The sequence below is a fragment of the Strigops habroptila genome, chromosome 11, assembly GCF_004027225.2.
Source record: "Strigops habroptila isolate Jane chromosome 11, bStrHab1.2.pri, whole genome shotgun sequence".
Taxonomy (NCBI): Eukaryota; Metazoa; Chordata; class Aves; order Psittaciformes; family Psittacidae; genus Strigops; species Strigops habroptila.
Window position 1 is genome coordinate 33,407,236 of NC_046360.1, and position 130,031 is coordinate 33,537,266.

At 47.6% G+C, this 130,031-nt stretch overlaps 1 protein-coding gene across 3 annotated transcripts; it reads left to right on the plus strand.

Moving 5' to 3' along the window:
- The first annotated feature begins 9,431 nt into the window (after positions 1-9,431).
- On the plus strand, positions 9,432-115,901 carry PRICKLE2 (prickle planar cell polarity protein 2). 3 transcript variants are annotated; one of them, XM_030501635.1, is made up of 9 exons: positions 9,432-9,527; positions 9,834-9,919; positions 84,313-84,496; positions 96,013-96,126; positions 98,027-98,164; positions 99,047-99,250; positions 100,695-100,881; positions 103,398-104,261; positions 114,014-115,901. In XM_030501635.1, the coding sequence occupies exons 1-9, from the start codon at positions 9,486-9,488 to the stop codon at positions 114,880-114,882; spliced, it is 2,688 nt and encodes an 895-aa protein (XP_030357495.1). In that variant the 5' UTR covers positions 9,432-9,485; the 3' UTR covers positions 114,883-115,901. The 3 variants fall into 3 exon arrangements, with proteins under 3 accessions (XP_030357495.1, XP_030357497.1, XP_030357496.1); XM_030501637.1 differs by lacking the exons at positions 9,432-9,527; positions 9,834-9,919 and adding an exon at positions 58,793-58,922; XM_030501636.1 differs by lacking the exons at positions 9,432-9,527; positions 9,834-9,919 and adding an exon at positions 73,828-74,327.
- Positions 115,902-130,031: the final 14,130 nt, after the last annotated feature.

Below are 130,031 nucleotides of genomic sequence, written 5' to 3' on the forward strand. Positions count from 1 at the left end.
CATGCTTTGTCTCAGAAAAGGCAGCAGATCTCACTGCTGGCAGCTCCAGCCTTTTTCAGCTTCAATGTTTTCAATCCAAAAGGAGAGAGGATACTTCCTCGTGCTGTCTGAAACAGTCAAATGCAGAAAACAGAACATGTAGTATTTCAAAAGCTTGATTCTTAGTTTAAATGACCAATGTCTTAAAGGTGTCTTTTCTGTCATTTATCCTTAATAAATGATTGCAAAGACTTTAAACATGGGCTGCTGTGGAATTAAGCCAACGGGGAGTCTGAAGCATACTTAACCTTCTGACGCTGTATAATGAAAGGGTCATTTTAATACTTTTGATGCTTTGATCCAGTTATTCTATGAAAATTCCAATGCTCTTCTACAGTCTCATTGCACAGCCTAGCAGGACTAATTGGTCCAGAGACAGAGGTGGTTGCTTCATCTCTTCAATGTTCTCTTCTGCCTCAACAATGGGCATTTTTTCCTCTATGAAAAAATAAAATTCATTTTGTTGAAGGCTGTTGGAAACACACAAAGAACTACTTTTATATCAGGACAGTTGGTAGAAAACCTTCTTCTCCTGCATAGCCATGCTTTGAAACATGGGGAGAGGCAGAAAAGACCAAGGAGGGCAGCGTGGGCTTGAAAGACAATTTTCCATTGATGCACTTTCAGGTCTGGTCTAGTGAGTCTTTCCAACACGACCACTCAAACAGATGATTGAGGTCTGACTTGGAGAAAGCATTTCTGCTGGGAGAATAGCATTGAGGTGAGGCAGAAGTTCAATCCAACCCAGGAGTCATTACCAGTTGAAGCAGCTCAGCTCATGTGGTAAGTTCTCCCATCACTTGAGCTGCTCAAATCAAGTCTTTTTAAGAAATACCCTGGAGTTCATCCAGCAGTCGCTAACCTTAACTGTTGGTCATTTAGTGAGAGGGGATGAGTCCCCTTTGAGGAAGAAATTCCTGGCAGCAGCTCTCCAGCTTGCATCATGCAGGAGGAAGGAGCCAGTGGCCAAAAATGGTGCTTGTCAGTCTCACTCCAGTATTTTCCGAGTATTTTTTCCTGCGCTGGAGTAATCCAGGCAATCAGTATTGTAGCCTTGCAGAAGGAGGTTTAGTTGACAAGTTTCTGACCTCTCTTTGCAATAGCGAGATGAAGAATGCTGAGAAGTTATTTTCGGCCTTCACAGAAAAGCCTGAGTTTCCACTTCAAAGTTGGTTTAATTTTTCAGCTATTTTGTATTACCAAACATAAGGCACAGGTTTTGAAAAATCAAAATGAGAAGAGAATAGTGTTTTGACCTAATCCATATGCTTTTTGTACTTTATTTCCTGGTTTTGTTTGTTTGTTCCAACTAAAAAAAAAGACCAACAAACCAACCTGTGAAATTTTCCATTAAATGAGTTCTGCCTCCCCTAGCTATAAATATCACTTCTGAAGTGTTTAGAGGCATGATCTGTCGACTGTTCATACAGGTACCATCTTAAGACAAGGGAAGGTAGAAATACATTTCTCCATTGTGAAGCTGATTCACGTCCTTCAAGGCAGCGGCTGGATATGAAGTGCAGAGGCTGAGGCCGTGCACATCAATCCATTTCCACCAGGAAAACCTCAACTCTGCTGGGACCGTAAGAGCCCAAATGGTTTCCATGTTACATCTCCGCACATGCTTGGGTGCATGCTTGGATTTAATGCTCCTGCTCAATCTGAGCCGTCAGCAGCAATATCAAGCTGCAGCTGCTTAAACATTTGTCAGTAGTCAGTGTCTCCATCTCTGAGAAGACAGCATGAGAAGAGCCAGAAGTCTGGAGTAATCCCTGAATACAGACCCTTTTATACAGAGGGCAGAGGGTGCAGGGGGAGGCAGGGCTCTATCTATTTTCTCCTTTGAAATTATTACTTGGCTCCATTTATATGCTTAGAATTTCTTCATCCTTCTTTAATCTGCAACCACACTTCAGATGAGCAATTAAATTAATCAGGTCTTTGCTGCATTGTCCTTTACTTATCCATCCTCGCCGCCTTGGTGACCTTCCTCTTTGAAGCTATTCACTGCTCGCTGCCTGCCTTCGTCCACCTCCACGCAGAAAGGAGTATTTGCTGTGAAATGCTTTAATTGCTCATGGTAGCAGGGAAAGCAGGGATGGCTCCCTGAAAAATAAGTGGCAAGAACAAACGTGTCCAGGTTAGCGGCTGGCAAGCACAAATCAGGGCTTATTTGCTCCCATGCCTTTATAATCCCCCCCCGACAGGCGTGAGCGAAGCCGCCTGCAGCAAAGGATGCGAGCAGGTACCAGATGCTGCCAGGGGCTGGAGCTCTGGTCTCACGCATGGCTTATGCTCCCTGGATGAAGTTGTTTCAACTTCAGGTTTGAGGTTTGACCAGCCCTTTGGAGCAGGGGCCAGATTTGTGGTGCTGGGAACACACCACCATGCACTTGCCCGAGGCTGGCGCCTTGCCACAGCTTAGCTAGAAGAAACACGTACCCACTGGTGGCAACCAAGCCCTGCTTAAGAGAAGGCAGCTACAGATAAAACGTACCCACATTTAGCTGAACCGGCAAATAACTGAGCTCTGAAATAATAAACCGCATACGGCGCGGGCCAAGCTGCTGAAAGGAGGTGTCGTTCAGCCATGAAGGTTTGCTTCCTGCAGTGAATAACATGATGAGTCTGAGCCTTGTCTCATAAGAGCAGGAGCCAGTGGCCTTTCTCCTCATCTGTGCTGGAGCTCAGCTGCTGAAAGATTTGGCTGTCTTCATTTCTCCTTCACTTCTCTCTACCCAGGGGATTCCTGAGCATATCAGGTCTGTTCAAACATCTCGGGGGACAGTCCGCCCGGATCAGTGGCACAGATAACTTAAGGAAACCTCAGACAAGAGCAATAGATTGCTCTGCTGCCTCTAGCTTGATCTGCTGTCCCCATCCATGTGGGGCAAATGGAGAGATTATGTCCTTTTTTGGAGTTATTCTTGGATTCTGCTGACTGAACCACACAAAATGGGGTGTCTTCATGTCCTTCCACTAGCTCCTTTGAACATCCACAGCTTCATTGTGCTCTGTATGGGAAATGCAGCGGGTGTGCCTTGTGCTGGTGTGTGGCTCACCTGGAATAACTCTGGAATGCTGCATGCCCGCCCCGGGCAAGGCTGCCTTCCTCAGGTGCCTGAGATAATCTGATAATATCCTCCTCTTCATCAACCTTCCTCCACATTGTGCAAGTGGTGTGTGAAGCTTTCCAGATATGACTTGCTTTCAGATTTCATTAATTTTTCTCATTTGATCATTCCTAATAGCCTGGGCATTTCAAGAGCCTAAATGTACAGTAGCATTTAACTTGGGGGTGTTGGAAGATTTAGACAGGAGTTAGGGCCTGGGCTGTTTGCCTTGGCCAAAGAACTGCTATCTCCAGCAGGTAAAAATAGCACAAATGTAAAATCTGACAACATTGGTGGCCAGAAGAGAAACCATTTATGGCATCTTGGGGACCACAGACAGAGTTTTCTGAATTTTCCTTTCCACAGCTACCTAACTTCTGCCTGATTTGAGTGCCATAACCACTGTCAGTCTGGTTTTGTCAGGTATCTCACTCCCCTATTTATCAGCAGGTCTCAATCTTGTGAAATGCTAAGAAAAAGACTCCTTTCCCTCAATGAGAAAAGACAGTAAAGCAGCTTTAAAATAAAATTAATAAAAGGATCTTTCCATCTGTGGGATGGCAAACACATGATTAATGTGAGGGACCGAACAGCACCTGTGATGCTTCCAGCAAGCAAAGGGCTGGATGGCTTCGCTCCCAACAGCTCACCTCCTGCCTTGGCTCCTGACACTTGCCTCTCCGTGAGTTCCCCCAAATAGGTTTGGTTTTACTCATCTTCAGGAATGGTCCTGAAAAGTAAAAGTATCATGGAAGGAGTGTGAATTTACAGCTTAAAGCAAATAATCCTGCTGAACCACAGAGCACGAGGGAGTGAGGGTTGGGGATAGCAGAAAATTACTTGTTGCTATAGCGCAAGGAGGTTTAGTGCAAATTGGCAGAGCCCCAGCGGATTGCTTTGTTTAGCCTCAAATCGAGAAGCATTAAGGAACTGCATGAACCACGGCCATCTACCACCCACCTCTCCTCAGAGGGAGGCGAAGTAAAGCTGTGCTTGAGGGCTCTGGAGCTTGACAGCAAGGAAACCCAGCTCTGGGGAAAGCTGCAGCACTGTCATTTTGGGGAGTTACAGCCTGTGAGGATGAGGAAGGGGCTGGAAGAGTGGGAGGGATGGGAGCAGGGTGGCAGACGGGATGCGCTTGGTACATGGCACAGCCCATGCCCCAGCACCAAAACTTCACTGGGGGAGCCCTGGCGTTTCTCCAGTGCCCAGTTTGCCCAGTTTGAGTGGGGCAGAGAGCCCTTTTTTGGAGGGATAAGCTTTATGTATCCACTTGGCTTCACATTCCATAGCAAGTGCACAGAGTGGGACTGTGCTGCAAGTTTATATTGGTGTGGACTCCAACTCCCAAATGCTATTTACAGGGAAATTGAAGCCCGCCTTCAAAATTAACAATAGATGGCTATAAATCTTACTCAGTTACCTAGCAACTAACACAATAAAATCCTAAGGTTAAAAGGAGAAGGGTTGTTTGGAGATACCTTGGGGAAGACATAATGGCAATTTGCATTCCTGGGTGGGAGGACAGAAAAAATATTTCCTGGGATATTTACAAATTAGTGTATTGATGAAGGAAAAAATGTGCAATTACTCAGTAGGGTTTTAATCAAAATACCTCAGAACTGACAAATCCAACAAAAAAATAGTAGTCAAATGGCTGTGGTAAAGAGCGCTTGGAAAATGTATGGTGATCCACAGAAATGATGGAAGGGTTTTGTTAACTTGCTAAGCCGACTTTGTTACTGTTTCTGACATCTGAAGTGTGTGTACTGCAAACTAACAGTGTAATAAATGTTCAAAGGGAATTTGACCGGTATGTGCTTGATGGAATATGCCCTAGAAAAACCTACGCAGTGCAAAAAACATTTAAAACCAAAGTAACATAGTATGATTCATGCCGGCCTGGGTTCCTGTTATGCACAGCACAGATTGAAATTCCATACCCCCACCTCAAACTGGGGTTTAGGCACAGCCTTTTCTGCCTGCAGCAACTACAAATCTCAAAGATGGAATGAGCAGAAACACTGAATCGTTTCCCTCCTGAAAGACCCTCATGGGGGCACGTTTACCCAGGAAGAAGGAGGCTTGGTTGAAGAGCTATGAAGCAAAATAGATGCCTGGTCCCCAGCACACTCCTTCAGCAGCTGTGGCACTTAGAGGCATCTTTAAGCTCTCCTTTTGTTGTTTAAAGGCTTCAGACAATAACTGCCTAATAACAGTCAGACATTTATTACCTTCAGGGTACTGGATGGCGACAGGATTCATGTTGAGTTGTAATTCAACTGCGCAGGCTGCTGGCAGGAGGAACCGCGAGGAACAGCCAAATTCACCTTGACATCACGGAGGGGAGCAATGTATGGGTCCAGCAGACAAAACAGGAGCTGTTTTCTGCCTCACTCCAGGGTTTTCTGCTGGTGGTATTGCCACCCCAGTGCTGATGGTCAGGGCTGGGCACAGGGGTATCAGAGCTGATGCTAAGAGCATCCTGCAGGTATTTCGGAGGTGATTTCCTAACATGAGGCACAGATTGCAGGATAGAAGAGCTGGGGGCACTTTCCTGGAAAGACTAGCAAATTTTCCTGGCTCCATACACTAAAGTGTTGTGTCTGCAGCTAACTCCCTTCCAGAAGTGCTGGGCCAGAGCTGGAGGCAGAGACTCCATAGTCTTTGGTGGGATGAGTTGTCCCTGTGTTTCCCAACCCCTGGTTGCAGCTACTGCTGTGGACCTGCGGCTCCTCTTACTGGGTGGTAAGAACTGCTCACTGGGCTTGGACACAAGTGACTTCAGTGTGCCTATTGCTCAAGATGATGTCCCAAAGTGGATGGAGGTCACTGGAAGAGCAGAGCCCTAATGACATCTCCTTTCTTCCACATGCAGCGGCGGGCCACACTACAAGGTGAGACTCGGCAGAGCTGTGAGATTGGGCACAAACCCTAGGACCAGGCAAGCAGAACAGCTCTGCAGCAACATGGGTTTCTTCTTTTCACCTTCTGCTGCCAGAGGCTGAATTTGCTTGAAGTGTATTTATCCGACCAAGAGGGCTGCTTTCCTGCACAGAGCCCATATAAGCTCTTGCACCACTGATCATGATCAAAAGGTAACACAGGAGCTGCACTTCACCTTTCCCTGAGCTCTTTGCTTTTAATCATAATTATTTCTGCAGTACCAGCTACAGAGGGGAGCAGGAAGAGAAGAGCATCCCTGTCATTTCCCTCCTCTCAGTCATCCATAACTTCAAAAAGGAAGGGGACCCATCTCACAGTGCATGAATGGAGCAAACTGGGTTTTAGACTGGTTTACTCATGTGAAGAGCTGGAAAAAGCGTCATCTCTAGGCAGGTTTGGTTGAAAGAGAAATGGGAGGGGAAGATGATGTACGGAACAATTTAAGTGACAGCAGAAACAATAATTTGTCAGACAAAGTGTCTGGCATATATTATCCATGTGTGTCTGTTTCTGAGCCTATTTGACAGCAGTATTTGACACCCCCCACCTCCAAGCTGAGTCTGTCTCTTTTAAGAGCAAGATCTACATGTTTCTAAAAACAAACCTACAAAAACTCCTTTTGAAAGTACCTCTTGTGATAGCACAGGTAAGGCTGGAGCTGTGTTGCTGTCCCCTGCCCAGGAGGACATGCCAGGATATGTGCATCATCCCCTTTGAACATGGTGAGAACAAGGGAGTGGGAGTTTATTTCCTGAGAGATCTTTACTCTTGGCAGCTTTTCTGGGGGAGGAAAGAGAAGAGCGTTCAGGCCAGTGAGATAATGTCTCCCCTCCCTTTCCCAAATACATCCCAGAGATGCTGTTCTGGGCTGGCTGTTTCCTTATGTAAATGCAGCATATGAGCATCCCTAAAATGTGGATCGAGACCTCCTGACTAGCCCTTCATTTGCCCTGGATGTCTTGGGTCAGAGGGAAACTGCTGTTCCCATGAGACATTTAGATGCCTAGAAGTCACTAAGGACCTGATTTCATTGGAGTCTTTAGTATATGAATATTTTATGGCTCTGGGTGGCACATGATTTCCCCAGAGCCTTCCCAAACACACCAGGACAGGAGCAGTGAGCACCCCTCTTGTCTGCATCTTCTGCACTCCCAGGCTGAGATCTCATCTCACCTCTCCTTTCACAGAATCTGAGACTGGTTTGGGTTGGAAGGGACCTTAAAGCTCATCCAGTTCCAACCCCCTGCCATGGGCAGGACACTTTCCACTAACACACTGGTGCGGGTCATGATGCTCAGAGCCTCCCCTGCCTCTTGCCTGTGTATTGAGGAGTTACCCACCAGTGTCTGCAGTATCTGCTGGAGTGATGCTGGAGGACACAAGCCATGCAGGGTAGCAGGCAAGTTCCATGGAGAGCTTGGGATGGAGGGAGGGGACCAACCTGCCTTGTTTTAAGAAGCGATTTAGGACCTGCCTCTTCATCAGAAGACTGGAGCAGTGATTCAGTGCAGCCACACCTCCAAGGAATTTACCCTCCAACTTTGACTTACTTTTGCTGTTTTAAACTCATAGCAGATGTCCTTGCCAGCCCTGTTATTGAGGGCGCACAGCATCTCTTGCAACAGCAAAGCAATTAAAAAGGATTTGCAGGTCACCTTTAAAGCATTTCCCACAGCACGTTGAATCTTGTTATAAGTCCTGTATCCAATAGTGCTTTTATTTCGGCAGTTTTAATTGGAGCTTTAAATATTCTGAATCTTATGCAAGACACCCAAAATGCTGGAGGTTTTCAGGCCTTCTCTTGCACGGTGCTTGTTCCCTGAAATCCCATTGACCTTCAGTGGAGTTAACAGTAACTCAGCACCCCTGATACCCCTGGATCTGACATTAGACAGGGCTTATAGGTAGGGATGTTTTAATATGAGGTCAAATCTGCAACCAGTTGCCCACTATGTGATGAAATGCGTGTGTATTTAAGAGATCCCCTCCTCCCTCGAGAGCTTATAGCATATTCATGCACCACTGTATGAGCTGAAAACTCAGAGAGAAACTGAGAAGGAAAATTATGAGGAAATTTAGCAGATGGGAGCAATGGAGGGAAGCTGGAGGGTTTTGAAAGGGTAAAAATAGCAACGGCAGAAAAACAGATCAGGGAGGGATGTCAATATTTTCCAACTGACATGAAGAAAGCCTGGGAAAAAGAACATTTTCTCCATGATAAAATTCCCTGTTTTTTTCCCTTTTTTCCCCAACATTTATGGGAGGAAAGACTGAAAATATCCCCAAAACTTTTTGCCTGAGACTCTTCAAAAGGCAACCACGCAGCTCCAAGCCTTATTTCAGCCTTCAAGAGAGGAAGATACAAGTGAAAAATTGACAAAAATGGGAACTGACTAAATGGGGGGGGGGGGAAGAAAAATCAAAGCGTTATGTTTTTAACCAGCTGTGAGGCAGCAAGGCAGAGGAACAAAGAGGCAGGGAAGGAGGGGAGGGAGAAGCAGGGTCTGTGAACAACCACAACCAGGGGGTGAAGCTGTGAAATGCTAATTGCGAAGCTGCTCCAGTCCCACTGGAGACAAGTTCCTGAGGCCCCCTGTGCTGTGTGAAGCGTGTTTGCTGCTCCCCCTTCTTCCCCTGTTTCATTCTGCTCTGCCTTGCTCCAGATGTGCTGTTTGATTGCAAATCCCCAGGGGTACGGGCTGGCTGTTGGCTGTGGGCATCCTTTTGCAGCGCACTGTAGACCTGACAAGAGCAAGCTGATGTGTGGCGTCATGGCTGCCCCATGGCTCCCAGCCCTACAGCTCCTGGCCTCACTAGACCCATGTGTAGCTCAAGAAGGAGATCTGGGGCCATTACATGTGCCCCGGTCCAGCATCTCAAGCTGCAAATACATTTCACATGACAGTGTTTCTCCTGCATCCTAGTCATGTTTGTGGACTAAAACTGTTCTCTATGAGGAGGGGAACAGAAGCCCTGCAGGAACCGGGGCTGTTTGCTCCCAGCCTTTGCCCATAGCAGTAGAAGCCCCTCTGCGGTGTGCTCAGAGCAGTAACTTCAGCGCTGCAGAACCCATCCCTGAGCCCTTCATCCCTGTTTGATTAACACCCGTGCTCCGGAGCGTAACGAGCTGCCTGAGCGCTGTGCTCCGGAGCGCGGCGGGACAAGGGAGGGTCGTTAACTCTGGACCGGAATGATGACAGCTACAGGGGATGGTAGGAGCCGCCGGCCCGGGGTAGGGGCGCGGCAGGGCCCTCCCGGGGCGGTGCCTGCCGGGCCGAGGGGCGGGGTGAAGGGGCGGGAGCGCGGCGGGCGGAGGGACGGGACGGGGCGGCCGCTGCCGCGCACTCGGGCAGGGCTGCGCTCGGCTCCGCGGAGCGCGGCGTTGCCATGTTCGGCCGCGGCTCCCGCAAGCGGCTCTCCGGCCGGTCGGTGAGTACTGGGGGGGGTCTCCCTGCATCCCCCGCCCTACCCCGCTCCAACCTGTGGCTCCGTTCCGCCGCCCGCTCGGGCTGCGCCCCCGGTGCTGTGCGTGTGGGTTCCCCCCTCGCCGCCCTCCACTGCCCCTTCCTTCGGGTGCGTCCCCCTTGCTCCCTTCCCTTGCCCTTCTCCCAGCCGTGCTGGCCCCCGTTTCCCCACCGGTCCCCCCTTTCCCCCGGGTGCCTGTCTCCTGTCCCGCAGGCACCCCCTGTCCCGCAGCGGGGGGGGCCCGGGGCTGACTTTCGCGATCTGTTGCAGCTGACGGCGTCGGGGGAGCCGGAGCGGGGCCAGCCCTGCAACACCTGCGGGGACCAGTGTCCCGGCTTCGCCCTGCACAAGTGGAGGTAAGGCCCGGAGAGACCCCCGTGTCCCCTCGTCCCGTCCCCCCGAGGGCAGCGGGATCCCGATGGATCTCACTTCTCTCCTCCCTTCGCAGGGATTTGTGGCTCACTCCCAACTCTGTGCGCATCCGAGGTGTGAATGTGGCTATTTGGGGAGCACTCGCGTTAATCTTAAACGTGTTCCCCACGCTAGCCGGCGCTCTGGATGGGTGGGTTTGCCAGCCCTGCCATGCAGCACGCAGGTCTGCCCGTGCCTGCCGCTGGTGCGGGGCGCAGCAGGATCCGGACCGGGACTGGGGTAACTGGTTTGGTAATTACCACCTTGCAGCCAGTCTGCTCCCTGCTGCGGTCAGGGGCTCATCCTGCTGCCCCGGGTCATGCTTGGGGCTGAAGACACCATCACCTGGTGGGGATAACCTGTGCAAGGTGGAGTGGGAAGGGGGGATTTGAGCTGAAAGGGTTCTGTATGGTTTGCACCAGATCACTGTGTGAAACTCCTGCGTGAAGCGTGGTGGGATTTATACCCTCTCAGTGATGCCAAGCAGAGATGCAGCTATTGAAATGGGCGAGGGGCGTGTAGGATGAACAAGTATTCTTGTCTGTTTCTGTTGTGTCACTTTACAAGCCCAAGAGTGCCAGTGCCTATGAGGCACAGCGAGCACTGACCTTGTGCAAGATCTGCCCCTTCTCCCCTCCGTGCGTTGTGCTGCCTAGAAATGAGTTCCTGCTCGTGGGCGATCTGGGACAGGGCGATGTTAAATCTGGGCTGTGGGCTCTGGGAGCTGGTGCACAGACTTAGTAGGCCATGGAGCCCTTAGTGATCCTTTAACCTTATTTTATAGGGTTTACCCTTTTCTCCAGCATCTGCCACGCTCGGTGCTCCTCCAGGCTTCTGCCCTACTTCTCAGAGCTGCATCCTGGCAGATTAAAGCGTGGGTTCAGGGCGAGGACGGGAATTGATTTATTCCCTTTCAGTTGTATCTTAAGCTTCAGCATTGCAAATCATCGTTCCCTGATGCATTTACTCTGAGGGGTGGTGGGATGGGGTCTGTGGGCTGAGGTCTGCCCTGAGGGATGCGCAGTGGCATGTGAGGCTTTACTGTGGTCCCCAGCCTGGCAGGTGCTGGTGACACATCCAGGTTCATCGTGTCCCACCACAAACCTTCAGAAGATGAAGGTGTAAATGTGTCACCTTCCTCCTGGGCTGCTGGAGCTGTGGTCTCCTGACACCCTCCCAAGGGCAAGTCTGCCGCATGTTTCTTAATAGATTTATAGGGTCACCCCTGAGTTGTCTTCTTTTCAGGGCTTATAAATGCTTTCCTGAGCTGTCCCAGGTTACCTGGAGTTGTTGCAGAGCTACTTTATAATGTTTAAAAGTGTCAAGGAGAACTTTCAAATATAGGATAAGAAGAAAGGCCGTGGTCACCAAAACTCTTTCTCCTCTGCTTACAGGGTGCTGTGGTTTGTGTTTCGTTGTGTCAGAAGGTGCAACTATCCTGTGGCTTTGGATGAATTAAGTGAATTTTGGTAGCGTCCCATCGAAGGCCAAATGGCCCCACAGAAAAGGCACCCAGCTACTTGGGGAGGTTCAGGTGAGGGTGGTGTCATGGCTCTTTCCAGGTTGTGCCCTGTGTACCAGCTCACTGCCACATCCTGCAAAGCCCCATGTGCAGGAGGAGGTGAATCAGGAGGCTCCAGCCTGCCAGGACCACCCGTAGCTGTCTCCTGGCTGCCCTTTCCTGAGGGACCCCTGACATAGGCAAGGATTTTGGCTAAAGTTGTTTGGAATCTACTTTCAGGAATGGAGGGCTACCTCCCCTGGAGCAGGAGAAGGATGGGAGCCCTTTGGGTACTAGTGGGGGTCAGCACCCAGAGGGATTGTAGCTTGTGTGCTCCCGGATTGCACCCCACTGAGCCAAGTTAGACCTTACACCAAGTTACCTTACACGGGGGACTGGGCAGGCTCAGAGCTCTCCTGCACACACACATTTAATTCCCTTGATGTGAGAGTAATTAGGCAATTAAATAAAGACAATCTATTTGCCAGAACACAATTGAGAGGAAGCACATTCATTTTTTACTGACTAGTGGGCTATTAAAGCCAGGAGCATATAAGCAGGGCAATTATTAATAGTAGTTTTGAAGGTTGAAAACGTGCTCGGGAGCCTGTGCCCTTTGCAGTGTAGCCAGCTCCTGATAAGGATGTTCACCACCACCTTAACATGCAGAATGGAATTGGAAGAACACAAGGATTTATGAGGAGATCCACAGATTAAGGATCAATTAACCACTAGGGATCTGTAAGCCTTTTTATAATCCTTTAATAGTAGAGTTTTGCTGATAAACGTAAATGGGACCTTTCTGCTTCAAAGATGGGAACTGGTGATGTGCTTTAGCAAGAAGGAAAAGGATTTATAAGCTTGCAGGCACTGAAACCATTGCTGATACAGCACTGTCATGTACATAATTCTGCAGGACTGTGCATTTTCTAGTTACCTGTGATTTTAGGTGTGAGCTTTGCAGCTAGTCTGTCAAGCAGGCAAATGGCTTTGTTAGACACCAAAGGTTTCTGTGCCCGTCCGTTTCCTTAAAAGCCACTTTTCTCAGATTTGAGAGCTGGCTTTGAGCACTGGTTGAATTGATCATTCCTGGAAGCACATGCATGCTTCCTGAGCCAGGGAAACCACTCAAAAATAAATTGTGTTCTGCAGAACTGTTTTCTTTTCAGAATAAAACTGCTTTCTGTGCTGTAGGTGATGTGCAAAAAGATGATGAAAGCAGATTGCTAAGTGACTAAAAAATGTCCATGGTTTTAGAGTTTGGTTTTGAATCTTCTTAATCGTGCTCTGAAATTATAACCTCAAATTCAAGTGAGTGAATTATCCTGTAAAAGTGTTGGCATATTTAATACTATTTTGGTGGAAGCAAGGAATTGAAAACACCCCGTGTTACAGACACAGTTAAGCTGGAGCCCACTGCCTGCATCTTGCCCCCTGGGAGCTCTCAGGCCTCCTGTGTGCCACAGACCCTTGCCTCTTGTAGTAAGGCAGAAATTCAATTTTCAGTTTTAAATCATTTAGCCCCAAAGAGGAGAAGGTAAATGGCTTGTGAATGTGTGAAAATGTGTGAAAAGAATGAAGATTGAATTCCACCATCCTTGGGCGTGAAGTCTGCAAGGTTGCGGCTATCAAACTATAACCCCCAATTTCGCATGGCCTGAATGGCAAAGTGACTCCTTCCTCTAATCTCATCCCTTTCTTTTGTGGTAGGTTGTTAGTAAAGTACGTAAGGACTGCAAAGTTCATCTGTGTGGGCTGCGGTGTGAAGGATGGAAACTGGTTGTACATAACCAAATCCTCATTAATAACAGGTCAATACTTGAAAGGTGGCTTTGTGTGGAAAAAGTGAAATCAAATTCAATAAAAATCTTGCAGCTCCTTAGGAGCCCAGTTGCTGTTTTCTAATCAGATCTGCATTACATTAAACTGTGTGGCATTCAGCTTGTTAACAAGCTTTGGCATTAAATAAAGCTGTCACTGGAGTTTGGTGAATGAATAGCCATTAGGAGTGTCTTTTGCATAATGTCTTGCAGAGAAAAGCCTTCGAGGGAGGTGGTCCAGGAGGAGGGAAAGGAAGGGAATTTATAACCTAGTCCTGGTGCAATTAGTGTGAATATGCAAACCTTAAAGGTGACAAATGGTTGGCAGCTCCAGGAAGGGAGTGAGTGGCTTTTGCTGCTGTTAAGCCTACTGTGAAGAACTAATTTCGGATTTACTCTGGGCGAAGCAAAATTACAGCCTTAGTACTGTATTTAAAATAGCGGATCCTTCGCATTGGGAGATTGGCATGTGTTTAGCACACAGAGGCATGGCTTTTTTGCTCCTTGAGAAAGCCATGCAAAAAAGAATGATACTCTTGCAGTTCAACAGACCTTTCTGTTCCCTGTTCTCTATCCAAAAGCACCAGCTAAAACTGTAGATGGAGGAGACCTAGATCTCAAGATGGTATTTGCGCTCTGGTTTAAGGAAGGAGGACGTACCACCTGGTTTGCAAAGCCTGCAGAGGCAGTGGCGTGCGGCTGATTTCAGAGGGAAGGCATTCAGATGCTGTAGCAGATAAGATAACTTTAAAAATAGTGTCTGAAAACCTTTGGAGAAGTCTTTGTTGCCATAGTTATTCTTCTGGTTTGCAGAAGCATTTAAATAACAGTAATAAACATGACATAAAGACAAAGACTGGTTTACTGGGGTTTTAGTTTCACTGTGAGATGTTTTACATCTCTTCTTACAGTCTCCTTTTTGCTTGCATATACCATGGAATCTTTGTCCCTTGAAATCACGTTTTGGTGGTAAGAGATCTGCTTCTCTTCGTGAGTTGCTGTCACACATCATGGTCCTAATATCAGTGATGTGTGTTTATACAGCACTTAGTGCCTGGCCTTTACCTTCCAAGGCAAATTTATGTGACTGTTGACTTAATGTTCCATATTAACAAGTGAAGTTTTGGTGCCTACAATTGTTTCGAGCATTTGTTCCCATAACTCAACATCCCACTATAATGTACTGTGGCCAGTTCTGCAGAAGTCTGATCTCCTCTGGCCTTGTTGGATCTTGGAGCATCAGCAAGGACAAGCTTTTTAGGACAGACCACCTGGGGATCCTAGATGGTACAAGGTCACCCAGAGGGTTGTGATTGACCACTGGATCACAAAAACCTATAGACAAAGAAAAAGAGGTGTATGTCATGAGGTGGTGACTTGGTAAATTAGGTGGTTGACCAGAACCTGGAGATGTTTGGGGTTGCTGGGTGATGGTGGATAGGTCGCTTTGCAACTTCTTTCTCTGCCTTGTTGACTGTAGGCAGGGAGTTGCTAGTGGCAGTGGGTGTTTGTTTTCTTTGCGTGTTTGTCCTGTGCCCATTGCTCTGGATATATCTGCTCGAGTGTGACGAGCAGTGAGAAACTCTCCTTGTGTTTGCAGTCTTGATCTGCATTACCTGGTGCTGCCCCTGCCACACAGGGACGTCCCAGCGGGCTCAGTGCGCATCCCAGGCACGTTTGGGTCTCCGGTTTGATGGACAGTGCCTCAACCAGAGAGCAGAAACAATAATATTTGTAACACAGCACGTGAACAAATAACACTGAATTCTGAAGCATTTGTTTCTACTTTCAAAGAAAGAAAGAAAAAAAAGAGAGTACAGATTATTGCTTCCATATGTTTTCAGCATTTTTTGTAGGTTATGTATCTTTCACACGCACGCTCCCAGTTTTTCCCTTTCATGAATAACATGCTTTATGCCTCTCTCTCCTTTAAGATTCAGATATTCCACACTTCCCTGCATGTTTATTTGAAAGGCTTTGGAGATGTGAGAATAGCAATACCTTACCTTGAATGGGTTCATGGTTGCATTGCTATTGCAGAGCACTGCGCCAGGCCTGGTGGTTTTAGCTAGTTTTTCATTTTGCAGTGGGGAAACTGCTGAAATAGGTAAAATTCAGCTGGTGTGGTCTGCTGCAGAGGTGAGTCCCTGAGGACAGCAGGCTGCTGTCCCCAGGAGACCTATCCCCAGGGGTAGTTAGGAGTTGCCTGTATCCTAAGGATGCAATCACCCTTTGGAGGGGATGCGAAAAAATAAAAGTGGGCCTTGTATGCTGATTTTTCAAGCCTTTCACAAAAGGGTTGGTACTGTTAGCTTGATTTTAGGTTTTATTTGTCATTAGCAGTTCAGAAAGGAGAAGTCATTCCTTCCAGGTTACTCATTGACAAAGTCAGTGTCCTTCAGCCTCAGTGCCCGGAGGGTTTGGTATGGGTGGCTGCTGAAGCTCAGCTCAGGAAGATGCAGGGCATGGACTTTGCTTGGCATCAGTGCCTTCAGCTGTCCTGTATACTCACACCTGCATGATTCAGCACTTGCAGAAGTGTTTGAAAGATCAGGGTCTACTTTTTTTCTTTGCCTTTTCAACTCCTGTGGCAGTAAGGAAGAAGCAGGGTAACTAGTGATGGCTTGTGCTGCTGTCAACATTCCCACAGCATCTCTGCAGGGGCAGCCGGGCATCAGGATGGGAGCTTGGGTGGGTTGTGGTGTAGGGATCAGCTTCATCCTGCCCATGGACAATCTATCTTTCAATAAATGTCGAGCGCACAGTTGAATTTAAGGAACTCCCAACCCACTTTTTGGCCTGTCCCTTCCACGTCTTCATGCCCTGCTGCTGAAACAGCACTTAGAACAGCCGAGACTGATAAGGTATCCTGTTTGTGTTGGCTGGGAGACACGATATCCACATTAACAGAGCATTACAGTATTGGAGGCAGTGTTGTCTCTGGCGAAAAGCCTAAAATGAATTCTTTAATTTTTTGTATGCGATGTACAAAAGAGCAGGTGAGGTATGTACTTGTTTCCGGGCAAGCCCGGGGAGCCTGTTTGAAGTCCTTTACAAGCCACTCGGGATTGTATTGCAAGAACTCAAAGGAGTTGGAGACGCTTCTTGATTAAATTTCAGTCGAACACAGAGCCCTAGTCTGCAGCTGCTTTAACTAGAGCTGCTCTGCTGCTCCATCACAGCTCCATCACACTGAGCTGCTGGCAGAAGCCGGAAAAGCAGAGTTTCTCCTAGAGGAAGGGCAGTGCGGGTAGGTTTTCTGTCTGTTTTGAAGCAGCTTTGTACAATTCTAGTTTCGTGAATGGGGTGAAAAACCATTAATTAGCTGTTGTGGGTTTGGGGGGGGGGTATTCTGTTTCTGGAGTGATGTGAACGACACGGATGAGGGAGGGGGCAGAGCAGACAAACACCAAATTCTGACTCTACCATTTTACAACTAAACGAATCTTTTTAAATGTTTGTGGGGTGTTTTTGCACTAAATTTTTGGGAAAACAACTACAGCTGCTGCTTGGTATGCAAAGAGTGAAATGTTGCCTGGTGCATGTGAGTGGGGTTTGCCATCCCAAAAGGCAAAAGGCTTGTGGTGGCTGGCAAGTGCTTTCCTAGTGCCTCAGCCATGGAGCTGTACTGCTGGATGCTGGCAAAGGACAGCTTCCTCACAGAGACTTTTGGGATGGACAGACCTGCAAAGCTTGTTGTGGAGTTCTGGAGAATGCACATCCCAAATTACAGTCTGATTGTAAGCCCTTTCTATCATGTGACCCGAAAAAAGAATGATTTCAAATGGGGCCCTGAGCAACAGCAAGCCTGTGAACAAATTAAACGAGAGATAGTTCATGCAGTAGCCCTTGGACCAGTGCGAACTGGGCCAGATGTGAAAAATGTGCTCTACGCTGCAGCCGGGGAGAATGGTCCTACCTGGAGCCTCTGGCAGAAGGGAAGCAGAATGGATTGTCTTGCAGTGGTCTCCATCGCTGCTAGAGACTGTGGTTAGGGATATGGGTGCTGCATAGAGTGTGATTTAGTGGGACATGGTGAACTGATTTAACAGCTCAGTGCTGCTGGATATGTGAGGTCCTTAGCTCCCCCTACAACCCCCTGAGCCCAGAGAAATGGGTTAGATCGGTCGTTGAAAGATCGTGGCTGAGCTGGTGAGAGGGAGCAGGTTGGAGATGAAGGGTTGCATTGGTTCCGTGGCATGCAAAGCCACGCTGTCATCCCTGTCCTTGGCATCCCCATCTGATTATTGTGTTTTGCTGCCCTGCCACAGCCTCAGTTCTCTTGGTCCCTCTTGCTGCCTCCACAGGAGTGCACAGTCTGCTCTCCCCATGGGATACGTCCCACCAACTAGGGCATGCAGCACATATTAGATGGGGAGGGAAAACTCTTACTCCTTTAATAAAGGGTTTGCAACAGGCCTTTGTCACGAGCACTGTATGGCATGAAAGAAAAAGTTCCTGGCCACCAATTTGGAAAGAAAGCTGAATCGGATGGCTAAAGGCTGGTACCCCCGATCCTCAGCTGGAGGGAGCCAAGACTCCCGAGCGCCCTCCTCTTTGTTGCTCTTCACTGTAGAGGTCTGTTCAGTGCTTTCAAGAGTGTTTCTTGGGTTTTGTTCCCATTCTGTTTGTCTTTAAAAAGTCAATCTGCAGCCTTTTATTTCATTTTCCAAAGACATTCTTCCCCCCTCCCCACCCTGCCCAGTAATCCATCCTTATTACACCAGTGAGTCACTCTTCAAATAATCAATTGCGTTTTCATTGTCTGGCTTGTAAGTCTATCACCAAGCTTAAGGATGGCCGATAGTATCAGCCGAGACCTTTGACAGATGGTTTTGCAATTCATGATGCTCATTTGGATATTTGCTTTTTTTTTTCCCCCTCTGATGAATAATCTCCCAGCCAAGCCAGGCTGGGGACTCTTCCCTGTGCACGCGGCATCTCTGCGGTCACTATCTAATGTCTGAAGAATTTGTAACATTAGCAGAATTGTCTGATGTGAGGAAAACTAATTTCAGGGCAAGCCTCCCGAGCATGACTGTAAAGGGTCTTCTGGTGGGCTGTTGCATCCTCGCAGGCATTGGTGCAGAGCCTTTTTGAGGTTCACCAATGCTGGGGCCAAGAGGTGAATATAAAATCCAGGGGGCTCCTCCCTGCTGCTGGAGGGGCCTTTTCTTCCCGTCTATGGCTCTTTGCTCCCCACAGGGCCCTGATGCTAGAGCTTAACACTTGGAGAGCTGAGTATTACAGTTATTATTCTTGCCACGAAGGGAGGCACTTTGTACTCAGCCATCTCAGCAAATATTTCATCCCCTATCAATTGCCCTCGTGCAGATGCTGCTGCTGTGGTGATAAAAGACATAATGGCTGCTCTTGCTGATAAGGGGAGTATATAAATATAATTATTGAAATCCCTATGCAGAGCCTGCGGACGGATGGATGGACGGATGGATGGATGGAGGGAGGGAGAGGAGTCTGTCTGCCTGCAAGGGATTTCTCTTGCTCTGGAGCCCGTTGGGAAGAGCAGGAGCTCTGGCAGCTGAAATGGGAGCTGCTTGGCCACATCTGTGAAAAATTAGTAAAAGATGTCTATTTCCCCCCCCCCCCCCCTTTCCACTTTCTTTCCTCCTCCTTTTCTCCTTGAAGCCAAGCCACGGGCCGGGGGAGCCGGGAGGAAAGCCACAGCTTGGGTTTGGGATGCTCAGAGGCAGCCGGTGCTTAATACAGTCGCACCCCGATAGCAGGATGCATGTCTGAGGATCCAACCCAACCTTGCAGGAACCCTCCTGCAGCCAAGGAGCCAGATATTATTTAGATCAAGCTAACAAAAAAGTATTTCCATGGCAGCAGTAACCATAGGAAACCTCCCCAGCGTGTCTCGGGTGGTTCCTGTTTCCTTGCCTTCAGCTGTTTGCTTTGCCAGTGAGCAGTGGTGACGAGTGCTCCATGCCATGGTGACACCAGGAGTGGCTGGTGAGCCCGGCTGTCCCCATCACAGGCTGTCCCCAGGGGCTCAGCAGCCGTGCTCCAGCATGCATCGCTGCTCCTGGTTTTCTCTTGCACTCTAGTTGGTAAAAGGATGCTTTCAGAGGCTTCTTTAGACGCCCTGAAGTCTCAAAGCTACCTTTTTACCTTGTGTCAGCTCACAAATGCGTGTTTGATCCTTAAATACCCAAGGCATGAAAGTGAATTGGCTCCCAGGGTCCAATTCTTCTTCCTTTCTATAGCGTCTTAGAAAGATGCTTTTATATTCCCTCTGGCTCAGCTCGTGATGCTTGGCCTTCAACCAAGATGGGGAATCTAGGACAAGAATCCCTGAGAAGAGCAAGATGAAAAGTTATAAAAAATACCAACATTTTGTTGAGGAAAAAGTGCTGGTAAAAGATTACATTTAGAAAAATAGACTGCGATATTTTTGGTCAGCTTCATGTGGGCACATTTACAGGAGAGCATAAGAGAAGGCTTGTTTTTCCTGGGTATTGCCTCCTCTAGGAAATCCAAGCTGTGAAGTGAATACAAATGCTGGAAATGGAGAGGTTTTGCAGTGAGTCACTGGAAGGGATGTGGAACCAGTTGTGCTGGTGTGGCTGTGCTGACTGGCAACCAGCTCATCCACCAACAGGGACAGGGCGGCTGTGTGGAAGCACCCGGGGGCTTGGGCATCATTGGGGACTGCACCTATGGGTGCTCTGACCCCAAGGCCCCTCTCCCAGGGCAGCGTGGAGGTGCCCACATAGCTTTGAGGAGCAGATGGGCACCACTTGCAGAGAAGAGGTGTTGCACAGAGACAAGTTAAAAAGAGACATCTCTTTCTGCAGGAGCATGAAGCAGAGGGGAGGAAATACATCGTGATTCCAATAGCTGGGATTTGGATGTTTGCGTACCACGTGGTGTTGCTTCATCCTCCCCAGGCCATCATATCAGGGTTTGGTCCTTGGGGGAAGACCTGGATGGTCTTTGACCCATCTGCCTTGGGTGGAGGTGGACCCCTTGGCAGAGAAACTTCTGGGTTTGTTGTCTTGTAACCTGTCCTGACTCTTTGCAGATGATTTGATCCCTGGTTTTGCAAACCCTGCAACCCTACAGAGGTCAGGCTTTTGCTTAAGATGATGCAGCATTTGAAGAAGTGGCAGTGGGGCAGGGACAAGGCTGATTCCTTGATTCCCTTCCTCTTCTCTCCTGCCAAACAAATGGGAACACTCATGATGGAGCTGTGCCCATGCCATATTAAATCTGCATTTGGTGACATAAAGACCATGTGCTGGAAATGCAGCCCCTTTAAATGTCAGATTTGAGAAGAGCTGGGACGTGAGAAGACAATAAAAGTTAATATTCTTAAGGCGGGTTTGTGCAGCGTAGCTTGGATTTTCAATATCGAGTGCATAATTTATTACAAGATGTAGCGTTTTCAAATACATACATTTGAATATGTTTTAATATTATCTTTCCTTCCAGTAGCAGGAACAATGCTGCTTTACAAAAGAAAAATGATTTCATGTTGCCACGTGATAGTTTCAGCTTGTACCTCTAATAGAGGTGCGATGTGCTGAAGTGTGAAGGCTATCTGATAAATGCCTGCATAATAAAGCTATATTGTTTGTTCTGATTTCCCTTTGCTATTTTCAAATGTATAAATAAAACATTTTCACACTGTGCCCTGTGCAGTTCCAGCCCAGACTATTTACTTTCTGCTGATGCAGCCTATAGGAGATACGAATCTTTCAGTCGGACAGGAGAAATCTGGTGGCATTAGTAGTGCACGTTGCGCTCCAAGTGATCAAATAGGATTTGAAGAAATGTTTTGTCTGAAGTAAAGTTAGGAGTATTAAATAAAAAATTAATAAATCTTTTTAAACAAAGGAGCATTTGTCTCTCTGTACAGCAGAGGGCACTCGGCATCGCAGTTGCTTGGGGCTGTCTGAAGGGAAGAAGAAAAAATCACTGTGCTTTAATTTTGCAGAAATAAAATACTCTGTGTGTATATTTGCTTATATATGTGTGTGAGTGTGTCTATAAAAAGACACAGGGTGGCATATATATATAAAAATAATCCCAGCACATAATATAAAATATAATATTCGTAGTGGTTGCTGAAGTTGGATGGCGTGCATGTTGTGTTGATTAATGCTCAGCCTGGTGTTAGGTTAAGCTTCGGAGGGGATTGAGGCATGCTGAGAGGGGAAAACGAAGAGGCCCCAGCGAGTGAAGGGTTGCAGTATTCATCTTGCAAAGACAGAATCTTGAGACATCTTACGATGTTGGGAACTACCCCAAGTCAAGGAAAGATCTTGAAGAATGGATAAAATTGGGGCTTGTGGAGTTATGAGTTGCTCCTCCTAGAAAAGCAGCAGCACATCTGGGGGCTGGGGGATTCTGTGCTGGAGTTTGGAGTGCTATGGTCTGGTTCCCGGGAGCACCAATGCTGGTGGAATTGCAGGGTTCTTGTGAAAGTCTGTGAGATGGTTCTTATCCCCTTTTTAGAAGTTATCAGCTGTTTAAGGAAACTTAAAATACTGAATTCGGTGGATGGAGCAGGAAGCAGCCCAGGCCCCAGGGGCGAGGAGGCAGGGCTGGATGCTGCCTGGAGCATCGTTAGTTGGAAAATGAAGTGCTTGTTTGCTAATGAGGGACCCATTCCTGCAGGTACAGAGATGTGTCCTTAATTACCCAGAGCCAGTCATGACAACTGGAACCTCTCCTTATGTAATAAGGGTTTTCTAATAGAAATGGAATTATGTTTTCTTTCTTTCTCCCCCCTTGTAGATAATTGCATAGACACAACCAAGATGTGTTTCTCATTGAACTCTCAGTGCACCTTGTGTTTCTTTTAAGTACTCAGCTTTTGGCTTCACTGTGGTGCTGTTAAAAGACTTAGGGCAGCTTGATTTTTGTGCTGTTTTCCTGGTGAAACCATAAGGTGCCATGCTGAATTTTCATACGTCAGTCATTAATTCAAGAAGAATTTGGATTTCCTCTGTCTCCCCCATCGAGCTGCTTGGATTGGGCTTAATCTAAATCTCTCAAAGCAGTGCTGCTGTAAGAGGCTGGAAGTGTCAACACTGTTGTCTAAAATATGGGGCTGGTAAGAAGAGCGAGAGGGCATGTGGTTCAAGATAACCAGTTTATGCAAAATACACAGCTGGGTGGATTTTGCTGCTGCGTATTTGTGGACTGTAATGATCAGAGAAATATGGAAATGTTGGAGGGGCTTTATAATAATGGGTGCTAATTAAAATGAAATGGATTTGGGTGGTAGGGAGTAATCCAAGATTACAGTAGTAAGGCTTTTTCTTAAATAGGCCCTGCTATTTGGGAGGGCAGCAGAGCTCCTTGTTACATGGGATTGTAGCAAGCAGTGTTCACCCTTGCCTGGTTATTTCTCAAGAGGTTGGTACAGCTAAGACATGAAATACGTGAGTAATTTCAAGGGTAGAGGCTGGCCTGAGTGCTGCTAAACACCTTCTCACTAGGATAGAAATGCTGTTCTCTTGATGTGCTTGGATAATTGCTTTTCTGGAGCTGGGCTCTGGGAAGGATTTGTCCCATTACAGTGATTCCTCATGGCACGCTTTGGAGCTGTGAGAGCAGCCTGGTGCTGCCACCACCAGTTAGATAGATGCTCAATGCCTGGGCTGGTGGGCTGGGAGGTACTGGGAAGATGCTGCTGGGGGTGAACTGTTGCAGCTCTGGGATTGGGACCAAAAGCAAGATATCACACCACAGCCTGGGCTGCAGAATCCCGGTTCTGCCCACTGACTCCAGGTTTTTGGGCAGGAGCCAGGCAAGTTTCTGCTCCTGCTGCTTGGCTTTGCTTCTAGTGGAAGGCTTTATTGGTGGTTTTTTCAGCGCTGACCATGCCACAAAGCACTGTACTTAGCACTCGGAGTGCCTCAGGCACCCGTCTCTTCGGGAAATAATGGTTATGAGATATTTTGCAGGAGCTTGTCATCGTTATAAGAGATTTTGGCAATGTGTAGCTCGAAAGGCTGCGCTCTTGGGCAGCCCAGCCTTGTGCTAGAGACCAGTGAGCCTTAGGACTCACCTTAGCCAATGTCAATAGAAATGAAACTACTTAAATACACAGTTAAAATATGTTGTTATGTTAGCATGTGGACCTCCATGCAAGATTGTTCTTTAACTGTAGCCATTAAAGGACCCCCATGGAAGAGATATAGGAGGCCGTTAAAAATATTTCCGAGTCTTAACCGCTTGTTTGCTGCCAAGTGGATTTTGGGCTGAGGTGAAAGGCACCTGGGCTTGGGGTATTTCTATCAACTTTGCACCTCTAAAACCTTGTAGGCAGTAAGCGGGTTAAAAAGATGCTGTGTGCTTCCTTTCAGGTGATGAAATCCAGCTGCCCTGCTTGCTGGCTTTTCTCTTCTGTGCTGTCATGCGGGGTGCCCAAGCGTGGTAGCACAGAAGGTTGTTACCGATGGCTAGCACATTGTGGTTCATGTCCTCCTGGGCTTTTCCAGATGATCCAGGAATTTAAGTAGTTCATAAAAGGAGCAAGTAGCCAAATGGACCAATAAAAGAAGCTTGTGGAAAGGCCCAGTATACTTTATGAAGAAAGAAAATGGATCCTCTAACGTGAGGGTTGTGTCTTGTAAAACTTTGCAGGGCTGCTGGCACTGTTAAACACTGGCTTTCTGCTCCAGCCGTGCGCTGCAAGCGTGTGCAGTGACTATCTAAACTTTCTTTTTGGCCTGAGCTCTTCCAGGTTTGGGGTGAAATCCTGGCCCTGGGGAAGTTACTGGGAGACATGCCATGAATTTCCTAGGGGCCTGGAAAGCGATGCTCAGTGCAAGACCTGTGATGACAGCTGTTGAAGAAAAACTGTCTGGCCTTTGCACCAGGGCATTTTAGGCAAGGTAAAAATACAGCTTTACATCTTCTTAATGCTCTTTGATGGCAACAACTGCAGCTAGAAGGCCAAAATTTGGCCTGATTGTGGTTCTCGCTGGGAAATGCCTTTGTGTGATCCAGGAAAAGTTAAGCCGTTTGGATGTGAGCAATGGATGAGTTTGCAGTAGCGGGACAGTGTGTGCACACCCGGTGTTTCTAACCATGGTAACCCCACGAGTGAAATTTCAGCCAAGCACAGAGTGCAAGCACAAGGCTGATCAATGATTTAAATACCAATTCCCATGCTGTTTAAAGGGCTCGTTTAAGTGGGCACATGAGCTTGGGTGTCCTGCAAGCTTGGGTGGGTTTTGTGCACCATCCATAGCTGCACGTCTCCCTGTGCTGCCATGAAGCCTGTAGGATGGGGAGGCACAGCATCCTTGGAGGCTGAACCCCTTCATAGCATTGAATGCACAGGCAGCGAGTTGCAGGAAAGCAGAAAACAGGGATCTTGCTACCAATTCAACATTTTGTGTATCTGTGCACAGGACTATCTGCAGCTTTGACCTTGATGCTACCCAACCTGCGGGATTTTGAGCTAAATCTTTTTAGTATTCTCCTTGTGCAGTTTGGATTTGTTCTGATGGACTGCAGAGATGTGGTGGTGTTCAAGCTAGGCTTGAATTTCTTAGCTGATAAAAATTTGATATCATTCTTCTATCTTGGCCCCAAAGGGCAAAGCTGCAGAGCTCAGCTAATCTTATGAGATCCATGTCTTTTTTTGAGCTGACAGTTCCTGAGAACGGTTTCTGCTGCTCCCAGACTTTAAAAATGGGGCAGATTCCCGATTTCCAGCCTATAATTAAAAATTGGCTTTAAATCCAGTCACTCAGCTCCTGCATGCTGAACAGAGACAAATTCTGGACTGTCGCCTCTGCAAAATAACTGCAGAGAGGATGCATGCTGGTGTGTGGCCTTTCACTGAGACAGGGATGGGACGATCCTGATTGCAACTAACTCTTAAGAGAGGGTCCAGTTTTTAAAACAATGGCATTATATTTCCCAATCACTGGAAGTCTGTGGGTGAGGGGGGTTAACTTTGGAGATGGCTTAATCATTGCCACTCTGGGGAACTGACTGTGCTCTGCTCCTCAGTGGGGATGGATGCTCAGCTCCCCTTTGGCTACATGGGAACATGATGATGTCTCCTCTCATGGATAGTGATGCTGTGGGGCTGGATGAAGTGCCATGCTTTTGGCTACCAGGGCCCTTCCTATGAGCTTTCTTCCAGCAGTAGAAACCAACCTTCACCTTGGAGCTTGGCTGCCGCTCTCACTTTCCCCACGGCCACCTTTAGAAGGGATCGATGGTTGGCTTTGGCAGAAGCTGTTTTATTTCTTGCTTGCAAATGTAGTGATCTCAGCTGTCTGCGGGTCTGCGTGAGGCTCAGTATTAGAGCTGCTTTGATGTCTGCACTGATACATCTTAAGGCAGCTCAGGATGATTTTATACAGTAGCCCCAAGGTGCTTTCACAGAAAAAAAAGTGCTTTAGAAATGTAAATTTTGTTTGAGGACAGATTTTTCTCTGCTTCTCTCTCTTGATTCAGGATGAGGCAGTGAAAATGTAGCATTTAATTAAAGTTTGTAAGGGTTTGGAAATGAATTGCTATAAACATAAAAGACATAATCAAATGCCTACCTAATCCCCACCTTAAGGGCACATTAAATGCAGAAAGAGTATAATGTGTTGGAGACTAGGATTGAAAAGCTATGAGGATTTGGGAGCAGATCCTTTGTAGCTGGAGCTTCTAAATTATTTTACTTCAAGCTTAGGGATTTAAGTATCTACATATTATAGATAAACATGAAGCAGCCCAATTCTCAGCCAGCACAGCTGGCATCATTCTACTGAGTCATTTTAGCTACAAATCCATGTAGCACGGCCTTGTGAGATGTCTTACAGCGTGAGGTCTTGTCCTGATGGTGGGTAAGATGGGAATTAGCCCTTGGTTCATGACCAGAGATAGAGGACTTCTCCTTCTCAGAAGCTGATAGCTATTTAGAGAAAAGGTTTCCATTATTGGAATAGAACAGGGTGAAGAAGGGAACGTGGTGTTACGCAGTGTCAGCGGGGAGCTGGGCTTCCTCGACTGTGGAGCTGCCTTCTGCCAGCTTCAGCTTCTATTTCAAAAATTAAATGAATAAAAGTGAAACAATCTTTTATCCTGAAAGCCTCAGACAGCGGGAACCAAATGCTGTTAGCTCTCCAGAGAAATAAAATCTGGGCACGTTGGTGCTGCCTGGCTCCATCACCATCTCCCCACTGTCGCCCCTGTATCCCTGGGAGCCAGGCATCTTGAAGAGCTGGTTTTCCCTATGGAACCACCAAGCCCTCTAGTAATGTGTTATCAGCAGGACCACACTATGGTTTTGTTTTGTAGTTAGTGATATTGTATTAGGCTTTGTTTGGGTAGGAACCAGGCTGCCTTCTGTGGTCTTGCTTGTTTAAGGCATTGTGATAGGTATGGAAATTGTGGCTGCCTCATCCCCGGCAGTGTTCAAGGCCAGATCGGATGGGGCTTGGAGTGATTTGGTCTAGTGGAAGCTGTCCCTGCCCATGGCAGGGTGTTGGAACTGGACGAGCCTTAAGGTCCCTTCCAACCCAATCCACTCTGTGATTCAATGAGATTGGGAATATTTCTCTTGGTGGAGAAAGAGCAGTGAGGTGTCACCAAAAACCCCAGCTAGACCCGCATCTCACAGCACTTTGCTGGCATTGGTGGCAGCAGAGTTTGTGTTCTTTGGGACTGAGGCTTGGAAAGATGGGGTGGGGAAGGGCTGCAGGGAGAGGGCTTGCATGGGCACTGGGGCTGGTGGTGATGCTGTCAACGCGTGGGGGATCGCCCTTGGCAGTAGCATCAGGGAACCAGCAAAAGATCAACTCATCCTCTGAGTGGAAGGGGAGGAAAAGAGCCTGGGCAAAAGTGAAGTGGATGAAATACCCGGTGACGGAGCCGAAAGGTGCCCAGCTAAGGGTAGAATTAGTCCCGTGTCTTATACTGCAGGGCCCCATGGAAACGGGGAGATCTTTCTGTTGAATCGGGATCTACGCCAGGCGAAAGAAAACATTTTCCCAACACCAAATGGAAAAATGCAAGGCAGACGTCTTAAATGAACTGTTAAAGGAATAGAGCCGTGAAAAGAATACGTTTGCTGTGCGCTGGGGTTATGCATTTAACAGATTTTTCACTAGATGTGACCTTTGCAGTTTGCAGACAGGGAAATCTGCTGCAGAAACTCAAATTGTACCAAAGGCTGAAGGCAAGCATCGGGTAATCATTGCTGTTCCTGGCCTTTGCTCAGGAGGAATGGGCAATATCTCTCTGTCCTCCCCTAGAATCTGACTGCGTTTCTCCTTTCCCCTCTAGCCCTCTTTCTACAGATCATTGGCAGCCCTGCTCGTGCTTTAAAATAACCCAGGCTAAAAAGTGCGATTTGCATTTCAGCGATTTTTGATTACACCCACGTCCTATATTTATTGCCGTTTAAATCGTCTGTGTTAGCTTGGGATGTGTTCCTTTTGAGCAAGGAGGAAAAAAACCTTGACTCTGTTGCTAACTGTTGCTAAGGGAAAGGAGATATTTATTCATCAGGGCACTTCTTCAGCACTGTGAGGCTGGTAGCCATGGAGGGGGAGTGTAAGGAAAAGAAACGGTTATGTATTTAAGCCCTTTCTCTTATTGTTGTTGGACTCTTGCCATATCTACTGATGGTCAGCAGATGTCTTTTTCTCCCCTCCGAGCGTTATGCATCTTGGATTAGAGGTGCAGCTCAGGTTATGGTGCAGGGCAGCTGGTCCCCAGAGCTTGATGTGAAACCCAGGGGGTCCCTGTATGGACCTGCAGGGCTTTGGTGGGTCCCTGGTCCCACAGGCATTATGGGGCTCCCATGTTTTTCCCCATAGCCTCTCCAAAGAGGCTTTCTAGCTTTGGCTTTAGCATGTCCTTTTAAAAGTCTCCATCAAATCAAAGATGCCATGAGCCAAAAATGATGCACGTGGCTGCGTTCCTTCCCCGAGCTACTGCTGCTGGGGGACGTGCGGCAGTGCCGTTAGCTGGCTGTCGCCGAGGCAAGAGGTTTTCCTTTCAGCTGTCATAGCAACGAGAAAATACTGTTTTGTTGGAGATCAGATTGAAAATTAGATTTGTCTCTTTCCTGGTAAAGTGAATTGCTCGCTCATGAAAAATACAAGTTGCTTTGATTGGGTTAGATTCCTTTGTAAGCACCTCTGTGGGTTTCCCAAGTAGATTTCGCAAATACCTTGTGCCATGTTATGTCCCTGCTGGGTTCATGTTGAGTGTCCCGTGACTTTGAGCTTTATTTAATGTTAGGCTTGGGTTGAAAAACTTTCTTGCTAAAACTTCCTTTGTGCTCGTAACCTGCTAAAGCTCGTGGCGGGAAAAAAACGGGTCTGACAAGTGACTGGAAGCAAAAGGGATGACTCCTCAAATGTAGCATTTCTATTCTTTCTACTGAAAAACAGAGACAAGCAGACAGTAATTTGGTGGTTTATGAGATGCTCTGGTTCTTGGAACATGAAACAGAGCGCAACCTGAGAGTGGAGGGGAGGAGGTGAGTCAGGTAAACAGGACAGCTTGCAGCAGTGCTGGGAAGAGAGCAGCATAGATGTCTCTCTGATGTTCCTTCACACCCAAAGTGTTTACATACTTTATAAGGCAAGTGTGATTTCAAGGTAATTGGTGTCCCCAGGCACCTTTCTGTGCCATGAGTTGTCCATTCTCCCTTTAAGCCCACATGAACTTTTGTCATCTGCAGCATCATTTGCACCAATTTGGTGCCCCTGCATGGGGGACCACCTTGGGTTGCTCTGAACCAGGTTAGCTTCCTTCGGCAAGGTCACATCATCCTCAGCCTGAAGGCTGGGAGACTGAGGAGTGTGTGCCAGCAGCAGGACCACACTGATGGCCGAGGTTCTCCTCAAAGCAGCTCATGGAAGCTCAATCAAATCCTGTCTGTTTCCCTTTTGGTTTATAGTATAGTAGCGGTAGCAGATTTACTACAGCCAAACTGGTTCTCTCATGAGTTTATCTGTAATTAAGATTCCTAATGGATAAGGAAAAGGCTTTTTGGTTGAAGGTAAAGTGAAAAAGGAAAATGTTTTTCTTGGAAAGCATTTAAAAATTGCAGGCATTCTTCAGCAGAAGTGAACACCCCCATTTTCATTTTCAACGTTGTGCAAAGACTTGCTTTTGTTTTTTTCCTGAGGCATCCTGTTAGCACAGGTAATTTGTGGATGTAACCAGGCTTTTTGACTGTATGAACAACTCTGGCCCTGGAGCACAACATAACGAGGGCTGCATGAGTCTGTGGAGCTTTGATTGGAAATGACCTCCAAAACTTTGGTGATAGACGGAGGCCAGGAGCTTCCTCCAGATTATGTGAGGTGCACAAAGTCTATCTGTGGGTGAGAGAGGCCATCCCATCAGCCAGGGTCCCTTGAGCTGCTATCTAGACATTGGCCTGGGTTGCCAGATGCAGGAGGAGAGGGAAAAGCCACCCAGAAAATAACCACGTCCACATTTATAGAAGGGACTTGTGGGCTTTTGGTCTTCTCGGCTTTCCGGGTGCCCAGGTCTTGGTTCAAAAGTGTGTAATTAGTGTCTATTTTTATTCTTCTCGTCAGTTCCTCTGCAAGGGACTGAGTCCCTGGGGACACAGAGCAGCTCTGCAGGAAATGCTACTTCCCCCGTGCCCATTCAGGGAGATCTTGAGCCTTGCCTCTTGTGTGCATGTCACAGTGTCTCTGAGAAAGGAGGGCAAAAGAATAGGGCTTGTTTGTTCAAAATGTCAGTGTTGAAATTATAACGGAAAATTCCCATTTTTCCCCACGGAAATCTGCACACAAAGCCTTTCCCGGCGAGCTCCCTCCTTAAGCACTCAGTATTGATTTGTGAAATCAAATCGGGCTCATGCAATGCTGTCGTTATCAGCCACAAGCTTATGGAGACAGTCGATGCCGACATTGATTTCCTGTTGCACATGGAATTCATGGCAGACTGCACATGGTGTGGCACCGAAACTGTGTCTGCATGGTCTGTTATCACCCATTTTTGGTAAAATCCTCCTTTTTTCCCTCAAACCACAGTCTGTGGGGACCTGCATCCTGGCAGATGGGCAGCGATGCTGCTGAGTGCTGCCTCTCCGCACCAGCAGGCATTCATTGTGCATTTGTTTTTTTGCCTGTGTTCATCTTCCCTGTTACAGACCTGTACGTACAGAGCAGCGCTGGCGCACTGATGGGGATTATTATATTGCTGGCGTTTGTTTTTCTTCTCATGTATTTGAAAAAGCCACACAAAAACATCTATATAAACAGCAACATCTGTTACGGAAGCCTGGCCAGGCAAATTACTGCTTTAGAAAGTCGGTGCAGATACTCCTGTGATTCACTTTAGTGCTTGCCAGAGTCACATCATACCCACAGCGCTTTATTCCAGCTACGATAGGTGTGTCTTTTTTCTTTTACACCCACAGCAAATTCTTAAAATAAGAGTGCTGTAAAAGGGAAAAAATAACTTGAGTTTATTTTCCTCTGGAGCCCGTGGGGCCCTGGAAGTTGTTATTAGAGGTGAAGTCATCACAGAGGAGGCTGTAGCCCTTGGGAAAGGGTGTGGGCAGTGCTGCTCTTACAAAAAGCGTGGTGGTGGTATGTCCTAAGACAAGGTGACGCAGGCGCCAGTGGGGAGGCTGGAGAAGCCCCCATCTTCCTTTTGCCCATGTCCATCTCTTTGGCCACATGGAGATGGAATATTTCAATGTGCATCCTTCCTTCAGTGTGGTGGCATCAGGGGCAAAGTGAATCTGCCCCCACCGCTGCCAAGCTCCACCACATCTGCAGCACCATCAGCACCATCCCCTCACTGGCTTGCAGTGCCTAGACCACACTGACAGCTGGAGTGGAGCTATTCTTTCTTTCTTATTTCACATAAAACAGAGTTGGATCCTCGTTACCATGGAAACCAGCAGCCCTAATTATAAGGAGTTTGATTCACTGGATGTTAAAAAGACATAATTCTTCTTTTTTTTTTTTTTTTCTTTAAAAAATAGAGATAAAAAAGACATATCGCAAAATGATAACCTCATACCTGACGTAAGGTTAATCTTGAGTGTCTTCTGCATGAATGGTGTCCCAGGAATATATAAAACGCTAGTACTACTGTGTCTGTAATGGTAAGCCAGGCTGGGATCAGCAATACCACCCTTTGCTGCCCATTACTGGTGCTGCCTTCGGGCCAACAACACTGAAAACAAATGAAAGTCATTGCATTCTGTATGATTTCCCTTTTTTTTCCCTCCTGCCTTAGCATCACGTGCAGCACGAAGAGAGGAGATAAAGCCAGAGGGCAGAGGTGAAAATATCTCCTGCTGGGAACTCCAGATTGCAGCCAGGAAAAGAGCTCAGCACCACTCGGTGCGGGACGGACTAAAGTCTATGCAGGGCCCATGAATAGCCCCATTGAGCAACTGCTGGGCTGGAAGTTAAGCGGAGGCTTAAGTGTTTTGCCAGATCTGCTGGAATTTGCTCCTTTAGCAGACAGTGGTGAAGCAGCATTACAGTTTACATCAAAACAGGATGCGAGTCAATATATAAATACTGTAGAAAGAATGCTGTGTCTTTGCAAAGTGACCTTTGCAAGTGGTCTCAGGGTTCATCCTCCTCATCACTGTGTCCTTTGAGGGAAATCAGCTGAAAACTGCAAAAATTGAGGAGTATTTTCTGTCTTGGCTTTCCGGCTTCTTTTTCTTTAAGCAGGGCAAGGGAACCATCCCATGCAGGTCAGAGCATCAGTTGTATTTGGGTCAGGAGGGTTACCGGGGGGGTGGGGGGGGCAGAGATTTGCGCATGGAATTGATTATTCCATTTTTAGAATGTGCTTACTGTGGCTTAAAACTCAAATTCGTCTTGTAACCGAGATACTTAAATCCTGGCCTGGGACCGTAGCTAGAAGGAGAGCATTTAATACTTGCTAAATCCCCATTTCAAATAAACATGGGGGAGAGTGGCTTTCTGCTCTATTAGTGAAGAAACAAAGCTGATATTTTAGAATATATCCAGTTAGGTTCCTCTTTCACATGAGGATAAATACATTTAGGGCTGTGCCCCTCTGAGCATGAAAAGCAGGCACTGTTGAAGGGGTGTTTTGGTGTAACTTCATCCACGTTTGTGACAAGGGCTTTTTCCAGCCCTCGGTGTGGTTGCTCATGAGTTGAGAGTTCGTTTTCCACCTGGAAATGGCTGGCATGTTCTTCTTGTATGGCTTCATGGAAGGAGCAAGACTTACTGGGTTTATGGTTGGATTTGATGACCTTAAGGGTCTTTTCCAACCTAAATGATTCTATGATTGCCACCCTTGGTTGGGTCAGTATCTGCATTGTATGGATAAGAAACCAAGCTGTGAAGGGTTGGAGGATCACAGCAGCCCAGCCCAGGGGAAGCCTGGGCTGTTCAATGGTCTCTCTCCATGGGATCCATCCCACAGGCACAGGCATCCCTCTGGCTGGGTGGGACACACCGGTCCCTCATCAGGATGCTCCTCCGTTGGAATGAGCAGCTCTGAACAACCCGGGCAGAGGGGCTGCTTCCATGTGGGAATGCTGTTCTATCTGTGCCAGTCCAAGGGTTATCATTCTGATGTGTTACTGCATTTCACTTTTGCAGAGGTGATCGGTGCCATCAGCCACTCATCTAAGGCCTGGGGGAATAATTTGGGAGGTAAATGGTGTTCCCATTTGTAGGATGAGCGCCCACACTTTGTGTGTGTGCCAATGAGATGAAGGAGCTGGACACCCTGGGGATGCTTGTTCCGCAAACGGTTTCCAGTTAGTGATGTCCTGATATCTGTGATCATGGTGCTTAAAGATGCGTACGCGGGTGGTTTATCAAAGGCAGCAGAGCCTACTCCTGTGCTTGATATTAAGTGTGTGTTTAGGTACCTGGTTGAACTGTAGCAAAAGCAGCTAACCCCAGCCAGTACTTCAGTTGGGCTGTTAGTGGATTGAAAGAACGTTCCTGCCTTTTAAATACCTCAGGATTTTTACATCCATCTCTGGTTTTAAAACCCTGTCACCAGGGGATAGCGTATCCATGTCTGACAGCTGTGACCAGGTAGGAATTACAACGTCTTGAACAGAATTTATGAAACCACACATTACCTTTTGCCTATTGAAAATTAAAACAGCACTCGTGGTTGTGGACTGGCACAAAGGAACCACAGTGCCTTTTTCACTTAACAGTCACCATGTGACTGATATAACTTTTTAGCATACATGTAACCCCCCCACGTTTAGAATGTGTAAATATATATTGTACATTAAAAAAATTATAAAAGCCAATAGGCAAGAACAGCACATTGCAATTGATTTTACATGTTTTTCTTAGGCACAGTTAGAGCCATATGTTAAAATAAACTTTAGCAATGGCAACAATTCTTGTTTGAGATTATATCTTAATAAAATAGTATGTGGGTGGTAAATACAAGCAGATGCATTTCTGCACGGGAATCGGGATTCAGCTATTTTATATGATGTTTATCTAAACCATCCCCACTGAGCAGCTTCCACCTGCATCCTCTGTGTTAGGATGTGGTCCCCTTCTCACCAGTGCCTTTGGGACATCTCCAGTGGGGTCAGTGGCCTGTCCTGCCTGTGGCGTGGATGGACCGTGGGACGAGCTGGTGCACTGAGAGCATGGTGTGGGGCTGCTGCTCTGAGAGCATCTGCAGAGCTCCTGCGTCTCCTAAAATCCTTCGTAGATGTGGTTCTGTGAGAGCAAGGCAGGGCTTGGTGTGTGAAAGAGGCTATCATGCAACCGGGGCTGGATGAAGGCACTGGGAGCATTCAACCCTGTTCTCCAGTGTGACATGGCCCAGCGTTGGAATGGGGAGGATGCTGGGCAGGCTGGGTACTTTAGGGTTTTTTCCACTTGCACTGCATCCAGAGCTTGTACTGTTGGAGACAGCCAAGGAAAGTGTTCCCATCCACACACACACAGCCTTGTGGTGAGGATGGTGGGGACCACAGGAGCTTCCTGTGCCAGGACCTGGCAGGTGGAGCAATAATGGCAGGACGAAAAAGATGAGCTAATTCCACGCACTTCCAACAAACTCCAAACCAGATCTGGTTCCTCCTCAGACATCCCCAGTGTGCTGTAATGCCTGTGGGCATGAGAGGGGCTGGCTCAGTGTTCACCACCATCCTGGCTCTGCAGCACGAGGATGTCTTGCTGGCTCCTGGAGGAGCCTCGCTCAAGTAAAGACTCTCAGGTTCATTTCCTGCTTGTTTCAATTAGATCAGCTGGAGATAGGTCCCATGGTACTTCGGCAGATTTGTTGTTTCCTGTTTCATTTGTTGTTAGCTGTTTCACCACTACTTGTTCCTTGTGGACATCGTTCCTGTTACCACAAACAGGTTTCCGAGCACTGAGTGGCTCAGGGTCTTGATATATATGTTTACCATTGTGTGCCTGTGTGTGTCTGTGCATTCTTGCATGCCTAAGCATCCTGCAGCGTACCAAAGTGTCGTCTTGACGCTCACATGGAGGGTTATCCAGGGAGCCAGCAGCCTTAGGCCTCTCCGACACATGGACTGCAGCATGCTCTTCTGCACATGGCAGTTTATTTTTCAGATGACACTTAATTTGCAGGGATTGGGTGATGGTGGGATGCTGGCAGGTCAGCCTGGTGCCCAGTGCTTTGTGATCGCTGCTGTACACGCTTTATCTCTGGTTTCATAAGCCTGAGCCACCCTCTATTTGTTTTAACAACTGCTTACTTTTCTGTTCAAGACTTCACAGAGCTGTGGATGAAACTGTTGTTTCTGGATATATATATATACACACACATTTTTAAGCAGGAGAAAATAATGGAGGACAGCTGCACATTGGGTTTTATGAAAGGTTTCTGGAAACCACATCAAACAGTAACACGAGTGTGATGAGGAATGCTGGGAAGTTCATCTCCCAGCCCGATGCAGATGGTCCACTCCCTGTTTATATTTCGAGGGCATCATTTCATGTTGTATCACTCTGGCCACTTCTGCAAACATGGTGAAGGCCAGGGCTGCACTTCCATGGTGTGCCCACTCCTGGTTCTGTTGTTTCTAAATTGCCTTGTGCTGCTGCTGGCTTTCTCAGTGAGTGGTGAGGAGAGAAGAATGTGCAGGGGATACCCCTTGGATCTGGTGTTTCAGCTTTTAAATTTGTTCTACCATTGAATAAACAGGGGTTTGCATTTTGACAGTGCTTTTCCCCTAACTCGGTGATCTGCAGTAAATTGTGTTTTCACCTGTAATGTTTTGCTGCTCTTCCTGTTGTGATACTGGTGTAGTGAGGTGCAATGCAGCAGTCAATGAACAGCTATGTCTGCATTAGAGATAGACAGTGAGTGATGTCCTGGTGTCACTGTCACCAATCTAAGGGCTGGGAAGGGGACTGGGGTTAGATTGGGGTGCCTGCCCTCACCTCCTGTGGTGCCACAGCTCCTCTGGCTCTCATCCCTGTGCTATTTATCTTCACTGCTGATCATTTACTTAACTTTGCATTTATTCGGGATTTAACTCCGTCAGCCTGTTTTAATTGGTGGGGCTGCAGCGTTGTTGTGCTAAACTCAAGACAGATGGTGCTTAAACAGGGACCACACACAGAGACCTGCATCACTGGTGCTGGCTGAGCAGGTCCTGTGTGGATACCGGTGGTGGGAGCTGGCGCTGTATCCAGGATGCCCGAAGCATGACCTGGGATGAGGCAAAGGGACTCCGCTGAATGCAAGGGATAGCATCACACCTCCAGCTCACTCATCTCTTGTTTTCTTGTGCCAGTTTGCCAGATCCGGCTCCATCACTTCCATGGGGTGCCTGTCACTGAAAAAGGCCTTTTAGCTGGCAGGAGGGTGTGGGAAGGGCCCCATAGAGCGATGGCTGCAGCGGTCCCTTCCCCTTGCAGGCAGCACAGGTATCAGGGATGGAGCTAGGCAAAGGCTTTCTAATGAGGCGATGTAATGCCTGGTTATTAAGCATTGTGGCTGGACGTAATTAGCTCAGCACAGCAGTTGCCATGGCATCTGGCACACGTTGGCATGAGCGCCAGGTTAGCTCCCTGGCCAAATGCTCAGCCAGCTTGTTTCATCGCTTGGAGCCAGCAGAAAGGAGATGTCTCCAGTCCTGATCCTAAAGAGCTTGTGGCTCCTTGGCACGAGGAGGAGGTGAGTGCTGGGAGTTGAGGAGCCCAGGGAGGGGACACAGGGGTGATTCTCCACCAGGACACCCCCAATCTTGTGCTCAGCTGCAGCACCTGCCTCAGGACCCTCCCTGGGGTCACACTTCATCCCAACCTACGTGGCTGTACCGGTGCTCAGATAATCATGGTATCAGCACTCTGTCACCTCTTCCTGGGGGTGAACTGTGGGCAAGGAGGGTGTAATCCTGGCTCCAGCGAGGTAAGGCTCCTCACAGTGCTCGCAGGACTCTCTTAGAAGATACTGGTAGAAGTGAAAGGGAGGAGCACTCCTAATGGCTTTTGCTTTTTGGATTTACGCTGGGGAAGGGTCTGGAGCACAAGGCTGATGAGGAGTGGCTGAGGAAACTGGGGTTGTTTAGCCTGGAGAAAAGAAGGCTCAGGGGAGACCTTATTGCTCTCTACAACTACCTGAAAGGAGGATGTAGCCAGATGGGGGTCAGTCTCTTCTCCAAAGTAAGGGGCGATAGGACAAGAGGAAATGGGCTTAAGTTGTACCAGAGGAGGTTTAGACTGGATATTAGGAACAATTTCTTCACTGAAAGGGTTGTCAAGCACTGGAACAAGCTGTCCAGGGCAGCGGTGAAGTCACCCTCCCTGGAGGTATTTAAAAGATGTGTAGATATGGCATGTAGGGACATGGTTTAGTGGTGAGTTTGGCAATGTCAGGTGTACAGTTGGACTCAATGTCCTTAAAGGTCTTTTCCAACCTAAATGATTCTATGATAAACTTGTTCTCTCCTTAAAGAGGATTATGAGGTCTTAAGGGTAGAGATATCACCCTGGACACATGTTCGTGTGGTGCCTGCTTTACAGCTGGGCTTTCTCCTATGATGTAGATGCCCTCCCTTCTGTTGGAGGTGAAGGGCAGAACATCCTGAAGTGATGGTCTTGCAACCAAAACCGCATCTTGGTGACCTCAGACTCTGAGTGGGAGGCTGTGATTCACAGGAGCCTTCTGTTGACATTAGATTTACCCACTCAAATTTCTTAAGACCTCTGAAAGAGGAAGAATCCAGTGGTGAACAGACCTGTCCTCTCTTGTCCAGTCCTGCAGTAAACCTGATGGTCAGTGGTTTTGTGAGCTGCCAGGAGAGCCATGTGCTGACTGTGTGAAAGCACAGGGTTTGTGCAAAGGCTTTCTTGTCTCCCACGTGGAAATTGGTTTGCAAGTAGAAACAAAGAACCTGGGAATGGTTCTGCAGTTAGAAACTCATCTGTCTGTGACTCTGGTGGGATAGAGCAGCTTCACACCTTCCTTAGAGAAAATGGCAAGGTAACAAATGCTGGGATACTGGCAGCTGGATTAAGGATGATTATCATAGGGTTTTAGGAGAATTAACATGGCAGTAAAATAAAAAAAAAATCCTGGGAAACTGTAAAAAGGTCAAGAGGAGAAGACCTGTCCTGTCCATCTTCCTAATGGCTGCATGCTCACGGGTGATCCATCTGGTTTAGTCAAAGCAGCTTAGGAAGTGGGAGCAGGTCCAGGGCTCTGAACCTTCAATACACGCTTATGATGGGGAAGGCAGGATGAGATGTCTCAGGGTGTAATTCACCCAGTGCGAAATAGAATGTGATCCCGGGTTGTTGGCTGTACTGGAGCCAGGATGCTGTTACGTGCATTTTTATGAGGCATTTTATCTAGAAGTGCTTTTTCTCTCGAGGACCCTTTAAAGTTGATTTTCTACATCAACTTATTTTAATAATTGCATCATGTTTACTGATTCTGGCTCATGAAGTTATAACATCTGAATGTTGTAACTGCGAGGCAGCCAGCCTTTCTGTGGAGCCTGCATTGACTAAATACAGTACAGAGGAACAGATACAGCCAATTAATTAGCTTGCATCCAGCAAAGTGACTCACAGGGTATTTATCCAGGGAGCTGCACCTTACTTTGGGCTCTGCCCTGGGGTAGGTAAGGAGAGGTTACCTTATTTCCATTGCATGCAAGTCTGCTTGTGTGGAAAATGAAAAGCAGCAGAGTGAAGCCAGTGTTCAGAGGTGAAGCCTGAAAGCCTGAAATCTCTAAATAGAAAGCAGAAATAAATGGGGGGAGGGAAGAAAAAAGCTCTATCGGAATATTTGATAAGCAGAAGTAGTAACACAAATGAACAGCGAAAGAGTTGAGAGTCATTAGTGAAGTAAATAGGGATTAGACAGGATTTGAAATAATTTTTCCTATGGATTTTTGCTGTTGTTTTTGTTTGATAGCAAACTCGTATCAGTTGCCCAGTCAGTCATTCAGGGAATACCATTTTACTGGGGAATATTCTTTATCATCACCTTAGCAGCTGATCCATGCGACAAATCGGTTGCCATAACATTTTCAAGCTGTCATTCCACTTGACTCCTCTTGTAAGGCTCTTTTTGACTCTGGGATAAAAGGGTGACACGAAGGAAAAAGCTGTTCCAACTTCACCACAATCTGGCATTTCCACTCAGGAAAATGGGCCTTTTTAAAACTGTTTAGGAGTTGCAGAAAATGACTTTGCATTTTTGTGTGGCTCGTAGTGCACGGTGGGCCTTGGCTGGTGCAACAAGGTGCTTAGAGCTCCAGCAGCATCCTGGTAGCAGGTTGGGGTTCCCTCTGATTTATACCCCATCAAACCTTCCCACATTTCTCAGCTTTTCTGCCAAAATGTGGGTGCAAAGCTTTGCAGGCCTCGGTTCAGGCACTGCACTTTGTGCCTGCCTGTTAATAAACAGTATTTACATAAGTAAGAGGGTGGAATATTGCTTACAGCCCTTGTTGGGTGTAGAGTAGCTCTCCAGCGATAAACTGTTTATATCGAAGAGGAAAATAATGTTTAAATGAAATGGATAAGCAAATAGCTGGGTTTGGCAAACAGATGCGAGAAATGGAGTAGCAATCAAACCCTGGAGCTGTAATAGTAAGTAAAATAGGGTTCAGGCTATTTGCTGTCCTGGTTCCCCTCTGCCTCTGGTCCAGCATCCAGGAATGGGAGGTGAGGGACCTGGTGATGTGCTACATGGGGGCTTCTTATGAGAATTTCAACCCATGGTGAACAGTAAATCACTGACAAGCAGGAAATATTTCAACAGCTTTGGGAACAACATGTCAATGGCAACTAAACAAGTTTCTAATAACATTTATAGAGGGGCGGAGAACAGCATTTTTCTCCTAAGATCTGTTCCTCCAACACACAAGTGCCAGTTTGTACTGCGATGCTTCACTAGTATGATTTATTACTGGTCTTGTTACTATATGGCCTTTCTAAATGATATTTTTTATTAATTCCAAGTGTTTGTTTGGTCCCTTTCAAATAGCAAAGGAAAGAGCCAATTTGAATTTGACATATTTATTGAGATGTGTGTACTCTGATTATCACTCCCCAGCCCTGCAATGGGTTTGTTTACTCTGAACAAGGGTTTGTGTACTGCACATGGAAGTACTGTAAAAATTAAAGCAACTGGACATTTGTTTTCCTTGCTGCATGAACTCCAGCCTCACAATCCATCCCAGACATCCAGAGCTGGGAGAAAAATTTGGTGGGGCAAAAGCAAGGTGTGGTAATTGTCATTTAAATTATCCTCTTCTAAGGTAGAAAGTCCTATTCTGGGTCAATAAAACACCTTATGGTCAAAAAAAGGAATCTAGGTACAAAAGAGGCACAAATTAAAGGGCAGCTGTGTAAAGCCTGCTTGGAAAAATGTACGCAATATATATGTGTACTTGTACTATAGGTATATGTATACATACTAGTCTTTTTATTCTATTTTATTTACAAACAGAGCTTTTTGCAATCTCTTTTTATGAGTGGCGTGGTCCCATCTGGAAACCATTCTTTCAGACATGCATCCTACACAATAGATCACTATTTTGCTGTTTAATGAGTCCAGTTCCCCTGAGCATATAGTATATCCAGGCACTGGATGTATTTCTTATCATCTATATTGCTTCATTAATACTGCACAGACTGACCCTGTAGCTGTGCAGCCGCTTTTGTGTGGTTGGTGTCATCTCCTGCAGCCAAACAAAAGAGCGTGCCAAGGAACTAAGGTCGCAAATCTGGGCATGGAACATGCTTATGGGGCCGTTAACCACCATCAGCTAATTAAAGTTGGACTTCTATTTTGTAACCCTCTGACCTGACAGATTGCTGGAGGTTTTTGTTTTGTTGGGGGTTTTTGTCTTTAGAAAATATCAAAATAAGCTTCAGGTTGAGGAGGCTGAAGAGCAGTGTCCTTCTGGGATAGATGAAGACAGCTTTGCCAGCCTATAAGGTAGCTCTGTGCTGTCCGCGTAGATGATGTACTTTGCAGGCAGCTGGATGGGGACTATGTGCTTAATTTAAGATGCTCATCTGGGCCCTCTTTTGGCATCCATGGCACTACACTGGTTTAAATGAACCCCCAACTATTCTCCTTAAAGTGGGAATGACTTTTTTCCCAGTGTAATAAAAATGGGAACATTTTCCTCTGGAAGCGGATAGGAGAACATGTGAAGTTCCCAGTGTGGATGAATGTGTAAGGGAACCCAACTTCTCCTCCAAAAAGGAAAAGAGAAACCCATATGTAAAGCATATTGGAGCCAGGAGGAGGGCAGAGGGGTGCATGGGCTCAACCTTGCTGAAATCCAACAGGATTTATTACTGCAGTGAAGAAGCGTTTGAGCCTTTCTCCGTGTTTGTCTGGGAAGAGTGATGTGTGCCCGAGGAACCATAGAAACAACAAATAATAACAGCAGCACTAAATGGCTTGCCCTAATCAAAAGCAGACTGTTGTGGTTATATTTGAGCACTGTCATTACAAGAAACTCTGTAATGAGTATTTTTTTTCCTTTTTCATTTGCATCAAACAGATTCCCTGTATTAACATTAACAGCCTTCCTTGGAGCCTGAGGTATTTACAAATTCGATGGCGCTGCTTCAGTCTTGTGGGAAGATTTTCAGTTCTTATTTAAATCACCCGAGACAGTTATGGTAGGCAGATTGAAAGCATGAATTGCGTGGAAAATAGCATGCATAAGCTTTGCTGTTGATGACTGGTCTATAGTCCTGTGCCTTTGGAAACCCAGAGCATTTATATATATATATAAAAATACATAAAATATGTAGTACATATAGTATGTGTATTGACTTACTGCGCTGTGGTTGTGATGTCAAATATCCAGAGCATCTGGGAAGGTAAAGGTGGAGCACCCTTCTGCTATCAGCAGGTGAGGCTTTGTTTTCGTCATTTGCTGAAACCCCCCTTGTAGGAAACTTTGGATTTTGGTAGGTAATGATTTTCGATAGGTGATGATTGAGTTTATTCATAGGGTAGTAGACTTATTAATTGAAATGTAAGTTGCCAAAAGTACTATGGCTTTTTGGAGGGGGAGAAAATGTATCTCAAAGACCTGTGTTGACATTATATCTAGTGCAGAAAAGACAAAAGCTGAAATGCTTTTCCTGCCTTGGCTTTAATAAGCATCGGTGAAAACAGATTCTGCTGTGGCATTAGCTTAGTTTGCAAACAGAAAGCATGTTTGTGGTGGAGTCTGTCCCTCGTTGCTTGTCGTAGAAGCAACAGCTTCTCCCAACAGCTACTCGAAAGCAAACTGTCTTCCAGCTTCAACCTTGCATCTCCTCTAGGTGTTAGCAGGGATAACGTCACCTCGTGTGTTGGTTACATCAATGAATAATCACATCTTGCTATTGCATTGCATGGGTGAGAGCCCTTGCACGGGAAGGTGATGGCTGAGGCTTTGATGTTAGGTCATTAAACCTTTAAACCCTAGCCAGGAACTCTGAAATAAGCTATAATTTTGTGGCATCATAAGCATAGTCATGGTGGCATCATGCACTGTTGGTGAAGTGCAGAGAACAAGCAGTGCTGTGAAGAGGGAGCCCTGTCTGGAGTAAATTACAGCGGCTGGACCTTGGATGCTTAAAGGCTTGAAGAAAGCCTCCAGAAAGGATGGGCAGTGGTGTATTGCTTGTGCTTGGGGACAAGCCAGCTCTTCCAAGGGGCTTCCCAGAGGAACTGAGCTGAGAGAAGGCCCTGGAGAAGTGCCTCCTTCTTTCTCAGGACAGGTATAACATCGTGATCCAGGTCAATTTTCTGTGGCTTAAGCGTGGAAGAACCAGGATTATTTCCTTTGTCAGAAAACACAGCATGCAGAGAGCATGTGGTATCCTCTGGTAAAGCATAACAATGAATGTTTAAGGGAACATTGCAAGTATTTTAATGGCTTTTCCCAGGTGTGTTTGTCCATTTCCTGCTTATAGTTATGTCTGATGGACCTGTAAAAGCAAAGAGACTCAATGAAACCATATACAAGCAGCGTGGGACCGTCTAACGGGGAAGGACAAAGCTGGTCTGAGGTTTCCAGAAAAAAAATTGTGAAGCCAATTCAGGATTCTTTGGTTCTGGTTAACATTTTGCATCCCAGCCAGCTGAGCACTGGGGAGAGAGCAGGGCCCCAGGCTGGAGTGTGATGAACAGGGGCTTGATTTATCCCTTGGGGTTGTTGTTTCTCCAAAGAGCATCCCATGCGGGAGCACCAGTGGGAGCAAGGGAACCTGGGCTGCAGTGGCCACCTGCATCCTTGTCATGTTTCGATGGTGCATGAAATCTGTCTGTTATTCTCCAGCCCTCCTTAAGTTAATAGGACTGTTTCTACTTGATCATTTCCAGGAAGAGAGTTGTTAAAGCAAAATCTCTCCTTGTTTCTGCAATGCTGTGTGGTCGCTCCGTCTGCTAGGTCATCCTTCATCAGCTGAGACGTTGGGTCCACCCCCTGGACCAGCGCATCTGTACAATTTAGCACATGTTTAAACTGGAGATAAAAATTCTCATTTTCAGGTCAAGAGGTACTTTTTTAATTCAGTGTTTAGTTTTCAAGGATCCAGAGAGCTCTCAGTTTTGGAAGACTCAGTCCTTGTGTCAGCTTTTGTTCTCTTTTGGCACCCAGATGTTAATTATGGATGAACTGAGCAGTGATGCTGACGAGCCCGTTCCCACCAGTAAATGCATATGAAGAATAAGAGTGTCTTGGCTGGAGCGAGCACACACTTAGTCTCTGTTTATGTGATTCCACATACCTTTGAAATCAATGCACAAATCCACATGTCACCATGACACATTCTCAATATATTTAGCATATGTGCTGCGGGAGCTGGAAATAATGGAATCAAAGTGTAATTCAGAGCGCAGAATTGTTGGTCCAACTTCATTTATCATCATCATTGTCCTTATCATGTATTTTTGACTGTGGGCTGCTGTTGGGCAGAGGATGGCTGCTCTGTGGATGGTGCTCTGTGTGGATGGATTTGGCTGCAGTGCAGCTGTTTGGGGCAATAACATGAACTTTGAAATTCCTTTTTCATAATATGGTTTTTCTGCTGTTCATGTTTATGGTGTCTTGGAAGTAGAAAGCACTTTTGCACATGATTTTTTACATTGTGGAGAAGTGGTCCAAGAGTATTTGGTATTACCAAGATGTTTTTTAATGGGAAACATCTCTGTAGCTACAGACTCAAGTTTTCATAATTGCATGCTCAGTAACTACCAATTGCATGCTCATTTAAGCAGATGCATCCCCACCCATTCCCTTCACTTTGTGTTCAACAGGATGATTTGTTTGGTTGCAAGGCTTGGAGAATTTAGATTAAAATAAGAGAATAATAAATGTTGCAGAAGTTTGTGTGCGCGGTGTTTGAGGTACAGGAATTACTAACTGCTTTTTCAGACAGCAGCACAACCCAGGCTGTTAAATTCCGGTGCATGACTATGTGATGATGCAGTTCATTTCTTCTGCTGCCTCTTTCTGCGTGCAGGGATGTAACTAAGGTTTGAGATGTGTGCAGTTATCTACATGGTTAATGCACCTACCCCCTGGGGCAAGAGGCTGGACTAGGGCACCTTGCATGAACCCTTTTTTTTTTTCCTGTGCTATTCTGCTCTCATGAGACCCACCCCTGCAGTCCTGCATTCAGCTCTGGGGCCCCCAACACAAGAGGGGCACATAGCGAGTCCAGAGGAGGCTATGGAGATGCTCCGAGAGCTGGAACACCTCTGCTATGGAGACAGGCTAAGAGAGCTGGGCTTGTTCAGCCTGGAGAAGGCTCTGGGGAGCAGCTTCCAGTGCCTAAAGGGGCTACAAGAAACCTGGGCTTTGGGCAAGGGCCTGTAGGGACTGGGCAAGGGCCTGTAGGGACAGGACAAGGGGAATGGCTTTAACCTGCCAGAGGGGAGATTGAGAGGAGCTCTTAGGCAGAAGTTCTTCCCTGTGAGGGTGGTGAGATGCTGGCACAGGGTGCCCAGAGAAGCTGTGGCTGCCCCATCCCTGGCAGTGTTCAAGGCCAGGTTGGACACAGGGGCTTGGAGCAACCTGGTCTAGTGGAAGGTGTCCCTGCCTGTGGCAGGCGGTTGGAACTGGATGAGCTTTAAGGTCCCTTCCAACCCAAACCAGTCTGTGATTAGTTGGTTGAAATAATGACTTTATATCCATTGTGCATGTAGTTTTGCAACAGGCTACTAGTTTTATACCATTCCCTGCTCTTGAAAAGAGATCTGCAAGGTGTTAACCATTCATCAGAGGTTTACTATTGAATTCTGTGGTTGTTTAAAGTTCCCAGCAGCTGTTGGCTTTGAATCTTCCTGATATATATTGCAGAAATCACTCTCTTCTACAGTAATCATTATAGCAGGGAATATCTTGGCCCCGGCTGCTTTCTAACACCATCCGTTATTTCTTGGGTTCGCGCGTTGGTGCAAGAGTGTTTTGGCCACCTGCTGATACCTGAAATACCATTTTGCATACAGTGAGCAGAGTCCTTTTGAAATGCTTCTGGCAGTGCTATATTTATCGTAAGGCATGAAAATTAAGTCTTTTACTATACTGTCCTTATATGTCATAGCCTTCTTAAAAGCCAACTGTGCAATTCACAGTTGGGCTGTCAATAAAGATGCCCGGCACTTTCCTGCAGTGGCTGTAAAGATTTGTTTTGCGTGTCTCTCTGGATTTCGCATGGTTTGGTAAACATGCTTAGTCTATCATCCCTCCCTCTCTGTTTCCTGCAGTGATAATGGATTGTAGAAACCTTAATAAGCAAATTCAGGCCAATCCGTCGAGTAACAGAGTTGAAAGACATCGTGTCTTTCACTTGGCAAACAGATGCGAGATATTAGGGCTGCGAGTTGCAGACCTGCGTGAATTTAATGGGGAGGTTCTCATTATTCCCAGGGCCTTTGCCTAGAGCTGTAAAATAAACTATCTTCATTAATTTTAATATTTTATGAAATCTTTGCGAAGTGATGGCATTCTGGGCAGATGAATACAAAAGCTATAAAATTCACATGTGCCGTATGTTATATGAGCACCGAATGGGACAGCTGGGACTCTTAATATCAATATCATTTTAATGTTGGCTTCAGCAGTGATTCATGACATACCCATCCCTGATGAGAACCTCAATAGTGTGAGTGGCATTACTTCAACATGCATTTGCTCTGCGCAACTGGTTATTTGACTAGATTTATGAGAATACAACCTATGTGGTGTTTGTTTGGCTGTTTCAGGCTGCATAAGGTCTGCATGGTGTTATAGCACAATCCTGGGCTGCTTCGCCCCCATGGTACCTGCAGAACAAGGTTTGCATCAGGCTGCATCTCACCACCATGTGGTGAAGTCTCATTCATTCTCGGTTAAATAGCTGGGCTCAATTACACCAGGTTGGTGCTTTGGTGCAGATGTGAGCTCTTTGACAATGTTCACTTCCGCGCTAATGAGCCGTCTTGGGTTTCTGCATTAAATCCACCCATACTATTTTCTCTCCGTGCTACTGGCCCCCCCCAGGCTCATTTCATTCAAGCAGTCCTGGTTAAAAGCAGCAGTGTAGGTGCGAGTGTAATGGTCCTCTCTTGGTCCTCTTGATTCTAAAGTTTATTTGGGAGGTGTTGTACCCAGTCAGCATTATCAGCTGCTGTTTGTATACTGACAGTATCAAACAGAACTATACTTCTGATATTCCTACAGAATCTGTGCAGACCTCTCTAGAAAGGGGTCTGTCAGCTGAGTTTGGATGTTTTTATTATTATTATTATTTTTTCCTTGAAAATCCTGCCAGCATCAAGGCTGTGCTGTGCCAGCATAATCACGGGCACTGCTTGCTACCTGGCTCTGCATTTTGCCCTGCCTCTCCTTGGACGGTGCATCTGTTCATTTATCTCAGACCCATCCATCACTTGTTTAGCCTGTCTCGCCCTTTTGGAAGCGGGATGCTGCAAGGAGCCACCCAGGCATTTTGGTGTGCTGGGCTCCCCCGCAGTGCCTGCGTGCTGCATCCCACAGCAGTGGGTGCTGGGTCCCTGTGTTGTCCCCAGCAAGGCAGCCAGGATAACTTATAATTACCTTAATGCACTTTTAACCTGGAGGTTATTCTGCAGCTTGCAGAATGGTTTTAAAAACCCTGTCCTGCGGGCTTTCCTGTGTGCTGGGTTTTAGTACCATTAACAGGGAGCACAAACTGTGTGTATTTTTCTTCCTGTGTTTCCTGCTATTTAACCTAACAATCTAATGTACGTAAAATGGCCAGTGCTCTTCCTAAGGCACTAATGCAATTTGTGTTAGCTATTCAGTTTTCAGTTTTTTGGGTTGCTGCTTTTTCTCTAAAAAACAGGTCTTGTGCTGCAAAAACCCTGGAAATACAGTTGTTACTTAGAACAGAGAGGATTAGTTGGCAACTTATGTTTTTGTAGGAATTAGCACACAGGGCACGAGTCTCTAGCCCAGTGGAAGTGTAGCTGCTGTTAGACAGTATTTTGTACCCTTTGCTCTCTGATGTCCTAGCACTGCAGATGCCCGGGGAAGGTTTGAGCAGAGCCCAAGCCCTGGCTGTTGTGTACATACCAGAAGGAATCAATCCCAGCAGTCTGGATTGGCACTGTTAGCTTGTGTTCGCCTCCTGGATACCTCTTGAGAGAAAAGCCAAAGGTCCCTGAAAGCCATCTAATCAAGGCAATCCAGGAGCAATTAAAAGCATGCAGGTGTCTGTGCTGCAGAGTGGGTTGCAGGCATTAATGAGTAAAGCATTAAGAAGTAAACAGGAGAAAGGCACCAGGACTGAGGTTGAAAATAGATAACACCTTAATGGATAAGAGCATCACCTCCTGCTGCCAAATGTGCCTGAAGCTGTTCGCTGCCTCCTGACCAGGGTGAGAGGTGTGAGGCTAGTGCTGGGAGGTGTGTGGGCATCCCATGGTGCTTGTTGGCTGCCAGTGGGGAACAAGCCTTGTGTGGGCTCTCACTCATCCCCTGGGCATCCTCGTCCCTTGGGCACCGTTTCTAGGCAGAGGCTGCCCCAGCAGTGGTCCCCTCCTCTCCAGATCTTCTTGGTCTGAGATGGGAAGGCAGGAGGCAAAGGCAGGCAGGAGACAAAGGCAGGGTTACGCTTTGTGATGGCACTGCCATGCTGCTGGTGCTGGGCATCCCCCCAACCCTGCACTGGCAGACAGCTTGCTGGCGTCAATAGAGTCATCGGGAGGCCTGAGGCACCCTCACGTTTTGCCATTGCTGTTTGATAGCAGGGTATTGCTTTAAATAGATTTTCTTGATGCGATTTCCACTCTATCCGATCCCTTTGGGATTTTGGTGTGTCTGAGGCAGGCAGAGCAGGTTTCCTAGGAGAGAGACTGCAGCACTGTGCCCACTCACCCATCCCTGTCCCTGGTGGCATATCACTGACTGTCTCTGCTCCATGGCAGGGCTGAGTCGCTCAGCACTGTAACATCCACCCTGGTGTTATCCATCCACAATGCTGGAAACCCAAAAGAGTAGGGGTAAAAATAAAGGTGCAGCTCTGAAAAGGACATAGGGGTGTTGCTGTCGCCAACCCACCGAGGCTGAGTAGGGTTCAGATCTGGTACAGGTCCCAGCCATGGGGTAAAGATGTATTGTGGGGTGTTGGGAAGAAACTCTCCAGCAAGTGATGTGGTTGCAAGGAAGAGAGGAGGAGGAAGAGGATGAGAAGCCATCCATGGGTCAGGCAGCCCTGGCTGCCCCCAGAGCTGTTGGAGTTTGACATCTTTCCCTTGGTCCAGAGGCACCAGTTTGGGTTTTCTGGTGGTGTGGCTGAGACTGGCCGCTCCCATCTGGCAGGACACTGAGGGGTTAATTCTGAGCATCCCTCCACTCAGCAGAAGGACAGCAAGCCCTAGCAGTGCTTTGTTTTTATATCGCTTGGCCAGTACAAGAGAAGTGATGTCAGAGAAACCATCTTTCAGTGACAATATGATTAATTCCTTCTTAAGGGAAAAATAAAAAGGTTTGAGTACTTTTTCCCCCCTTTTTTTTTGCTGTTACCAAAGATGGTCTGACAGTAAAGAACGAGTGATTAATTGCACCAAAAGAAATATAATAGACACCTTTTCTTGGCATCATCTGTATTTTGTGTGATTTTGCTGTTATCTTGCTGGCTCAATGCAGAAAGAATTATCTCTGAGGCTGCTGGAAGGGATGTTAACTTCCTTTTCCTTATTACAGATTGATCTTTGATATCTGCTTTTCTCTGGGAGCTCTTCTATTCCCACAAGTGATAGAAGCCTTCTGCTGTTTTCCATATAGTGCACTGGAGTAGTTCAATACGTTTTGGAGCCTGTATGGGAACATTTAATAAAGACTTGATGATTGCCATATTTTGAAGGTTACACGATAGGAGAAATCATATATGGTTTTAATAGCAGAATATACCTATGCTGTTGATTTCCAATAAACCAATATTTTTCTAATAAGGCAGAGAAATGATACCTTCTTTTTGTTGTTTATATCCTCCAGAGTGTGAATATTTTTCCATCTGTGGTTTCCAGTAAAATGGATTTTCAATCCCTCTGAAATTTCTGCCTGAGTCCCAGCAATATTTGCTTAAGAGTAATCAGAGTATTACCCAAATCTCTGTTCAAAGCAACAGTGACCTTAACAGTGGTAAGCAATAATTGGATTATTTTCATAGATGTAGGAAGATTCACTGTAATAACAAAAGAAGAAATACCAAGTGATAACACTACTTGTCTGCAGCACTGTAAGCCGCAGCACTGTCTGCAGGATAGTTTTAATAGCTTAGCATATTATGAATACTGAGTGAGAAAGGCAGAGACTTGGGAAATAGGCCCTGCCTTGCAGTTAGGGGTGATGCATGTACTATGTGGGGGGTTCTTTTGCTGGTGGTGATGATTCATAGACTCGTAGAAGTAGTGGGTTGGAAGGGACCTTAAAGCTCATCCAGTTCCAACCCCCTGCCACAGACAGGGACACCTTCCACTAGACCAGGTTGCTCCAAGCCCCATCCAAGCTGGCCTTGAGCACTGCCAGGGATGGGGCAGCCACAGCTTCTCTGGGCACCCTGTGCCAGGGCCTCACCACCCTCACAGGGAAGAGCTTCTTTATATCTAATCTAAATCTTCCCTCTGTCAATTTAAAGCCATTCTCCCTTGTCCTGTCCCTACAAACCCTTGTCCAAAGCCCCTCTCCAGGTTTCTTGTAGCCCCTTTAGGCACTGGAGCTGCTCTAAGGTCTCTCCTTAAGGACCCTTCTGTTCTCCAGGCTGAACCAGCCCACCTCTCTCAGCCTGGCTCCATAGCAGAGCTGCTCCAGCCCTTGGAGCATCTTTGTGGCCTCCTCCGGACTCACTCCAACAGGTCCATGTCCTTTTCATGTTGGAGGCACCAGAGCTGGACTCAGGTTTCTCAGCAGTGTTGGGTGCCAGTCAGCATCAAAACCCTTGGGCATGGGCTGCTTTGGGGTGCAGGAGCAGCATCCCCATGCACCACAGGGCTAATGCCAGCAGGATTTCTCCCGGAGGGGCTGAGCTGCTGCAAAGGCAGATTGGAAACTATTTGGAAGAGCAAATCCATACCAGCACAGTGTCGGGTGAGCCTGATTGCCTCGCTCTCTGCTTTTAATTGTAATAAATTATATGGCTCTGCACGGCAGGGTGCCGAGCCTCTTGGCTGAAACTTGTGTAATTCATGTAAGTGTTTACACAAAAGCCAAGTAAATGTTAAGCTTCCTACAGATTTCAGTGTACATGAACCCTTGTTTGTATTCAGTTTGGGAGGCTGGTGGAAGCGAAGCAGCGCATATGGCTGTGCCTCTGGGTGGGGGACGTGTGTGTGTGTGGATTGTGTGTGTTAGAAGACATATTTTATATAAAAAATATGACCTTTAACTTTCCGTGGGATGGGTTTTGCAGTGACCTGTCTGGTTCCTGCCCAAAAAAAAGAATTCTGTATAATTTTGGTTTATTAAGAAATGCTCAAGGGCACAAGGGAGTTTTTGCCTCTTGACCACTAAAAAAGAGACTGTCGAAGCTACCGGTATTCTTTGAAGTCCTCCTGTGTGCTCACACAATGCTTCTAATTACCGCAAATGAGCCTTCTGCAGCACAGGATGGTGTGTAATTCAAACCAATCCTGCTCACCAGATGGGTTCCCTCCCAAACTAGACCTTGGCGATGTCTGTCCCCATGACAGTGACAAGGAGCATGTCACGCAAGCAGGATGAGATCATTGTCCTGACCTCTCATGGCACTTGGTTGTGGAGCAGGGGTCCCTTTAGCCTGGCTGTGCCCAGACACATTGAGAGATGACCCTTGGCTCTAACACAGCGTCTGGCCATGCAGAGCATCAGGTCTCTTGGCCTCCCTTTGAGAAGAGCTGAAATCTAGGACCCTGTACATCAGCCAAGCTCTTGTTGTTGTCCTGATGGGGCCAGGGTTGCTTTGAAACAACAAAACCAAACCAGGCTGTTAGAGAGTTTGCATTAAGACATCCCCTGGGCACACTGCAGCTAGGAGATCTGTATACCTGAAGGTAATTTTACTTTTAGAAAGCACGTTAAGGAGCATAATAACCTCACTACCATGCCAATTGCATGTTTAAGAGTATTTGGTTGTTTTCATTCCCTGTGTACAGCTGTTCTAGCGGAGAGGGCAAAAGAGGAAGGGAGTTGTAACTGGAAACAATAAGGACGCTGAAGCAGAAACCAAAGTTCTCATCTTGAAGCATCCCTGTAAGTTTCCTTTCCCAAAGCATCCCTATACTCAAGGAACCTGCAGGCTTTTGGACCTCTTTTCTACAAAGATGAGAGGTGACTTTTCTTCCCATTGCCTTCTGAAAAGCCACAATTCTTTCCTCTTTTAGACATTTCTCTTTCTGCTGCCGAGCAGGCAGTGCTGTGGTGGTGGGATTCTGCTCCTTCCCAGCTGCTCCCAGAGGTTTCTCTTGTGCCTGTTTGCTTTGAGCGCTTTTAGCCTTTTTACTGCTCCTGTGCAAGGAAGAATGTACAAAAACAGGTAAAAGAGAGAGGAAAAGAAGGGGGGGGGAAAAAAGGTTTATGTTTCACTATCAGCGGTTTCCTAAGGATCCCTGATTATTCAGCAGCAGTGGAAAAAACTGCAGAAAATGTAAATAATCTTCAGGATTATGCTAAAGCCAAGCTTCAGTCATTTTCCTGGGAGGGAAAAAAAGCACGAGGCCTGTTCATTTAATAGCTATCAACCAGAATTTCTCTAGGGCTTCTTATATTTTCATGAAAAGGATCAGTTGTCTTGAAGAGAAATGGTAATTCTGGTATCTACAAATACCCTTTGGTTGGGAAGCGCGTGGTTCAGGTTAGTGTGTTGCTTTGATTGGGCTTTTTCCTCCCATATTCTTCTTATGATGCTATCGTACATTCACATCCACGGTTACACACTAGAATGATCAAAAGCAAGGAGTTGGTTTATCATGAGACGGCAAATCACGGCTGTGCTCTGCAGTGTAGGCTGTGTTGAGATAAAAATACTACATGATTTTCAGCTTTCCTTGTGTTTATATTTGGTGCCAGAGGTACTCGAGTGATTTTGTAAAGTGTATATGCATTGCAGGCAGGCTTCCCAAAAAGTCATGCTATCTCTTGAAATCTATACAGGATCTTACATACCCTGCTGGGCTTATTTCAGACTGTCGAGTTTATCATTCAAGGAGAGAAAAATGGATTTGGTGTATGCTGTATTTAATCAAGAGCAGCAAAAAAAGTATCACAGGCATTGTTCATCTTCACTATTGTTTCCATTTTAGTTGTAGAAAAACCCTGCCCCGGTAAAATGGACCCGCTTATTGTGCAGATCTGATGCACCAAGATTATGGCTGCTGGTCTGTGGGGGCACTGCCATATGGATTTTTTGGTTTATAGGGTTTCAGAGTTGGAAACTGCATGTTTATTTGTTGTAGAAATGCCAGGAGCGGGGGATTTGGGGATACTTGGTAATAAGGGAAAGTGCACAGTGTTCTGTTGCAGCTTCCAAAATGCCAGATGTGCTGCAGAAGCTTGAGACTGCTGGGTTGCCAGGGACTGGCAGGGTTTGGGCTGCTCATGCAGAGAGAGGGACTTTTTACAAGGGCATGTAGTGGTAGAACAAGAGGAAATGGCTTTAAATCTAAGTGGATTTAGATTAGACGTTAGCAAGAAGTTCTTCCCTGTGAGGATGCTGAGGCGCTGGCACAGGGTGCCCAGAGAAGCTGTGGCTGCCCCATCCCTGGCAGTGTTCAAGGCCAGGTTGGACACAGGGGCTTGGAGCAACCTGGTCTAGTGGAAGGTGTCCCTGCCCGTGGCAGGGGCTTGGAGCTGGATGAGCTTTAAGGTTCCTTCCAGCGAAACCAGTCTGTAATTCTATCATTGTATGATAATCTACAGACAGCTTTATGCTTCCCTTCCATCCACCCTCCTAAGAAGCTCATCCATGGCAAAGAGAGATACTCATCCTTTCCATGGTGAGCCTGGTTGTGATTAAGCAGTTGCTGGTACCAGGCATGGAGGAGGTCTGAGGTCCCTTTTTGCCTCTGCTCCATTCCTCAGGCTTCGGGTGTTTCTGTGGAGCGCAACACCCGAGGTGATGAGAGCAGGATGAAGAAGAGAAATGTCCACCATAACTCGTGGCAAGGTGTTACATGGTCCAGCAATGAGCATCTCCCCTCTGCCTGCAGCATGGCTGAGATTACACTTCCCAGCAGACAAAGCTGCAGCTGAAGTTTCCTGTGGGGAAGCCTGTTGACTGCAACTACAGACCATTTTAATACTTAATGAAGACTTGAAGAGACATCATAATCCACCCATCTGGGCCTTGGTGGCAAGCGGGTACTTTAGAGCATGCTCCAGCTGCTGCAGCAAAGCAACCAGTGAGGTGCCTGGCTGGCAGTAGCCTGAGCAATGGGGATCCTCACATGTGTAAATGTTGGGCAGACAGGCACAAAAATCGTAGCCCCAGGTGTGGTGTTAATAAAGATGCCTGGCTTTGTACCAGAGAGCCCTTTGCGTGGTGGGAATGCTCTGAGTTATTGGTGTGCAGGGCTTTTCAAGGTGGGACCTCTCTTGGGTTTCATTTCCAGCAGTCCTTAATTCAAGGAACAGTTCCTGTCACTACAGATTCAGGCAAAGAAATGGCTGAGGGAGAACTAACTGATGTGTCCTAAGCTGGAGGAAGGGAGTGGTGGTATTTTTCATAATTTGGTGCATTAAACCATAATCCTCCACTTCCGTTTCTGAGCATCCTGGCTGTCTCATAGATCTGTGGGCTCCTACAGCAATATATTCTTCTCTGGGTTCACACATGCTTGGGGTGATGGCTTGTGAGCTACTCTGGCAAAGCTAAAGAAAAACCAAGAAATAAAGGCTTGGAAGGGGGCAGGGAAGGGATGTGATGCCAAGTGGAACAGCTCTGTCTTCTCTTTCGAAGAGAAATCATCCAAATGCTGAAGGAAACAAGGCTCCGTTGCGCACATTAATGTGTGGTGTTTGAAAGCAGCCAAGAACATTTTATACACAGACACAGAGCAAGGCTGGAAGGAGCTGGGCGGTTCCTCCCTGCAGAAGCCATTCCTTTTCCTAAGAGGGCATTTTAAAAGATTATAGGAAAGGAGAGTACAAAGGTCTCTGGGAGTGCTCAGCCGCTCCAGTGGTTTAATTGGCTGAATGTAGCGCTTTATAGTTAGGATTAATATGGATATTTCTTAATAACGTGTCACCTTGTCAGGAGTTTGAAGGTCAGGACTGCAGGGCTACACGGTGCTTGCAACTGGAGATCTTGCCTTTCCTTCTGGTTTTTATTATTACAACAGCTCCTGTTAGTGCTTATTGGAAGAAAGATGTTATTAAGTTAGTTTCTTCTTTTCTTCCCATGCAACTGGTGGAAAAACTGGAAAGGTGAAGGGAAGGATGGTCTGCAGGGCTTGGCAGTGATGGTTGCATCGTGGGTTTGATCATGAGTCCACACCAGCTTTGACCTATGCATTAGGATGCGCAGTGTATCAGCATAAACATGGTGAGCTCAAACCTAAGCGAATCTGGCCAGAAAGCAAATAAAAGAAGTGATTTAGCAGTGTTCATGATGGCTTAAAAGGACCTGAGACCATTAGCTGTTTTACAAGTACTTTACAACTGGCTTTACTGCCTTTTATCTCTGTGGGTCTCCCCTGAGTGACCACCAGCACTGCAATGCCTGCAGGGAGGAGGCTGCTCTTCTGTGCCCTGCTCCCAGGCAGGGTGATGTCTGCTCCTGTTGTTGAGGGTTATTTTGCTTTTCCTTTGTTTTTTCTCCTTTTTTACTTCCTTTTCTCACCTTTCCCTCCTGCCCAGTAATTCCAGAGGGGGCTCTGGGAAGCCCACCTACTTGATCAGCGCGCGGAATTGCCGCCAGCCCTAATGGGATGCACTCAGAAGAAGGTTTCTCTAATTTCCCCATGCTCCTGCCTGCCCCTACCCTCTTCCAGGAGTGATTGCTTCTATAATCAACATCACTGCAGAGGAGAGGTTCCTCTGCCTGGAGACACCGCAGGGCGATGAGGCTGAAGCTCTGTGTATAGTCGTTAACGGCACAAAAGTAAGCAGCAAGCCTGCAGCTGATAAAGTCTCAGCGAGGTGTTTGCTCCTGTAATGATTGTCTTTTATGCATAGATAATGTGGATAGAGTTGCACTTCCGAAGCCCACTGTCATCAGGGTGGCGTAAGCTGACCTGTAAATCATAAGAGGAATTAATGGGAATTGCAGCTGGTGGAGGCTCCCGCTCCGAAGAGCTAGTTCAGGGCATAGCATTGGAGGGGAGTTTAAAAAGGAAGCAGCGTGTGTTGTCCTTAGAGTTGCAGATAAAGTGACAGAGAGTTGGTCCCCAGGGAAGAAGGGGGGTGTGGAGGACTTAAACTCCAGGAGTATAAACACCAGATTAACAGCCTAATGCTGAGGAGCGTGAGCACACGTGCATTTTCATTGCATCCACTTGGTAATCAATAGAGGCTTTTAATTTAACCAGGAGGGAGCAGAGGGAGGCCAGGGCCACCAGGATTTGCAGCCTTTGTGGTGGCTATATGCGATAGGAGACCCAGATGAGACGGCCCTGTGTTACCTCTCTAGATGGTGCTCCTGTAGTGTACATTGGTTTAGCACCATTGACTTGAAGTGAATTGAAATTAAAGGATCCCTGCTGGTGCTTTACACCATCTGAGGTCCCACCTGCCTCCAGATACTACCAAACAGCTACTAGATACTTCACAAAGCATTTCCTCTGGTTTTTCTTTTTAGAAAAGAAGAGAGACCTAAAATGCCATATATCCATGTAGCCTGCAGAGATTAAAAGAATAGCTTATCTCATCCATACAGAAGACCCATAAAGTCCTTAAGAATGCTTTATACTGGTGCTTCTCAAAGGAAGGGATGGTCGCCTGGTCTTAAATATCCCAAATGTAGTCCCTGCATGCCTGTACACGCCTACACAAGAGCTCTCTGAAGAGCAGTTAGAGAGGCTGCTCAGAGAGACTGTTCTTAGGAGTTTAGGAAGAATAACACAGGAAGTTGCATTGAAATGCTGTTTCTGCATTCAAAACGCATATGCAGTCCAGAGTTTGAAGGGAAGGACAGCAATTAGTCAATCCTGTTAATAAGGAGCATATTGCTGGGAAGAGAATGATGATAGAATGAGTCATTTCTTCTTTAGCAATAAAAGGAAGGTAATTGGCATTTGGTCAGTTCCATGTTTTTAAAGTCTGTTTACCAGTTTTGGGACTGATTTGATATGGACGTTTGCTGCAGCATTAGCAACCAGCTTGTACTTTGGGAAGCGTGATGGAGTCGTCCTCTTCTAGGGCAGCTGGAGAGGGTAGCCCTGAGTGAAGGGGATGTCCTCCCCCAGCGCAGGCACTGGTGGGACCATGGGAGCTCCCGTGCAATGCTAGCCTAGGGGAAGTTTTTCCGTCCATGTCAGCTCCCTCCGGCAGTGAGAATCCCTCTGGATTCCCCATTTCCCCACTGAGCAGCGATGGTCCTGCTGTGCGGAACAGCTCAGCCAGAGGAGGGGGACTGGTGCGCAAAGAAAGGACTGTTTTGAGAGCAGCTGAGCACGTACCTGGAGCTGAGCATCCTGTCTGGCAGCAGCGGTGCTGTGGGATGGTGCCTTCTTTCTGTGGCACAAACCAGCAACATGGCTTGGGACCCAAAACCTGCAGCCTGAGGACATTGCAAATGCTATTGCTATGGGACACAACCCCTACCTGCAGGTCTCCTACATGATTGCAAGCCATGGGGTGAAAGCCCCCATGCAGAATACCTCTCTAGGAAAGGGGAGCACCTCTCATAAGTGATGAATTTCTTTCTGGGACCCTCAGGATGTCATTTAAGGATTTAAACCAGGAAATAAAGTACATGGTGCTGCTGTCTGCTGTTGCTTGGCTGAGGCTTGCACTGGGAGGCATGTGGGTTGCTCTAACTCGGTGTTTGTTATGGAAAGCTCAAAAGGTCTCTGTTTGCCATTCACTCTCTAGCGGTGAGGTGCTACCTCTCACCTACCGAACAACCCAGGGAGAATACAGTAGCGAGGGAAGCTCAGACTTGCAGGGGAGGGTGGGGAGAATGTATTTTGGGTAGCCTGTCAGTCAGCTTGACACTAATTGGTTGCAGTAAGTAATCGTTCTCCATGTAAATTAGACTCCAATTTCCTCTGTAGTCTGTCTGTTTGCTGTGTGGGCTTCGGTCTTTAATTAGGCTCTCACGTGGCAAACCTGGTTTGTAAGCTGCTTTTGTTCCAGGAGAGCCAAGCTCAGCCATCCCTGAGGCTGCCCGCGCTCTTCCAGCCCCGCTCCTGAGTTGGGAGGTTCTTAGATGAACACTGCCAAGTTCAGAATAAATTCTTCTTTTAATGTATGTTTTGATTATTTCTATATTTAAAGCTTGCAACAGCGGGGGGTTGAAATGGGAAGGGGCTTATTGGACTTACAATGGGAATACCCCTCGGAAACGCTTTCTCTGCATTCCTGGAAGCCCTGCTCACTCCTCTATGAATAGACCTTATTGAATTGCTGGCCTCTGCGAAGGCTGGACGGAGCAGCTTGCCCACATCTGGATCCTGCTGCCTGTCCACCGGGACACCTGGATCACATACTGCTAGCTGTATGTGTGCATTCAAAGCTCACCCAGGCCCAGGTTCTGGAGCTGCTCCAGGGTTGCACATCTGTAGCTGAGTGCAGAAATATGCAGTTGCATGAGAGGCTTTTATCCCTGTTGTTTGCAGACGAAGGCACGGTCTCTGGGTCTGCAGTAGGGAGCAGCCTGTGGTGTAGCTCTGTGGTTCCCAAGCTGCTGCCAATAGCCCCCAATGCATCCTCAGTGTCAAAAGCGAGCACTGTAGTCAAGCATCTACATTTGAGTGCAGCAGAGAAAGACGTGTCTCTACAGCTAATGTCTGCACCAGGCTGGGAAAAAAAAGGAAAACCATATGTGTCAGCCGGCCAGGCTGTTTGCCAGCAGCGCTTTATGATTCAGTAGTTACCTTTGTGAATTTCAGTGTAAGTTTAGGAACCATGTGCTAACTGGTTCTTATAAACCTCTGTAAGTGATACAGTCCTGACCCAGATATGTCAACGGTACTGTTATGTGTTCTGATAAATACTGGGTTTATTGGCATCTTGGTATTTACCTTGCTGACTTTGGATCCAGTGATACACGCTGGGAGTTGCTGGTTTTCTTGGCTGCACTCACAAGGCTGTGGTCCTCTCAAAGTGGGTAGATAAGAAACTCTTTTGGGAGAAAGAGGTGAAACAAATTCAGCGTGGGGGGATGTTTTTTATTGCTTTTCTCTGTGTGATTTATATATTGGCAAGGTATTTCTTTCATACTGCTAGTCAAAACTGGAAGGGATGTTGGCTCCATGGAGAGCTAAATTTGGGTAAAGGGACAGGATTGGATTAGGGCTTACGACTTTCACCAATAAGCTATAACTGCGGTGGGCGTCACTCGGCAGCTGGGCAGCAGCCGGAGCCTTCCTTCCCTCCCCAAATGACGGCAGCACTGGTGGGGTGCAGGCAGCGATCCGGCACGGGCACCGCTGCCAGAGGATGAACCACGGGCCCCGGCACCGAAGGCGCTCGCCCTGCTGCTGCCCACCCTGCCCTCTGCCCTTACGCGCTCCATGGGCATTCTCCAGTGTGCCTGTTTAGCCTGGGTAAGTAGTCGCTTACTTAGTAGTTCCCGATTTATAGTGTATGAAGGTATAAGCTGCTTTAATGCTGTACAAATGTTTGCATTGGGAAACGAGTTTCCTTTCCGGCTCTGATTCCTGCCTGCCTCTGCAAGCGCCGGTTCTCACTGCAGGCAGAGCCCAGGGGCCACCCCTGGAGCTGGGATGTGCTGTATCCCCTCCTAATATCTGACCCTATGGACACAGTGAAACTTTTCCTTGATGCAAACATGACTTTTCTCACCAGCCCTTGAGCTGTTCCTGCTTTTTTTGCTCTGAAAACCCCTGGAGAGTAAAACTCTGTGGGAGGCTGGAGATAATCTTCAGCCCTGAGTTCCCAAACTTGCTGTGTGTCTTCTCAGCTGTTGCAAGGATTTGTGTGGAATGACAAAATGTGAATTTTGGACCTTTGGCACCTGTGTTTAAAAATAACCCTTTATCCTGCATTAGCTTCGGATGTTGGATTTTTTTTGTCTTTGTTAATATGAGTTCGGGAGAAAATGTCCAGTTTTCTTTGAGGCAAAACAAAGGCTTCTTTTAAGTGAAACAAAGACTTTTAAGTACTTAATGAAACTTGATGAATCCAATCGCTTTTGGATACGTTAGGAATTAAGCAGATCGGAGGCTGTGTTAGTGTCAAACTACGTGCTTGGTTGGAAACAAGGATTCATTCCTGCTGGAAAAAGCAGAGGACCTGGCAGCCTGCTGGTCAGAGGTCCCAGGGCTGTTTGCGGAATGGGGGTGTTTAACAGCATCCTCTGTTTGCTTTCATTTGTGTGCTTTGGGATTCCTTCTCTCTTCCAGCAGATGTTTTATCTGTGCAACTGGTGGCGTAATTAGAAAGAGGGATGTGGCGCTGGGATGCAAACCCCCTTTTTGGGGGGTGGGTGGAGAAAACACTGAAGCCATCCCAGGAGCAAAGTAAACACATGATGCCAAAAACAAAACACAGATGGCCCAATGTATTTGACTTCATTTCTGAAAAGGGCAGAATCTACCTTGTTCTACCCCCACACCAAAACCAGGCACGGGCTGTGCCCTGAAGCAGAACCCCATGCTGCTTCTCACAGTGAATTCCTCTCAATGTGAGAACCATTCGCTCGGGATTTTTGTGTTGGCAGCTGGGGGATGATTAAATATTCTGTCTGTGGGAAATTGCCGGATCTGAGTATATTCCTCAGTGGTGTTGGCACCAGGGATGGGGTGACATGGGAGCCTTCCCCCTGCAAAGATTGGGCCACCCGGAGGTCTTGAAGGCTCTGGTTGCATGAGCATATTTTTGCTCTGCTACCATTTAAATAATGGCAGCAACATGCTGGTTCCTCTAATGATCTTGATTAAGTTATCGGTTATTTCCTTAATTAGCTACTTGATCTACTTACACCTTAAATGAGTGTACCCAGAGGAGGGGTGGGGAAAAAGCTCCTTTTCACTTTTAAAAGGGTTTTTTCCTCTCCAGAAGGCAGCTGTCGCCTTAGGTCAATAAGGGAGCTTAGATGAGCTGGCTTCCCTTATGGTGCCACATCAGGGGGCTGTGGGACAGTCACGGTGTTAGTGTGGCGAGGAGGGACCATGCTGGGGGACTGGAGCATCCTGCTGGCCACTGCAAGGTCCTTCCCCAGCAGAGATGCCAGGGGAGAGCTGGAAGTGAGCTGCTTCCAGAGGCTGAGCAAACCGGCACCATCGCTTTATAAATCGTGACCTATAAATCCAACCAGCCGTTTCAGGCTGGCCGGGAATCGTGCTGGCATTTGCGGATGTGATGCCAAGTTGGGTGTTGGTGCTTCCCATGGGCTGGCTCTCCTGGCCACGGTGGATTTTAAATGAGATAGTGTAGCTGTACGTTTATTCCTGGCATCAGTGTTATGCAAACAAGATATAGAATCACAGACTGGTTTGGGTTGGAAGGGACCTTAAAGCTCATCCAGTTCCAACCCCCTGCCACGGGCAGGGACACCTTCCACTAGACCAGGTTACTCCAAGCCACTGTGTCCAGCTTGGCCTTGAACACTGCCAGGGATGGGGCAGCCACAGCTTCTCTGGGCAACCTGTGCCAGCGCCTCACCATCCTCATAGTAAAGAACTTCCTTATATCTAATCTAAATCTCCCCTCTTTCAGTGTAATTCCATTCCACTTTGTCTTGTCCCTAAATGCCCCTGTCAAAAGTCCCTCTCCATATTTCTTATTGGCTCCTTTAGGTACGGGAAGCTGCTCTAAGGTCTCCCCAGAGCCTTCTGAATGTGCTGTTTGTGTGTGTTAACTGAGCTGGGGAGGGGGTGGTGTTTCAGGGTCAGTTCTAGAGGAGAAAAAGCAGCTTTTAATCTACGGTGGCCTTTAAATTTCCCATGCATTAGCATGCAGCACTGCAGCAGTGTCTCTGCACAGCACTACAGAAGCAGCCTCACCAGTTGGCACCAGTTCTTTACCAGTATTTGCCCACGCACCACCATTTGTTGCTTTGTGTCCCATATCTCAGAGTAGGAAGACTCAGATTTTTCACTTTGGAGCCTCCTTGTGATACATGTACCAGCAGCCTGTGCTTCAGACAAGCCTATTTGTTCATGCTTTTGTACTGTTTATTACTCTTAATGATATTCCCCTTGTTAGCCTTAGCTTCACACCCTTCCCTGATGCAGAACTCGCCGAAACACGTATTGCGTAATGAGCCTGCTTCCATATATAAATTGGAGAGACAGAAGTTGGGACTCTCCCAGCTAAAATAGAACTAAATGCTTGCCCTCCAGTTACATTTTAGTATCTGTGCCAAAAAATTATGTATTTGGGAGGAATTACCAAAAGTTCTGACACATGCAAGCATTATTCCTTTGAGTCTTTTATATTTTTAGCAGTTTGGCGTGAATTTGGACTGTACAGCTTTCCTTTCTCAGATGAAACTTTTCCCATGGCCCATGTGAAAGCCAAACCATCACCCCATGATGCAGAGCCATGGGGAGCTGCATGAACATGTCTCCAGCGCCAGCACTTGCTCCAGCTGGGACGTGCTTGGATGGCAGCACTCAATCCTCAATCCCACGTGTCACGTTTGGCAGTGTGCACAGACCCTGTAACTGGTGCTGCCTGCATTGGCTAGTGCTGGACACTTGGCATTACTCTTGTGGTCATGGGTGATCCTCAGGACATCCAAGGAGAGTTGCAGCTTTTGTTTTGGGTTGCAGAATAGCTTCTGAGACGAGGGCTGGTGGGAAGGGCTTAAATATATCAATTCTGATGGCCCAGAAAACAATATCCTAGTATTTCTGTATCATTATTACCATGACGTTGCAAATGGGAGGCAGATCTTGTGGTCAGCTGTGCTTTGGACACCACGGATGAGCGTCACAGATGTAGCAATACCAGAGCAGCAATGGTGACACCGCTGGATGATCCATGTTCCCTTCCACGTCTGTCCTGGATTGCTTGCGTAACCTCGGGTAAATTTTGGACATCCTCCAAGTTTCAGATGGGAGAGAGCAGCAGAGCTCCTGTTGCAGCTCAGGGGTTGGTGTTGGAACAGAGCCCAGGGGTGCCCTTATCACAGTGGTATGCGCAGTAGGCCCCTGTTGTGGCCAGAACCTCCAAATGCAATGGAATAAGACAATGAAACCAGGCAAATAACTGCACTCGGAGAGAAAGTATATTGCTGGCTTGTCCCCTCTGCTTTTCTTTCCCTGCAGATCCCGGGAGGAGGTAGCTGAGATGAAATATTTGCTCTGACTGGGTTAGATTTCTCTTTACATTCCTTGGAAGTTTGTGTTTGGATTTTGCCCTCTTGGTGTTGGTTTAGGCAGTGGTGTTTCCAGCAGCTCGGTCGCATGGGTATAGTTCCAACTCTTGGTATTTTGTGCAAAGATAGAAATGAAAGATGGGCCCGGGTAAGGAAGTGGCTATTTAATCACAGCGGGACTCACAGGAAAATGTGCATTAAATATTTATAAGATGGCATTCATTAACATTTTCGCTGTGTTGGCAGTGGGCAGTGCAAGAAAGCTGTCGAGAGAATTGGAGTCTGTTACACAGCCCTAGTCCTGGAAAGAGCTGCTGCAGAGGAAAGGCATGAACACTTGCTTTGTTACGCCGATGTGTTCCTCACAGCTAGCACTGCATTTGGAGTTGCAGTAGTAAGCAGGATTTCAGTAGTTTCACTTAGTGAAAATGCTCACAGTAAATATTTTAGGTCTGAGTTTTCTTTCATGTCTTTAGGTGAGTGCAAGTGGCTGACACCGAACCCCTCGTTCACAGGCAGGCAATTAGAGAGATAAGCCTAAGTGACTTCATGTGTCTCCTTTTTAGATTGCTGAAGTCTGAGTTGCTATAAAAGGGCTGGGATTAGCAGAGATTGAGTTCTCAGGGCACTGGAAATTGGCTGTGGCGGGGGGTCTTGTCCAACACATGCTGTAAGTATCGAGTTATGGAGTGAAGTTATCTGTGGGTATGAAATGATGCCAGGAAGATTAGAACTGCTGATAAAATGCTATTAATGCTTGTTTCATTAACCACACAAGTTATCAAATTACTCTGGAGCTATAAATCTGGAGTGTTTCGTATGTTTAAGTGAAACTATTTGAATAGTTGAAATAGGTTTATGTACTGCCCATTGCATCCTCAGATACAAGATCAAGACAAAGGAGATTAAACTTCCCACAGCGTAAATGGAAAGTCAAAGCAGTAGCAGCCAGATGAATTAAATAATCTTTTGAGATGAGACAGGGTCTTGTGTCAGGTTTTAGGACACCTTGTTTTAGATCAGGACTCTGAGCCTGAGACCAGCCCTGGGCTCGTGCCACAGGCTGTACTGGTGGCACAGGTCTGACAGATTTGGGGTCAAAGATCTGTGATGCTGGCCCTGTCCCATGCCATTAGCCACAGCAAGTGACATGCTCAGCTCAGGCTGTGCCCTCAGGCACCTTCCTTGGGTGAGAGAAAGTTCAACTTGGTGTTACTGTCACTGGGAGACAGCTTTGTCCTACTTTTTAACAAGTGTAGAAGGGACATGTACAGCTATAAGAGTGCTACCTCCTTAACCTGAACGCCTGTTGGATAAAATAAAGCCTAATCTTGACTTATTAGCAAATAGACTCACTGTAGATGTCTCGGCAATCCATTTGTGATAGAATGGGTTGGGTTGGAAGGGATCTTAAAGCTCATCCAGTTCCAACCCCCTGCCATGGGCAGGAACACCTTCTGCTAGAGCAGGTCGCTCCAAGCCCTGTCCAACCTGGCCTTGAACACTGCCAAGGATGGGGCAGCCACAGCTTCTCTGGGCACCCTGTGCCGGCGCCTCATCATGCCTCACAACTTCTCCCTAATCTCTTACCTAAATCCACTCTCTTACAGTTTAAAGCCATTCCGCCTTGTCCTGTCCCTGCAGGCCCTTGTCAAAAGTCCCTCTCCAGGTTTCGTGTCAGCCTCTTTAGGCACTGGAAGCTGCTCTAAGGTCCTCCTAGAGCCTTTTCTTCTCCAGGCTGAACAAGCCCAGCTCTCTGAGCTGGGTCCCAGCCGGGAGCTGGGGATGGTCAGTGTCACAGCAAGTGGCTCGTGCTCCTCTGTTGCTTTGACATGCTGCTTATCAAGGGTGTACAAATGTGTTTCTTGCACTAGGAAATTAAAGAAATCCTTGTTCTGGCATCATATGTCATAGTTTTTAACCCTTTGGTGCAGTGTTGTTGGCATGCTGGTCACTGCCTGTTTGTAGTTACTCCTGAGCTCTCCTGCCCAGCCTGGCTGGGGCTTCTTTCTTTCACAAGAGGTTAAATTTCCTCAATGTAAACATTTCCTGCTTTCCAAGCATGTTTCTTGTTGTCTCCATGTTGTAATTTTCTTAAGCACTGTAGGAAAATTCCCCTTGCATGAAGAGCTTAGAGCTCACACCTCCGAACATCTTCACAGTAGATGCTTTCTCAGTGTCTAACACCCACTAAAAAACAGTGGGAGCTGAATCCTTGACTACGGCCAAAATACCCAGATATCCTGAGCATCTGACTGCTTTCCTTGAGCACCTCTGTTAGAACAGGGGGTAGTAGGAAGGAAGCGAGAAGAGTAATCCTTCCTGGAGCACGAGCATCAGGAATGATTCAGAATTAGTCTGGGTCTAAGCCACAGCATATTCTGCATCTTAGGGCCTGTAGCCTGTCACATGAGCAACTTTGCAACCCGTGTTGGCTGTGAATGATGATCCAATCCCTAAATCTGGTGGTTACGGATGCTTGGCATGAGGGGATGCCTGGTGCCTGGTTCCTGTGCTGGTGAGCTGCCAGCAAGCAGCATTTTCACCTAAATCCCCAACTGATTTCAAATGAGCATGTACCCCATAACTTCTCCACCATTTTAAATGTTTCTAAACTAATTAACTGCTGGTAGTAAAAAAAATCATTACACTCCAGTGCGCAGTATCTGCTTTCCAGTCCTTTAAAATATTCTCCTATCAAGACATCTCATTTGTTAAACCATGGCTGCTTTGGCTTTTGGTGAGCTGCAGAGCAATTCTTCTGTACTGTATGCTCAGTGCCAACTTTCTGCAAACCTGGCGTGGATAGGGACAAGTGTGTTTCAAAGGAACTTAGGGATGCTTTGGAGAAAGAGTTGGGCATGTGTCCATCCGAGGAGGATGGATATAGATGCCCAATGTAAATGATTTTTGTCATGTTTTGCCATTTGCTGTAGAACAGCTCATCTCTGAGGCTCCAGGGACTTCAGAAAGCTGAGTATGGCCCACTTGCCTCAACACAGAGGCGACAAGGTTTTCTTCAAAGCTATGTGCAAAATCATAGTCGACACCAAAACTAAACCCAGTTTCATGTCCTTTCCATTAGCACAGGGTGCTGCTTGCTCAGGTGAAGGGGGAGAGGCTGGGAATGCAGTAAAGTGGTTTCCTCTGCATCTTGCATGGAATGAAAGCTTCACCAAGTCAAAACTTCTTTCAAAGCAGAGATGTTATGGCAAGTGTCGAAATCCTTCTTGGCCACGGGTTTATGCACGTAGCAGCCGCTCAGGGCGGGAAGGCAGCTGCCGAGCTGTGACTGCTGCTTATTACACTAATTATAATAGACTCGCCAGTATTGTGAGCTTCCCTTCTCCTTCCCCCAGCTGTCTCTCTGGCCATCCATGGTTGCCCATCTTTTTGAGATACATGCTTGAAGTGCTTAGTACCACAGGGAGCCCGACCGCACTCCCCCTCCGCTGCCCTGATTGATACAAGGGAATGATCGTGGTTTGCACAGAGAAGGAATTCAGGGGATTGGGCTGTTTGCCTTGAAATAAGGCCATGGAAAGGTGAGATGTTGCCCCAGCTCCACATTTCCAAGGATCTCAGTCAGGTGAGCCACCCTGGTCTGGAGCATCCCCACCTGTTTGGGATGCAGGGAAGAGGATGATGTCGAGCACTATGCTTCATTGCCCTTTTCCTCCATATTTTGTTTTTTTGCCCTGTACCAGTGCAACCAGTCTAAATACTGGTCAGAGCAATCCCCTCCAGTCTGGCCATGCTGCAGGAAGGTTTCCAGCTCTAACCCAGTCCAGTGTTTTCCAGTGTTTTCCAGCCTCACTCCTCTGCTGTGGGAGCCTGACCCCCAGATTACTGTTCTTTTGTTGCAAGGAGATGCTGTGAGTTAAATGCTCAGCAAAAAGAAAGCTCCGCTCCTTTGGATGCCCACCTGGTTTTTATTTGACTGGGGAGGGGTTATTCCTTGTCGCAACTGCTTTGAGGAACAGCCCCATTCCAAAGCAGCCAGCAAAATGCTTTCTGAACCACGAAACAATGGGACTCACTACATCTCTAGCAAGAGTAATTGCTTCTAGAAGGCTGATGTGTTTAGTCTGCTCATGTTTAGCAAGCATGTTTGCTTCACCCTTTGAAGATAATGCTGCGTGCAGCACAGCATGGTAGGGAAAAAAGAAGAAGAAATGGCCTGTGGTTTTCAGCATGTTTAACGAGCAATGGCGGACAGGAGCAATAGCATTCCATAATGCTGGTGTCCCCCTGTTAATGGTGATCAGGTGGGTTTCTCCACCTCTCATGGTGCTCGAGCTGTGGGCAGGATGCCCTCGTGGGCACAAACAAGCTGGAGGCAGCATGCCTGGAGGGCAGCAGCAGCCTGGCACAGAGATGCTGATGTCCTGACACTGCAGGGCACCCCTGAAGTCCCCTGGCTTCATGTGGTGTTGCTGCGATGGCAGCAACCAGCATCTCCTTGCAGGGTGGCTTTGACCCTTCACTAGAGGCTGTTTCTAGGTGCTCGGGCTTGTGTGGTGCAGAGGGATGCTCCAGTATGGGACCCATCCAGGAGAGTGGCAACAGGCTGGGACCCAGCGGAGGAGGGAGCCAGCGCTGGAGTCGGGGGCCATGCTTCTGGCTGACCTCTTCTGATACAGTCTTAATCCCTCCCTGTGGGTCCCGATCCCCCCTGTTTCTCTAGCAGATGATTTAGTTGCCTTTCCCTATAGGTCACGATAAGATAAAAGCATAGCCGTGTTTTACAACCTGGGGAGCAGGTTTAGAGGATGGCAGGTTATACAAGGAAGGGATGCCGGTTTCCAGCTACATTTTCACCGCTGTGGCTGCCTTTGATGAGGGCTGTGATTGATGCTGCCTTTGGAGCAGGCAGCCATCAGCCAGCGACGCGCTGACCTTTCCCTGACGGGCTGAGCAGCTCTAATGATCTTGATGGGGCTGGCGATTTGTATATTAGGTTTGATGTACGAGGCTTGACACGGCGTGGAGAAATGGGGCTGGGGTATGACTGACAGCCCTTTCTCATTAAGGATGGTGAGGCACGGGGCTGTTTTCCAGTGGTTTCTTTCAGTGGGAATGTTTTGCCGGATTATAATGTAGCAGAGAAGTTTTGCTGTTAAATTTCTTCCTTTATATATAGCTTCCAAGCAGTTAAAAAAAAAAGATGAGAGTGAAGCAATTTGCAGGCCAGAAGGCTTATCTTGTAAAGGGCTATTCAAATTAGACACTTAATTAATATTTAGTGAGCTAATTTTACCCTGACTTTAATATTTATCCTTAGGCAGATAAAGCAATACAGTAGCTCACGTCCATGATTATTATAGGGGTTTTTTGGTAATTTATTTGTATAAAATTTCAAACTCTTGACTTCTTTCAGGCAACATTAAAATCTTCTAATTTCCATGAGTCGAGCTCTGTATAAATCACACCCTGGTTGGCACATCTCTTGGGTGCTTGTGGCAAGAGTAATGAATTTCATGGTTTGTTATGAGCTACTAAAACCAACACAAACACAGAAAGCCCGTGGTAATCTCGCATATCATTCAAGGAAGCAATTTATTCCTAAGTATGAACAAATGTCAAGCCACGATAACAAATTGTTATTACTAATTAAAACAAAGGGAAGCATAGCAAACATCTCTTGCCATTTGTGTGCAGTGCCAGGCTGTCTCGGGGATGCTGGAGCTCCATCCAGCTTCAGCCAGTGGGACAGCCAGGCTGCAAACCTCTATAGAGCCCAAGACACATTAACCTGCTCTGTGTGCTCCAGGCAGGTTATGGAGCCATGGTCTTAATCTGGGCAACACTTAGGTTTAAATCAAGATGCCACTTTTCGTTTTATTGTTGGGGGGTTTAAAATGTGTTTAAAACTGAGGTTATCTGGATTGTAGAAGTCTTGTAATGGATGGATTTTGGGGTGGACCAAAATAACACATTCCAGTCCATCTGCTTGCCCTAGCTGGATTTTTATCCTCCAGGTCTACTTCATGCTCTCAGGTGTGAAATAAACACCTATTTTGCCACCTTTCTTCCCACTGAGCAGTTAGGAGGGTGAGGATCCAGGTGCCTTCCTGACCATGGCCAATCTCCCTGTGTTTGCAAATACACTGGGAAATTCAAGACTCGAAGGCATCATGAAAGCCCATTTCTGTTCATGACCTAATAGACAGTCTGGTTTAGGGAGGTAAAAATCAGACTTATGTTGCTTGGCCAGAACTTGAGACTCACCTCTGAGCACAGAGATGGTTAAGCATCATGTCCCAGTCCTGGGGGATGCACAGCTTCTGGGTGAAGGACCAGGTTGTGCATAGCTAGCGCAGAGGGGAGCTCAGTGAGCAAAGGCAAGAAATCCTCAGGGCATAACCAGTGACCCGAAACACCCTTTTAGACAAGTTTGAAGCCAAAAGATAGAATAAAAACCATCTAACGTGACAGCAACTGACAGCGTCAGGCAGTGAGAAGGGCGGCAGCGAGGGAGTCCTGAGCTGCTGCCAAGGCACATGTTAATGCAGACTTGCAGGGTTAGTTGGTTATCCTGAAAATACATCTTCTATTTTGTGTAAATGGAAAGTTAATTTGTTGCTGATCGGAGGTTTAGATCTTTGGAAAACATACCACCAGATAAGCTGAAGATTTATGCGCTTCCTTCGCAACATATTTTCAGTGAACGCTTTATTGTTCATGGAAAGGCCCCAAGAAAAATATGTCATTAAAAAAAAAAATAGCTGTGTTGAGTTTATTTAGCTTAAATTACGATACAGCGCTTTAATGAGGCTTTTGTAGACATCATTAAAGGACACTATTAAAAAGTCTTCAGATGAGAATATGATCAGGCTGGCAAAGGGGAGAAAACCACATGAGCATCCAGATTGTTGTTCTCATTCAGTTACAAATTTGATTTCAGCATACAAAAGTAGAAAACATGGTAGTGCCGAGTTGAAGCCGGAGGCTATGAAAAGCCTTATTGTTGTTAAGCTCTCAAAAGCTTCTTGCATTAAGGTGATTAAAAAAAATAGAGATACAGTGATGGATTGAAATGACATTCGTGGCGTGCTCCACGTGTTGCACCGGAGCATGCAGTGCCTGTCTGTGATCTGGGGGTGCGTAGTGGGGTGGGGACAGTCAATAGGTGAGGGTCATTTTGGGGTGCCTTGTCATTGGGGGTATAGGGTGCAGGGCGGCGATGCTCGGGAGCAACAGTGCAGTGTGCCAGGTCCTCCCGCAGCATCACCGCTGCCTTTGGGTGGTTCAGTGCTGCCAGAGGACAAGAGGGCACAGGCTTGTCACCCTGCTCTTCCTGTGCATTGGAGGATGCTGCAAGGGTCGGGCCTGTCTTGCTGGGTGCATCAGTAGGTAACACAGAAAATTGTCTCTAAAATGAGCCACAGATTGGGCTGTACCTCCCCTTCTGTGCCAGCTGCTGCTGCGCTCCATGGTGGTTTAGAAACTAAATTCCTCCTTGTAGACCGACAGTACAGATCCTTACCCATGGCTCTGCCGAAAAGGAGTGCAGCAACGGTGACAGTAGGAGGAGAGGGTCTGTCTCAGACAGCAGCCACAAATGGAAGCCCTGAGGAAAAGTGGAGGAGGCCAAGTTTTGAGGATTAATGAGCTGCATCTGATGTTGGTCTCTCTGCCTCTCCCTCCAGCCCATTTTTCTTTGAGATAAGACATCCCTGCTTCTGGCATTGAGTGGTATGGGGAGGATCTGCTGCCTTGCTTAAAAACATAAAAAGAATTAAAAAGAGAGCTCAACCTCACTGAGAGTCCTGACCAGTATTTCATGACTTTAGTTCTCCAAGGACCTTTCCCCATACCTTGGGCACATCCCTATGTGCCTCCCAAAGAGCCAGGCATTTTGCCTGGAGGAGTGGGGCTGGACCCTGCCACCCTTCTCTGCTCACTGCTAGCAGCTTTTTGCAATCCCCTTGCCTTTCCTCTCCAGTGTTTACTAAGCTGTGCCTTCTCCAGCGTCTTGTTCTGCTGCTTAAGCCTGCCCTGTGGCCATGGGAGCACAGCTCAGGCTGGGACCGTGCTGGGCATGACCCATCCTGGCACCCAGGCAGGAGCACTGGCTCTGCGAGCGAAGGTTTCTCTGCAAATTACAGGGTGAGCGTGGGAACGGAGGGGAAAAAACCACTGTGAGTATCCAATTCTGCATTTCTGTGGGTAAAAAGAGCGATGGGAAAGCAATCTGTTATTGTGCCTGTCACTGTGAGCCAGAATGGGCTCAGTGCTGGGGCGGGACCTGCAATCCCACTGCTCCCATGTTACATGCAGCGCAGGGGACAGCCTTTGTCCCCCCAAAGGCAGCATTTCAGGGCGGCTGAGGCTGGAGCCTCTGTGACATCCCGAGGTAGCAGTGTTGTACAGTGCCCTGGCACGCTGCAGCAGAGGATGCTCACTAAATAATTCAGAAAGGCAACTTGATCTGACATTCATCAGGTTAGTAGCCTGGTGACCTTGAGGGCACCAGTCTGCTGTCACTGCACGTGGCCATGCCATGTAGCTCATTGTCATTGGGAGAGTCACATGGAGCTCTATTGATTGATGGACGATTGATACCCCAAGGTGATAAAATACAGTGTTTATGAAACATGGGTGCTTTTTTTTGTTAAAGTAGTTAAATTTGTGATTTGTTAAATTAGCCAAAGAGATGAGTTTATGCAAATGGCAGAAAGTTTGAAGTTGGCTGGGGTTGGGTCTTTGTCTTTAAAACTAGCAGCAAAGGGCAGAAGGTTGTGGCTACCTTTACAAGCAGAGCTTCCTGCTCTTGGCCTTTCTTTGTTTCAGTAGCTAAGGTTTTACTTCTGGTCATTTGCTTCGTTGCTGGCCATTGTTAGCATCCATCTTCATAATGGTGCAAGTCCTTCATGTGACCTTTGATAATGTCCTCCACTGGTTTGGTATTCTCCTTGCTGCTTAATGAGACACCCATTTCACCTGCACAATGTGCAGAATCCGTCAAGAAATCTCGTGTGCCTTCTGGAGTTATTCCAACCCGTGACCTTTTCACAAGCCTTGCAGTAGGTAACGGTAATACGGAGTGATTGCCAATGAACCAGCAGCTTTCAAAGCAGGAAGGCTCATTTCCACTTTCCTAAGACAGCTGTGTGTCCAAACCAGCCAGCTTCTAATCTGATTTCTCATCTCAGAAGAGCCAGTTCGTTAGATTTAGCGGCTGTTTAGGTTTGCAAGTATTGGAACAAGAAGTCTGTCATGCTGTTTGGAGATGCAAAGCTCTTCTGCTCATAGCTAGCCGTGCAGCTGAGATGTTATGAGTGTTGATCTTAGTGATCGTTTACATCAGCTCATGATTCTTACTCCAATTTTATCTTTGTGGATCAACTTATACTTAAAAGTTTGCAATTTCTGGTGTGATCCCTTTCTTGGGGATGAGCCACTTGGCCAAAACAGCTTTGTCAACCTTCCCTCTTAGCACGGGGCGGGCTGGTTGGTCCTGCTCACGTGGCACTTGGAGCACTAAAAGACCCTTTATAGCTAAAGGGCCTTTGCTCCTTGGCAGATAAAGTCAGGCATTTTACTTGTGCTTGTTGAAAATTAGCACCTACAGGACCTGCTGTATGGAGGGACATGTATTCTTTGTGCTGGTTGTAGCCCCGAGTCACTGCTGTGTGCCTTTAGCAGTAGATTTGCGGGGAAGATTGTTACAGTAAACACGGGTAATTTCTGCTCCACAGCACTTCTGCTCAGCATTATCATTTTATAAGCAGGCTGCTTTATTTGCTTTTGCCCAATTCAGTTTTCTCTCATTTCCTTTGTATTGTAATTAACATGTTCTGAACTTAAGAGGAAAAATACATCATCTTGGGGCCATGGCACGTTAACCATAGAGAGGCAGCTGGCATCCTGTGCACAACCCCAGTGCAAGCTGGAAGGGGCAAAATGCACCAGTTTAAGAACCCGAAGGCTTGGGGGAGTTTTTCCTACAAGTTCTACTGCTCTGTGTCGTTGGAGGGACTCTCCTTTGCATTTCAGCCACCCCCAGCAGAAGTGGAGGTGATGCTGTGCCTTCCTCCATGAAAGGAAAGTCTGACCTTGAGATTGTGAGTGTAATTCCATATAATGAAACCTAATTTATGAGCCTTAATAATAATAATTTAAGGCATTTGAGACTGCAGGAAGACTCACAGCTGTAGTTTCTGCATCCTTCTGTGTTCTGTAAACATAGTTAACATTGCCAAAAATCAAGGGCTCCAAAATCTGGAGCCAGGCCCCAAAAGTTGGGAGCACGCTAGAAAAGCACTACATGTTGAGCAAGTTTTATTTGCTTTCTGTATGTTTTTGAGTCCACAGAAACTAGGTTTTTTAATTTCACTCACTTTTTGCAAATGCAGAAGCTAAGATGTATGCTCTCCTGCAGTTGACTTGAATTCGAGATTCATTTGTGACCACCTAATCCCCAAGCAACAGGCTTTAACAGCAGCAGAAGAGATTTGGCAGCATAGCTCCCTCTCTGCCTTTTCTTTTCCAAGGGGAGGGAAACATGGGGGAAGGAGCCTTCAGCATCCCTGTTGGGGCGGTGTATTCCTGGGGCTCACAGTACCTGAGATACACATAAAAGGTGCAAATCTTGCATCTCTCGGGGCCATATGAAAGAAAATGTATTAAAATACGTGGTAACCAAAATGCCACGCTAATAACTTGTGTTTCCCAGAATATTTAGCCCTGCTGGTGCACAAACATGCTGCGCCTAAAAACCAGTGGGGAATCAATAGCAAACGACTTCAGAAAATAATTAAGAGGGCATTGAAAGCCAGGAGAAAAATGATACGTTGCTCAGAGATCGTTGCTTTAATAGCCCGTGTACCTAAGAAGCGGTGCCTGAAGTTTGACAGCAAGTTGAGATTCGGTCAGCATCAAATAAAGATGATAGTTTGGAGAAGGATAATTAGTGTCTTCACACCATTCATTTTTTGGGCTGCTGGTGCAGAGCCAAGTCTTTGAAAACATGCGAGCCAGCGAGAAGGATGGGGAGGGGGGTTTATTCCTCTCCCTTTCCTTAAGCAGCCTACAAGATTTATTGATTCTGAAGAGCAGCTGATTTCCATGTAAATAAATGGGAGGGTGGCCGGGCCGTGGCGTGGTCCGGATGCGGTGACTTTGGCTTGCTGACATCATTGCTCATTAGCATGCAGGAGAGGAGAGCAATGCAACAGCAGAGCCCCGCGCCGCTCCTGCGCCGGCAATTATTCTCCATGGGCTGCATCTCTCCTCGTTAATGCCTTGCGCTGGGAGAGCAAATTGGACATCCTCTTGCCACCACGAAGGGTCATTTAGTGAAAGGCGGGCTGGAAGGGGGAGCTGCTGGATTCAGTTGGACTGGGAGCAGAGACGGGGGGCACCCTCCGGAGCTGCGTTTCAGAGCGGGGCAATTGAAGCGAGAGCTCAGGACGCGGGGCAGGAATGGCACGTTATTCCATGGCAGGTTTCCTTTGGAGACGCGCCACAGTCTGAAAGGCTCCGACAAAAGCCCGTCTGGCGGCAGCGTGTGTTGGGGTGGTGGGATGCTTTATGGCACTGCGGTGCTTGGGCTGGTCCTGGGAGCTGCCCACCACCCGAACAGCAACTGGCACATCTAGGACAGCCGAGCAACTCGCTGGATTCTCTCCTCCTGCGCTGTCGCCGTCAGTGGGAACAGGTAAGAAAGTGCCTTTTGGCAGCAACTTCGAAGTTGTCATGGATTTTCAGGAGGGATAGAAAGTAGGAGAGAGGAGGGAGGAGGAATAAGGAGCATTCTGTGGATGCACGTAGCTGCATGCTAACTTTGCTCAGTGTGCTGTTGGTGGTGAGCTCCGAGGGGGCTGCGCTTTTTTCCCCCCAGCCTTTGCTGTTCTTGTTGTTTACAACTGGAAAAGGTTAATTGTTAAATTGCATTTCTGCAGCTGCAGGAAGTCAGGGAGAAACACTGATGCCACCGTAATGGATTTTTCATTTAAGAGATAATCAGGAAGGCTCAGCTGGCTCCAAATAGGAATAAGTATTATCAAAAATCCTCATCTCTCAGTGTTAATTTCTTTGCTCTGCTAAGTGCAGCTTCTGGAAGCCTGGGCTCTCTGCGCATTTTCTGAGCAGGCTGCGTGCAGGCTGGTGGTGTGGCTGAGGACATTACTGTTCAGATGTTTATTGTGGTGGTTTTGCCTTCCTGAGGGTAGAGAGTTTTAAAGTAATATTCTTTCTACGTCCTTCTCTTTTCATGCCAGAATGCCTCACTATAAACCAACCTTGAACTGCAACCTCGGGGTATGTTTTTCAACGCAATCTTTCCAAGTCAAATTTCCTTTTTCTCTTGTTCCTTGAAGGAACATTTTAAGCAGATGTGACACAGACGTGACCTGTGACCATAGCAAGATTTTAATCCAGTTACTCTTTGTTTTGTAGCCCTGATTCCGTGGCAGTGCTAAACACTGATCGAATCTTTTCAAGCCGTTGAGGATTAGCGCCGGATAGAGTGATGCCAAAATAATTATTCACACCAGATGCAGTGTCATCCTTTTAGTTTTAGCTCTCTTATCTTGTAACTTATCTCACTTTTTTTTATTCAGCGATTATTTCTCCTACTGAGGGAGCACTTACATGTCTCACATCACTGCGTTGTATTTATAAGGGTGCCAGCTTGAGCCTGCAATAAAGATTTGTAAAGTAAAGCTATCTGCCACTAACAAGATTATATTTTGCTTCGTGTTTTAATCTTCTCCCGTTGCGTGTTTTCTACCTCATTCAGCTTAACAAAATGACCCAGCCTTGCGCACTTGCTGTTGGCAGACTTGCTCAGGCTAAGCCAGCACATACACAGATCAGGCTGGCACTGATTGCTTTCACAAGCGAGTCGGTATTGCCTGTCTCAGGGGATGTGTCTAAGCCCTAAGTTTTGAAATCATTTCAATTTTCAGCCCTGCTCATCCTGCTTCTGAGCGTTTTGCCAGTCAGCCAGGCTTTTTCCTTTAGGATGTATGGTCTGGGAGGTGCTTGAATTGCAGCCTGTTTACCGCTTCCCGTGGTTTCTGCTTGTCATGCTGCAAATGCAAACTGGTGGAGTCCCTCAAAATAGAACTTACAGCCCCAGGGCAGATCACTGGGAACCTGCGTAGCTTAGACTGAGATCAGTGAGATGGACGGCAAGCCTGGCACAGGGTGGGGAAAGAGAGGGGCAGGAAGATAAATGCCGCCTGTGAAGAGACCAGGGTTCTGCAAACTTGAGAGGGCAGTGGGGACCCACATGCTGAACAGAGACAGGCTTCTTTGTGGAGAGCTGGTTTGAGATCCACAGGCAGAGCCTAAATCTTGCTTGAACCCCAGGCTTGGAGGTGATTATGTTCCTTCAGTTAAGCAGCAGAAAGAAACCCCCCTGTGATACAGCTCTGCATCTTGTTAGGCTGAGAAGCCACCAAATAGTATAAGTAACATCTGACCATCTAACCCACAGGGTAGGACAGGGTTTGCTCATGGTGGGGAGTGCTGCTGAACTCAACCCAGAGGGAGGGTTTGGTGAGGGTCCTGCTCCATCCCTGCCCACTGGGCTCCCAGGGAATTGGGGTTGGGTTTATCCTGCCATGGGGGACATCAAACCCCCCTCTGGTGTCCACAGCTTCTGGTCTGCCCATCCTGTGGCTCCCCCTGCCTTCCAAAATCGTGAGGTTGGCTTCAGCATTGTTTACCCACCAGCTTCAGGGTTGTTATTGCTGTTATTGCGCCTGTTCTTCTCTTCAGCTTGGAAACTAGGGGTTTGATTTCTTCTCCGTGACTGGGGAAGAATATGTGGTTGTTATTGTTTCTGTATGCTAAGAGCTAGACCTTTAAGGGAGGGAGGGAACCAACCAAAGCAACCTAACATAAATATGTTGAGATGAGTGGTAAGTCCGTGAGCTGGCAGGCTGCCTCCATCATCTCGGATGTAACAGAGCAGCCTGTTGGACATGTTTTCTCCTGGTAGCATGGCTGGGCAACAGGCTGGGGCTCACAGCACCTTATTTTTCCTCTTCTCTCTGTCCCCCTTGCTTGATCTGCAGCTCACACGGGTATAGCACTTTCCCCGCCTCTGTCTAACCTCTATACTGCAAAATATCTTGACAACTCCAAATAGTTCTTTTGAGATCTGCTGAGTTTTTAATATCCCTTAATTTAACTGTCTCATCTTTATGCATCAGCATTTTCATGGTTCGTGTCATGGGTTGCAGCTCACAGGAGCAGCCTGGCAGTGTGGTTCAGGTCCAGGGAGTGTTTAAGCACCCTGGGGCTCCTACTCGACTCATGAGGAGAAACTGGAGCTGAAGCAGGGACCTGTGTTCACTGCAGAGTGCTGGGGTGCTCCTGGGCTCCCCAGAATGACTTGTGATGCACCCCAGCTCCCCCACTGTGATTTAACCACAGGTTGGAAATGTTGGTTGTGGTTGAATTCATCCTGGGGTGCTGCTGAAAGGTCTGGCCATGGTTGTGGGCTGTGGTTCCCGTTCCTTGTTTGCCCAAGAGGGCACCAAGACAGCTTAGATGAAGGATTTGGGGTTTGTATGTCGTATTGTGTTTTCTCCCAGTTTCTTGGTCTCATCTGGGAGGAGCACAGCCTTGTGTGCTGATGGTTGTTGTCTGCAATGTGGTGCCTAAGACCACAAACAGCAAAACTGGAAGCAGCCTGGGCGCTGCCTGTAGCTGTGCCACAGGGAAGCAGGGGCTTGGGGACAGGGCAGTGGGGACCCACAGGCAAATGTTCTACCCACTTGTAGAATTGATGGTCCTGATTGACCATGAAGGCAGACCAACTTGGACACAGCTTTTGCTCATACGTGGCTACAGCTGACAATACTGTAGATAGTTCTTTTTTCCCCCTTCTTTTTCTTAATTGAGCAAGAATAACTTTTGGAATAGTAAAGGATTTTTAAAGAGTCTTAAAAATAAAATTAGACTTCAACCTGAGGCTGAGCATGGGCAACTTCAGCCGGAGAGGAGGATTTTTCAAGGAGTGGAAATGAGGTTTGTAATAAAAGCTTCAATGCCACCCTGGATACATTCGCAATTCCTGCTGTTGGTAGTGTGGAGGTCAGAGAGGATTAAAAATAAAGCAACACTGGAAATCTGATGTGCCTCAAGCAAATCAAGTGGGTAGAGAAGATGGATGGGGAAGATGGATGAGAGGCTGACTTGCAACTCTTCCATCCTTTCTGTGTTTCTTTGCCTATTACAGACCTTTCCAGAGATGTGTGGCTACTCATGCTCCCCTGTGGCCACTGAGACTGCAGGAGTTACATCCATAGGAGTAGTTCGGTTGCTGGAGTATTTATCTCTTCCTTGGTTTCCTGGTATTACTGTGCTTCAGAACCTGATGATCACCTTTTAAGCCAACTGTTCTACAGCATCGTGGGTCAAGTGTGTGTTGCTCTCACTTGTCTCTCCTTGCAGGCCACCAAGGGCACCTCATCCTCAGACTTTGTATTGCTGCTATTGTAATGCCCATGTCTAATTCACCTCCTTTAGCCTCTTGCACCCCAGTTGGGCAGACAAAAGCTTTCACTAAGCTTCCACTTCAACCCAAGTCTTTGCAGTTCATTCACACTGATAGGTTGGTTTTTCATCTGAAGTGACTGGAAGAGCTGTGGAGTCACAGAAGTGTTTTGTGCAGAGGGATCCTGCTTTGTCACTGAGGTCTATGAGACCTGGGGCCATGGGCAAGTGGCAGGTTGGGGCTACTGGGAGCATTTGGTTCAAAATACAGTGTGAGAGAAGTTGGAGAAGGAGGCAGAGCTTCAGCTCCCACTGCCTGTCTTGAGCACAAAAGCTTGTGGCTCCTCTGATGCAACTGATGTTCAGGGGAAGCCACAGTTGGGTGCTGCCTCTGGGTACCCCCAAACCTCAGCTTCCCATCTGTGAAATAGGAGAGTGGTGCCCACACTGCTGGGCTCTCCCTGTGGCAGTGGAGGACTATGTTAATTTTCCAGTTTAGATAAATGTTTGCCCTGCCTGTGGGGTGTGGAGAAATGGTTCTGCATAGCTGGAGCTTGCTCAGGGTGGAGAGATGCCTCATTAGCTCTTAAATGAGGGGAGGAGATAACAGGCAGAGATAATAAGATGCCCTTGTTAAGAGACTCAGGGGTCACATGAGCTGCCCCAAATCCTCAGCCTCTCCTGTTTCTGGGAAGTCTTGTGATTTACTGACTGGTGACCGACCCAAAAGCCTCATTGCAATCAGAATGATGGCACAATGCTGGAAAAAAAACAGGCTGCTCTGTATGTCTTAAGCCAAGCAGGAAGGGAATTGCCCCTTTGAGTTACACACCCCATCCGAGCTGAGCAGATAATTGCTTTTTGAGGGATTCCAAATCTTGCATGTTAATGTGTGCACAAATACATGCAAATCCTTTATTACAGACTCAGCACAGGCATCGTGTGGCCCGACGTGGGCCGTGGCGTTCCTGCTCCTGGCGTTGTCTGGGGACGGAGCTGCTCCCTGATACAGCCCATTTATTTACATCCCAGAAGAAACAACTGAGAGGCAGAGATAAGCAGTGCTTGGGCGGGGGGTGATAAGGGCTGTTTGCCCAGTTCCTTTTTTGTCTGAGAGGAATTTTAACATTTCTGCCACTGTTTTAAACTCTGCTTTCATTCCTGCTGTTGCCCGGAGGTGATGGGCTCTTCCGCTGCCCTTTCTTAACATACTTGTGGTACCCAGCCTGGGCAGGCTTGGCTTTGGTGGTGTTTGCTGCGGTATCTCCTCTGTGTGCACCCGGCCGAGCCAGCACCCGTGGCTGGAAGAGAAGAGCCCTATGGACAGGAGTTTTTCTTGCAGGCAGGATTCTGCTGCCCTCGCAGTCCCAGAGGAGTCTGGTCCTGTCTCTGCCACCCCGGACGCCAGCAATGCAGGCTGTTTGCTGGGAGATGCTCCTTTGTTGGAGCTACTGACCATTTGCAAGGGTTCACTTTGCCTTGGATTCGGGCTGACCCGGTCCCTCTTCCCTCTTTTTTAAGCTCTACTTGTGCTTTTCCTGTTTATTCTCACAGCAGGGAGACCTCAGCTCTCTTCAGAAAGCTGGGGGCATGCTCACAGCTCTCTCCAGAGCTTCTAGCATAGCCCTCATGTTTTCAGTGTGGTTTAACTTATTGTTGGTGCCACTGCAATGATGAAAGGGCTGTGGGAGGCTCCAGAGATGGCAGAGGCTGTGCTTTGGTAACCGTGGCGTACAACAAGAGACTGCCTCATCCCAGAGACCTCACAGGTCAATTGGGCTTGTGTTGAGCTGTATGTAGTTGGAACTGGGCTGGAAGCATGCTCCTGCATCCTAAACAAGAGAGACTCCAAAGCCATGTTCTCTGCTTGCTGTGTGGGGCCGTTTGCTTTCAGATTCCCCTTGTGTGCTGGCTTTCATCCATAGAAGAGGGCTGATGCGGGGTGTTGGATCCAGCTTGCACGGTCCCCCTGCACCAGTGGATGGGTGGGGATGTAACTAGGGATAGGGGTTAGAGACTCCTTGGAGGAGAGGACCGTCCGCAGTGCCAAGAGCACCGTGTAAAAGCAGCCATTGCAAAATAAAATACATCCATCTTGTAACTTCCTCGCACGAAGCGCTGGCCTTGAGGAGAACAAACTTTTCAATCTGTTTCTGAGCCAGTGGCTGCTTTGTACCATGTGAAGTCAATTCAAGGCAGGCTCCTTTCCAGCTAAATCTGACACCAGGAAATGTTCTTGTTCTCCCCATTTGCTTCCCGCCGCCCTGGCCCCGCTGCAGGGCAGCTCCGTGCAGCGCTCCGAGGTGCTCCCTAGCCTGTGCCTCCTGTGGCAGCATGGCTGATGGCTGGCTCCCTTGCTTCTTTCCTCCCTGTCCGCCAGCTAGAGCTGCTCAACAGCATCTTTATTTACCCTCCATGCCTGAAGCTGGTCATGCTGGCAGCTCTCCTTGCTTCGGTGGGAAATGCAACATCAGTGGATTTCTCCTCGCCAGCTCCTGGACTCAAGTGATGCTCTAGGATGTTGCTTTTAGCAACAGCACCAAACTGTCTCCAGCCTTGTGTCCTCCCCGATGCTGGAGACGTCTCTTAATCACCAGGGGAGGTATTTCCCTGAGATGAGCTTGCAGACCCTTCGCCAACATAGGAAGGGCATGGACCTGTTGGAGAAGTCCAGAGGAGGCCACAAAGATGCTCCAAGGAATGGAGCAGCTCTGCTACGGAGATGGGCTGAAAGAGTTGGGGTTGTTCAGCCTGGAGAAGAGAAGGCTCTGGGTAGACCTTAGAGCAGCTCCCAGTGCCTAAAGGGGCTACAAGAAACCTGTGGAGGGCCTTTTGACAAGGATGTGTAAGGACAGGACAAGGGGGAATGGCTTTAACCTGCCAGAGGGGAGATAGAGATTAGACATTAGGAAGAAATTCTTCCCTGTGAGGATGGTGAGGGAAGCTGTGGCTGCTCCATCCCTGGCAGTGCTCAAGGCCAGGTTGGACACAGGGGCTTGGAGCAACCTGCTCTAGTGGAAGGTGTCCCTGCCCGTGGCAGGGGGTTGGAACTGGATGAGCTTGAACATCCCTTCCAACATAAACCATTCTAGGATTCTCTGCAATGAAAGAAAGGCGGACAGGCTCAGGAATGAAGATGGGATTTACCGAGAGTGATTTGCGTTAGTTTCTTCTTGATTAAAAAAACCCAAACAACAAAGCTGCCCGCACTCTTCTCAAATTGTGTGGGGCTCCTTGGCCACACGGGCAGTTGAAGTCATTGTTGATGAAGCTTTGGTGGTGTTTAGGTGGGGCTGTGTCTATCCAGAGCCAAGCTAATGGGTTTCCATTTGCAGGACATCCACCTGGGCTGCAACTCCCTTCATATGGTAAGGAATGCAGGACGCTGAGCGTCTCCAGGCTCCAACGCTATTCCCACATTAATGACTAATGAGCCATTGCTGGCAGGAGCAGCTGAATGTGCTGCTGGCCATGGCCCTGCTTCCTCTCCAACACCCACCAGCTCTCCATCGTAGCACCAGCACCCACAGCACGCTGTCCCTCCAGCTGCTGTGTGCATGGCCAAGCGCTGGCACGTGCATCATCTCACTTCATCCCGCTCTGCTCTCAGTGCGTTTGGGGGGGGATGCTGCTTTTTCAATTTCATCTCACATTTGAAATGTACATTTTTATATTAAGTTTTTACTACAGGGAATTATTTTTTAATTATAGTGAGCTGGAAGATGATAAAATAAAGTTGAGTAAGTGAGACCTATGTGAAGAAGTCATGGAAACCATATCATAGAAGTGGAAAGACACTCCTAGGACACTGAGTATTGTTCCCATGAAACAATATATACTAATGTAAAGAAAATAATTGTAATTAAAGCTGTTAATCTTCTGCATTTAATGAGGGGAAAGGAAGAGAACTGAATATCTCAGGGGCAAGATCTTGAAGTTTGTACAGTTTTCCCAGGGAGGTGGCAAAACCAGCCATGGAGATGCTGGTGTTTAATGGTGCAGAGCTTTTACTGAGCCTGTTGCCCTGGCATGGGGATATCACTGATGAATTGGCAGGCTACCTGTGTCCTTTTCATCCTTTGCTTTTCTGACCAGGAGAAGCCACCCACCAGTGGTACCCACTTGCCTGGATGGGGCAGGAGTAAATCAGCTTCCTGACCTGGTCCTTACACTGCTGGCTGTATGTGGTGTGAGCTGCCGGATGGTGGTTGTGTGGGTTCTAATTGATCATACACCTCACCTATTAACTCTTTTGTTTAACACCATTGTTTAAAGTCCTCACGATAGTTGATTTATGTCATTTATTAAAAGCCAAGACCTCCAGCACTCTCCTTCCATCTTCCATCTCCTGGAGGGGATGTGTCTGGAGCAGGGAGGAGGGAGAAACGTGTGGTCTGGCTTTTTCCCCATCACAGTGCTCGCGCTCCTGGCTATCCGAGCATTGATTGTTGGGTTTGTCTCCCTTTGAAGCTTGTGATTGATAACCTGAAAACTAAAATTTGGCTAAGAAGTCCTAAACCCTGTTAGAATAACTATCTCCAATGAACCTGGAGCTCTGGAGCTATCAATTATTCTTAGTATCTTGTTGCATATTGAGCTGCTTTGCATCATATTGCTAAATGAGATGGAAACAGCAAAGGAATGAGCAGCTTTGGTGAGGCAGAGGGCCCTTCCACAGTAGCTGATTAATTAAAGTATTCACATGAAACGGTGCCTTGCTTATTTCTTAAGGTAACAGCCAGAGGCAATGCTGAGACTCTCCGACTGGACGCAAACCAGACGCAATGGGTGCGTGGGGGTCGCGATGTGGTTTAGATCTGATGAAAGGCAGGAAATGGGAAAATCTGGCAAATCTCCCTGGCTTGACTTAACGGAGCCTCTTGACTTTTGCTAGAGTGCATTTTTTGTGCTGCAGTGGCCAAATGGAAAGTTAGACTCGAATCTGGATCTGAGCACTGGTATGCTTAGCTGGCTTGTACACAGTGGTGAGAAAGAAGGGAAGGTATTTGAAAACTACAGCCCCTGGTTGTTTAACTGTTGCTGCTTTCTGAATTTCTCCACTTTACCTTATACCTGCAATGGCAACAGTAATTTTTCCCTTCCTTTTTGTGTAGTACCTTATTATTTCTGGGATGTCTTTCTTGTGCTACCCAAGTGAAACTGTATCTGGTTCCTCAGAAGTCAGTGGTGTTTCATTAGCGCAAATTAATCCAGAATCCTGTGTGGTTACTTTAAAATAGATACCATTGACCCATATTGTGGGAGAGCATTGCATTTTTATAATAGAAGCCAATTTATCAGTGTTCTCTTTAACCTCTTTTTATGGGGCTGGGTGATGTTTTCAACCAGGTTAGTCCTTTGCTGTGAAGGAAGGCGAAGGGGTGCGATGTCCTGGCAGCTCTGCAGATAAATGCTCAGGTTCAAGCCAATGAAGAAAATCCCCCATGGACCACCAGCTGCAAGAACAGACCCTTAAAAGAAGTGCTAAAAAGTGGTATTTGCAGTGAACTAGGTTAATGGCTGTTAAATTGCAACCTGTGGGCTGTTCTTTCAGTTCTTCTTGTGCTTTCCCCCTCCCCTTCCACCTCTCGGGCAGCATGCAAGCTGGTGTGCTGCTGAGCCAGGCAGTTAAGATGCTGTTGTAGTGTGACTGTGGTTTTTGTAGCCTCCCTTAATTTAATTTAGGCTTTATATGTTCAGACTATAATCAATTTTTATGCTACTTTAATAAGCAAATTTATGCTATCAGTATGCTAAAGGGACTTGCCATTCACGGCTTCCCAGTCAAACCACCATTTTCTGTATTAGAGAAATGCTCAGCTGTCCTAAATTCTCTATCAGCTCAGCAATTACTGGCTGGCATGGTGATCTGCACCAGGAGGGCATGTGGCCTGTGCCCGCCCCTGGAAATGCTCCTCGTGGTGCAGTAAAGGGACAGGCAATTACATATCCCCAAACATTGGGCAGCCTGACTCAGCTTGATTGCCAAGTGTTGTTACAGCAAATATGGACTTTTGTTTCCTCCTTGTAAGAGAGATAAATCCTGCATTAGAAAATGCCTGAGCATAAAAAAGGGTTGAGTTTAGTATCTGCAAGCCAGCTGCTGGCTACTAACGCAGGAATTGCTTTGCTTTCTTATTTCAAGCGCAGCTCACCAGGGCACCTATTTTTCCTCTCTCCTCACTTTGCAGGAAGATTTGCCTTCACTGTAAGTGCTCCCAGGAAGAGCACATCGTAACAGTTATGCCTCTGGAGATGGAGAAGACCGTCACAAAGCTCATGTTTGACTTCCAGAGGAACTCGACTTCTGATGATGACTCGGGCTGTGCCTTGGAAGAGTACGCGTGGGTCCCTCCTGGCCTGAAGCCAGAGCAGGTAACGATGACACCACCCAGTTACCAGAAATAAACTGGTTTAATATGCTTTATAGAAATAGTTGCCCTGATTTTTCTCTAGGGGAGCAAAGACTTGCAACTGGCTGTTTCTAGGTGTACTATAGAGACTCGCAGAGACAGGTCTGGTCTGAATGCACAAATGGAACAAAATAGAGCTGCGATCCTTGCAGGACTTGTGGTTTTCTGCGTCTGTAGATGTAATTGGTAATTGAGAGGGGGGAAGCAAATGCCAGGATGGTATTTGTTGTGGTTGTGCAAGGGAATGGATACAGATGTATCTACTACTGCTTCATTGGAGAAAAATGTGGTGGGACTCCAGCGTTCCCAGGGGAGTAAGTGCTTGTGTTCTGCCCTCCTGACCACTCCGCTCTGCAGTCAGTGCAGGGCAGACAGTCAGAGCTGGTGAAAGACACTGAAAAACAAGCCAAAATCTTTGGGGTTGGCATTTTCAAGCATGATGGTTGTGTCTTACTGGAAGGAATTGCTCAAATGAAGTTCAGGTCTTGGTACAGGAATTGAGCAGGATGGATTAGACCTCAGCATGTTGTCTGTGCCAAGCGCACCTTGATTTCTGCTCCTTGCAGTTTACGTGATTCGCTTGGTTTTTATGCTGATCTTTTATGTGTTCAACTCAGAACTTAATTTGCAGAGGAGATTGCAAAATGAGCTTAGTCTTGATAATTGCTATGGCAATCATTTTAAACTGTGTAAGGAGGCTGGGAGAGGGTGGAAAGCTTTCGTTCTTACTGTTGTAGTTGCTGTCCTTAAATATTGTGTTTTTCTGAGCTTTTATTCAGAAGGGCTTAGGCATTTCCTGAAACATTTTGGCACCACCCGTAGGCTGTAAATATTATCTGTCTGATTAGAGAAAATCCAGTTGTTTGGTGGTTTGTTTTTTTTCTTCTTGTCTTTACAAGCCTTGCTCAGTGCTCGTTTGAAACTCCACAGAACCGTGTGTTCCATTTGGTGCCATCCAACCATGCAAATCAGGCAGCAGCCTTGTTTTCTGTCACCTTCCTTATGTCAGAGGCTCCCTTTGTGCCTCCCAGGACGTACAAGACACAGTGTATGGAGAGATGCAGATGGTCCTGAAGTAGCTCTGCTGGCCCTTCATGCTGTGAGGACATGAACCAGTTGGGTTTCAGGAGTCCTGTTGGAGGATCATACCCATGCTGGTACCACCTGCTCTCAGCATCACATTCTGTCCAGGCATGTCAGCGGCTTCTGGAGCCCAAGCTGGCCCATGTCCCTGTAGCTTTGGGTGGACATACTGGTATTTAGTGACAGGTGGCACCTGACCAGGTAGACACGGTTGCTGATGAGTCCAGAATGGCATGGACAGCAATTTAAACTCATTTCCAGCATAGTGGTGACATACTCCAGAAGACCTGGATGCTTCCTTGATCCCTCAGGTGCTTTTTAAGAAATAGCCATGAGGGAGTTTGGGATGCTCAGGAGCAAATAAAAGTCCATTAGCTCCAACAGTAGGTTCTGACATCTCATGCATTACTCAGGTTAATGTATTTTTAGGTTCTTCCAGCATCTCTTCCTTGCAGAGGTCACGGTGCTCCTCAGTATGAACACCCGCTTTCTAATTACGCTCCTCTGTCTGCGTTGCTGAGCCTTTTAGCAGATTTGCCACTTCAGAGCTGTCTCTAATCACCATGGAGATGAAGAGCAGCCGTAAGCAGAGCTGAAGACAGGCACTGAGATCCTTCCAGCATAGCTCATCCAACAGCCTTTTCAGGACCTTTCACGCATCGGATGAGCCTCTAAGGAGACAAAAGCGAGGTGTGACTTCTCTGGGCTGTGAAAGAGCCATGATGCAGGGCTGGGGGGTGTCCCGGGGTGAAGAAAGCACCGTGAATTTCTCTGGAAGTTACTACAGGGTGTTGCAGGGCTGGGAGGTGCCCTGGGGTGCAGGAGGATGCCCTTTACATCACGCGGGGGTACAAAGTACCTCTACAATGACTTCTGGAGCCGTGTAAGGCTCCAGACAGATGAGGGGCTTTCTGGTGGATGAGCCTGGTGTGCACATGGGATGTGGAGTCTCTGAAAGGCTGATGTCTGCCATGGAGCAGCTGGTGGGCTCTGCTATGGCTGAGGGCACTGCTGTCAGCCTAGGCTGGAAATACAGATTTGCAGGCAGTGATTTTTTTCTCTGCCTTCCGCTGTTTCGCTGTCGTATTTCTTTGACATGAAACAGATGAAATGAAACAACTTTTTTTCTGCAGTATTCTACTTTATTAAAATCTCTACACAGCATATGAGCTGGGGAGGTAAGTGGTCCCCAGAAAGACTAATGCAGTTTTCTTATTATGCTTGGACGACAACATTCCTACCTCACTATTCTTGGGAGACAGTGTTCGTGTCTCACTCAACGCAGCAATTTACAGGGTATCAGGGGGAGAAGTTGGCCAGCAAACACGACATTGGGTTTTGAAAGTGTCCACAGGTCACTTCAGAATTTGGAGAGTCCCTTCAATCCAGAGCTTAAATTATTAAGTATAATTGAAAGGGGAATCAACTCAAACCTACAAGGTCTCAGTGGATTCCTGGAGACTAATTCAGGCATCAGCTGGTCTGTGGTACATGTCAACTCTTTGAAAATCATGTTGGTTACTTAATGTCCATTCCTAAAGAGGAAACAAAGCATTGGTCCAGTATTCATAGATAATGGTCCAGACACTGCATTGAGGAGCAGAGCCAAAAGTTATCCCTTATGGCTCATCAGTGTGCAGGACTGTAAAATGCTTTATACAACAGCCATAAATATTATGTATTTCTAAATATGTTTATAAGACAGGGATAAAGATTGTAATATAAAAAATGTTGCAATACCACTGCGTAAAGTATGGTAAAAATTCATCTGGAAAACTGGCTCAAATTTATGTCATCTCTGCTCAAGAAAGAGGGGTATAAACTGGAAGGAGGCTGGAAATGTTGTTTCGTTGAGGAGCCTAGAAGAACTTGGTTTGTTCAACCTAGCAAATCGAAGGGTTATGATCACTCCCTGTGCATTAGGTGAGGAAGAGCAGTTATTCAAGCTCCAACTTTGGCACAAGAACATAGATATAAACTGGCTCCAAATGCATTCAGGCAGGAAATTGGAAGAGGTTTCAAACCATCAGAGGTGTAAGGCTCAGCGGCAACCTGCCAACAGGGAGAGCGACGGGTAAAAACCCAACACTGAGCTCCATAAATTACAACGTGATTAGAAAATGTGGTTTCTTGTAATAGCAGTCGCCTACACGGGATGGCCAAGAGGCTCCCGTGGGCTCTAATCCCACTTGGATTGGACCTCAATGAGAAGTTGTCTCATGCGGAAGAGGGACTTCTCTTCTGGAAGATATGGATACAGATGGGAATGGGAGAGGTGGCTGTACGGTAGGTGAGGCAGACATTTGGGACGTGTGCTTTGACAAATACTCTTTTTTCCTGCCTGCCATTTGATGGCCGGATAAAGAAATAAGTGTGAAAGTCTTGAACTGGGCAGACAGCAGTAGAAATGTATCCTTAGCAAAGCAAAATCCCAGACCTGGCTGCAAAGACGGGGGAAGGCAGCTTCAGGAGCCAGTTTGTCTGCTGGGTCTGGCAGTCCAACAGCTGATCCTCCTTCCACTGACATAAGTTTGAGTGCAAATGCTTAAAAATAAGTACTTTTATGATGTGTTTTTCACATTTTTAGGCAAGGCATATGTAAATACATGTGAATGCGCAGCCTTGGATTCTTCGGGCCTGTGGCTTGGAGAAATCCAAAGGGGTTAGAACATGCCAGCTTGAATTTCAGAATACAAGGGATTTTTGAGGATTTCTGTCTTTATTGTGTCTCAGTAATAAGAGCAGCTGGTTATAGGCACAGATTTCTAATGAAACAAAAGATGGGGCTCTGCTTCAGCTGCGGTGTGGCTTTCTGTATAGCTCTGGCATGCCAACATTCAAGACCCTTGTATGTGCTGTAAGAACTTAATTCCCTCTGACTGTCAGCACAGTTGCTCTGATGGAGTCCCTTAAAAAGTTATGAAAATCTCATCTGAGCTAAAATTAGTAGCATGAAGGTTCAGGGACTATTTTCCTCCAAGGCAGACATTAGAGCTTGGACCTCAAGAGCTTTGCAGTGTGGTGTGAAACTCGTAGCTGTCATGGGGAATTTATTCAGGGTCTAATATATGTGTTGATTCCTGTCCTGGATCTTTTGCAAGACCTATAGCAAGGGCTTGAGTTATAAAACCTCCAAGCTTCATCAGTTGCTGTTCAGGACGCAAAATGAGGAAAGGAGAGCGGAGATGAACCTACACAAAATGTGCATTTACACCTTGCCTAAAGATACCCATTTTCATCACCTCGGTGTGGTAGAAAGTACATTATCTGGGCCAGTCATCTCTGGGGGCTGTGTGTCTCACTTTTGCCTGTGTGTCACGGTCAAGTGCATTTTACCTTTTCATCCTTTCTTGAGCCCTTTAAGTTCAACAAACTGTTTCACTCCTCAAGAGATTAAAGCAAGGAAGTAACAAGATAGACCAAAGCAACCCTGTGCCCTAAGCCTGCGTAGTAATGGGAAGCAGATAAGCTAATTTATGGCCCCATGAAGAGCTTCCTTAGTAGATCCTGATCTGGAGAGCATGGTGGATGGGAAGCTGAGGGCACTGAAGAGGAGCTGTAACTCATGTACACTGGTGCCAGAAGCTGCAGCTGCCTCTCGCTCTGCCCCCTTGCACGCATGCACGCTGTAGTATTTTACCCAAAAGCTGCATTTCAGCACATTTTTCAAAGCTCTCCAATTTCACTTTGAAGTAGCCGTGAGTCCATCACCTCCCCTGTGAACTCTTTCAGTATCTAAATAGCCCGGCAGCTAGCGACTCTTATTTCAAGGCTGGAGCTTTCTAATCCAGCCTCCAGGCATAGGACTGTGTGGAATGCTTCCAAGCTGGATGGAGCAGCAATCCCGCACACGAAATGCTTTTTCCGTGTGCAATCCCAGTGCTGCGTGACTTGGGGGCAGCTGGGGTGGGTTAGGAGATCATGGAGCTATTTTCTCTGCCCTGGAGCAGAGTGAGTGGATGGAGGAGGTGTGAGTGCATCCCATGCTGCAAAATAACCCGCATGGCAAAACCATTTTGCTGCGTGTCTGTATCCTGGGTGTTTTCCTAGTCGTGGTGAGCCAATGTTAAAATTGTTTAATCCTTGAACAACCTTATTGTCAGGGAGGGAATCAGCCTCCATTGATGGGGCATGGAGACAAAACCACTCACCTGACATGGTTGGTTTGGTTCTGAAGTAGCTGTGTGGTGGTCAGCAGAGGTAAGAGGCAGGGAATGAGCAGGGAGTGGGAAAGAAAACAGATAAACCCTGGACTGCACAATATAAACTTTCAAGGCCAGGTTGGACGGGGCTTGGAGCAACCTGCTCTAGTGGAAGGTGTTCCTGCCAGTGGCGGGGGGTTGGAACTAGATGACCTTTAAGGCCCATTCCAACTTAAACCATTCTGTGATTCTAAGAACTTGCCCTGGAGCTTTATTCCAGTGTACAATTACAGCTTTTCCTTGTCGTGCTGTTATTCCAGTATGCTTCCCCTGGCCTTACCAATACAAGAACAGTTTAAGTGGCAAAGCCAGGGGAATTATCAGCTCTGATCAATACAGCAGATGATTATTATAATTGCTTGTGCTCCAGGGGACTCTAAGCCGGTCAGTACCTTGCAGCACAAAGGCCGCTCTCAGATGCTTTTGAAGGCACTGTTTCTGGCTCCTTTTAATCCCAATTCAATTTCTGTCTAAAAAAAGAAAAATGATGGCATGCGCTTTGACAAGTCTAAAACTTGTGGATGTTCAGCCTTCATTCAAGTATTGCTCTTTGATGCCAGCAGGAAGCAATGTTTCCGTGGGATCTCTTACAGTCCGAGAACTGCTCCAAAGGCTTGGCACGAGTGGATGTCAACTGGTGAGCAGCAATGCTCAAACAACTCAGCTGCCGTTAGCCATGGGAGAGAAGTACATGGAGAGCCGCAGAGCGTGCCAGAACAAATAGCACTTAGGAAAATGGTTTTTCCTTTGTTCCCTGCCTTTGTCCCTGCGACTTGGGAGCGGGTTTCTGAGAGCAAACCCAGCATTGTGGGGCACCCGACCGCCTGGCGCCGGGGGTACATCCACCTCCTGCTGCTGCGTGATGGCACAAGGGGATGTTCATGGATCTGGGGGTGATAAGAGTCTGCTCCCAACCAGGGCTGCAGGGTCTCAAAGGGACTCTGGCTCCCTCCTGGGGTACATCCCTGGCTGTGATCCCATGCTCACCAACCCAGCCAGCAGTTCCCATTCTTCTGTTTTGGAGCATCTGGCCTTGCTGCAAGGATTGTTTTGCTTCAAGAAATAAGTAAGTGCTTTGTATGCCAATAGCCACAGACTCGGGCCAAAGCACACTGAACCCATTTTCCAGTTTTGCACGTGCTATCGTCCATGGAGCTCGTGTGTGAGCCTACGTGTACAAGCACTTGCAGCATTGAGAGGGTTATTTGCGTGTGGCTTGTTCAGGGTTTTTTTTCCTCTTTGCTTTTCCAGGGGAGGTCAGCAGGAATGAGAGAAATACCAAAGACACTGTTTCTCTATCAATTCTAAGTGCTCGGTGTAAAAGATCATTTAATGCCTGACATGTCATTCAAAAGCCAACACTGAGGAGGAGCAGGTGAGCTGCAGGAGCAGCCCTGCTCGCCCAGGCCAGCACAGGCTTGTTGAGCCACTGGCCGCCTTCCTCCTCCTGCAGCCAAAGCTCATGGGAGCTCACGAGTGGCAAGACAGGGATGGAGCCATGAGTGAGCACAAGCAGATGCTGCTGTACCACTATGGTACATCCCTGGGTGGGGTGGGATGGGCTGCTGGGCTTCCTCAGGGAAGCAATGCTGTCCTGGGCATTGGAGAATGCTGGCATGCCTGGATTGTGAACAGACTCCACTGCATGTGATAGTTTGCTGTGCCTGAGTGGTGGCTGACCCACCACGGTCCCCTTTTTGGGGACACCCGTGTTCAGGCACTCTGCTGCACACAGGCCAGCACGTTCTGCCCTCGCAGGGCTCTTTGCAGCTGGTTTTACAGTTTGTTTTCATGAAAGCCAGGCGGGATTGCCCAGCTGGATGTGCTGGAGCTGTTATGGCTGAGCAAGTCGGCACCTATCAGCTAAGCCACGCCAGGACACCGTGTGCTCCTTTGTAGTCCATCCCAGTGGTACAGTCATCCCAAACAACCCGGTTTGGTGGGTGCTTTCGGTTGGGGTGTTGTACTCAGGGCGAGTACAACCTAATGCTACTTCCCAACAGCAATTCGTGGCATGAGAAACTTATTTCCCCTCCATCTCCTTTAATTCATTGATCAAAGAGATCCTTCATCAATGGCGTAAATTGGCAGGTTGGTTGCTAACTTTTCCTTGTGGGAAAAGGTGTAAGACTTTGCTCACAAATACGCTCACGTGAGTTGTGTCTTTGGTCAGCCGTGGGGCTGCCAGGAGAAGCTGCAGTCCTGCCTTTACTAGCAGGGGTAGGTTTGTAAACTGTCAAAGTTAAAATGGAAACACACCCCAAACCTAGGAAGACTGCAGAACACAAAGGCATTTGTAAACTTAATGTAATTACTTTCCACAGTGCCTTTGAATAAAGTTGGCTCCACTTTAAAGGCTTTTTCCTACCCTTGTTTTACATTATGTTCTTTCCTTTCTCCTGGTTTCTTTCTTTCTTTAATTTCTGTGTGTGTGTCTCCCCCTCCCCCCCTGCCCTGCACCCTCCAGTTTTAGCTCCAAGCAGCTGTTAATTTCCAAAATGTGAATCAGTTCTTGTTAGCAAAACTTGATGTTTGGACACTTTCCTTTTCAAAGTGAGAATAACGCCCTGGGAAGATGGATATCTGCTGCGCTGGGTTCTTGCAGTACAGAGCCCATCCGAGTGCCTGCGAGATCTCCTCAGGGCAGGATGGGGCTTGCCTGGCCATCCACAGCACCCACAGCCAGCCTGCCCCCATGGCATCTGAGGCCTCGTGACATTGTTTGAATCCTTATTTTAACTCAGCCTGATGTTTTCCAGATTCCTCTGGGGTTTCTCCCATCCAGATGTGAGCAGAGGTCAGAGAGAACAGGGGCAAAGCAGGGAAGTTGAGGATGAAAGCCTGGCCCCGCAAGTGTCTCCTGTGTGTTAGCGATGCTTGTTAGGATAAGGATAGGCAGAGCAGATCTGTTGTGAGGGGAAGCAGCAGGATGTGGAGCTGCTGTGTTCTACGGCAGAAGTATTTAATAATAAAACAGTTAAAGATACCACACGAGTTAGAAGGGAAATGTTTTCCATCCTGGGTCATTGCCCCACACTGTTTTCCTTATCTGGGTGCTGCTCATGTTGCAGAGCCTGTAAGGTCAGCGAGGAGCCATCTGCTGGTGCTTGGGGGGTCTGGATCAGGCCCTTTAGCCCTTCATGGCTCACTAGTTAAAAAGGCTTGTGCGTGCTCCGGACCAGAGCTGGGTGGAGGAGGAGTTGTTTTCGCAGAAAACAGTGACCTTTCGTCCAAAGGCAAAGTGCAGACTGAGCAGTTTTAGTTTTCCAGCAAGTTAACATTTTCTGTAGGCCTTTTCCCTGAAAAGCCAGATTGCTCTGAGAATCCCCCCTTTCCTTCTTTAACTTGTTCTTGAGCATCACGACGGGGCTGTGCCAGCATAACTGACAGCCAGTTATCCATGGAGTAGGGAATGCTGTCACCAGCTGGCTGAGCACAGAGGCAGGGGACCCTGGCAGCCTATGACCCCATCCCTCAAAGGCTTGGCTCTCCCATCCACGGACTTGGGTGCATCCCATCAGGAAGTAGGTGATCGATGAGAGAGTGTATTTGCACAAGCCTGGGTTAACATCAGTCCAGGGAAGCAGTGTCCTGCTCTTCATCTGCGCTCTGGCTGGACCTCTCGGGACAGGAGTGATACTCCTGGTGAAAGGATCTGTGCATCCTCCTGGTTCAGGTTTGTCCCAGGAAGGATGACGTGTGTAAAGGCAACAGCAGAAGAAGCCATTGACAGACATGATAAGAGGGTTTTCTCTCCATGAGCTGTCTCATGGGTGCTGGTCAAGGACTGGCAGCAGGCTCCACTCCGTCCCCTCCATGAGCACCCCTGCAGAAGGTCGCTTTGGCTGATGCAGATCCAAAGCAAACCCTTTCAAGTTATTTCGGGCAACAGAACACAGGTTAGAGCCTGTTATATTTATTTTGTTTTGCTTTTCAAACCAAATTGCCCATCCCTGCCGAGCTATGTTGCTGCTGTGATGGGAGCCAGTTCCCGCAGACCTACTGAGACTAAATGGAAAACTTCCCAGCGGAAGCAGGAGAGCAGAGCTGGGCACGTACATCCCGCCGCGTCGGGCTCCGGGGAAGAACTCACATCCCTGCTTTTCACCCAGGGTTGAGTGTCTTGTAGCTCATTGCTTTAGGGACCAGAGCAGCGCGATGGAATTTGGCAGCTCTTCAAAACAAAGAAAAGTCATTTCTGGTCTCCTCCAGCTTCAAGGACTCAGCGGGCAAAAAACCTTCATTTCAAGGGATAAAAACACAAACTAACCAACCTGAGCGCAGGGGAGAACGAGCAGCCTGTCCACACGTGGAGAGTTTGGCAAGAGGAGTCAGGAGGTATCTGTACCGGCTGGGAAGGCTCAGCATGGCAGCGCGGTAAGAGGTACAGCAGCCGGGGTGTCACCAAGAGATATTAATCTTCAAGCTCTGCTATGGACTAGCTGCATGAACTCGGGGAACTCAGTTAACACCATTATGCTGTGAATAGTCCTTTCCAGCATCTATATTTGCTACCTCATGTAGCGTGTCATAAGAATTTAAGTGTATTTATTGTGCTTTGATGTCATTGGATGAAGGATGCTCTATAAATGCAAAGTAAGTATTCTAATGTATGTAGTTTGTTTCCTTTTTAACATAACAAAATACTTAGCAGCCTTTCTTTGGCAGTTTTCATAGCTGGTGGGTCTGTTTCTGCTGTGCCTTAGCAAAACAAATTTAGGGGTTTGCAGTGGCATATGTTCAGTGTGTTCCTTAGCTTCATGACACGAACAGTTCCTTTGTCATCAACCCTGCAGAGTTACGGGCAGAAATCTGCTAAAAATCATCCTTTCTGCAAAACCTAATGATGGGGAAAGGTGAATGTTAAGAGTTGGTTTGGGGAGGAACTGGGAATTGAGAAAAGCAATTGAAAGCAGTGGAACAGCTCCGAGTGAGACCAGGGAGTGAGGTGAATGCATAGAAACGGTTCCTGAATAATGCCAGGTTTGGATATTTATTCTGGAGTAAAAAGTGATGTCTTCTTGTTGAAGGTAACTCCTGTATGAGCCACCCCCAGCAGCCCGCAAGCCCATGGGTGATCTCCCCTGCCAGCTAGCCTCTGCGTCCCCATATCCCCATCCCTCACAGGGACCCAAGGTGGCTTGTCATCCTGCAGATGCTGGTGGGGTCATGTGGACAGAGAAAGCTTCTCTAGGGAAAGCCAGCCCAGGTGGTGCTTTCTACACAGGGGGAGGAAAAGCTGATCAGAAGCCACTGCAAAGCATCATTTGGGAAAAGCCCTGTGAAAGCTGCAGGCAGTACAGCCGCTCTGAGATGAATTGCTGCAGTGTCTCAGAGCCAAGGGAGCGTCTCAGGGGGTTAATCCCACCGCAGCAAAGGCAGAAAGCTGTATGCACCGGGAAAAGAGTTTGCATCTCTCTAGCCAAGTGCAGATTTAAGGAAGTCATCCAGCCCTCTGCTCCTGCCTGAGCATCCAGAAGCATCCGGGTCTGCAAAGACTCCTGATCCCAGCTGAGCTTTCCCTTACCTTTACCTTCTCCTGGTTCTTCCTGAGCCATCAACATCACCGTTGCCATTTCAGAGCTGATCCTTGGCCAGCGAGTCCCATCCCGGTGCCTGGCCCGGCCCTCAAGCGCACATCCCAGGTGTGGCAGTCGGAGGAGAGAACACACTGGGGTTCAGGGTGTGCTTCCTCTCCGGGCTGCCACCGAGCTCCTCCAGCGCCGTGCCCCACCGCACTGCCTTTATAATAGAAGGTTTTAATTACAACCTCCGAGACGAAAGAGAAAAACCTGAAGCCTTCCAACAGATTTTATCTGCTGTTTATTTCCACAAATTGCTGCAGAAAAAAGCCCGGAGGGTTTTGATGGAGGTGGAGGCTGAGATAGCCGGCAACACGGAGGCTGCCGGGGCGCAGCCTTTTTAACCTCCCCTGCTGAGGCGGGTGCCGACACATCCCCGCAGCCGGCAAAACATGCTAACGCTATGGAGGCTGACCGAGCAAACGGTAAGGAGCTCTGCTGCCTCTTTTCTCCATGGGGAAAAGGAAATAGAACCAAAGCAGAGCCTGGATGTGTTTTCCCTGCTCAAAATCATTGGGAAGGCCTGGTGACCGCTGGCTCGGGGGGTGGCTGCTGGCCGAGCACAGGCTTGCCCAGGGAGCCCCATTGCAGTCCCTTCTCTTGCTCCATAGGTGCATCAGTACTACAGCTGCCTGCCTGAGGACAAGGTGCCCTACGTCAACAGCCCAGGAGAAAAGTCTCGCATAAAGCAGCTCTTGCACCAGCTGCCACCGCACGACAATGAGGTTAGTAGCCAAAAAGTGTCCTCGGACACCCCTCAGGGCTGCGGGTGGAGAGGGGATGCACCTCCTGGGGTTGTTTGTAGTAGTTGTGGCTGGTCCATTCTCAGCCCTTTCTGCTTTTGGGTTTATTTACTTGGAGTTTGGTTATGTTGCTATATAAGTGCTGTATTTACTCCCTGCTTCAATGGTGTCGGAGGTGGGAAGGGAGTTGTTTGTTTCCAAAGTTATCATTTCTTAAATCATCCTTCTTCAGTTCTCTGAAATAAAAGCATTTTTTCAACCCTCGGAGGCCAAAGCCGCGTTATGAGTGGCTTGAAATGCCGTTGAGATCAGCTAGAGCCAGATCCAAAGTTGCCAAAGCCTTTTCCCAAATGCTGCTTCCAGTTCACATTGGGAATGGGAACGCATGTGCTGAGGAGGGGTTTCACTTGGAGTGAGTCTTACGAGCTGGGAGAGCCTGGCAAGCAGGGTGTTGAGCCAAAACCAGTCAGAGTAAACAAACTTTAACACATCTCACAAGAAAGATGTGATGCAGCAAAAAGGGTACAGTCTTTGACATCCTGTTCTTGTCATTGATAACATTGGCTTCCGGTAGCCCATGAAATTTCCCTGTGTAAACAACAGAAAAAAGTGTTTTTCATGCTGCTTTCTGAAGAAGCCGCTCTGGAAAGTACGTGCAGGTAACGTGTTTGATCTAGGTCAGATTTTAACGAGTTTGCCTGTGCGTGGCTGGGTGCCACGGGCACAGCGCGGCGCTGCCAGCACCAGAGGAGCTCCAGGCACCGGGCAGGGGCTTCTTCCTGCACACCCTTGGGCCCCAACCTGCCCGCCCACCTTCCTTGGCAGCTACTGAGAACCCACAGCCTCCAACAGGCAAAAATTGTAAGAACAGATACACGTGAATGCTGCTGCTGCAGCAGAGGCTCATTGGAGGCATGAGTCTCCATGTGTTTTCTGCAAATCAGCAGGGTTTAAATCCAGTTTCCCCTTGTGCTTGGGTTTGCTCCTTTGAAAATTCAAGGTGTGATAGGACAAGGGGTGATGGATTCAAACTTAACCAGGGGAAGTTCAGGTTACCAGGAAGAAGTTCGTTACTGTGAGGGTGGTGAGATGCTGGCACAGGTTGCCCAGAGAAGTGGTGAATGCTTCATCCCTGGCAGTGTTCAAGGCCAGGTTGGACGGGGCTTGGGTGACATGGTCTAGTGTGAGGCATCCCTGCCCATGGCAGGGGGTTGGAACTGGCTGATCTTAAGGTCCTTTCCAACCCAAACTATCCTGTGATTCTCTGTTGAGATGAAACCAGCCAAGAGCTAAGCAAGATGCAAATAGCCAGGAAAACCTCAGAGTTTTATAAGCTTTGGGGACATCGCATTGTTCATTGTTTGTATCATTTTATTTTACTTAGTTCTTTATTACCTTTCAATGTAGAGGTTTGGCAAATGTGCAAACTTGACCCTATGCTGGAAGAATAGCTGGAGTTCCCAAATAGCTCAAACTCCCATCATTTGCATGGAGAAAAGGGGCTGTGCTCTAGAAATGCTAATTCAGTATTTTGAAGCTGTAAGACCTTTGCTATAAGGAGGCTGGTGGAGAAAGCAGGAAATCCATCAGTCTGATTGCTGGTCTGGGTGGGATGCTGAGGACCCATCTTCTATGACTTTACTACAAACCGAGCACCTGAAGAGCAACCTCCCTCCTGCCCTCTCTTCTCATCTCTACCTCTTGAGATTTTTTTACCAAACCCTGCAGTGACTGAAGCCCGGATAGCTGAGTTTCTCCAGCCTCCCCCAAGCCAAGGACAGAGTTTGTTTCTGTAACCCCCATGCAGAGGTTTGCAGAGCCCCTGGGATGTGGATTGCTCGCCAGGGACACCTGTACACTGAGCATCACTGGTGTTTTTTAGGTCCGCTATTGCAATTCACTGGATGAGGAGGAGAAGAGGGAGCTCAAACTCTTCAGCAACCAAAGGAAGAGGGAAAATTTAGGGAGAGGCAACGTCCGGCCATTCCCTGTAACCATGACGGGAGCCATCTGTGAGCAGGTGGGTAGTAACTGATGAACTTGTGCAAGTGGGGCAGCTTTTGGATCACTAAAGTTAGGTGAAGCTCTCAGGAGTAGCACTCACCCTCTGCTCTTCACCAGCTACAAGCATTGGGGTCCATTGGGTGCTTGCCAGGAGTACCCCACAATATTTCATGTGGAGCAGTCATTTCAGCTCCTGGCCTTGTGCAGGGGGGAAGCTGTTTATATCCTGGCCACAGAATGGGGATGAAAAGAGATTGAGAGATAGCAGAAAGGAGCTGTGAATTAACACCTTCTGCTGTGGTTGTGAAAGCAGCTCTTTGGTAATTGGTGGCAGTGGGCTCAACTGCTCCCTGGTAAATACTAGGTTTTTGAGACACCACCTGGGGTACTGCATCCAGCTCTGGGGCCCCCAACATAAGGAGGACGTGGACCTGCTGGAGCAAGTCCAAAGGAGGCCACAAAGATGCTCCAAGGGCTGGAGCAGCTCTATAATGGAGACAGGCTGAGAGAGCTGGGCTGGTTCAGCCTGGAGAAGGCTCAGGAGAGACGTTAGAGCACCTTCCAGCGCCTAAAGGGGCTACAAGAAACCTGGAGAGGGGCTTTGGACAAGGGCCTGTAGAGACACAACAAGGGGGAATGGCTTTAAACTGACAAAGGAGAGATTTAGATTAGAAATTAGAAAGAAATTCTTTATGAGGGTGCTGAGGCGCTGGCACAGGGTGCCCAGAGAAGCTGTGGCTGCCCCAGCCCTGGCAGTGCTCAAGGCCAGGTTGGACGGGGCTTGGAGCAACTTGCTGTAGTGGAAGGAGTCCCTGCCCATGGCAGGAGGTTGGAACTGGATGAGCTTTAAGGTCCTTTCCAACCCAATCCATTCTATGATTCTATGGTTTTCTGACAGTGTGGCGGCCAGATCAATGGGGGGGACATGGCCGTCTTCGCCTCGCGAGCGGGACATGGTGTTTGCTGGCACCCTCCCTGCTTCATCTGCAGCGTCTGCAACGAGCTGCTGGTCGACCTGATCTACTTCTACCAAGATGGGAAGATCTACTGCGGCAGGCACCACGCCGAGTGCCTCAAGCCTCGCTGCGCGGCGTGCGACGAGGTAAGAGCCAGCTCACCCTGGCTTCTGCCACATGCCGTGAGTGTTTCCAGTAACAGCAGAGCCTTCCTGCTGTTGATTTTAGTCAGCTGTGTGTGGTGGTCCTCCCTCTCCTCTGTTTTCCCAGAGGAAGCTTCTGGTGGGATGAGTGCTGTGTTTCCTACAAGGTGGTAGTGACTGAGTAAACGCTGGGCTGGAATAGGCTTTAGGAGAGGTGATTAATGGGCTAAAGGAAGCCGAACAAATGGAATACAAAACGAATAGAGAGAATAATACAGAGTGACCTCTGAGCGTTTCTCAAGTGTCAATCTCTGTTTAAAAAGCTGGTGAAGGAAATTGTTCTGGCTTTTAAAGTTATGAAAACCATAGTGTGGAAAACCATATGTACTATAAAATACCATGTCCCCATCTATGCAAGCATGTAATAGTAAATATCCAAGGCTATATGCACTTCAGATATAAAGAACATTGACGTATGTGTTCAATTAAATTTGTAGTGTTACCAGTAAAAAAACAACTCCTAACCATTCGACTGACCCTATTTCTTTGTGGCTTAGGCTAGGTAATTTTTTTCATGTACTTTTTTATCCCTGCAAATTCTCATATAAGTCTTTCATTCAGGTCCTTCTTTAACGCACATTTCTTTCCCTGAAACACTCGGTGCTAACTGTGAGAAGGAATGACTCAGGAGTAAGAGGAACTGCAGGGGAAAAGCTTTTGGTGTGACCTGTGCTGGGACAGAGAGCCAGGGAGCAGAGCCTGGCTGCTGCTTACTCCCCTGGCTTGGCTTTGGGAGTGGGGATAGGAAGCAGAGACAGCAAGAAAGCATCTGCTGAAAACATTTTAGGTGGCTGCTTCACCAGCCCACCCTTAACAGCACTCTGTGCCTCAGTTTTCCCACTTGTATAATGACTGCGATCATCTTTATAAGCACACAAGCTGGGGAAGAGACAACAGTGAGGAGTCTTGTAGCTCTGTCTTCTCTCCCCTTCAGAGAGCTGCCACTTCTTGTGGTTTTGCTCATCATTTATACTCGGGTCCCTGTTTCAGAGATGGGTAAATGTGTTTTAGTAAGTGGCTGCTCTGTTCTTCAAAAGCCCACCAGATCGATTGGTTGTATATAAGCGTGTTTATTACCCTGATCGACCCCTCCTGCTGATGGATGTGCTTAGGAGCACATTACTGCAAACTGCCTTAACACTTCATAGTCCGTGCACTAACGTGGTGCTGAGGTATTTGCATTTTAATGGATTTCCTGAAGAAGTGATGGGTGCCCCTGCAAGCCAGACCACGGGAGTTTCCCATGCATCATTTAGCTGTAAAATTTGGAGGCTGTATGAGCAAAGGGGCACATCTGCTGTGCACAGGCAGGAGATAGGAACATTGGTGTCCACATCCCAGGTCCCATTTCTGACTGACTGCTCCATATTCCTGTTTCCCTCCCCAGATCATTTTTGCTGATGAATGCACCGAGGCCGAAGGGCGGCACTGGCACATGAAGCACTTCTGCTGCTTCGAATGTGAGACGGTGCTGGGGGGGCAGAGGTACATCATGAAGGACGGCAGGCCCTACTGCTGCAGCTGCTTCGAGTCTCTCTATGCTGAGTACTGTGACACTTGCGCCCAGCACATCGGTAAGTGCCACTCTCCTGCAGCCTGGAATGTGGTTTCTAGCAAGGAGAGCTGTTGCAGTAAGTCTTTGACAGCAACCTGGGTCTGCAGACAGCACTAGAGCCCACCAAGGAGCTAGCATGGTAATCTGTTTGATTAAACCACTGCTTATCCCTTCTTGTTGCTTCTCTATCAGAGGGCAACCTCAGGAGCTGTTGCAGCCACTGAAAGCTTTCTCTGGCCTAGTATAATGCATGCTTTTTTCCCTTGAAATCTTGTTTTCCTGTAAACAGCCTGGCGCTTCGTCTCTCAGATTTTTCCCAGCCAAGCTTGCCAAAGGATCGCATGAATTAATGAGCTACTGACAGGAAAGATGCTTGTTCATTAGGCATCATTATTGTTTCTGTTAGCCTTTTCTAATCAACCCAAAGATAGATGTTCTCAGACAGAAAGAAATAACGCATTAGAGCCAATTTTGGTTTCTAGAACAGTGATTTGAAATATGCTTTATTCTGGGGGCTAGCTGTCCCCCAGCACTCAGGGGTGGTAAACAGGACAGACTGGGAAGCTGCCTTGCTGCTCTCCCCAGCCCCGTTTGCCACTTGGCTGAGCATTTGCTCGCGGGTGCATGGGCAGCTCTTTCTTTGTCCATAGAGGTGCGCTCACGTGTTCACGTATTTCAGAGGCTGCAGGGAAACAAAAAACCCCCAAACAACCATTTTGCTCCTGTGCAGTAGCCAGATGGCACGAAGCAGGGGGAAACTCAGGGCTTCAGCAAGGCACTTGGAGGACGTGTTTGCTGTGACCTGCAGCACATCCTTCCCCAAAGCTCAGCTGCGGAGCGGTGAGGAAGCAGCTGTTAACGCTTCTCACATGCTCCCTTCTCTCCTGCTTCCCCCATCTGCTATCCTCCCCTCTGTCTGGCCGGCTGGAGCCTGCTGACTCTCAGGCTTTGGGGGCAGAATGCCTGTTTTGGTGCATATCTGCACATTTCTAGCAAAGAAGGGACTGCAGCCATCTTACTGCTTGTAGTAGTCACTGAGTGTTGTGCTTAAGAACTACATAAATCAGAGATAAGACTTGGGGTTGAGTAGCTGAGAGTTTAAGGAGGCTGTGGTCCTTCCTCTGCGAGATGGCTTGGGCGCATTGGAAAAGGAGCTGATAAAATCCCACCCACCGTCTTGCCTCTCTTTTGTCTGCAAGTGTAACACTCCAGTCTGTATAAAAGCATTTCATTCTTTATAAGGGAAAGAAAAAAAAACCCCAATTACACCAAACCAAACCTAGTTTGGAATAAAACGGGCCGTTAATGTACTGTTCATTTGTAAACTGTGCGAGCCCGTGCTGTGCACACGTGTGGTGCAGCACCCCGCTGTGCTGGCCAGCCCACCCTGTGCAAGGCAGTTTCTCAGGTAACGGGGGCTTTTGCCAGGAACAGCAGCTTAAACCAGTGAATGAATGTTATAATTGAAACCTCGGGAGCTTTTGCTCACAGCTCTGACCAAGACCGATGTGCGTGCAGCAGGCATGTGCTCCCCAGGGCTCGGCTGGCGGGGGACAGACTTGCTGCATCAATTCCTTTAGTTAAGCCAAGGGGGGCTGCAGGGGGCAAGGCAGGGGTGTGCACTCAAATCCCTGGGGCTGGGTCTTTCTTTTCCCTTTCGGAGAAGGGGCCCCAGTAGCCAAAATAAAGTTAGGATGGGGTTGTGGTAGCAGTGAGGGATGGGGATATCATCTGCTTTGTTGCATACTTAACCAGGGCAGCAGAAATTCCTCATTACAGTTCAGTTGGAGGCTTTTTGTTGTTTTTTTTTAAAATAGGCAGCATATTATTGGTTTGACTTCAAGGACTTTATGGAGAACTTCTTGCATTCCTTTGCTTTATGAACGGAAATATCCCCATTTAATACGAAATAGCTTGAGGCTCAGTTCTGCTGCCTTTCCCAACACTGAGTAACTCCCAAGCAAAGGCCTGCAGCCTGCAAGGAATTAGAAATGGGCTTAACTTCACACATCAGAGAAACCCTGCTGAAGGCTTTCAAGAGCAAGCCTGAGTGCATGCTGCTTGTAGTTGATCATAGAATCATAGAATGGTTTGGGTTGGAAGGGACCTAAAGGTCATGTAGTGCCATATCCCCTGCCATGGGCAGGGACACCTTCCTCTAGAGCAAGTTGCTCTAAGCCCTGTCCAGCCTGGCCTTGAACACTGCCAGGGGTGGGGCAGCCACAGCTTCTCTGGGCACCGTGTGCCTCATCACCCTCATAGGGAAGGATTTCTTCCTGATATCTAACCTTAATCTCCCCTCTGGCAGGTTAAAGCCATTCCCCCTTGTCCTGTCCCTACAGGCCCTTGTCCAAAGTCCCTCTCCAGGTTTCTGGAAGCCCCTTTAGTCACTGGAAGCTGCTCTAAGGTCTCCCTGGAGCCTTCTCCAGGCTGAACCATCCCAGCTCTCTCAGCCTGTCTTCGTAGGGATGCATGTGTGCAGTGTGAGGTGATGTACATGTGCTGGCTCTCACGCTGTGCATCTTCCCCTTCAAGGTATCGACCAGGGCCAGATGACATACGACGGCCAGCACTGGCACGCCACTGAGACCTGCTTCTGCTGTGCACAGTGCAAGAAGTCCCTGCTGGGACGACCCTTCCTGCCCAAGCAGGGGCAGATCTTCTGCTCCAGGGCCTGCAGTGTCGGCGATGACCCCAATGGCTCTGACTCCTCCGACTCGGCTTTCCAAAGCGCGCGAGCCAAGGAGTCCCGCCGCAGCGCCAAGATCGGCAAGAACAAGGGGAAAGGCGAGGAGGGAGCGCGCAGCCCATGCAACCAGCTGCAGGTCACCTCCAACCGCCTCTCCACCGATGTGGACCCGCTGTCCCTGCAGATGGATTTGCTGAGCCTGGCCAGTCAGACGCCAAGCCTCAACAGGGAGCACTTGTGGAGGAGCCGGGATGAGCTCTATCACTACGGGAGCAAAATGGAACAAAGTCAGCCCCAAAGCCCTTTGCAGCTTCTCAGCCAGTGCAACATAAGGACCTCTTATAACCCCAGCCAGGTCCCAGGCTCGCAGCAGGATTTATGGGCGAAACATTTCAGCAACCAAAAGAGGAGCTCCTCACTGGCCATGAAGAGCCATGGCGGCAGCTTCATCCAGGACTGCAGAGAAGACTATTACTCGGGGAGGCTTCGTTCACAGGAGAGCTACAGCGACATGTCCAACCAGAGCTTTCCAGAGACCAGAGGAAGCCTCAAAGTCCCTAAGTACGAAGAGGAAGAGGAAGGTGAGATGTCGACACCACAGTGCCGCACCCGGCACCCCATCAATGCCCTCAAGTTCCCAGAGGACCTGACGCCCACCGAGCAGACTCCCCGTGGCTCCATGGAGTCCCTCGCGCTCTCCAATGCAACAGGTACATCACCCCTGTTCCCAGGATATCACCCTGCAGCCATCCTGGATCTCCTCCATGTGATGGGGTCAGTGCCACAGGTGGTGCCTTCCCATTGGAGGGGTGACCGGCAGCTTGGGGACTGCTGCTCAGTGCCTGGCAGCCCCTTCTTGCTTTGCTTGCTGGTTTACCAAATGCAGGGCTTTATGGACTGCTGGCTTGTCCATGTTAGCTCAAAACAAATGTTTTTCAAGCTCTTTAATCCTCCCTTTTGTGAAGGGGAGGGGGGGAGAAATCAAGGCCAGCTGCTAACGCAGAGGCAGATTCTAGCCTTCAGTGTGCTTTGAAGGACTGCTGTCAGCTGCTCTTGCAGGCTGAAACTATTTTAAAATGCTTTGAAATAAGCCCCTTTTGCATGTTGGACAGTCCTTGGGAATGTGACTAGTTAAAAGAAATTCCTCGCCCTGTATGCACGGCTCTGTTTCTCCTCTTCCCCAATCCCTGTGTAGAAACTGCAGGGAAAAGCCAGGCGAGATGCTTGTCCCGTCAGGCTGAACCCATTTCTCATGAGCACATCCCAGGGTAATATTTCTCAGTCCTCTCACCCCAAACATGTTTGGGTTTCATTCTGCAGCCGCGGGGCTGGCTGTGCGTGCACGGACGTGCCTGCAGCAGGCTCTGGTCCGTGGCTCAGCACTGGGGAAGCTCAGTGCCCTGCGAGCTCCATCCTCCATGCAGGTAGTTTGCATTATCAGATGGTTGAGCTCATCTGGCACAGCTATCACTTGCTTCCGTGTCCCTCAGCAGAAAACTTCTTGGGAAAGATTGATGGGGATGCTGGCAATGGGTGCCTAGAGAGCTGAACCCAAGCTCCGTGCTCTGCCCTGCCTGGACAGACAGGTTTGCTCTGCTACACCCGTGCTTCCTCCTCGCCCTGCTCCTTGGTGTGTTTGTTTAGGGAAGTTGCCAGCCCTGTGCCAAGATGTGAAATGATTCCTGTGTTAAGCTGGGATCTCCCTAACCGGCAAGTGGCAAAGCAGTGGGGGGAAGAGGAGAGGCTAATGAGCTGGAGAGGGTTTTGCTCAAACAGCCCCACATATACACAGAGGAAAAATAGTTGTGAAATGGTGAGGGAGTTGGGAATTGCTCTCCAAAACAAGGTTTCCATAAGCAAAGCTCCATATTTCCAAAGCCGCTCGTGTTCCTGAAAACTCCTATTGTGTAAACCCCATCAGTACAAAGAGTCTTGAGCAACACTGAGTTCCGATGAGCAATCCCTGGGTATTGGAGGGGTTTTTGCATGCTTTGGAGGTGAAGTGTAACAAGTTATTGAGGATACAGGTCAAGAGACGGGAAATGTGGCAAGGCCTTTATATTAGAGTGAAAATCATTCTGTCTTTCAGTTTAGAAACCCTTTTTAAAATGCTAGGAAGGAAACCTTCCAAAGGGACCCGTCCCATAGGTTCCTGAAGCATGACTTTCCTTACAGGCAGTGCCTGCTGTAACGACTCGCTTCTTTCCTGCTTTCTGGAACAGAGGCTCAGCATGATGGGGCTTGCAGTGAATTGAAGCAGTTCCTCTGCAGAGTGAGGTGATAATATTTTTATTGATGTGGAGGATTCTAATAACTTGCCTTGCTCTGGGACCTGGCTCAGCTCAAGCTGGGGGGCACTGGGCACTAACAGGCAGTTTCCCCAGGGCAGTGTGTGCAATTATGGAGGACACAATTATCATCCCGTGTAATTGGCAGCGTTTTGAGGATGGGGATGTCAGGGTGCAGCATCCCAATGCTTTTTCCATCCCCACTGCCACTGGGGAAGCAGCCCAGCAAGCACCGCATGAGGCTCCCCCATAAACTCCTGGGCATCCACACACAAGGTCCTTTTGAGCTGCTGTTGCCTACAGCACAGTTGCTTTACCTTATAAAGTGAAATAACACTGCATCCATCTAAAATTTTATGCCATCACTGAAAACCCTTTTTTCTTTATAGGGAGCTGAAGGGCAAACAGTCCCTGACCTGCAGAGTGCATGTTAAAAGCTGGTCCTTCCCTGGCAGCAAATTTCGCTGTGATGTTTCTATTACAACTAATTAGCCAGAGACATCAGTAAGAGCAGATAACTCACGGGGTGTGCAGCAGCAGTCCCTGTGTCCCTGGCCAGAAGGCTGCCTCCTGCGAACAGATGTTGTCCCTATAATATTTGTAATGCATTCAGTGCCAGACTGGGGGTCACCCGTTGGGTAGGTCAAGATCTGTGTGATCCCAAGTGTCCTGCGAGACCCCAGGTTTTCCCCTTAACAACCAGGCTGTACTTAATCACTTGAAAGCCAGTTCCTCATGGGTTAGTAAAGATGTGTGACACTGTGTTAATCCTGGACATTGCCCTCAAAGTGCTGGACTGTTCTCTGCTTCACTCACCATGGGTAGTAGTGCACCAGCAGACACTTGAGTTGCAGGGGTAGCTGTGACCCTCCTTGTGCTCTGTCTCAGGGTTTGAATTAGATGGGAGCATCTCTGCCACCCTCTGGTTTTTGCTAGTGTAAGAAGTGCCATAAATGCTGATGTGATTTAAACACATCCACTGAAAAAGGGCAGCTTCCTGCTGGTGCAGGGCATCTCTCTTCTCCTTCCACATTTCTGTTTGAAAATCCCTTTTCTGTCATCAGCTGAAGGCTGTGACAGACTGATCTCTCACAGTTTCTTGGAGACTGGGTGATCCTCCTGCCCAGCATGGCCATTAGATGGAGAGGCAAAGAGCAAAAACTATTCCCCAGCACATTTTCCAAGAGAGAGCTCATTTTTTGCTGATTTTATATTTTCTTTTATATTGTATTTCCTTTGGCTGCTTTTGGGTTTTGTTTTGTTTTTTTTTTATGGCATTAGCAACAATACAAAACACTGGATGCTGTAGCAATGTTTACCCCGTAGCTCCCTTCATGAAGCAATCAGGATGATGCTAAGATGGAGTTTGTCCAGGAAGCTTTCCTCATGAGGAGGACCCTACCAGAGGTTAATCACTTCCCAGAAGATACTCGGTCCATCACAGCCCTGCTCCCGGTGCTGGTGCTCTGCCTTGCTCAGCTTGTGCTTGCACTGCCCTCTAAAAGGGTTTTGCAGGCACTGTATGTGCCTTGCAGCTGAATTAGAAACCCAGACCTGATCTCTGCTGATTCCAAGTAGTCAATTCCACAAAATCCCATCTAGTCAAATAGCCCACTAATGCTAAATGTTATTCTCTGGGAACAGTCTCTATGTGCAGCTTGCAGAGAGCAGGAGTACTTTGGAGGTAGAAGTCATGTTGAGCGGTGACACTGTTGTGTGTGAAAGGAGAAATAGATTTTGAGCATTCCTTGAGGAAAATGAGTCTGGGCGAGGGTAACAGCCTCATCTGTCACAGGCGTAAATCCAGGGGAAAAAAAGATGTTAAACTGGTGCCATTACAGGGTGGAATGTAATTTCACATATATGGCACATGTTTCTCCTGTCATCTGTGTTGTGAGATGCCCAAAGGCCCCAAACAGCTGGTTTTTCCAGGGCTAGACAACAACTGGGCTATACCCAGAAAGCAGAGAGAAAAAAACCTATCAATATGCACATGAGTTAGTGCTGATCCCTGCGCATCTGAGTTCCAGAGTGACCTGAGAGCATCGTCTGTGTCCAGCTCCCTCTTCCTCTTGCCTGAGGAGGAGCTGAAAGGTTTGGGGTGGGAGGAAGAAAAAGCCCCATTTCTGAGGGCCAGGGTTATATTTTCCAAAGAAACAATGGCACAGCCCCTCCTGCACCAAGGGTTTGGGAACACCCTCAGGGGTGGCAGCAAGAGGCTCCACGTGAGGAATCCAGGGGCTGGTCCCCATCCCTGTGTCCTCATGGCACTGCATCCCACCAGTGCTCCTGTTCCCCCTGGGCTGGAGAGGGGAGCTGCCCCAGGCACTTCAGCTGAGTTGTGCAAGCCAGAAGATGACGTATTGGCTGTTCCTGACTTTTTCTAAGAAAAAGGAGGCTCCCAACTCTCCAGCACGCTCCTACCACACTCTTTTCCCCAGACATGGGCAGCGTAAAACTGCTTCCAAGTCGGGAGATGGGATCCCTGGAGGGATTTCTTGTGATTTTGAGATCCAGGTATAACTCATGAGTCATTTTGAAACCAAACATGAAGACAGAGGTCTTCCATCCCAAATGACCAATGCCAAAACATTATAAAGCTGCCAGGAATGTTTCCTCTCCCTCTCACCCGCCTTTTGCTGCTCAGCAATGGGAGGTTTGGCATGCTCACTGTGGGGGCCAGCCACATTCATGCCTTCACCCCATTTGGCACATAGATGTGCCAAAGCACGTGGACTAACAACAAAACCAGAGGGAGAACCAAAATACGCTTCTGGAAGGAGATTATGTCAGGGGAAGCAATAGCACATCATCCCTGACATAGCACGTTGGCCATCCCGCCTTGTCTGGGCAGGGCATAAGAGCTGGTGTTGCTGACAAGAGGGGCCACCGAGTGCTTCTAGGTTAAAATCCAAACCCTTTCCCCATGTGGGGACTTCTTTCAGCGAGCTGGGATCCAGGGACTGACTGTGTGGGAAATACATCCTGACACCTTTGGCATGGCACATGGGGGCACACCATGGAGGCTCTCAGCAGCACGACCCACTTGGCAAGCGCTTTGCTTTCCCTGGAATTGTTTAGTTTCCATCATTTCCAGTTACATAAGGGTTCTGCTTTATTTCTGCATGCCCCGAGGTCACTCAGAAGTGAGACAAGGCTGAGCTATAAACAAAGCCCTGGGCAGGCTGTTTCTCCTTAAGTTCCTTTTTAGTTCTTGGGGTTGAACTTGAAATAAACCCTGTTTCAGGGGTGGTGAGGATGTGCCTGCCTGGTGCTGTGAGATAGAGGGCTCTGACGTTGGTGGCTGGACATGAGAGATCCCATCCTGTTCCCCCTTGTGCCTTTACAGCTGCATTTAAACACTGGGTTGGGCGCAGGGTTTTGGTGCAGGCAGGCACCCATCTGGGGCTCAGGTGGTGAGGGCTGCGATGCACAGGTGTATGTGTACATGATGATAAATGTAAAGGCAAGAAGCAAGCGTCAGCATAGCCTGGTTTGTTTGCAATATCCTAAGTCAGGGCATTTTGCATTCCCCAGGCAGGGCGAAGCAGACGATGCTATCTGTGCAGTGGATGTCTGGCTGCAGCAGAGCCTCACCCCATGTTAGCGCAGCTTCGCTGGGAGTTGAATGTAATGAGGGCTGGAAGCTGCTTCCCTTCACAGGGGGCTTCATTCCCAGCCTCCCACCCAGCGTACGTGCTCCCTGCGGCCCCTCTGCTGTCATTTGCCAAGTGGTTTAATAATTCATAATTACTGCAACTTGCAGCCCCGGTTTAGCAAAGCACCCAGTGAGATTTCAGCGCCTCCGAGTGCTTTGTTGTGGCGAGGTTGTAGAGGTGATGCTCATGAGGAATATCTCTGTGCCTTATTTGGTTGTTATTTCCCTTGGCAATGTTGATGGGATAAACATAGTTCTAATAGGGGTGGGGAAAGACTTCAGAGAGGATCATACCGCATGTTCTTATCAAACCTTAATGTTAAGCAGAAACCTGATTTGCGTTCCCAGTGCTGTAGCCAGTTTTATATCGAACGCCTGCAGACGAGCTACAGCTTTGGTTTGTGCTCATCCAAAGGCGTGTGTTTCCGTGGCTCCAGGGTGAAATATTGAGCCTGGCAGCCCCACGCAGCGGAGAACGGCAGCAAAATAACCCACTGTGTCCACATGCGCCGCGGTGCTGGCTCCAGTCTGGCCACGGGATGGCTCCCAGCCGATGCACCGCGCTGGCAGCAGGTGCCAGCTCTCCTCTTCCAGTGCAAGAGCCTCTGGGGCAGCCGCCAACGGATGCGCTCAGAGCATCATTCTACACCGGGAAAGTCTGGTGGGTGTCCCTTGCACGTCACCCCAAGGTCTGCACCCTTGGAAAGGGCTTGGTGATGGGTAAGAACCATCCTGAGCTGGGCTCCTGCTCCCCTGGATGGCCTTGGGAAACAGATTCTTAAGTTTCCTTGTTAGAAAATAGTCACCACTACATGGTGGGGTCTCCCCTTACATGCCCTTTCTTCCAGGTTAGGGCTCACTCGGGTTATTAGCTGTGTTCCCAGATGAAACACTTCATTAAAAGGGAGCTGCAGCGGCTGTAAATAAATACTGGTAATTCAAGAAGATCAGACCTCAATGCACTAGTGTAGCTCTGAAATGGCAAGTGACTGCAGGAAAGGAGGGTTGGTGCCACATTCACCCTGTCCAGGGAGACCTGGAGCCACCCTACATGTGCCCAGGCATCTGCTGCCTTTGGGTGCCCAGGAGACCCTCAAGTGCTGGAGCCTGCCCCAGCTATCCGCTGTGATTGCACAGGAAGAGTTTTCTTCTTCTCCAAGCTGAAATTTTCCTTGCAGGAGTTCAGCAGACCTGGAGAATAATGTGTTCCCCTCCTCTCTGCCAGCAATTTTTTCCGTGTTTGAAGGCTGTTATTACATCCCCTTCAGCCTTCTCTTCTCTAGACTAAACAACCCCTGCTCTTTCAAACTTTATTCCTAGGTTATATTTTCTTGATGAAACTTTTTAGACAAATGGTTATTGCCGTCCTCTGAACTCGCTGTGGTTAGACCAGAGGGCTCCTGGCTTGTTTCCACCATTACCTTGCTGAGGCTCTGTGGCTCCGCAGAGATAGGTAGGATCATTTAGGGAGCTTTGAAAGATTAATCTGAGCCTAACCCCCACTTGTGATGCTTTATACCTTGCATTGGTGTTAATGTAAAGTTAAGCCTTGTGTTTCACATGTTAGAAGTTGCATCCTTGAGAAGTGAAGCTGTTGGGTCTTGGGGTAGCTTTGCTGCAACCTCAGAAGCATGGGCTCCATCCCACCCTGAGGTGTGTGTGCTCTGTGCTGCCAGTCCTCTTATAATCGACATTTTCTCAGCGATTCAAGATCTTAAAATGTGTGCTTAATTACAATTAGGCTGTCTGAACAGCCAGAAACATCCCCTGGACCTAATAATCACTGATTAAACCTTGCGCTCCAAGCACGAGCCGTACGTGCAGGCTCCCCATGTGAAATTGCTGCCCTTTGTGCTGACCAGCACTTTGAAGGAGAGGGAGAGACAAAAGCACTCACAGTGTGTGCAAGGGGATGGAGACCCTCATCCTGTGTAAACTTAACCTGTGAAATGCTGACTCTGCCGTTCCAGGAGCCAGAGAGAGATGGCCATGGTGGGAGAGCCAAAACCTGCAGGTACCATCCGATGTGATGCTGTGCACTAGGGTGAAGCACTGGCTTATTCTGTGGCCCTATGAGGTGGGACAAGGACGGTCCATTTCAAATGATGATGCTGCCAAAATCCATCTGCTGACACCACAGAAGCATCCTTTGGTGTTTAGAGCGGTATTCCTGCACACTGCTCTCGTTGCTCATTCTTATTGTGGTTCTCTTAACGAAGGGTTGCATAAATGTCACTGAGGGCTCATTTCTTTGGCGTCAGCTATTGTCTGACAGATCCGATTAAGGCCACACTCGGCTGTCAGCAGCCGTGATTCACATTTGGGTTAGCTCTGCCATCAATCCCACTGTTATTCTGGCTTTTTGAGAGGTCTTTGTGCATGTTACCGAGTTGCCTTTTTCTCCTGGAGGTGCTGCTGGGCTTCGTCATGGTGGCACAGGAGGGACACGGGGAGCAGTGCCTGATGTGACAAACAGCACCACTTGGATCAGAGGCAGAAGATCGTGGGTCCAGCAGGGAATCACTCAATCCTATAATGGGAGCAGGGAACACAGGCGGGCAGGTCCTTGGAAGGGATGGGGAGCCTGTGCAGGACTGTTTCCAAAGGGCAGTAGGCAGATTGGGTTGGCTCACTTAGGATCAGTGTGGCTTAGGAAAAGATAAGAGGTGTGAAACTGGGTTGGAAAGTGTGTCCTTTTCAAAACAAAACATGGCTTTTCCTTGTGTTTTTTTTTTAACCCAGCCTCTCCCTTTTCCTGCAGCATTCACGGATCACCTTTGCTTTACCTTCCTCTGTAATCATAAACTCCAGAAACATCCCCGTTAGCAGCAGAAAAGCAAAGGAGCAGAGAGAAATGGCTGTGGTGGTTGGGGCTCAGGGAGCAAAACCAAATCATGTGAAACCCGGTGGTGGCTTGGGCTCACGTGCTAAAGCTCTCCCTGGTGCCACCAAGGGGAGGGTTTGGCAAAGCTTTGCCCATCTTTGCAGCATCTGTTGATCTTTTTAAGGCTGAGTCCAAAGAAACCCTTGAAGCAGCTCACGAGCAGGGTTAGTGACAGCAGCCGTTGTTCAGGTTTGGCAAGAGCGGCGAATGCCGAAGGAGCTGAGCTCTCGATGAAATGTAAGCAGCTTTTGCGAAGGGGGAAAAGAGAAGTTTATTCTTGAATTGTGGGCTGGGTTGTTGTTTTATTTAATTAATTCACAAAGTCATAAATTCCTGGTGATTGCATAAGGGCTGTGTGTCATGGTGAAAATCCTGCTGATGGTGCACAGCTCTCTGTGTTTGGTCTGCACGGGGAGGTTGTCGGAGAGGGGTGGGGAGGAGAGCGCCAAAGCAAACACTCTGTGTTTGATTTGGGATGAAATGGATCTCTTTTGAAAGAGCTTGTGAAACGTGTTGTCCTGAGCTTCCAGTGCGAGTGCTGACTGCTGCCAGTTGTCAAGCCAACACGGGGATAGTCACAAAATAGGCAGGAAACACCCTTAAAACAGGCCAAGGACTAGGGCAACGTGGGGTGCGTTGAGTTTCTCATTGATGGGCAGGTGCTGAGCAGACGCACCACTTCTCTGCTTCTGGGTGAAGGCTTTCTGGGCTGGAGGAAGGCATCTTGCAGGAGCTCAGAGATAGCTGGCACGTGGGAAACACTCAGTGGGCCACCTTCCCAAGGAGGGCAGCCCATCAGGCTGGAATTGATTTTCCTGCCCATGTGCAGCTCCATGGATATCTGCAGAGATAGCCTGGCACTCCCACTGTCCAACTGCTTATGGGGAGCTCCAGCAGACTCTGTGGGGCTTGGGTGTTTCATCGCCTTGACTGCATGCACATGACCAAGGCTGTGCCTTCTGTCCCACCACAGGTGTCGTAGAATCACAGAATGGTTTGGGTTGGAAGGGACCTTAAAGCTCATCCAGTTCCAACCCCTGCCACGGGCAGGGACACCTTCCACTAGAGCAGATTGCTCTTGAACACTCCTCAAACACTGCCAGGGATGGGACAGCCACAGCTTTTCTGGGCAACGTGTTCAATGGGACCTGTGCAGCATAGTGACAAGCCTGAATTAGTGGCCCCATTTTAAGCTGCCCCTGATGTTGTTCAGTCCTCCAAAACATATCGTTGCACAAAGTGTGGGTGCTGGATCATGGCACCCTAGTTATCTCAGCGTGCAGGAGGCCTCAGGTTACCTCTGACGCAGAATTTCTCACTGGCATTGCTAGTTATTCCTATCAAGTCGCAGGCAGTGTAGACATATGGGGAAGGGAAGTCGTGAAAAGCAACTCAGAGTCCAACTCAAAACACCTTAAATTGGTGTGATTTCCCCAAAGGAGGAACTGCCTGCTCTTTAGGAAAAAATAAATTCATCCTCTTGAAAGGGCTCTTCAGGACAGCATCTAAATCATCAAGTTATTCTTTAAAGCAAAAGTATTAGGCTAAAACCAGCCTTCTCTCCACATCTCTGCTGATAGAAAATTCTTCTTAACTCTCTTTTTTCCCTTCCTTTGCCTGTTCCCTTCAAAGGCCTCTCAGCAGATGGTGGAGCCAAGCGCCAGGAGCATCTCTCCAGGTTCTCAATGCCTGACCTAAGCAAGGACTCGGGCATGAATGTCTCGGAGAAGATGAGCAACATGGGGACCTTGAACTCCTCCGTGCAATTTCGCAGCGCTGAGTCCGTCCGCAGCCTGCTCTCGGTGCCGCAGTACCAGGACATGGAGCCCAACCTGCACAACCTCGCCAGCCCCCTCGGGTACCGAGAGCGGCCGGCACACGGGCGGATGCACCAGAGTTTCGACTATGGCAGTGGGGTACCCGGGAGCAAGCTGGGGGCACAGGAGGGTTTGAGGCATGCCCCCATGAGCGAGCGCACACGCCGCCGAACTAACCTCCGGGATGATGACCGGCATTACCGCCCGCACCGGCCCCGGCGGTCGCGACGTTCCCGCTCGGATAACGCCCTGCACTTGGCCAGCGAGCAGTGCTACCGGCTGAAGGAGAGACCCTCGCTCCGAGCCAGGGAAGACTACGACCAGTTCATGCACCAGAGGAGCTGCAGAGAGACGGTGGAGCAGGGTCCCCGCAGGGACGTCTACGGCCACTGTCCCCGGACAGTGTCGGATCTCGCCTTGCAGAACCACTTGGGTGAGAGGTGGGGGCCCTACTTTGCCGAATACGACTGGTGCTCGACATGCTCCTCCTCTTCGGAGTCTGACAACGAGGGCTATTTCCTCGGGGAGCCAATTCCCCAACCTACCCGCCTCCGGTATGTGACCAGCGAGGAGCTCCTGCACAAGTATGGCTCATACAGCATGCCCAAGTCTTCCACGCTGGGTGGCAGGGGACAGTTACACAGCCGGAAAAGACAGAAGAGCAAAAACTGTATCATATCCTAATGGCATCCTTGCCAGGCACCTTGGGAGAATGTAAATTAACTCACAAACTTGCACTGGCTTAGATCATGTAAGTGCTTTTATTGTAACAAAAAAGACGCGAAAGAGTAGGGATTTATAAGAAGGTTGTAGACTGGCTTCTAGAAATAGTCATAATCCTGGGCACGGTGAATATATTTTGCACATCTTTGGAGAAATAAAAGAACACAAAGAAGTTCACTTTAGCCTGTAATATTTACCCAGTAGTTTTTCCTCTTTCTCCCAGATACTGCCACCCTTTTGAGTTCTGTTTGTCCATACGTTTTTGGTTACCACTGTTGACTCTCAGCATCAGTTTGCCGGTAGCTTTTGCTTTCCACCACGTTTTCGTTTTCCATTAGCCATGTTGGTAGGTAATTTGTCTCTCGGACAGTGTGGGAGCCTAAGTTATTTCCATGATTGTTGTAAATGCAATGTAAATGAGAGTTTGGAGAAAATATTTTTGTATTTTGTAATATCAGAGGAATTTCTATATCTTAGGAGTCACTGGGAAAATGCATGCACGTTCAGAGTTGTTTTCAGCCAGAGCTGACCAAACAGTACTTTGGACCCCCCCTCTTTTCCATTTCATCATCAAATTTCTTAAGGATATCAGTGAGAGTTTGAGTTGTCATTTGTTTTGAGGTGTTTTGGTTTGGTTTAACCCTTTTTTTCTGTTTGTTTGTTTTAATCCTGGTCAATAAAGAGAACATTTTCTGATTCATTAAGTCTTGTAGAGGCCTCGGTGGCATTTCGAAGTCTGCTCACACCTGTGATTTGCAGGTTACGCTCCATCAGTCAGATACAGGAACCCTGATAGCTGCAAAAGGGACTTCTTTTTATTTTAATTATTATTATTAAATAGGAAAGAACAGAACTACCAAATGTCTGCAATGTTGTAAATGACCAAAGCCAGAGAAGGAATTTTACACCTCTGTAGAGAATGCTGAAGTTACTAAACGTTGAACTATTATTTGGAGTAAATAAAAGTGTAAATGGTGCAATTGTGTGATGTCAGCATGACGTTGTTTTGAATATAGACTTGTCTTATGGTGCTCTAGTCTCCTGGGTTATGTTAACTGCTGTTCATTACCAAGTGGAAGTCTCAATATTGCCTACTGCCTAACACATAAGAGAACGACCGCAAACCGCTCCCCATGGGCACGATCCTGCCCCATTTGGGGCCGGGGGGCTCATCCCCTGAGTGGGCTCAGCCCCTGCCAGCCCCACCATGGCAGAATGTTCTATATATAGGGCTCAGCTGTATTGTATTATGGTGGATGTGAGTTTGCTCTCTGTATGCTTTAAACCATTGGGGTACTACCATCGTGGCGCATCCCAACAAAGGATTGCAGACCAATGCCGGCTTGTCCCGGCGCTTCCCGGAAAGGAGAAGGTTTGCAGAAGGGGCTCTTGACACCCAAAGATGTGGGTTAGCGCTTAAGGGTGTTGAGATAAAGCTGGGCTTTGACCGCAGGAGGGCTGAAAGGCTTAACTGGCTGCATCACCCTCGCCCCATGCGCTGCCAGCATCTTGGGGTGTCCCTGCACCTCCACTGAGTGCCCCTGCATCTCGGGATGAGGGTCCCGCTGCAGGGATGGCACCAGCACCCCTGGGCACACACAGGGATGCCCCATTGCCTACTCAAAGCAGCAGATGCAGAAACAAATCTTGAAGATGGGTGTCTTCATACCACAGACTATTGCTAGGAAATCTTTTGTTGTTTGTAAAGGACAATGTGATAATTATTATTCCTTTAAAGAAGAAAAGCAAAAAAAAAAAAAAAAAAGGAAATGACACTTAAGTATATTTAAAAAGAAAATGTTTTTTTTCCAGTTGGAATAAATGGAAGTATTCATCCAAAGGGAAGAGTCTCATGTGTATGTTTTTTGCTCTTAAGAAGAGTTGGTTAATTTTGACTAGAAAACTTGGTTTTCCTCTAGCTGGTCTTACAATAAAAGCACACGAACCAGCTGAGCCGCATCCTGACATGGTTTCAGTGGGCAGGAAAAGCTGATGGAGGAGCATCTCCTGGACACCACACACCTTCTTCCTCAGGGTTAATGACCCAGACCCATTTTTTGGTGTTAAAAAAGCCAAGTTTTCACCTGTTGTAAATCAGCACAGCTCAGCCAAAATCAGTGCCAGGCCTCAGGCTTACACTGGGGGAGACTTCAACACGTAATTTATAAATAACAGCCTTTTCCTTAGGAAGATCACAGATCTTTCCTTGTTTTCCAAAACAGACCTGGTAAGTCGGATAGGGGTACTGCTTTCAGCGACAAGTCTGACACTATAACTACAGGTTATTATATAATTGGCATTTAATATGTACAATTTAATTCGTTGTCAGTGATTAAAAGCACAACAAGTGTTGTCTGCCAGCCCTGGTACAGCTGAGCTGCTCTTTGTACAACGGGAGCCTGGATCACTCGGCAAATAGGAAAGAACTAATCCCCAGCCTTTCCCCTTTAGCTGCTTGCTGCCTCTCCCTGGGGTAACTTAACAAGCTTTAAAGACCCTTTGTAGCAGAATTGCAGCACCTTTCTCTGAGTAATTTTGTACCAAAATACAGGGCCTGGTACCCCTGTGTATGTTGGAAACGGCTCTTCAAAACCCGGTTCTCACCGGCAAGCATCTCTGCATCCCTGCAGAGCACTGGTGTGCAACCCAGCTTTAACGCAATGCTGGGATCAGAACAGATGGGCAAGAAATTGGGGAGATGAGAGTATCTTGGGTAATGCCCCCTTCCACTGGGCCCTTCATCAGCACAACAGAAAGGTCTCAGATCATGTTTTACAAGACAATCAGTGCTGGCAAACACAGAGATGGTACAATAAAAGTGCAAACGCAGCTTCCAAACCTGTTTCTATGTTTCACATGAGCTCCAGAAGTCCCATACACATGGTTAAAGGAGAAAAAAGCTTTTTTCTTAGCCCATTTGAAAGATGATTAACCATTCCTGACAAACCCACTGAGCTTGAGGGATGGAGCTACATGTCTGTCAAATCTTGCTCCATTGCCATCTGGCCCCGCTGGTTTACCTGTCTGTGCATGCTGTGCGTGCCAGCACCCCGTGGGAGCGGGGGGCACGTACAGCCATTTCCATTCACATCTCTGAGTAAAGGTGACACCACCTGAAGAGTGGGAAGCTTTTTGCTGGGGCCCCAGATAACTGTGTTCCCAGAGTCGCGCTGTCAGTGTTGCTTAAAAAAGAAGTAGAATAAAATCTGATGAGGTCTATTGCTGCCATAATTTTCTTCCATTTAAAAAATCTTCTTTTTTTCCCCTTTTTTCCCCAAAAAACTCCTTGGTGAGACCCACCGAGTGTGACCTCAGGGCCGAGTGGCTTCAGCAGTACCCTGACGATGCTAACTGTGGCTTTGTGAGGCGCAGGGACCAAAATACCCCAGAGTGGCCAATGTGTTGGCCTAAAAGCCATTAGATCTGTACAGCTTCCAGCACTTGAGGCTTGTTTTTTGGGAAGCCAAAAGCCACACAGCCTTGAACTCATGCAGATAAATTGTAATCAGATGAGCAGAGCCTCTGCAGAAAGACGCAGACATGGGAAGTATGAGGTTAGAAATAATCAGAAGCATCCTGATCTGGAATGGTTATATGCAGATAATCCCATATTTGCAAGCAGTCCAAGTGGCTCTGTCTGCACAACCTGTGCCAAGCTCGCAGGAGCAAGCAAGGATGCGAGCAGCCTGTACCGCTGGGGTGTGCACAAAGTGCTCCATGCATTTGAAAAGCCCAGTTGCTCATGAAGAAGAGCCTATGAACAGCTTAAAGACAGCAGCATTGAGTGATGGTTTAATTATTGAGAACAGTTAGACAATGGCCGAGGGCTGCTGAGAAAGGGGCATGTATTTAACATCACAATTTAATAGCCCAAAAAGACATGCCCATGCAGCGTGGGGCTGGCAGCACCAAACCCAGTACTGCTAATCTGGGCTCCTGGGCTGAGAGCTGCCCTGTTATTTGATGAACTTTGTTCTTTCAGGTTTAAAAAAGAGATCTCAGTTCCTTGCATTTACATACAATTATGCTATTCTTGAAATCTAGGCTGTCCTCATTCTCCAGGGGATTATCTGCCACCTATTAGATGACCATCCTCCATGGCCAGGGGAAAGCTCATTAGCTAAGAGCAACTTCAGAGGACTTTATTTTAAAGGGGTTTATTTCAATGCAACACATTTTCGAATCAGATCCTTGAAGCTATTCAGGAATTGAGCTCCTGTTTGAGTATAAAAGGGGATTTGGTGGTCAAGGACACAGCCGTGAACAAGTCTCTAGAGAACTGGGTCCTGTTTCCAAAAGCGACATAATCAGTGCATTTATAACTTCTACCTAATCATGACATTTTTCTTCTTGTAAGGACTGTCTCCTAATTCAGTCTTCGAAGTGGGAGTCACCATAGAAGTATTTTTGCTTTGGAGAGTCCCACTGGCACCCGCCTGAGTCTCCCTTAGGAAAGACCTTCCCATTTTTCACAACTATGTCAATGTTTTACAATACTGAAAGAAAGTTTGTATTACCAGGCAGATACTGCTAGATGCTGACATTTCATTCGTTAGACAGCAAAACACTCTTCTAGTCGCTTGTAGTGCCAAGAATGCCTGTCTGGACCTCTGAATAGGGAAAAAAAATGAGAAAGTTTAAGTTAATTGAGCCTGCTGTCTCCGTCCATTGAGACTGGACTCGTGCTGTGCATCTCCCTCCATGCAACGGCACCAGCTTCATCCTCACCTGGGAGGAGCAGAGGAAACCAGCTCACAAGCTTAACCCACCCTGATGGCACACTGTCCCTTAGCTCGGTGACCAAAGACCCCTTATCTACAGCTACACCTTTCTGCTTCCTTGCTTCTTAACAATTCAGCAAATTATCAGCTTCCCTGTTTTAGGCAAACCCAGCATTTGCTAAAGCATTCTCAGGAGACTTTTCTCATTGTAAAAGCAAATATTTATATCTGCTGCTCTTTTAGAGGCTCTGGATATGATCAACCCTTAAGGCAAGATTTAGCTGAGAGCGCTGATTTATTAAAATGGATAAACAAAGCCCTGTGAAGCAAGTTAATTCAGTCTAAATAAAGCATTAAACTCTGAAGAGCACACATCAGATCACAGTATATACATACGCATATATATGTGTATATATATTTATACACACACACACATATAATTCATACAGTCAAATACGCAGTCCTCCAGACTGAGCTCCCATATCAACATCACCCCGGGACAAACCTAGCCCTCAGCCAGGCTATGTGTATATTAGGCAATGTATATATTAACACTGATCTTGAACAAATCCCCTCCCACCCCAGCCACAGTGATCCCTTCAGCAGCCAGCACTGCTTGTGCTCCACGCCTGTTTCCCCATCTCCAAACCACCACTACAATGATGTTTTTACCAACAAGAAGCTTAAAAACCTCAGTTGAAGGAATCTGCCAAAGCAGTTCTAATTTAAACCAGTGGCTCTGGCTCAGGGTTTGAGCCAGTTTTTGGCACCTGGGTGCGAGCACGCTCAGGCCCCCATCCCAGCCATAGCTAATTTCCAATCAACACAACCCTTGCTTAGATCCTCCCTGCTCAAAAGCACTTGCATCAGCTGTATACATGATTAGGGGGTTTTTTTCTTCTTTTCTGTAAGTCAGGCTTTAATTGTCAATTATTTGCTCATGAGCACTCTTTTATGGCTGATGCTGGAGCAGACTCAAGCAGGTTTTATTTTGGTACTCGGTTTAATGAGCCTTTTTGGAAGAGCGAGGCAGGGCACAGCTCCATTCTTGCTGCTCATCACATATTCATTATTTACATTTTTCAGTATCCCAAGTAACTCGGCACAGAAAACAAATAAATGAAGACTGAAACATACACAAAACATCTGGAGACACTGCAATTCTGTCATTATCACTGCTTACTTGCAATGCACAAGCGTGCCTGTTGGAAAGATCACTAATATATTGGGCCTGATGGAGATACTGGGCTGGATGCTGCCAGATGAGTCCTCCCTACATCCTCCTACCCATCCGCCTGGGTCAGGTCTCACTTTAACCCATTGCCAAAAGCCAATGCAGTTGAAATCTGTGGTCAGTGCTGGGAGGCAGCAGCCTCTGGAGCTCTTGGCCCACAACAGTAAATACAGCTGGTCACATTAGGGCTGCTGCATAAGTGATGTGATGACCCTTCAAAATAGTAAATCCCCCCCATTCATTCTCCGTCCTTCATCAGCTCATGCGGCTGGTGAGCAGCTCATGAATATTTAGGAAGTTTTATTAAATTCATGGACTCTTGTAAAAATGAGTTTTAAAATGATGAGTGCAATATTTGTGCCTCGCACCTTGCTCTGTTCTCATGGGCACAGGAGAGGGAAGGGGAGCCAGGGAGAGCTGCTGCACAAGGGACATGGTTTGGGCCAAAATATACACAAGATTTTGGCGCTGCCCTGTGCCCCTCCCGCAGCTCTGTGCCCCTCTGCTCACCCCCCACCCAGGTGTTAAAGTGAAACCTCGATCTTGGGTAAAACATAGGTGAAATGGTAAATTTTTATGTGCTGGGGAGGCCAGGCCCCAGTTTGGCAGCGTCTGTGCATGGGGGGGCCTCAGAGAGCCCCTCCAGAGGTGCTGGCGTGGCCCCAACCAGGCGGTCTTGATGGCAGCAGTGGTGGGTGAGGGAAAAGGGGAAATGGAAATGGGAAAGGGAAAAGGAAAAGGAAAAGGAAAAGGAAAAGGAAAAGGAAAAGGAAAAGGAAAAGGAAAAGGAAAGAGAAAATTAAAGGGAAAGGGAAAGAGAAAGGGAAAGGGAAAAAGAAAAGGAAAAGGAAAGGGAAAGGGGAAAGGAAAGGGAAAGGGAAAGAGAAAAAGAAAGGGGAAAGAAGGAAATGGAAAAGCGAAAAGGGGAGAAGAAAAAGGGAAAAGGGAAAGGGAAAGGAAAAGGAAAAGGAGGAAAAGGAAAAGAAAGAGGGGAAAGGGAAAGGGAAAGGCAAAGGGAAAGGGAAAGGGAAAAAGAAAAGGAAAGGAAAAGGGAAAGGGAAAGGGAAAGGGAAAAAGAAAAGGGAAAGGAGGAAATGGAACAGGGGAGAGGAAAAAGGGGAAAGGAAAAGGGAAAGGGAAAGGGAAAGGAAAAGAAAAGGAAAAGGAAAAGGAAAAGGGAAAATAAAAGAGAAAAAAGGAAAAAGAAAAAAGGAAAAAATGAAAGGAAAAAGGAAAAACAGGAAAATGGGAAAAGAGAAAAAGGAAAAGAAAAAGGGAACAGGGAACAAGGAAAAAGGAAAAAAGGGGAAAAGGGAAGGGGAAAGGGGAAAAGGGAAAAGGAAAAGGGATTGAGAAAGGGAAAGGAAAAGGAGAAAAGGAAAAAGAGAAGGAGAAAGAATGAGAAAGGAGAAAGGGAGAAGAAAGGTAAAGGGTAAGGGTAACAGTAAGCCTCCTCTCCTGACACATGGGATTCCAGAAGCTGATCTGGGAGTCTGCAGGGATGGGCGGAAGCGTGCCTGGCTTCACCACCTGGCCCAGTTGTGATGGTGGGGGCATTCGCTCAGAGGAAACGAATCTTTACATATTTATGAACATAAACGTTTGTGGCAGAAGATACAAAGAGAGGAAGTTGCTTTTGAATGCACAGAGAACTGGAGCAAACAAGCACCGCTCCCCACGGAGGCTTTAGTGCGGCCCCAGAGCTCTCTGCCTTTAATGCTCCTTGCTTGTTAACAGCCAGATGAGCATTGGGAGGGCCTGTCTGGAGGGGAAGAAAGGCAAAAATCTCCCAGTATCACTCTCATAATTTGGAGTTTCAAACTAATGCTGAGGAGAATGTCATTATTGCTGAGCATCTGCTGGGCTCGGGGAGTAAAATCCCTTTTATTCATCTCGAGTGTCAGGATTTGCTAGTGCAAGAAATTTTCGAGTGCTTGTCTAGGTCCCTGTTTGTATGCAAATGATGTTGTAACATTTCTAAGACTGAAAGACCTGATTTTCATGAGCATCAGTCAAAGTATCTGTCAGCCTTGTCAGGAAAGAAGTACTTTGATGCTTTCAGGTCAAAACAACCCCAAATTACTAGAATACTGAGGCAGTTTAAAGATAGGAAGAGTGAAAATGAAAATTGTTCAAAACCATTTTTCCTTCCAATGAAGTTTTAATATTTATTTTCCACATCTAATGCAAATTTCTTTTCACAGGTGATGAAGTTTTAAAATCAAAGAATTCAATGCAATATTTCAGTTCTCCATAAATAGTCAGTGAGTAGTATTGGATTTGATCCCATGTACAGGAGGAAACTGGGATGAAGAATGAAACAAGCTAAGGAATGGGCACAAACAATAGAAATTGAATAGGAGCTTGTGCCAAGGCTGGGAGGCAGCGAGCAAAGCTCTGAGATCAAACACTTGCAGGGATGCTGTAAGCACCAAGTGCTTAGACACAGGGTCCTCTCCAGGAGGTAAGTCCTTTATCCTGGGAGAAAACCATGCCATTGTCCCTGGGCATGTGGACTCCAGATGTTTTGGTCATGGTAAAAATAAGAAGGGCTGTTGCTCACAGGAATGCTTTTCCCTTGGTGTGGCCTGGGCCTGTCTTTGGGCAAGACATCCAGAGCATCTTCTGTGTGACTTGGGTTGGCTGGAAGTGGAAAGCACTGGTTAGCGAGCCCAAATCTGCTCACATGAAGCAATCTGTCTCAGCAGCAGAATTTCTGCTTCCTAATGAAAATGATATTTTAACAACCTGCTGGAGAGCTCGCAACATCCCCCCGGGTTCCTGTGAGGGGGGTGTCACTCTTTGCTTGGCAGAGAAGGCAAGAAGTTCTCCCAATAAATCCCCACTCACCCCTTTCTCACCGCTGAAGTAGCTAAAGTCTGAATAGCGTTAGCACAACCACCAACCAAAATGCACCTCCAGCTCCCAGTCGCATGCCCCCAGCCAGGTACTGGGAGGACTGGGATGTGCTTGGGATCTCCTCCAAAAGGAGCCAAAGCGAGCAGCCCTTGCTCTGCACTGAGCATCCACCTCCAGCACGGAGAGCAGATGGATTTCCATTTAGGCTCTCCCTCTCCCGCACACACACACATGGAGTTCTGCATCACAGCCTCCGTCCTCTATATGAGGAACTGTGAGGAAATAACATATTGTAATAATGGCATGAATATATCCCTCGAGCTCTGAATGATAAGGCAGTAATCAAGTTTCACCAATGTGAAGCAAGATTCCTCAACGCTCCTTCCTAAAGATAAGCACATCCCAGCACCAGCATGATACCCTCTCCCCACCAGCACACGTAGTCTTCCAGAGAAGTGATTTCTCCAACAGCCACTACCTTAAACTAAAGGCAGAATATCCAGATCTAAACCAGCTCCTGTTGTGCTCTCAGCTAATAGCCCAGATAACCACATTGCCTTCATTTTCATACCACATCATTTATTCACAGCGCCTTGGGAAATGAAGAGCCTCATGAACAGTGGGAGTGGACGACATACCCTCAGACTAATATTTTCCTCTCACTGATGCATTACCATTACTTCCCGAGCAAAAGATTGAGCAAACGAATTGCCAGCATGCTGCCCAGCAGCATCCCAAGCCCTCTGCCCTCCTGCAGAGCACATGTTCCTTATTCCTCTCCCAGAGCACAGCATGAGGTGTGGCAACATGTGCTCAACACAACCTTAACCCGATTCCTTGATTTCCTCCCTCGGACTGTGGGTCCCTTATTTCAGGCTTTCAGAAGCCTGAATTTCTGAGGTTTATGGCTGCCTGACCCATCCATCCCTCCAAATGCCATTTGCACAAGCAAATATCTCTATACTACAGAATTTTGTCCTTCTAAATTAAGCACATGAAGTAGGTAGATGGTAGAAAGCACAACTGGACATGTGGTGGTGGTGATTACTAACTCCAGCTTGAAAAAGTGAGGAGAAAGCCCAACTGTTTCCCTTGACCTCACCCACACTTCCAAGTTCAGCCACCCGGAGTACAAGGAGGGAACATGAATACCTCTCCAACTGTTCTTGGACAACTGAAATGTGCTGTTTAATGCCAAGACCATTTGGTCCTTGTCTCCAACTCTCAGCTAAAAGTGTACTGACTTCTAAAAGGCTCAGGCGAGAAGAAAGAGTATTTCAAGTTCTTGTAAAGAAATACAAGGAGATACAATTTCCTGTGAGATTTTTACCTATTTCATGCCTATTTCAGCTTCAATCCCATAATTAGATCTCCTATCACTTCATTGGATGCTCTGCCCCATTTATCCGCAGCTTTCTGACCCTCTTTCCATATCTTGTAACATTTTTTCCATTCCTGTTCTCAAAAGAAGAAAAAAAAGGAAGGATTTTGACCTTCACTCAGATGACTGAAATCTGTAAGAACTGCCCTAACTTTATATTTCAAGGGAGACAATCATGGTGTCACAGTAGGATATCTATAAAGTAGGAGACATATATGTATATATAACATATATATAAAGTGGGATATATAAAAAGGAGTGATAACCATAAAGATCCATGAAGACAGCGGTCCTAAGAGCTCTCCCAAAATTAGACCCTGAAAGGGGAGGGCTCCTCACACCCTGGAGCAGCAGTGGGTACAAGAAGTCTGATTTTGTGGGCAAACCTGAGCACACAGGCACATGCTGCAGCCTTAAGCTGAGGCAGAGAGGATGTGTGCTCATCTTGCATTTAAATCAGAGTCAGAGTTTATTAACAGCGAAGAAGCTTCCCGTTTGTGAAATGGTGCATGCTTCCAGTCAGATCCATGTTCCCAAATGCCAAACCTAAGAATAGATGAGCTGTGTGTCAACTGCATCACCTTTTTATCTGATGGATGTTTATTAAGTGAAGACAGAAGATCTGTTGCATAAAAGTAAGCCACCTGCTGCCAAACAGCAACCTTCACTCTGCACAGATAAATGTGTTCTCAGCTAATTTATGCTAATACTGCACTTCAAGTTACACCGTGCTTGCCAAATTCTGAAAGACCAGATCTTTCAGTGCTATAACACAACCCCAGAAAGAGCAACCTCCTGTTATACCCCTATCCTCTGATAGGGGTATAACACCCAGTGATGGCTGCAGCTCCCTCAGAGAGGCTCTTGGCCAGGTCAGTGAGGCCAATCCAGTAAGTAAGTATTACAGCAATAAAGTCTTTACAAAAAAGACTGCAAATTGTCTTTGCCATTGCCCATTGGATGGGGCTTTCAGCAACCTTGTCCAGTGGAACGTGTCCCTGCCCATAGCAGGGGGCTGGAACTAGATGAGCATTAAAGTCCCTTCCAACCCAAATCATTCTGTGAACCTGAAAGCATTCACAAACCCCAGGATATCTGGGACAGATTTAGCACGGCAAACTCATCCTGTTAGCCCATCTTCATTTGCAGATGTAGGTCTTCGGCATATCTTTATTGCTCCCAAGAGCTTCGCCACTTTGGTGCATGGGTCCCTTTCAACCACCCAGCACTTCATCCACACTTGGATTTCAACCACCATCTCTCCAAGCAGCAATATTGCCTAGTCTGAGGCTAGTGTTCCCTCCCAGCTCAGTATCAAGATGTGCAGCTGTGTCCCTGAGGAAGGATGAGCAGGAGCGGTTCACCTGGCTCACAATCATCCTTGGCATCTCCATGGCAACTCCAGCGGATGCTGCACTCCTAATGGCTCCTAAGGAACCGCCGCACTCACAAGCAGCAGTTGCAATCAAGTTCTGTCTGGTCATCTCCAAGGGGGCAAGAGGATAATGCAGAAGAAATTAGTAAGAGGCATTGAAATCACTTTGAGTATCATAATTGCCACAACAATTCCTCTGGATTAAAATCAGCCTGTTCCTTAAAGTGCACCATATTTCTCTCGTCTCTTAGTTTTTGCTCTGCTGCTGCTGCTCACTGATGCCCTGCACACATCCATGGAGGAGGTTGAAGGGGCCTGAACAGTATGTGCTGTGCTCAGATAGGCTTACTGTACCAGGACAGGGTTTCACCAGCAGGATGGGAAAGACCCCAAACACAAGCACGGATAATCCAACAGCGTTAACCTAGTGCACCTTTCAACTGCAGCATATCAGAGGGAGAAGCAGCTGAAAACCTGCTGGAGAGTTTTGGCAGTAAAAAACTAAAACCAGCTTCATTATGAGACATATGAAAGCCCTGACCTTGGCTTCGAGGCCAAAAACTCAGTCCTGCCCACACCACCACCTCAAATCCCCGACCTTCACGTTTCCCAAAGGCTTTTGCAGGTGTCGTAGTAACCCCTGAGGGATTTTGTCTTCCCAGCTAAGTGAAAAGTGTATTTTCCATGCACAAGCTGCTGGGCAGCTCTACACAGGGTCCCTGCTGCCATGGATGAGGTTTGCACCCTGACCTTGAGGCAAAAACACGCCTGACACCACCCAGGCACCTGCTTGTCCCACCTCGCTGCCGAGCTGCATCCCTGAGGATCACAGGGCAGGATTTAGCCATCCATCACTATTCAAAGGCCAAAAGGCATTTCTGTCTCATGGCTCACATCCTGCTCACCCCCAGTCTCTGCTGCCATGGTGCAAGCTCTCCCTTAGAGCTCCTCCATCTCCTCCAGCTCCATATGCCAAGAATATCAGGGAAAGCAAATTACACCGGATTTAGGGTTAACGTGCTTGCATTCATATTCCAAGCCTTGCTTTCACATCTATAACTCATTTTCCAACATCTTCAAGCAAATTTCACACTGTTGGAAAAATGTCAAGGGTTTAATCTGAAATGTGTGATACTTACTAATGCCACTAGGGAGGGAGATGATCATATCTTCCACCTCCCATCATACTTTTTACAAGAGTGAAAACACATCAGGAAGATTCACTGGGTTTCACTGTACTTGGTATATGCAAAGGAATATAAATCAAACTATCTGAGGAGCACCGACAAATAACTTTGCATATGAGACACCCAAGGAAGAGCTTATATGATCAAAAGCTTATCTTATATGATCAAAAATCTCAGTTGTATTAGATGGTCTTAGGGTATGTGGCTTTGCCAACAAGCCTTGCCATGGCTGTACTTTTACTGCATCAGAGAGCAGGATCTGAATCCTAGGACCAGCCTCCTGCAAGCCTTATGCTTGGCATCAACTGGATTAAGGAGAGCAAGAAAAGAAAAGGCAGATGGCATCAATACTGGGATTTCCCTCAGATTAATATATTCCCTGGAATATCAGCAGGAAAAGAGTCCTCCAAATCTGCAAGAAATCCAGAGAGGGCTTCCACACGCAGCAGAGAGGTTGGTGGCAATCTCGTGCCACAAAACAAGCAGAATGAAGCAAGCAACAATGTTCATTCTGGTTTGAGTTGGTTCGAAACTCAGGATTTTAAACAAAGTTGGTGCAAGATGAAGTTAGTGCTTTGCAGAGCTGTGGTGGGGCTGGGGTTTCGGTGATCTAGGAAAGGTTGTGGGATGGCAGAGCCCTGCAGAGGGGATATGTGCCATGGAAACAGCTGAAGGAGCTTGGGATGCCCAGCACCAGAGGGAGCAGGGACGTGCTGCAGGCTGGAGCCAGGTTTGTACTGCTCCACATCCCAGGCAGAATGAAAAGGCTCCAGTGAAGCCCTTTGCTGTACTAAGCCCTTTTCTCTACCAGGAAAATCATGCTCTATTTTAAAGTCTGGGATGTGGTGAGAAGAGAAAAAAAGTTAAATATTTCAATTTTGGTCCTAACCTGAGCACCTGCAAACCCAGAGCAGGGCAGGAGGCAGGGACAGAGCACTGGTACCCATGGCGGGGAGGTCACCCATCGCTGGGCAGGGTGGACCAAGCATGTCAAATGTAATCCCAGCCTGGCTGATTCCAATACCCACCAGGAGCCCTCTTGGGCCTGTGGATTAAATTCAGCTATTATTAATGCATGACATTCTGCTTATAGCCAAATATCAATCAATATTATTGACTCCGGCAAATTCTGCTCTGAGCCTATAACTGTAATTTAGTTTTGCTCAGAATGAAAAAAAAGAAAGAAAGAAAAAAAGAAGCACACTGCATGAAAGCAATATTCCTACGGCTTCATTTTGGAAAGACATTCGGATCTCCGAAATAGGACTTGAAGTGTTTGTGGTGAGGAATATGCTTAATTAGATTCATGTCTGAGAAGTCCCCAGCTGTTCTGCAGACAAACAGAAATATCTTCCAGCTCTATGGAGACACAGGGATTGGCTCCTCTCCCTGTTGCCCCAGTCTGAGAGATCTGCACGTATGATTATGATCTGGTGCTGTTTCAGACAATACAAGATGCCACACAACCTCTGAGCACAGAGCAAATATCCCAGCATTTTGTTCCATCATTACTTCCACTCTGTTCACCCCAGCATTTGAAAAATCCTTTACTGGGATTTTTTTCATATGAAAGGCTTTCTGGAAGTTGGACATAACACACATTCATTATGAAATGAAAATACCTCATGTGTTCAGGATGGAGAAAAAATCCCTGGCTTTCGAGAAAGCTTTGTGAGCTTATTAAAAACAAGAGCTCGCTATGCACGTTGTGCTGCCAAATGAAAATCTCCCTTCTCTCTTCTCAGGTTTGTAAGCTGCTTTGTGTGCTGAAGATATCTCTTTCCAGTGTCCAGCACATTTTCATTGTGCTAACTTGGAATGAAATATCATTTCACGACAGAAAGGGACCACCGAGCAACCCCATCATCATTGGGAAGGGATCATGGGGAAGCCATCGGCAACACTGCCCTCGGACTTTGGGAACAGACCCCTGTGCCGCAGGGAAATGTTGTACCCAAACCACGTGTCCAGGAAGAAGCTGGAGCAGCAACAGTGTGCCAAAACCACAGCTGGCCATAAACACCACAGCTCGAGAAGAAGCAAGCCGTGACTGCTCCCAAATCCACATCCCTGCGGCACAGCAGCAAGTCCAACCACATGTGCAAAGATGCTGTTTGCGAGCTCCAGCTCCAGCTGCCATTCCCAGGCTCATATCACCATCCCGTCCACTTTCCTGTGCTCCTTCTCGCTTCCCATCACTCCTCACATTCCTGTTTTTAGAGGTCCCAGCCCTGCTCCTGGCTAATGCTTTGAGACAAAGCTGCAGTACACAGCAGGGTGGTGAGCATAGGGGTTGGTCCTCCACTGCTTCCTTCCTCTAATTTCTCCTGTCACTCCTTGGACTTCTCCATAA

Coding starts and splice junctions, on each gene's coding strand:
- PRICKLE2 (XM_030501635.1), top strand. CDS start 9,486: ATGTTCGGCCGCGGCTCCCGCAAGCGGCTCTCCGGCCGGTCG. Junction 99,251..100,694: donor GCTGCGCGGCGTGCGACGAG/GTAAGAGCCAGC, acceptor TTCCCTCCCCAG/ATCATTTTTGCTGATGAATG. Junction 100,882..103,397: donor CACTTGCGCCCAGCACATCG/GTAAGTGCCACT, acceptor TTCCCCTTCAAG/GTATCGACCAGGGCCAGATG.